Source organism: Helianthus annuus, chromosome 5, assembly GCF_002127325.2.
Source record: "Helianthus annuus cultivar XRQ/B chromosome 5, HanXRQr2.0-SUNRISE, whole genome shotgun sequence".
In the NCBI taxonomy this organism is placed as follows: domain Eukaryota; kingdom Viridiplantae; phylum Streptophyta; class Magnoliopsida; order Asterales; family Asteraceae; genus Helianthus; species Helianthus annuus.
Window position 1 is genome coordinate 155,127,810 of NC_035437.2, and position 144,179 is coordinate 155,271,988.

The 144,179-nt window shown below is 39.5% G+C and overlaps 6 protein-coding genes and 2 long non-coding RNA genes across 12 annotated transcripts; 5 read left to right on the top strand and 3 right to left on the bottom strand.

The window, feature by feature from the left end:
* Nucleotides 1–28,035: 28,035 nt before the first annotated feature.
* LOC110865891 (glutamyl-tRNA(Gln) amidotransferase subunit A) lies at nt 28,036–36,145 on the top strand. Of its 5 annotated transcripts, XM_022115227.2 has the most exons (12): nt 28,036–28,320; nt 31,365–31,438; nt 31,549–31,660; nt 31,748–31,972; nt 32,070–32,152; nt 33,471–33,571; nt 34,049–34,172; nt 34,330–34,621; nt 34,708–34,878; nt 34,965–35,189; nt 35,299–35,532; nt 35,776–36,145. In XM_022115227.2, exons 1-12 carry the CDS (start codon nt 28,318–28,320, stop codon nt 35,911–35,913), a joined length of 1,782 nt encoding a protein of 593 aa, XP_021970919.1. In that variant the 5' UTR covers nt 28,036–28,317; the 3' UTR covers nt 35,914–36,145. The 5 variants fall into 5 exon arrangements, with proteins under 5 accessions (XP_021970919.1, XP_021970920.1, XP_021970922.1 ...); XM_022115228.2 differs by lacking the exon at nt 31,365–31,438 and having other exon boundaries at nt 31,544–31,660; XM_022115230.2 differs by lacking the exon at nt 31,365–31,438.
* Nucleotides 36,146–37,022: 877 nt separating this feature from the next.
* Nucleotides 37,023–41,060, bottom strand: LOC110865890 (calnexin homolog). The gene is made up of 6 exons (XM_022115225.2): nt 40,696–41,060; nt 40,543–40,612; nt 38,322–39,448; nt 38,147–38,218; nt 37,489–37,602; nt 37,023–37,403 (listed from the first exon to the last, which is right to left on the bottom strand). Exons 1-6 carry the CDS (start codon nt 40,768–40,770, stop codon nt 37,257–37,259), a joined length of 1,605 nt encoding a protein of 534 aa, XP_021970917.1. The 5' UTR covers nt 40,771–41,060; the 3' UTR covers nt 37,023–37,256.
* A 10,128-nt stretch (nt 41,061–51,188) lies between these two features.
* Nucleotides 51,189–51,666, bottom strand: LOC110943877. The gene is made up of 3 exons (XR_004893374.1): nt 51,609–51,666; nt 51,339–51,533; nt 51,189–51,270 (listed from the first exon to the last, which is right to left on the bottom strand). It is a non-coding gene; the product is annotated as an uncharacterized LOC110943877 (long non-coding RNA).
* An 8,501-nt stretch (nt 51,667–60,167) lies between these two features.
* Nucleotides 60,168–61,955, bottom strand: LOC110941743. The gene is made up of 4 exons (XR_002594390.2): nt 61,467–61,955; nt 60,884–61,009; nt 60,550–60,610; nt 60,168–60,432 (listed from the first exon to the last, which is right to left on the bottom strand). It is a non-coding gene; the product is annotated as an uncharacterized LOC110941743 (long non-coding RNA).
* Nucleotides 61,956–93,077: 31,122 nt separating this feature from the next.
* Nucleotides 93,078–97,999, top strand: LOC110941744 (chromophore lyase CRL, chloroplastic). The gene is made up of 9 exons (XM_022183404.2): nt 93,078–93,339; nt 93,479–93,528; nt 94,150–94,210; nt 94,314–94,349; nt 94,671–94,721; nt 95,358–95,450; nt 96,390–96,494; nt 96,850–96,942; nt 97,778–97,999. The coding sequence occupies exons 1-9, from the start codon at nt 93,181–93,183 to the stop codon at nt 97,928–97,930; spliced, it is 801 nt and encodes a 266-aa protein (XP_022039096.1). The 5' UTR covers nt 93,078–93,180; the 3' UTR covers nt 97,931–97,999.
* Nucleotides 98,000–99,354: 1,355 nt separating this feature from the next.
* LOC110941745 lies at nt 99,355–102,813 on the top strand. Its single transcript, XM_022183405.2, has 5 exons — nt 99,355–99,533; nt 99,616–99,738; nt 100,154–100,237; nt 100,996–101,619; nt 102,347–102,813. The coding sequence occupies exons 1-5, from the start codon at nt 99,384–99,386 to the stop codon at nt 102,614–102,616; spliced, it is 1,251 nt and encodes a 416-aa protein (XP_022039097.1). The 5' UTR covers nt 99,355–99,383; the 3' UTR covers nt 102,617–102,813.
* Nucleotides 102,814–106,092: 3,279 nt separating this feature from the next.
* LOC118492365 (protein ALP1-like) lies at nt 106,093–107,982 on the top strand. The gene is made up of 2 exons (XM_035990302.1): nt 106,093–106,657; nt 106,791–107,982. The coding sequence occupies exons 1-2, from the start codon at nt 106,459–106,461 to the stop codon at nt 107,912–107,914; spliced, it is 1,323 nt and encodes a 440-aa protein (XP_035846195.1). The 5' UTR covers nt 106,093–106,458; the 3' UTR covers nt 107,915–107,982.
* A 14,833-nt stretch (nt 107,983–122,815) lies between these two features.
* On the top strand, nt 122,816–129,546 carry LOC110941746 (protein BONZAI 1). Its single transcript, XM_022183406.2, has 16 exons — nt 122,816–123,078; nt 124,551–124,598; nt 125,115–125,263; nt 125,354–125,402; nt 125,497–125,553; nt 125,658–125,846; nt 125,934–126,077; nt 126,163–126,224; nt 126,335–126,437; nt 126,535–126,649; nt 126,730–126,806; nt 126,876–127,016; nt 127,562–127,726; nt 127,884–127,997; nt 128,077–128,173; nt 129,003–129,546. Exons 1-16 carry the CDS (start codon nt 122,935–122,937, stop codon nt 129,110–129,112), a joined length of 1,764 nt encoding a protein of 587 aa, XP_022039098.1. The 5' UTR covers nt 122,816–122,934; the 3' UTR covers nt 129,113–129,546.
* Nucleotides 129,547–144,179: the final 14,633 nt, after the last annotated feature.

The following is a 144,179-nucleotide window of genomic DNA, read 5'->3' on the forward strand; positions in this document are numbered from 1 at the left end:
TTCTTATATAAGAATCCTTCAAAGGATTCCAAGACCTAAGTTAATGATTTATAAATCATGGGTTAAATCATCCATTAGTGATGTAGTGCCTACGGGCCATACTTATTGCCATATAAGGCAACAGACAGTTGTAGTCAATGACTCCCTATCAGAAAAGGTAAAAGAACTATGGTTCAAACCTTCATGCCTTGATTCTCTGAAATCCTGGCTAATAATATATGTAAAACGTCCTTGTGACTAGGCTTTTGTGCCACTAACAATATTATTTGTAACTAGGATAAGTTATGTTCAAATCCTAAATAAAAGTGAGTAACAAATTAACCAAGTATGGTCTATGTTTACCATGGTTAATGAATTGCCATAAAAGACAATTCCATAATAAACTCCTAAATAAAATTCTGTCATATTCCTTGTAGCAGATCAAGATCTCAATGGCTGACCCAAATGAAGTTAATAGTCATTCGAAGGAGGATGACAACGATAACGCCCAAATTCATATAACGGGCGCTGAATTGAAGGCTTTGGTAGACAACGCTATGAAGACGGCCTTAGATCGGCAATACGAAGAGTACAGCGAATCTCGAAGCAGGACCTTATCTACACCACACTCAAAGCCAAGAACCCATTCTAAATCTCACAGCAAACCACCCTCGACCCCGTCTAAGCCTAAGAAGGATGACGATCGACACTCATCAAATGAGAATAGTGTCTGTCCTAAGAAGAGAGTGTTCGATAATGCACCTCGCGCCAAGGGTTGCACGTATAAGTACTTTGTTTCCTGCAAGCCCCGAGATTTTACTGGGGAGAAAGGCGCGGTGGATTGTATGACCTGGCTGGACGAAATGGACACTGCAGTGGACATCAGTGGTTGTGCTGAGAGAGATGTGGTGAAGTTTGTATCCCAGTCGTTTAAGGGTGAAGCCCTAGCATGGTGGAGATCTTTGGTTCAAGCCTCTGGGAAGGCTGTTTTGTTTAGCATGTCATGGGAGGAATTTATTGCTCTCATCAAAGAAAACTACTGCCTTCAGCACGAGGTTGAGAAGATAGAATCTGATTTCCTATCGTTGGTCATGAAGAACCTGGATTGCCAGGCTTATCTCACGACTTTCAACACCCTGTCGAGATTGGTTCCGTACCTTGTTACACCGGAACCCAAACGGATCGCGCGCTTCATTGGGGGCTTGGCCCCAGAGATAAAAGCTAGCGTGAAGGCTTCTAGGCCTGCTACCTTCAGATCCGTGGCAGATATATCTCTGTCTCTCACACTGGATGCAGTGAGGCAGAGATCGTTGAGAAATGCTGATAGTGAGAAGAGGAAACGTGAAGATGATGATTCACGTAGATCTAACAAGAAGCATCGGGGAAATCGTGACCACAAGAAGGGGTCAGAGAACAAGAAGAATGACCGACAGTCGGGCGATAAGCCCATGTGCAAAGTTTGTCAGAAGCACCATTTCGGAAGGTGCAGGTATGAAAAGAAATCCCAGCCGAAGGCATGTGGGATTTGCAAGTCCTCCGAGCATAGGACTCTTGAGTGCAAGAAACTCAAGGATGCAACTTGCTATAGTTGCAACGAGAAAGGGCACATCAAGACTAACTGCCCGAAGAGAGTGAAGAAGGCTGAAGATGGGAAAAAGACCACTGCGAGGGTCTTTCAGATGAATGTTCAAGAGGCTATCCAGAACGACAACATCATAACCGGTACGTTTCTTATCAATGATGTATTCGCCAGAGTGTTATTTGATTCTGGAGCAGATAAATCCTTTGTGGATGATAAGTTCTGTGAGTTGTTAAAATTGCCTGTTAAAACCTTGAATGTGAAATATGAAGTAGAACTAGCTGATGGGACTATGGGAACAGTCTCAACTATTTTAGATGGATGTGTTATATCCATTAGGAATCACTCATTTCCTTTATCCCTATTACCCTTTAAACTAGCTGGTTTCGACGTAGTATTGGGTATGGATTGGTTATCGCATAACCAAGCCCAGATTGTATGCAACAAGAAACAAGTGATAATCAAGACTCCGTCTGGAGAACCAATTACCATTCAGGGAGATACTCGACATGGATTGCCTGCACAAGTATCTATGCTAAAGGCATCCAGATGTTTGAAGAAAGGATGTGTCATTTATATGGCACAGGTGACTATTAGTGAGGAGAAACCCAAGATTGAAGACATCCCAGTCATCTCTGACTATCCTGAAGTTTTCCCGGAAGAACTGCCTGGTTTGCCACCGGATAAGCAAGTGGAATTCAGTATCGACATCATTCCAGGAGCAGCGCCCATTGCAAGAGCACCATATAGATTGGCGCCGACTGAAATGAAAGAATTAAGGACGCAGCTAGATGATCTGCTAGCCAAAGGTTTTGTTAGACCAAGTTCATCTCCTTGGGGAGCACCAATCCTGTTCGTCAAGAAGAAAGATGGTTCGATGAGTCTATGCATCGACTACCGTGAACTGAATAAAGTTACAATCAAGAATAGGTATCCTTTGCCCAGGATCGACGATCTGTTCGATCAGTTGCAAGGAGCGAGCTACTTTTCCAAAATTGACCTAAGGTCAGGGTACCATCAATTGAAGGTCAAGGACGAAGATGTGCACAAGACTGCATTTAGGACTCGCTATGGTCATTTCGAGTTCCTAGTGATGCCTTTCGGGCTCACTAATGCACCTGCCACATTCATGGATCTCATGAATCACGTTTGTAAGCCTTATTTGGATAAATTTGTCATTGTCTTCATCGATGACATCCTCATCTACTCCAAAAGTCAAGCTGACCACGAGAAGCATCTTCGATGTATTCTTAAATTGCTTCATCAAGAAAAGCTTTATGCCAAGTTCTCTAAATGTGAATTTTGGCTATGAGAAGTCCAGTTCCTTGGGCATGTAGTCAGTGAGCGTGGTATCCAAGTGGATCCCGCCAAGGTTGAAGCCGTCATGAATTGGCAGGAGCCGAAGACGCCTACGGAGATTTGCAGTTTCCTAGGTCTAGCAGGATACTACAGGCGCTTCATCGAAAATTTCTCAAGAATTGCTGCACCCCTAACTTCCTTAACTAGAAAGAGTATAAAGTTTAATTGGGGCCCTAAGCAGCAAGAAGCTTTTGATATCCTCAAACAAAAGCTGAGCAATGCTCCAGTGTTGGCATTGCCAGAAGGAATGGAAGAATTTGTCGTATATTGTGATGCATCACACACCGGTATGGGTTTTGTGCTTATGCAGAGGGGCAAGGTGATTGCCTATGCGTCACGACAATTAAAAGTGCATGAAAAGAACTACACCACCCATGACTTGGAATTGGGTGCCGTTGTATTTGCACTAAAGCTTTGGAGGCATTACTTATATGGCATTAAATTTGTGATCTATTCTGATCACAAAAGCCTTCAACATCTATTCAATCAGAAAGATTTGAATATGAGGCAGCGACGTTGGATGGAAACTCTGAACGATTATGACTGTGAAATAAGATACCATCCAGGCAAGGCCAATGTAGTCGCAGATGCCTTGAGCAGAAAAGAAAGAGTGAAACCAATAAGGATCAATGCCAAGAGCATTAAAATCAAGAACAGACTGAATGAACGATTGTTAGCAGCACAGAAGGAAGCTGTGTTAGAAGCTAACTATCCAAACGAAAAGCTGGGAGTAACTGAAGAGCAGTTATCCTATGGCAAAGACGGAATTCTGAGATTGAATGGAAGGATACGGGTTCCTGTTTATGGAGGTCTTCGTGATGTTATCCTTCAGGAAGCCCACAGTTCCCGATATTCCGTCCATCCTGGGGCTGATAAAATGTACCAGGATTTGAAGGCAAACTTTTGGTGGATAGGCTTGAAAAAGTCTATAGCCACCTACGTAGCAAAGTGTTTGACTTGTGCGCAAGTAAAAGCTAAACATCAAAAGCCGTCAGGCTTGCTGCAACAGCCTGAACTTCCCGAGTGGAAATGGGAAATGGTGACGATGGATTTCATCACCAAGTTGCCAAAGACAAAGAAGGGAAACGATACAATATGGGTAATAGTTGATAGACTGACTAAGTCGGCACATTTCCTACCCATAAAGGAGACTCATAGCTCCGATATATTAGCCCAGTTGTTTGTAGATAAGATTGTAGCCCTTCATGGCGTGCCTGTGTCTATCATCTCTGATAGAGATACCAGATACACATCACACTTTTGGAAAAGTTTCCAACAATCTTTGGGCACACGTTTGAATTTCAGTACGGCTTACCATCCTCAGACAGATGGACAGAGTAGCCCTTCATGTCGCAGGAAGTATATACTGATAGTGAAGGTAAAATGGGATGCCCGTAGAGGTCCCGAGTACACGTGGGAGGTAGAGTCCGCGACGAAAGAAAAGTACCCTTATTTATTTCAATAAATCTCGAGGTCGAGATTTCTTTTAAGGGGGTGAGGATGTAACACCTCGAAATTTTGTGTCCAATAAATAAACGACACGTGTCACTTACGACAAAAGTATTGTAAACCCGGATCTAATTAAAGATGTGTGGTAGGATTTTTGAACATGTCGACATGTTAATTTATACCTCTGAACGACTTCGTTATAGATCCCAATACCCTAACATGATTAACAAACATCTATTATACCTTAATCCGATAATTACTAATAATAAAGGATGTCCAAGTTTGCTAATTTGGATCCTATGAAAATAATGCTCAATAAATCATTCATAGAGAATTTTATCCTTATACAAGCCAATGATTCTGCATGATAGAGTAGATAACTGTCCAAGCATGGGTTAAAGGCATTGTGCTGAAAATTAAACCAGAAATCATGCGTTTCAAGTTGTCCATTCAAATCATGAAAGGTTATTTTTTTTGCCTCTGACAAGGGCTTACGGACCGCAAGGGTCCTACCTTACGGTCCGCAAGGTGCGAAAGGGTAAAACATTTTCTCTGTCAAAGGCTTACGGACCGCAAAGGCCCTGCCTTACGGTCCGTAAGGGACGCCCAGCGACAGAAAGTTGGCTGTTGGCTGTTATAACAGTTTAACCGACTTACCAAGATATTTTCAGCAACATGGGCGACCCCTAACCTTTCCTAGACACTTGAAAACACTTGTAAATGATCTGAATCACCCCATAGACCTAGTTGTCATGATCTCAATGGATTTAATTCACTATAAAAGGCCAATGAGTTGCACATTGTGTTCACTCATCACTTCTGCATTCCTGGAGCTTTTCTGGAGCACAAGTGCCATTCCTAAGCCTTCCTAATCTTGTATTAGACTCCTGTAAGTATGCTCCACCCTTCCTTGGTTAAGTTTTGCTTAGATATAGCCTAAAAGTCAATCCGCCGTAATTAACGATTGACTTGACGATAAATCACAAATGGTCCAGTGATTTGTCGAATCAAAGGCAGTTATATGTTGGTAATCATGTGGGCATTAAATCCCAAAAAGGGCACCCTCTGATTCCCACTTTAACTAGTCCGAATGTCGAGTCAAACTTGCTTAGAAAAAGTCAACAGATTGCTAAAGTGTGATTTTATGCATAATCAGTAATGTAGATGGCGTGTAACCTGTTTTGACACTCATATAACATGATAATAAGTACATTAACTAGTCTAAGCTTGTTTGATCCGACCATTTACTATTTTGACCCGGTTCGGAACCGAAAGTCGCAAAGCTTTGACTTTTGCTTTGACTTCAGTTCTGACCCGTTATGGTATGATTTAGATATGCCTTAGGACTCTCTTAGGACTAGGTTACATGATGGTACAACCCTCTGTGACCGGTTCGTTGTTTGTCCGAGTCTTTTACACATTTCCGTTAAACGCCTAAAAGTTGACCATAACGCCCTTTTTACTTTAAAATGAGAATTTTGGACATGTGAAAGGACAATAACCATAGTTACTGATTTCTAAGCATGTCCCTAAAATTTCACGTCAATCCGAGGTCTAGAATAGGAGTTATGCTAAATAGCGCAATTACGGAAACTTTAGTAATTAAACGGCGCAATTAGCATAAAGCCTATCTAAACCCAAATTTCGACACCAAACCTTTTACACACTGATGTAAAATAATATTTTGAGATTTTTAAAGATTTTTAATTATTTTCAACCTGCTCATAACCTGCGGTTATGGCATTGATTCGGTAAATATCGGATATACCCTTTTTGGACATAACATGAGTTTTACAGGGTATTTTGACCCGATTCCAGTTGATACTGATTTTAAATAATAAATAGAGTATTTTGGACTTTATAAACTGTTCGGGAAACTCAGATTCCCTGCAGAACTCAGAAATCTCTTTTATAATCTTTAAAAAGACCGAAATACCCCTTCGGGGCGTATATTGGATTTAAACTCGTTACGGGCATTATGGAAGGTATCCTACTGATACCACAACCTCTTTAGAGCATATTAACTTAGGAAACCTGTGTAGGACTCTTACGGTTACCCGTTACGCCTTTTACTCGCACGGTTCGGTTTATGTAACTAGTTTACATAAACTAGCCGAAACGGGTCAAACCTTATCATTTTTACCTCAAAATCCAGAGTGTGGTTATTTTACCCATATAAAACAAGTCTTCAAATTTGTTGGGTCCAAACCACATTCCATTCCCGGTTTTCGCCCTTCACGCGATTAAACCGTATTTATCCTTTGAAACTGACCGGTCTAAGCTAAGGCTAAATTAAAGACCCGTTAGGATTCTAATAGGTTGTTATAAACCTTTGTTCCAGAATAGGAGACCAGTAAAAGATACTTGCATTTATTTAACTGAGGTTATTACTTGCTCAGGTAAATACTTTTAACTTATTTTCCGTTATACGGGCTTGGGTTACGGTATTTAAAATACCGCTTGGTCGGGCAATTGACCCCAACTCATTAGTAGTTGGGTATTATCAATGTGACCCGTTTAAAAATTGGTTTTGTTGGCTTTACGCCTTTGGGAGCTTAATGACCATGTCCCGGATATCCTTGGCAGCATTTTACGAAATGGCCACGACCTTGACACGCGGGTGTAGGCGTACACCTGACAATGTGTCCATAATTATAAAGGTATAACCGTTGGCTTTCCCGCCACGGTTTTATGCTATGTGGTGTGTCAATTAACCTTAAACCCGGCACGACCCGGGCGACCGAACGCATAGTGAACATGTAATTCTTTTACAAGATTTAATCAATAAATTATCCCAAGTTATAAAGAGTTTGTGCCTAGTGCATTCAAATCAATTTTATTAAACATTTTTACAAAAGTGTCGGTTGAATGTATTTACCAGTGTAAACTGACGTATTTTCCTCAAAAAGATTAAATGCAGGTTCTGTACGAAATAGGCTGGCCACTCCTTGAGCATCGTTAGAGTCTCGCAAGCTTGGGATTCTATATCTGTTGAACAATATTTATATTTTTATTTTGATCCCCTGTGGATTTGTTTCGACTATTCGTGATACTTGGATATTACAATCAGTGGTTGAAATATAATTTATCTTTATGCTTCCGCTGTGCATTTAAATATTGTGGTTTGACTATATTATTGCCAACTACGTCACGGTAATCCCCCACCGGGCCCACTGGTGAAACACGTGGAAATCGGGGTGTGACATTAACACTTCATGTTTGACCTTTCGGTGTACCACGTTTGTAAAAATGTGAATCTTTTTGAACACTTTGGTTTTGAACAACAATTTTTGGTTTCCAAAACTGTTGGGGTTTTGTCATATCAATTGAGGTTTTCCAACTTTGTGTTGTTCTGAATCTGGGTGTGTGAGAACTCCAGGTTTGTCTTGAATCAAACCTGTTCGGGTTTGATTTCCAATTTTGATTTGAAACAAACTTGTTTGTGTTGTACCTCCAAGTTTGTTTTGAATCAAATCTGGTTGACCTTTGTCTCACATACTCAGATTTTTGTTTCTCCGAATCAATCTTCTTATGATCAACATCCACAGGTTTTAGATTTGGACACTTTCGTGCAAGATGTCCTTTTTGATCACATTTGAAACATGTTCTCATGGACACATCTTTGACCTGTGGTTGTTGCTTTCTCTTTTGTGCCTCAAACTCAGCATTAGACTGTCGTTCAATTTTAAGTTCTTTCTCTTCAGCTAAACTGTTTCCTTGAACAAAACTCATTTTAGCCTGATAATTTGGCGTCTCATTTTTGTTTCGATTCTGTTTCTTCTTATAACCCAACCCAGCCTTCATGTTTTTCTTCTTGAAACCAGGTTCGTTATATGAACCTTTACGACTCTTACCAACAAACTTTGAAATCTCAGACTTCTCAATCTCAACCATTTTGAAAACTTTATCAACCTTTTCTGAAATCACATTCTGAATCGGGAATACAACATCTAAGAATAATTTGTCTGATCCAATCATGGTATAAACCAATCCCTTTGAATCATCATTCAAATTTTTCTCGGATTTTGTGTTTTTCAGATATCCATCATGAAGATTTCCTTCATCTTCATCCTGTGATTCAGATTTACCTGTAACAATCGACTCTTCTTTCAACACACTTTCAACGACTTTACCTACCACTTCTGAATCATGAGAATCATCAGATTTGGAATAGGTTATGTCAATGTTGTCTGGCAATTGGTCTACCATGTTGAAAGCTTTTTCGACCTTTTCCTCATCATAAAATGCAAATTTTTCCGGTGGTGGAACTTGATGAACTCTGAGCCAATGCCCTTCTTGTTCTGCTCAGACTCACCATCACCCGGTTTTATATTGAAAATTCGTTCAAGCACATATGATGACACGTGGTAATTTTTTAACTTGTTGTTTTCCTGTTCTAAATCAGCAATCTGTCGCTTTAGCTTAGCAACATCTTCAATATAGGAATTAACAACATCTTGTTTTATAGCATACATTCGTTTAAGCTCTTTGGTTGTTTCAGAAAGATAATTCATTCTAGATTGAGCATATTTCATTTCGTCTTTTACTTTATCATATGACTCTTTTGTAACATGATATGATAATTTCATTGAGTCATATTCCTTTTTCATTTCTTGACAAGCAATTTCTTTTTGTTCGCATTCATTTTTCATTTTCAAAACATCTTCTTTCAAAACTTCATTTTCTTTTTCTAACTTTGTACATTTTCCTGAAAGTTTTTCATCATTTTCGTTAAAAACCTTTTCTTTTTCTAACATCTCTTTGCATTTTTCTTTGAAAATGTTTTCGATTTTTGTGAATTCAAGATTTCTTATTCTGAATTGCTCATCTTTTCAGTACAAGCTCTGCACGGTTCCAGGCATTTCTTGCACTCATCAATCTGTTTTAAGTTTTCAGAATCTGAATTTACCTCAGTGATTGGCACTTCAGTGTTTTCAGCAGCTTTTGTCTGCATCTGATCAGCATCATTCAGTGGTTTTTCAACACTAACTTCATTACCAACATCACAAGCTTCCAAATTCACATTCTTTTCTTCTTTCTGCACCTCTTCATTCACCTCAACTTCTTCACTTTTGATTTCTTTTACAGCTTCAGTTTCAATTTCTGTTTTAACCTCTTCAGCAACCTTTTTCAAATCGTTCACCATCTCTTCAACATTCTTCTTCATTCTCTCTTCATCCCTTTTTCTCAGACATGATAGCATGGCATATCTGATCTCCTTTTCAAGCCTTTTAGCATATGTGTCATCTTTCATCACATTTCGATAATATTCGGTTCTCATTGGGACTACGAGAAGAACATCATCAAAAATTATGTCTTTCATTGGAACAACCGGTTCTCCTTCTCTGTTGTAGTAACATTCTCTCTTCTTATCCCATCTTCGACTGCTGACAGCATTTTCATACTCTTCCTGCATGTCGCCCATTCTGTTGTAGACCACATTTCTTTCTTTGTAAGTCTTCTCACTCAAGATTTCTTCTCGAGTTTTCTCTTTGATCTCAACTTTTTCTTCACGGATTTCAGCAGTGTCTTTGTCTTTGTTTTCATCTTGAATTTCAGCAACAAGAACATGATGCCGGGCCTTTGTTGTTTTTCTGCCATGAGTTGTTACAGGAAGATCTACAGGACGATCTTCATCTGGAAGAACTGTGCTCCAGTCAAAACCTTCATCCTCGTAAATAACAGCATAAGCTCTTGAATTTTCTTCTGGTTTATCTTCAATCAACTTCGGCTCTTCTCTGCTTCGATGGTATATCGCCTTTCGATAATAGTCATCGTTGAAAGGACGTTCATTTCCTTCAGCAACTTCAGAGTTTCTGCATTATCTTTTGAAATGACCTTTTTGCTTGCATCTGAAGCAGGTCACTTTGGATTTGTCGAATCCAAGCTTTGTTGACGCACCTCCAAGCGATTGTTTTCCGATAATCTCCATATACCTCTGAGCTCTGCGAATGCAACTAGCTAAACACCAACGGATGTCAATGAGTTCCATCTCTTCCGGATCAATCTGGTCGTAGTCTTCTTTGGTCAACTCAGAGTTTCCAATTTTGCCAGCTACAAGACCTTCATATGACTCCAAAACAGATGCAAGGAAACCCATTTGCTGCTTTGCTGCATTGATGCTCATTGCAGGAGAATTCTTCAGTTTAAGAGCAATGTTGCACAGAATTTCTTCAGTTTCATCAGAATTTGTGTTTGAAGATGAATGATATCAAGAATGATGACTTGTTGACGTTGTTGGTGGTTCTTTCATCCTTTCACCACTAAATGTTGTTTTTGGTGAACCAACGCCTCTATCTGAAGATACACTACCTTGGTAGTACAAACCAACATTCTGGTGATGTGAAGAACTAGTCATCTTGTTCTGTTTCTGCAACTCCAAATCATGACTTTCAATCTTTTCAAACAAAGAATCAAGAGAAATTTCATCATATGAAGCATCATTTTTTAAGATAAAAACAAACGTTTGCCACTGATCTGCTCGTGGTAACGCTTCAATGACTTTATCAATAAGTTCCTCTCTTGTTTTGTCAATTTTAAAATGTTCAAGTTCGATTTTGAGGTGACAGAATCTCTCTATCATTTGTCTCACTGTCTCTCCTTTTATATTGTCAAACAGATCAAATTCTTTTTTAAGTAACGCAATTTTATTTTTTCTAATATGTTTTCCCCCCTCAGCTTTAACTCGTAAAGCTTCCCAGACTGATTATGAGGATCCATCATGAGTAAGAAAGGCAAATATATCATTTTTGATTGCTGTCTGGATCAAAGCAACCATTCTCTGTTCAGCTGCAAACTCAGATTTTTCTTCTCTAGAAAATCTCTTGAATGGTAGATCTTCGTTTTTGTCATCTTTTGGCCTATCGTATCCAAACTCTAAGCAGAACCAGCTCTCATGTACATATGCTTTTGCCCAGTTAATGAATCTTTCTTTCCACCATGTATAATCCTCAATGCTTTCAAGAGTTGGTGGTTTTGATTGCGTTCCATAAAAGTTATCATGCTTGATGTTCTCGTTGATCGCCTTCGTGATGGTTTTTGGTGTAACATTTGCAACCTCAGACGATTCGGATGTGAACGCATTGAAAAACGTGTTGTAGAATTCCTCAGCCATGATGCAAACCTGGACAGATAATCAAGCAAGCACGATCAGTACAATCAATATCAAATAAAATGTAACAGACTGACACTCGATGGACGTGGAATGATTCCGACACGAAATAGTTCACTTTCGAGCGAAATATGACACACAAACAAAATCAGGTTGATCCCTATAAGCGAAACCCCAAGTATCTAGGAGCGAAACCACTTGACCGTTTGAGCGAAACCTCTCTTGACCGTTTGAGCGAAAACTTACTTGACCGTTTGAGCGAAACCTTAATGTGTAGTGCCACAAAAGCGAAACTAGCTGAACATATGAGCGAAACCACTAAGTTTTGTGTCACATAAGCGAAACCAATTGACAAATAAGCGAAACTATGTTGTCAAATAAGCGAAACCAGATGTCTTTCGAGCGAAACCCTTTAATCAGATGACATATGAGCGAAACTATGGTGACATAAAAGCGAAACTAGGGGTCTTTGATGTTCTGATGAGCGAAACCCTTATGTTCACAAGAGCGAAATAGTAAATGTTCAAATAAGCGAAACCATGTCCGAAGCCAATTTAGGTCATTTTTAGTCCGAATTTGAACGTGAAACTTTCAAGGGTTTATCTATGTCCAATTGTCTATGATCTGTGAAATTTTGAGCAAATTTTGACCGATAAATTTCTCTGAAATGATAAAAGAAGATGTAGAAGTCAGAATGAGAATGATATCAAGCTAAAATCTTCTTCCTAAGCTCTGATACCACTTGTAGGATCGTTGTTTGACCCGACTGAGTCGATCAGAAGAGCTTTAAGTCCAGTTCAAAGGCGGAATCAGAGAACTAGACGCGTAAACAACTTGATATTCTAATATCTGTCACTTATATTGCATTTAACAAAGTTTACAACCTGGACAGATTTTGGCAGCACTTCGTTACACTTCCGAAGATCGCGATACCAAATGAATCAACAAAGCACCTATATATACTACACAGGGTTTCGCTTATATGAACAGTCCATATGAGCGAAACTGTTGTTATGGTTTCGCTTATATGGACATGTCCATATGAGCGAAACTACATCCTTAAATTCTCAATTTCGTTTCTCGAACCTCGTGCACTTGATATCCTATCTGTCACACCCCGATTTCCACGTGTCTCACCGGTGGGCCCGGTGGGGGATTACCGTGACGATGTTGGCAACAATATAGTCAAACCACACAATTATATAATGCACAGCGGAAGCATAATTTAAATATATAATTTCAACCTCTGATTGTAATATCAAAATGTATTACAGAAGTTGAATATCCACAGTGGATCGTAAATACAGATAAAGTATTGTTCCATTAGATACTGCAATCAAGCTTGCGAGGCTTATCCCGACGCTAGGGAGCTAATACCAGCCAATTACGTTTAGGTACCTGCACTTAATCTTTTTGGGGAAAATACGTCAGTTTACACTGGTAAATACATTCAACTGACACATTTGAAAATGTTTATTAAAATTGATTTGAATGCACGAGGCACAAACTCTTTTATAACTTGGGAAAATTCATAATGATCTTGTGAACGTTTTACATGTTCTTTTATGCGTTCAGTAGCCCGGGTCGTGCCGGGTTAAAGATTTATAGACACACCACGTTTGCGTAAAACCGTAGTATAAAAACCAACGGCTACGTCTTTTAGTTTTAATGTCGACACTTTATACCGGGTGTACGCCTACACCGGGATGTCGATGGTCGTGGCCATTTCGTAAAATGATGCCGAGGATATCCGGGACAACGGTCATTAAACCCCCCAAAGGCTTATAAGCAACAAAACTGTTTAAATGAGCCAATCATATTTAATCAATTAACCACCTAAGCGATGGAATTATATAATGCTCAATCAAGCGGTATTAATATACCGTAACCCAAGCCCATATAGGGGAAATAAGTCAAAAGTATTTACCTTTGCAAGTATAAATCCTTAATTAAGATCAAGTCACCGATAGCTTTTACTGGGGCTCCTAATCTGGAACGAAGGTTTTAATTAACCTCTTAGAATCCTAACGGTCCTTATATTAGCCGTAGCTTAAACCGGTTGATTCCGATACGTAGATATGGTTAATTCGCACGAAAAGGCGAAAACCGAGAATGGAGTATGATTTGGACCCGACAAGTTCAGTGACTTGTTTTATATGGGTTTATAGTTCACACTCTGGAGTTGGGGGTTCAAATAGTATAATTTGACCCATATCGGCTATTGCACGAAAACTAGTTCCGTGGGCCGTACCGTGTGCGCAAATAGGCGAAACGGTTAACCATAAGTGTCCTACGCTTATTTCCTAAGTCAATATGCCTTAAAAGTATTTTGGTATCAGTAGGATACCTTCCGTAATGCCCGTAACGAGTTTAAGTAAATATTATGCCCCGCAGGGGCTTTTCGGTCATTTTAAAGACTTTAAAAGGGATTTTCGAGTTCTACAGGAAATCTGAGTTTTCCCGAACAGCTTATAAAGCTTAAAATACTTTATTTATTATTTAAAACCAGTAGCAACTGGAATCGGGTCAAAAGACCTTGTAGAACTCCCGTTTTGGCCAAAAAGGGCATATTCGGTATTTACCGAACCGTAGCCATAACCGCAGGTTATGAGCAAGGTAAAAATTATTAAAAATCTTTAAAATTCCCAAAATATTATTTCACCACAGTGGGTAAAAGTTTTGGTGACGAAAACTTGGGTTAGATGGGCGTTATGCTAATTGCGCCGTAAAATACAAAACTTTCTTAAAAGTGCGCCTTTTAGCATAACTCTCATTCTAGACCTCGGATTGACGTGAAACTTTAAGGACATGCTTATAATTTAACAAGCAAGGTTTTGGTCCGTTCACGTGTCCGAAATACTCGTTTTAATTTTAAAAGGCCGTTACGGTCAACTTTTAGGCGAATGACGGAATTGCGCAAAAGACTCGGATAACTCATGAACCGACCACAGAGGTTATTACCAACATGTGACCTGGTCCTAAGAGAGTCCTAAGGTATCTTTATACCTCACTAAAACGGGTCAGAACCGAAGTCAAAGCAAAAGTCAAACTTATGCGACTTTCGGCTCCGAACCGGTTCAATATAGTAAATGATCGATTCAAACGAGCGCAAACAAGTTTATATACTTATCATCATGTTTTAGGATTGTCAAAACGGGTTCCATAACATATACATTACAGATTATGCTTAAATCGCTAAAATAGCTTTCTGTTGACTTTTTAACCGCACGTTTGACTCGATAATTGACATAGTTAGAGTGGTGATCAGGGAGAACCATTTTAGAGGTTTAATACCCACATAAATACCAACTCATAACCATCTTTGATTCATCATAAGACTGAACCATTTGCAAGATATTGCAATGACAACCGTTAGTTACGACGGTTGCGTTTATGAGCTATAACTATGGAAATGCAAGACCAAATTGATTGTGAACGACTTACAGAAGTGTGTTCTTGATTATAGAGCAGAAGAGAATGCTTGGGAGCACTTAGAATGATCAGAGAAGTGAGTTTTGATGTTGTGAATGTTATGAGCACAATGGTGCTATTTATAGCCAAGAACAAGGCCTAAAATCATTACACAACATGCTACTACTGATCATGATGATGGGTAGATGTCCCCTGAGTGATATGGGTCAATTGTAGGGTGCCCATGCCTCTTTGATTAAGGTTTGATCGTTCAAATGGTCCAAAAGCCAAGTAGTTACTACAATTCTGCATCTGGGCACTTTACGCGGCCCGCATGGACATTCCATGCTTCTTTTACGCGGGTCGCTTGGGATTAGAATTTCAGACGCGTTATTGAGGAGGCTCGCGGCCCGCCTCAACTTATCCTTAAACTTCACGCGGGTCGCCTAAGGTTAAGATTTCAGGATTTTTAAATCTTTTTGTAATTATTACAGAATCTGGCCATTAATAACGAAATCTTTCGTAATGATTCGCCTGACCTTTCGGTTTTGAAGGGGTAACTTTGCGGTTTGGCCCTCGGTTATTTACCGATAGGGGCCTCGTGTTAATTACCCGCGCTATTAAGTCCCCGGTTTATTTATTTAATTATTCTGAAAGCCTTAACTTTCATTGTTGACGCTTTTAATCCTTCTTCTACGAATTCGATCGTATCTTTCTCGTTTCATATCGAAACTTCGCGAGATTTATATATATTATTTTAGTGAGGGTATAATACCGTTACAAAGTCTTTGGAACGTTAAAGGGTCACTCAGAGGTATTATTAAACATGTTGACACAGTTAACCCCTGTAGTTTGTAATCTCTCACTTTCTTCCGCGTTTTGTTTTTGTACGATCTATAATTTATTCGTTTGAAGGTTTAAGCATTATTTAGGGATACTATACAGTATATTTACCCTTGTTGACATTTATAACCCTCGAATTTACATACTTTCAAGGTTTGTCAAAATTAGTCCTTTATTTATTATAGATGCCATGTGTAAACAAATGACACGTGTTAACACATCATTGGACACAAAATTTCGAGGTGTTACACTATCCTATCCTATTCTAATACATGATACAAGACGAAGTCAATAGACGTAATGCACTAACAATATCAAGAGCAGATCTAACTGAAAAGTTAACATGCAGTACAATACAATACTTATCGGATCTTCACCGGAGACTGGCCGGACTTCACCTGAAGTACAACTCTACAACTCACCGCCGCCATGTCGGTCGTTTATGCGTCGGAAGTGAGAGGCGCTGCCGTGCGCAATCAGGTTCACCACCAGAAACGGTGGTCCTTCCACCGTATCTCTCTTCTCTCTCTCTCTCTCTCTCTAAAATCTGTCTCTCCTTTTTAGACCGTGGGGTATGGTGGGGCTTGGGTTGGGGGCATGAGTTGACACGTAGAGTTCTAGCCCTCCTTGCCGAAACGCATCACCCCCTTCCAGGGTGACACCTTAAGTAATACTTTTTCACCCACTTCGAAGTGAAAATCCTTACGCTTTGGATCAGCGTAGCTCTTCTGCCTATCGCGGGCAGCCTTAAGACGTTCCCGAATCTGGACAATCTTGTCCGTTGTCTGGAAAACAATCTCTGGTCCCGATAATTGGACCTCTCCTACTTCCGCCCAACAAACAGGCGATCTGCATTTCCTACCATATAATGCCTCAAAAGGCGCAGCCTTTATGCTGGTGTGGTAGCTATTATTGTAGGAGAATTCGATCAGGGGTAGGTTTTTATCCCAGTTACCACCTAAATCGATCGCACATGCACGAAGCATGTCTTCTAGCGTTTGTATAGTACGCTCACTTTGACCGTCCGTCTGTGGATGGTAAGCCGTACTAAAATTTAAACGCGTGCCCAAAGATTGCTGGAAACTCTTCCAGAAGTGAGATGTGTATCTAGTATCCCTGTCGGAGATAATAGACACAGGTATGCCGTGTAAGGCTACAATCTTATCAACGTAAAGTTGGGCTAACATATCGGAGCTATACGTCTCCTTGATGGGTAGAAAATGGGCTGATTTAGTCAGCCTATCGACTATGACCCATATTGTATCATTTCCTTTCCTGGTCTTGGGTAACTTGGTTATGAAGTCCATAGTTACGCATTCCCACTTCCACTCGGGAAGTTCAGGCTGTTGTAGCAAGCCAGACGGCTTTTGGTGCTCGGCTTTGACTTGAGCACAAGTCAAGCACCTTGCTACATGGGCGGCTACAGACTTTTTCAAGCCTATCCACCAATAATTTGCCTTTAAGTCTTGGTACATCTTATCAGCACCAGGATGGACTGAGTATTTGGAACTATGGGCTTCCTGGAGAACAACATCTCGTAGTCCTCCATATATCGGAACCCATATACGTCCGTTCAGTCTAAGAATTCCATCCTTGCTAAGAGTCAACTGTTCTTCAGTTACTCCCAGCTTTTCATTAGGATAATTAGCTTCCAACACAGCCTCACGCTGCGCAGCTAATATCCTTTCCATCAAATTATTTTTAACCTCAATGCTCTTGGCATTGATTCGAATGGGTTTTACCCTTTCTTTCCTGCTCAAGGCATCGGCGACTACATTCGCCTTGCCGGGATGGTACCTGATTTCGCAGTCATAATCATTCAGGGTTTCCATCCAACGGCGCTGTCTCATGTTCAACTCCTTCTGGTTGAACAGGTGCTGGAGGCTTTTGTGATCAGAATAAATCACAAATTTAATACCATAAAGGTAGTGCCTCCATAACTTCAGTGCAAATACAACGGCACCCAACTCCAAATCATGGGTGGTGTAATTCTTTTCATGCACCTTTAATTGCCTTGAAGCATAGGCAATCACCTTGCCCTTCTGCATAAGCACACACCCCATGCCTGTGTGTGATGCATCGCAGTAAACTACGAATTCATCTGTACCCTCAGGTAAGGTCAACACAGGTGCGTTGCTTAGCTTTTGCTTCAGTATTTCGAAGGACTCTTGCTGCTTCGGGCCCCAAATGTACTTTTCTTTCTTCTTGGTCAAGGAAGTCAAGGGCGCAGCAATCCTCGAAAAATTTTCAATAAATCTTCGGTAGTATCCTGCTAACCCCAGGAACTACGAATTTCGGTAGGCGTCTTTGGTTCTTGCCAGTTCATGACCGCCTCTACCTTAGCGGGATCCACTTGGATACCACGCTCACTCACAACGTGTCCTAAAAACTGGACCTCTCGTTGCCAGAATTCACATTTCGAGAATTTGGCGTAGAGTTTCTCACGCTGTAGTAATTCGAGAATGCAACGGAGATGCTTCTCGTGGTCATCTTGGCTTTTAGAATAGATCAGGATATCGTCTATGAAGACTATGACGAATTTATCTAAATACGGCTTGCACACGCGATTCATGAGATCCATGAACGCAGCCGGTGCATTTGTGAGCCCAAAAGGCATCACTAGGAACTCGTAATGACCATAGCGAGTCCTAAATGCAGTCTTGTGTACATCTTCATCTCTGACCCTTAGTTGATGATAGCCCGACCTTAAGTCGATCTTGGAGAAGTAGCTTGCTCCTTGCAGCTGGTCGAACAGATCATCGATCCTTGGTAAAGGATATCTGTTCTTTATGGTAACTTTATTCAGCTCTCTATAGTCGATGCACAACCGCATCAATCCGTCCTTCTTCTTTACAAATAGGACAGGAGCTCCCCAGGGAGATGAACTAGGTTTGATAAAACCTTTCGCCAGCAGTTCATCCAACTGGGTCCTCAGTTCTTTCATTTCCGTCGGAGCTAATCTGTAAGGTGCTCTTGCTATCGGAGCTGCTCCAGGAATGATGTCAATTCTGAACTCCACTTGTCTATCTGGTGGCAAACCAGGTAGTTCTTCAGGAAAAACTTCGGGGTATTCAGAAATGACAGGAAGATCCTCGATCTTCGGCTTTGGTTCTTCTATTATCACCTGAGCCATGTAAATTACACAGCCTCTGTTCAAACACCTTGAAGCTTTCAGCATAGATACGTCTTCTGGCAATCCGTAGTGCGTATCCCCTTGAATGGTAAGAGATTCACCACTCGGAGTCTTTAAGACTATTTGCCTCTTGCCACAAATGATTTGGGCTTGGTTATGGGATAACCAGTCCATGCCTAGCACGATGTCAAAACCCGCAAGTTTGAAAGGAAGTAGAGATAAAGGAAAAGAATGGTTCCTAATGGATATTTCACATCCTTCTAGAATGGTAGAGACGGTTTCTATCGTGTCGTCTGCCAACTCTACTTCGTATTTTACGTCGAGGGTTTTGATAGGCATATTTAGTAGTTGGCAAAATTTCTGGTCTATAAAGGACTTATCAGCGCCAGAATCGAACAGTACTCTTGCAAATATATTATTTACGAGAAAAGTACATGTAAGCACAGTGTCGTCCTTAACCGCTTCCTTTGCATCCAAGCGAAAAATTCTCGCATTTGTCTTCTTAGTCTCTTCTGCCTTCTTGGCATACTTCGGGCAATTACTCTTTATGTGCCCCTTTTCATTACAATTATAGCAGGTTGCGTCCTTTATCTTTTTGCACTCCACTGTCTTATGCTCCTTGGACTTGCATAGCCCACAGGGTGGAGTCCTTTGTTGCGACTGCGAACCAGACGCAAACCTACACTTCCCGGAGTGAGGTTTCTTGCAGACCTTGCAGTGGGGTCTTCCATCAGCTTGCCCCTCCTTCCTTGCCTCCGACCCTCTCTTGCCCTCACCGTTTCCACGGTGCTTTTTCCCAGACTTTCGTGAGGTATCATCCTCACGTTTTCGCTTTTCAGCCTCCTTGCTCCTTTGTGCCCTCAGACGGACAGCATCAAGTGTAAGAGACAAGGAGAGGTCAGTAACTGACCTGAAGGTCGTTGGCCTAGAGGCCTTTACGCTGGCCTTGATCGCCGGCTCTAAGCCCCCAATGAATCGGGCAATCCTTCGAGGTTCTGGTGTCACCAGATATGGCACCAGGCGTGACATAGTGTTAAAACTTGTCAGATAAGCTTGACAATCCAGGTTTGTCATCACCAGTGAGACAAAATCAGCCTCGATCTTCTCAACCTCGTGCTGAGGGCAGTAGTTTTCTTTTATGAGGGTAATAAACTCCCCCCATGACATTTTGTACAAGGCAGACTTACCTGAAGCCTGCACCAGAGCTCTCCACCACGCCAGGGCCTCGCCCTTGAATGTCTGGGACACAAACTTAACCACGTCCCTCTCGGCGCACCCGCTGATGTCCACAATCGTGTCCATCTCGTCCAGCCAGGTGATACAATCAACCGCACCTTTCTCCCCTGTAAATTCACGGGGCTTACATGATACAAAGTATTTGTAGGTGCAACCCTTAGCACTGGACGCATCAGTATATTCTCTATTGCGGTGAACGCTGTGCTCAGTAGACGAATGCTTGTCGTCATCTTTCTTGGGTTCAGATGGTGGTTTGGAGTGTGTCTTTGGTTTAGAGGGTGGTTTTGACACAGATCTGCCTTGAGACTCGGTATTTTGACGATCAATAGCTGCCTGGACAGCATTGTTGATCAGAGCCTTTAGCTGTGCGCCTGTCAAATGTACTGACGCATTGTCATAGTCATCTTCATTCGTGTGGCTGTTCTCTCCATTGGGATCCGCCATTGTAACTTTAATTTGTTACAGAAGATAACAAAATTTTAATTTAGGAGATTATTATGTGATTGTCTTTTATGACAATTTGTCAACCATGGTACAGAGGCCATATTCGGTTAACTTATTATCTCATTACATTAAATATTAGGATTTGAATATATCCTATTTTAACTATATAAATAGTATTGGCGGCATAAAGCCTAATCACGATGATGTTTTATAATATTAGCCGAGATTCCAGAGAATCAATGGCATAGAGAGTGGAACCGTAGTTCTTTTATCTCTTCCTGACAGAGAGTCATAGACTACTACTGCCTTTTGTCTTATAAGACAATTATTATGGCCCATAGGCACTACACCTCTAATGGATGTCTTAATATGGTTGGCCCGTAGGCACTACATCACTAATGGATGTTTTAATAATATTGGCCCGTAGGCACTACATCACTAATGGATGTTTTTATAATACTGGCCCGTAGGCATTGCATCACTAATGGATGTCTTTATAATATTGATCACCTTCATTGGTGATTTAACCCGCGATTTATAAATCATTTAGTTGGGTTTTGAAATCCTTAAAGGATTATTGTATAGGAATGACGTGCGTGATTATAACGAATCACATCTGCCATGAATGTTAACATGCGTACAGAGGTTAACAGGGAATCAGAATCTTTTCAGTTAGGTCGTACCATCTTGACTAGATCTTAAAAGACCCCAAGCTAGGTTTCACCCTTTAAGATTCTTTATTTAGGCAGATCAATATAAAAGGAATGGTTTTGATTTATTTTTTATATATATTAAAACCAAAACTCATAACATACATTCCAAAATCTCAAATACAATTACATATTGCCCTAAACGGGTCTTCCAAATAATACATACCTCCATAGAGGTTTTAAAATAAGTGACAAGTCCACGCAGGGACTAATATGAGATAGGTGTCCATGCAAGGACTAAAGATAAGTCCACGTAGGGACTGAAATACGATAAGTTGTCCACGCAGGGACTTATTTTAAAGTAGAAATTACAGTAGTACTACTATTAAGGGCTAGTGGTCACGTTTCTTCTTTTTGCCCTTTAGTAGGTTTGCCAAGCCCTTGAGAAATCCTCGGTGGCTTTTCTTTTCTTCCTCGAACTCTCTCTCCACACGATCTAGTCGATGGAGTATTTCTTCCTGCTCAGGAGGAGAAAAACGTGGTTGCGGCGCTTGATGTGGAACTGGAGGTCTGGGAGGTATTGGATACCCATGAGCTGAGTAATCTGGTGGTCCCATGTTTCCATGTGCTCCGTCAGGGTAGCGCGCATTATATCTAGCCGACACCACATATGGGTCGCGCTCATAGCCGTAGTTGTATTGTGCTTGTGACGGTTCAAACGGGTTGTAAGCCGTTGGACCTGTGTAAGCTGGTATGGGTTGGTCATACCCAAATGGTGGCGAATTTCGTGCAGTAGGTGCGGAGTTCGCTTCCTGTATAGGGCTTGAAGGTCCTTCTTCATATAGTGGCGGATAGTGGCTACTACTAGAATGTCGAGGAGTGCTGAAGTGGTTACCCCCTCCTCCTCGTGTAGACATACGAGCATTGGTCCTCCTACGCCTCGGCGGATCAGGTATAACTGGTTGTGCCGGTGGCGGAGGTGGTGGCGTAACTGCCTCAAAGCGTGAATCCTCAGAGGGATCCTGTGGATGTCTCGGTTGTTGTGTCTGATGAGAGGGTGTGTTGTACCACTCATGTCGGTCAAACAAGGCCATAAAGCTGTCTGGGCCTTGATACTGCGGACCATGATATGAAGATCCATCAGATACTTCTATCGGATGCGTGGGCGTACCACGAGCTGGTTCAGTTGGATCCTCATCTTCCTCCATGGGATCTTCAGAAAAATGGTCTTGTGGTCCTAGTGGAACAAAACCTGAAGGTTCCTGTATGTAGTCAGCCGGATTAAACTGAGCTACGTAGTACGGACTAGGGTCGTCGTAGTTTCGGTGCGATACCGAACGTTGTAGAGGTATGAAGAAAGGTTGTGGGTTGTTGGGATTATTTTCTGAATCTGGCCCAAAGGAGTGCCGGTAGGATGGCGTCGAGCTGTGCGAAGTGGAATGCCTCGCAGGTTCGTAAAGATCTCTTCGTCGTTGTGGCTCTTCGTTCCGTGTCATCGAAGGATGTCTTGTACCAGATGGTCCAGCTTCTTGATCGTGATGTGTCACGATTTCTCCTCGGCCTCTTCGTCCCCTTCCTCTTCCTCGGAATATAACAGGTGGCATTTTCCTGCTCCAAAACTTATTAAAAATCAAATCGAAAAATAAAGACAAAAAGGAGTATAAATCCGAATTTGTCCTAAGTTCTTGTCTAGACTCAAGTATGTGCAATTGTGTCACTGAGATTAAACACAATAGGGTAGTGTTTAATTCACTCAATGTTGGCTCTGATACCAACCTGTCACACCCCGATTTCCACGTGTCTCACCGGTGGGCCCGGTGGGGGATTACCGTGACGATGTTGGCAACAATATAGTCAAACCACACAATTATATAATGCACAGCGGAAGCATAATTTAAATATATAATTTCAACCTCTGATTGTAATATCAAAATGTATTACAGAAGTTGAATATCCACAGTGGATCGTAAATACAGATAAAGTATTGTTCCATTAGATACTGCAATCAAGCTTGCGAGGCTTATCCCGACGCTAGGGAGCTAATACCAGCCAATTACGTTTAGGTACCTGCACTTAATCTTTTTGGGGAAAATACGTCAGTTTACACTGGTAAATACATTCAACTGACACATTTGAAAATGTTTATTAAAATTGATTTGAATGCACGAGGCACAAACTCTTTTATAACTTGGGAAAATTCATAATGATCTTGTGAACGTTTTACATGTTCTTTTATGCGTTCAGTAGCCCGGGTCGTGCCGGGTTAAAGATTTATAGACACACCACGTTTGCGTAAAACCGTAGTATAAAAACCAACGGCTACGTCTTTTAGTTTTAATGTCGACACTTTATACCGGGTGTACGCCTACACCGGGATGTCGATGGTCGTGGCCATTTCGTAAAATGATGCCGAGGATATCCGGGACAACGGTCATTAAACCCCCCAAAGGCTTATAAGCAACAAAACTGTTTAAATGAGCCAATCATATTTAATCAATTAACCACCTAAGCGATGGAATTATATAATGCTCAATCAAGCGGTATTAATATACCGTAACCCAAGCCCATATAGGGGAAATAAGTCAAAAGTATTTACCTTTGCAAGTATAAATCCTTAATTAAGATCAAGTCACCGATAGCTTTTACTGGGGCTCCTAATCTGGAACGAAGGTTTTAATTAACCTCTTAGAATCCTAACGGTCCTTATATTAGCCGTAGCTTAAACCGGTTGATTCCGATACGTAGATATGGTTAATTCGCACGAAAAGGCGAAAACCGAGAATGGAGTATGATTTGGACCCGACAAGTTCAGTGACTTGTTTTATATGGGTTTATAGTTCACACTCTGGAGTTGGGGGTTCAAATAGTATAATTTGACCCATATCGGCTATTGCACGAAAACTAGTTCCGTGGGCCGTACCGTGTGCGCAAATAGGCGAAACGGTTAACCATAAGTGTCCTACGCTTATTTCCTAAGTCAATATGCCTTAAAAGTATTTTGGTATCAGTAGGATACCTTCCGTAATGCCCGTAACGAGTTTAAGTAAATATTATGCCCCGCAGGGGCTTTTCGGTCATTTTAAAGACTTTAAAAGGGATTTTCGAGTTCTACAGGAAATCTGAGTTTTCCCGAACAGCTTATAAAGCTTAAAATACTTTATTTATTATTTAAAACCAGTAGCAACTGGAATCGGGTCAAAAGACCTTGTAGAACTCCCGTTTTGGCCAAAAAGGGCATATTCGGTATTTACCGAACCGTAGCCATAACCGCAGGTTATGAGCAAGGTAAAAATTATTAAAAATCTTTAAAATTCCCAAAATATTATTTCACCACAGTGGGTAAAAGTTTTGGTGACGAAAACTTGGGTTAGATGGGCGTTATGCTAATTGCGCCGTAAAATACAAAACTTTCTTAAAAGTGCGCCTTTTAGCATAACTCTCATTCTAGACCTCGGATTGACGTGAAACTTTAAGGACATGCTTATAATTTAACAAGCAAGGTTTTGGTCCGTTCACGTGTCCGAAATACTCGTTTTAATTTTAAAAGGCCGTTACGGTCAACTTTTAGGCGAATGACGGAATTGCGCAAAAGACTCGGATAACTCATGAACCGACCACAGAGGTTATTACCAACATGTGACCTGGTCCTAAGAGAGTCCTAAGGTATCTTTATACCTCACTAAAACGGGTCAGAACCGAAGTCAAAGCAAAAGTCAAACTTATGCGACTTTCGGCTCCGAACCGGTTCAATATAGTAAATGATCGATTCAAACGAGCGCAAACAAGTTTATATACTTATCATCATGTTTTAGGATTGTCAAAACGGGTTCCATAACATATACATTACAGATTATGCTTAAATCGCTAAAATAGCTTTCTGTTGACTTTTTAACCGCACGTTTGACTCGATAATTGACATAGTTAGAGTGGTGATCAGGGAGAACCATTTTAGAGGTTTAATACCCACATAAATACCAACTCATAACCATCTTTGATTCGTCATAAGACTGAACCATTTGCAAGATATTGCAATGACAACCGTTAGTTACGACGGTTGCGTTTATGAGCTATAACTATGGAAATGCAAGACCAAATTGATTGTGAACGACTTACAGAAGTGTGTTCTTGATTATAGAGCAGAAGAGAATGCTTGGGAGCACTTAGAATGATCAGAGAAGTGAGTTTTGATGTTGTGAATGTTATGAGCACAATGGTGCTATTTATAGCCAAGAACAAGGCCTAAAATCATTACACAACATGCTACTACTGATCATGATGATGGGTAGATGTCCCCTGAGTGATATGGGTCAATTGTAGGGTGCCCATGCCTCTTTGATTAAGGTTTGATCGTTCAAATGGTCCAAAAGCCAAGTAGTTACTACAATTCTGCATCTGGGCACTTTACGCGGCCCGCATGGACATTCCATGCTTCTTTTACGCGGGTCGCTTGGGATTAGAATTTCAGACGCGTTATTGAGGAGGCTCGCGGCCCGCCTCAACTTATCCTTAAACTTCACGCGGGTCGCCTAAGGTTAAGATTTCAGGATTTTTAAATCTTTTTGTAATTATTACAGAATCTGGCCATTAATAACGAAATCTTTCGTAATGATTCGCCTGACCTTTCGGTTTTGAAGGGGTAACTTTGCGGTTTGGCCCTCGGTTATTTACCGATAGGGGCCTCGTGTTAATTACCCGCGCTATTAAGTCCCCGGTTTATTTATTTAATTATTCTGAAAGCCTTAACTTTCATTGTTGACGCTTTTAATCCTTCTTCTACGAATTCGATCGTATCTTTCTCGTTTCATATCGAAACTTCGCGAGATTTATATATATTATTTTAGTGAGGGTATAATACCGTTACAAAGTCTTTGGAACGTTAAAGGGTCACTCAGAGGTATTATTAAACATGTTGACACAGTTAACCCCTGTAGTTTGTAATCTCTCACTTTCTTCCGCGTTTTGTTTTTGTACGATCTATAATTTATTCGTTTGAAGGTTTAAGCATTATTTAGGGATACTATACAGTATATTTACCCTTGTTGACATTTATAACCCTCGAATTTACATACTTTCAAGGTTTGTCAAAATTAGTCCTTTATTTATTATAGATGCCATGTGTAAACAAATGACACGTGTTAACACATCATTGGACACAAAATTTCGAGGTGTTACACTATCCTATCCTATTCTAATACATGATACAAGACGAAGTCAATAGACGTAATGCACTAACAATATCAAGAGCAGATCTAACTGAAAAGTTAACATGCAGTACAATACAATACTTATCGGATCTTCACCGGAGACTGGCCGGACTTCACCTGAAGTACAACTCTACAACTCACCGCCGCCATGTCGGTCGTTTATGCGTCGGAAGTGAGAGGCGCTGCCGTGCGCAATCAGGTTCACCACCAGAAACGGTGGTCCTTCCACCGTATCTCTCTTCTCTCTCTCTCTCTCTCTAAAATCTGTCTCTCCTTTTTAGACCGTGGGGTATGGTGGGGCTTGGGTTGGGGGCATGAGTTGACACGTAGAGTTCTAGCCCTCCCACCGCCTAGTGACGTGTCCGTGGGGTATGGCGGGGCGTGGGTGCACCGCGTGGGTTGGCAGGTTATTAATATATATATATATATATATATATATATATATAAAATTTAAAACCCAAGTCGAATAGGAGGCCGCCACATCAAACCCAAGCCTGCCTCACGCCCGGCTTCAAACCCAAGCCCCAAGGGCCACGCCCAACCCAAGCCCCAAGGGGTGGTGGCTTGGGCGTTTTCCCCCAACCCAAGCCCCACACCCCACAGTCTTATGTCTCTCTATTATCTGCGTGTGTCTGGCATGGTACACAACTGCACCCCATAACAACTGGTACAACACGTGAGGCATAATTTACAACCATTGATGCATAGAAATGTTGAAATTAGAGTATTATATAATATATAATATAGTTTAGGTTAGGGTGTTAATAAAGCCACACCTTAAAATCTTATTTCCACCCTTTATATACGGGTCATATAGGGTTATACGACCCGTATAGAATACTCTGACATGACAAATATTGGGTCGTATAATGTTATATGGGTCGTATAAATGGAGAAAATATTAGGTCATATAACATTTTATACGGACCCTATAACATTATACGGGTCGAATACATTATATGAGGTTTGGGTCGTACAACATTATATGGGTCGTATAACATTATATACAGGTCGTATAATGTTATACGTCTCGTATATATGGAGACAAAAAAAAACATTCGCTGACATTTTTTTGTGTGCAAGATTCTCCTATACGATCCGTATAACTTTATACGAAACGTATAGTCGTACAGGTGTGAGAAATAAGGACTTTAGTGGTGTAAGGCCACACGGGGCGGTTCCGTGATGGAAGAAAATAACGAGTGATGGGTTTTTTTTCCACCGCCACTGACTTTTCCACGCGTGATAGTTGTTGGTTGGTGTGATTCCGTGATTTTTTTCACGGCGTGATAGTTGTTGGTTGTGAGGGTAGTTGTTGGTTGGGGGGAAATTGTTGGGTGTGGTGGTGAGTGATGACCACCGCCACTAAAAAAGGTTGTGAGTGATGAAAAAATGGTTGCTGACATGGCGAAACATGATTGAATATTGTAAGTGATGAATTCTATCATTAATGACCACTATCAGTCCCCTAAAAATAGTGAGGCCTTAATTTATAACAAGAAAAATTTTCTTTGTTTTTAAATACCAACCACCCTAAAATAGTGGGGCCTTAATTTATAACAAGAATAAATTTTCTTTGTTTTTGAATACTACCTACCATCTTGAAATTATGTAAAGTATAGTTTATCGATAGATGCTAAAACATAAAGTAAACCAAGTTGATGGAGTCAAAAGTTTAGTCGCAGATTCGATTAATGAAACAAACCATCGCTGCAAGCAAACCTAAATGCTTTATTCCGACTGACTGACTGACTCGTGTATGATCCCATCGGCAGCCATGTGGCCTGAAAATAGGTGTCCTTACTCCTTCCGGACGGACACGTGTCCTCTTTCTGATTATCACTCTCCTTCTCTCTACTTTGCTATTTTGCATCCCTTCTTCAATCCCACAACACCGACCGTCACCCTCTGCTGCAAATATGGTAATCTCTCTCTCTTCGTTCTCTCTCTCTCTCTATATATATGTATGTATATGTTTGTATGCATGTATAGCTCTTCATGATTTGTGAGTAGAATTGAATGGTCAGAGTTGTGTAAATTTGTGTTCACTTAGGTTTTAATTAGTCAATTAAATAAACTGTACTGGATTAGTGGATTGATTGATTACGGTTTGTTTTTAGTCTGAACGGATTCGGGCCTAACCCGTAAAACGCCAAAATACATTTATATTCGGTTGACTTGACGGGCTGTACCTTCGTTTGTTTTAGAAATGTATGTTACTTAGACCGTAGGGTATGGTGGGGCTTGGGTTGGGCATTGGTTGACACGTGGAATTGGAGCTCCCCCACCGCCTGGTTACGTGTCCGCGGGGTATGGCGGGGCGTGGGTTGGGCTTGGGTTGGGTGCACCGGTGGCATAATATTAAAAAAAAAAACATTTACAAAAAAATTATAAAAAAATCACACAACATTTATAAAAAAAAAAAAAAAAACCTACAACTTCATTAAAATTTAAAATTACATAATCCTAAAAATTACATAATTTATAAAAATTACAAAATAAACCTAGAGCGTTAAATAAATTTCAAAAAGGTCGATCTTGTCGAACGCCTTTCGCTCCTTGCCTCGAAACTCTATGTTCGCCACCGCCACCCGGTCCTCGTGGCTCAACTCGCCGCTCGGAACCGCTTCGTAGTAAGCCTTGAAACGGTCGAGCTTGGGCCGTAGCTCGCGCCATTTATGTTGGCACGCGTTGAGGTTGTGGCGGTCGTTACCGGCGTTATGTCGGTAGGCCGCGAATGCTTCTACCCAATATTTTGTTTGGCCGGGTGGCTGTCCCTTCATAGCGTCGACGACGCTAGTGACGAGTGCCATTTCTTCTTCATGGGTCCAGGATGCCATAGCGGGGGGGAACAGTGGGTTAGCCGGTGGGGTTGGGTTCGTGGGATGTGTGTGTGTGTGGGGGGGGGGGGGGGCAGTGGGTTGGGGTTACAATATATAGGGGGTGGTTGGGTGACCGGGTGGCGGTTTGGTGTCCCCAGACCGTTTGAATTTTAAATTCAAATTTTGAATCCGCTATGACGTGGCGGGTGAGCCAATGGAAGGCAGCCAGCTAGCTTGGCCATACCGCCCCACGCCGGCTTGAAAGCCAAGCCCCAAGGGCCACGCCCCAACCCAAGCCCACCCAGGATGGTGGCTTGGGCGTTTTCCCCCAACCCAAGCCCCATACCCCATGGCCTTAGTCCAAGGGGGTGTGGTATACCGTCATGGCCACATCATCACTTTTAGCACCTCTACCCACCCCCTACTCGCCAAAGGGGCGTCATCGATCCTTCGCTAGCCCAGCAACGAGCGCTATTAAGTATTTACGTGGGACCCATTTCTATTAGATCACATTTTCTTTTTTTATTTCTTTTTTCTTTTTTTTATATTGTTTAAAAGAGGTTTTAAACCATTGCAGCAAGAATTTTAAAGGAAGGGCCCCATATAAGGTGGCATCTAGGTGGAGCCGATGTGGCGTGATAAAGCCCTAAGGGGCTTTATAACACACCCACCAGCCTTAGTAACTATGTTATCTTAAAAAAATTGAAGGATTAATTATTGAGGGTTAATATTCACACATCCCTATCTCTCTATATACATAGATTATATAGAGAGATGAAAAAGACGTGGGAATAAAAAGGTTTATCTTATTCCCACACCCCCAAAATCTTGTTCCCACATCCTTTTCACTCATCACTTTCTATATATATGTATGTATATAGACAGAGATAGAGGGGAAGGGTGCGTAAATATTAACACCCAATAAAAATTTAGGGGTGTGGGAATAGAATAAGCCTTAGTTATAAGTGTGCATCATGTATTTTTTTTTTAATTTGTAATTCTAGGATTTCAATATAAAAGGTGTAAAAGAAAATTTTCGGGTTAAATGGGTCGTGTTAACACATGAATACACATGTGTACATGTTCGCATCCCGAAATCACCTTAGAGCATTCACATTCCATTCTGTAATTTTATGTGAGTGGGTTCTGCATATTATAAAAAGTGGTTGTGGGTAGAGGAGAGAGAAAATGTTACTGTTCATCTGTATATTTGGGAAACACTCTTCACCCCTATTATTTTTTTGAAAGTGTTTGTGAGTGGAGGAGAGAGAAAAGATAATGATAAAGGTGTAAGATAATATTATTTAATTGAAAAAGATAGAGAAAATGTAGTAATTTTTAGTGTAATTATAGAAATGGAGATGGGGGAAGGGATGTGAATGCTTTATTAGTGAATGCTTTTGTGTCCCTAAATTCCATGAATTGGAAGAACTTTTTATATTTGGGATACACCTTCCCCATGTATCACAAGAGCTAAGCTTGCAAACGTGTCACTTGGGGGTGGTCTAGCGATGACGACCTCTCCGACCATACCTAGCTTTGTTAGGGAATGAGAATCAGAATGTAGTCGGTTCGAGGTTGGTTAGGCCGTCATTCGCATTGGCGACCTCTAGGTTTTCTCACGTACTTATGTAAAAAGAGAAGAAAAATGGAGAGGTCGCTAATTGGCGATCTCTCAAAAGTAGAGAGAAGTTGCCAATGCCATTGGCAACCTCGCTTTTCTATGCAACTTTCTGAAAAGTAGAAGAGTCGCGAGTCCATTGGCAATTAATTTCTCGCTTTCATGTGCAACTTTCTGACAACCTGCTTGACTACATTCACAATAGGTTCCTTTTCTTTATCTATATAATTTAACTAAAAACCATCATTTCATTTAAAAAAAAAATTGATTTCCTAAAAGCGTACCATATCTCATTCCTTAACCTTATAATTTTATGAGAAATGGTTACGGAATTGGTATATTTAAGGTTCTACTTTTCATTTCCATATAATCTTATGGATAACGATAAGGTTTAAGGAATCTGATGGGAGGAGGGTACGCCAAATAAATATAAATTCTGAATTGTAATCGATCAGTTTCCGGTTGGTAGCTTATGGAGCATATAATAAGATGCATATTTCTACTTTTAACATTTGCAAAGCAGGTGAGTTCCTATAATAAAATCGGAAATATGTTGTTCCGGAATGTTCCAAGTCTTTCTAGGACCATTTTCTCCAGGTAATAAACGCATCCGATAGGCTGCACAAATGTTGATCGCGGCCCCTTGCCGTTATATTATTTTTTTCATATGTTTTTCCACTAAATGTGCTCATTTTCGATCAGGACAGTGCGAGCCCCGAGCCATTTAGGCATGAAAAACGCTCGAAAAAGGTAGATGATGCTTCGGGACTTGAACGTGGTTTTAGTATGTTGGATGCAGAGTTCTTCAATGACAGTAAGGTACATTGTTTAAATTACATAAACAATGTTATCACAATTAAAGTTTACACCTACGTTTAAACACATATAATATTTTTTCAAATTCAGATGCTCGAGATCGAGAAGGGTGCGAAAGAGCTCACTATTCCTATAATTAAAGACAACAGGAAAATAGTGGCTACTACAAATGGTGGATTAAAGCACCCATCTCCGTTAGTTTTCAATTCCGAATGGAAACACGAAGAAATACACGATGACGTCAATCGATTTAATTACCCTTCGGTTTCCGGTGTTACAAGGCCTGAAAATGAAGAAGATATTGCCTTCATGACTGTAAGTTAACCGCCACTAAAACAAATCCGGACCGTTGCTAAATTTTGCATTAAGCTTGATTCTCATTAATGGTTTTGTTGAAAATATGTGATGATAGATTCTTGAACTCGGACATCTTATAAGAACGAAAAAAATTTCCTCTGAGGAGCTTGTCGGGATCTTTCTAAAGAGGATAAAAAGGTAATTTTGCTAGCTTAGGATTTCCAAATATTTTTTTGTTAGGATTAGGATCAAATACAAAGGATCCTAATTGTAAGAAGTGTAAGAAGGATTTATAGAGTGACAAGTGTCCAATAACCTAAAAAAACCCACTACACAAAAAAAACCCCACGACAAAAAAAAAAAAAACCTTAAACATCCACCACCACCAAAAACCTAACCCCCCCCCCCACACACACACACATCACCCACCCCATTTTTTTTGCCGAGGGGGTGGGGGTTTAGGTTTTTTTTTTTTTTTTGGGGGGGGGGGGGGGGGTTAGGTTTTTGGGTGGTGGTGGGGTGGGGTGGGTGTTTAGGTTTTTGGTGGTGATGTAGTGGGTTTAGGGGGTAAGGAGTGGGATGCGGCAAACTCCCATCACCGATCGGCAAACCAATGCCAACACTTTGCCGCGTGGGTGTTTGACGAAATGGGGGGGTAAATCGGTGATGGAACACCGATTCGGCAAGAGGGAGAAGGAGAGAGAGGGAGGGTATTGTGGGTGGGGTCCATTCCTATCTCAACCAATCACACCTTTTTCCTTTTTTTTAAAAAAATAGTTTACCACTTCACCAAGTGTTTAAACCATTGCCAACATTTTTCACCAAAGTTTAAACACTTTTGCCTAATTGACATGGCGCACTCTCATTGGTCGGTTTTTTGGTTTGCCACTTTAAAGTGTTTAACCACTCCTTATACCCTTAGTTTTAGGTTATTGGACACTTGTCACTCTATAAATCCTTCTTACACTTCTTACAATTATAAGCCTTTGTAAAAGGCAAATTGGATTTAAATAATCTCAACTCACTGTTATTGGCCAATAATAATCCCAACTAATTTAATCACCAATAATAATCCGAACTATTCACTTTTGTTTGTAAAATACTCCCAGTTAAAAAAACACTAACTAGGTTAAAAAATTGCTGATGTGGCTTGCCACATCAGCTGCCACGTCATCAAAATATGCCACCTAGACTGCCACATCAGCTGCCAAGTCATCAAAATATGCCACGTAGACTGCCACATCAGCTGCCACATCATCAAAATATGCCACGTGGCAAGCCACATCAGCAATTTTTTAACCTAGTTAGTGTTTTTTTTAACTGGGAGTATTTTATAAACAAAAGCGAATAGCTCGGATTATTATTGGTGATTAAATGAGTTGGGATTATTATTGGCCAATAACAGTGAGTTGGGATTATTTAAATCCAATTTGCCTTTGTAAAATAACTTGACCCTGTTTTGTTATATATTTTTTTCATTATAATTTAATGGTGTGCATTGATGATCATCCTATAGATACAATCCAGTATTGGAAGCGGTGATCACCATTACCGAGGATCTTGCCTACAAGCAGGCGAAACAAGCTGATCAACTACTCGCACAAGGAGTCGACTTAGGTAGTATAAACATAGAGGTGGCAGGTCTATACGGGTTTCCAGTCAACGGGTAATACTTGTATGGGTCAAAATGGGACGGGTTGACTCGAAACACTTTTTGTGCCACCTTTTTGTAACTTTTTATTAATAACTTGTTAAATATGATTACGAAGGCCATATAATTGCTATATAAATATAAATATAAATATTAATTTTCATATAATAAACGGTCTAAGAGGTTATATACACTTGAGGCAATAGAATGAACCATATTTTGCTTGTGACCCCCTTCAACACAACATAGGTCATCGAAAGGATCTCGGACTGTGCGACTCGTTAGGGATAAACCATAACTAAGATCGAATAATTCGTAAGAACGAGTCTAAATCGCTTTCTCCTATATGAACAGAGAAGAGTATATGCTTATGTACACCATATAAACCACTTGATGTCATTTATGAGTACTTGGTTCTTAACAAGATTTTATTGAAACGTTAGGCCCGCTTCATGGGATACCGTATGGGCTAAAGGATATAATTGCGGTTCCCGAGTATAAAACTACTTGGGGTTCAACTACTTTTAAAGATCAAGTTCTTGACATCGAGGCTTGGGTTTACAAGAGGTATGAACGCTTTAAATACTTTTGTAGACACTTCAACCCATTTGGCCCGTTTCCTTTTAAACCTTTCTAACTTGACCCATTAAGAGATAGACATGACCCAAATCAATCCGTTAAAAGTTAATCGGTTGAATTGTTAAAATTGCCTCCTATAATGCAGGTTGAAGTCTGCAGGGGCGGTTCTTGTCGGGAAACTGGTTACAGGGTCTCTGGCATACGACGATATTTGGTTCGGTGGTCGAACCAGAAACCCATGGAACATTGAGGAGTTCACCACCGGTTCATCAGCAGGGCCAGCTGCCTGCACCTCAGCTGGTATGGTTCCTTTTGCAATTGGGTCTGAGACGGCTGGTTCGATAACTTACCCTTCTGCGCGGTGCGGCGTGACTGCATTGCGGCCAACTTTTGGTGCTGTTGGTCGAACCGGTGTGCTGAGCTTGTCCGAGAGCCTGGTAACAATAATATCCAATTTTCGGTTCTGGCTTTAATTGCATTACGTATGTTGTTTTATTAATAGATATATTTTTTTCTTTATAAGGACAAACTTGGTCCTTTATGTAGAAGTGCTGTTGATTGCGCAATTGTTCTAGACGTTATCCGGGGTAAAGATCCCGACGACCTTTCTTCAAGAAAAATCTTTCTCGACGACCCGTTTTCTGTAGACATTACAAAGCTTACGGTTGGCTATATTGAGGATGCCGAGATGGAGGTCAGTATTTTATATTATGAACTATTATTTTTATACGTATTGACTCTTAACAAATGATGAATTCACTGGTTATGTCAAATTGCTAGGTTGTTGATGTGCTTAGATCAAAGGGTGTTAAAATGGTACCGTTTACGCTTAATTACACCGTCGAGTCGGTTCAAGGGATCTTAAATTTCACTATGGATGTTGATATGCTAGCTCATTTCGACACTTGGCAACGATCTGGACAAGATGATGAGTTCGAGGCCCAAGATCAATGGCCCACAGAGCTTCGTCGGGCCCGTGTAATACCAGCTGTAGATTATATACAGGTACATCATTTACTCTCTATTCATCCACTTAACAAATATGTGGTGAAATGGTTGATTTGTTGTAGTGATTGTTTATACTAATCGTGTCGCGTATTTCATTTCCAAACAGTCGCAAAGAGCACGGGGAAAGCTAATACAAGAAGTTAAGGAGGGTTTTACGGTCGATGCGTTTGTGGGAAATGTTACTGATTGGGAAAAGGTTTGTGTCGGTAATCTAGTTGGGATGCCGGTAATGGTTGTTCCTGTTGGTTTTGAGAAAATTAAGGATCCACCCACCAATGCAACTCGACGAAGAAGTACGGTGACGACTGGCATTTACGCTCCTCCCGATCATGATCACATTGTAAGTTGTCTTGGACCGTAATTCATTTAGTTTTTAATTGTTTTGACTTTTCAAACCATGGAACCGGCCCATGTTTTCGCTATGAGTTCTTGATGACCACTTTTAGTTAAATCATATATATCTTAATGGACGTAATCCTAATCGACCTGTTTGTAAGAATTAGTGGGTCAAAATTGCGACAATAAAGGCTGGTTCAACGCTTCAGTAGACTTAACGTTGTCTCTTGATTTTGGTGGTTAACAGGCACTAGCATTGACGATGGCGTACCAAAGTGTCACCGATCATCATAAACAACGACCGCCTATTGACAATCTTGGCCCGGATGATGCAATCCCAAATCCACCTAAGGCGTTGATTCCTCCGAGGATTCTTAAAGGTTAAACCATCATGGTTTACCTACCCGCATTGCGGGAAAAGCAACAGGCGTTGAATTGATTCTTTTTGTGCTCGTGGCGGTAGGTGGACGAGTTTTGTTGCTACATTTCCGTTTCGAAGTTGGTTCCATTGTATGTTGTGCATGCATTGTAGCGGTACTTGTGTAATACCTTGAACGCTATCCCTGTTCTCGTTTCTGTATATGCAATCTTATTGTTGTACTGCAAACTTACTGTCATATCATAAGCAACATACACGTTTCTGGGGCTGTGCAAGACTTAAGTTCGGTCACACAGCCGAATTTGGAACCATATCACTTTTTAAGGGATGGCACCATATCACTAGACCCCTACAGTAACAGGGGTAGCATCATATCACTAGACTTGGTGTTGGAAAAATCGGGATTAATCGGGGACTAGTCGGTGATTAATCGTTAGTCGGCATTAATTTTTAGGTAATCAGTGAATTAATTGCTAGTCGGCCCTAGTAGGCTCTAATCGGCCTCACTCGGCCGGAAATAGGTGATTCCGGCCAAAACCCGTAAATTTCAGCAAATAATCTTGCATACTTAAAAAAATAGTAGAGAATGGGTTAAACTTATCTACTTAAAAAAATTACATATAAAAATATCACATATAAAACCCAATCCGACACGATTAGTCGCTAGCCTGGTTAATTCAGTTGTAGCTTGGTTGTTTTTTTTTTTTTTTTTTTTTGAACGGCAATTTTTTTTATTCCATGACGTCTATGGGACTTGAACCCAAGATCTCCCTCTCCTAAGGTGTTTAAAGGTTTTGCCTTTGCCAATGAACCACCACCCCATTAGTTGTAGCTTGTTGTTGTTCAAGTTCATTTCAATTAATAAATTCATTACATTTAAGCAACAGGGACTTTCAATTGGTAGTTATTTTTGGTTTCGTTTTTTCTTGTTATTTTGGTCATTTCTTTGACTGTATTTAATTAATCATCAAGCATTTGACTCTTACAGACGTATGACATATTTGTAATTTTTTTAAGTAGATATCTGACATGACAATAATTTTTTTTTATAAAAGTCGTTAGCTTGAAAATAACTACTTTCATGACTCTTTAGTGATAAGCAGTAAGATAGAAAATGAAATCAAAGCTCTTAAGTGTTGCAATTTAACGTCAATAAAATGAAATTACTTACTACTACTACAAGACTTGATTCTAGATTATAATAAATCCTCATTTACAACGTCTTCATACAAACTTTTCTTTCCTTCCCCTTCTAAACCACAAAAATAACAAGTTCAAATGTCAAAAACAAAAATAAAAACACCAAAATGAATATCCATGTATCTAACTCCTCATCAACTTCTCAACACTCAGTTATCACGTCTTGTCTTTCTACGCGGGACCGCCCCTGCTGCCGCTGCATCCTCGCTCTTCTCTTCCTTTTCTTCTTCTTCACCTTCTGCTGCCTTTGATTCTTCTTCTTCCTTCTTCGCCGGTGCCACATTCACCTTCTTTGTCTGTAAAATCAGTTCATACAATTAAGTAAAAAGGATCGACCAAATATCGTTGACGCGTGAAAAGTAAAGGCAGAAGAAGGCTTACCGCTTTCTTCCCACCAAACAACAGCTTCAACAACACACTAAAGATCACCACCACAATCGAAACAATCACACCGATTGTAATGTTTGGTTGTTTCTCAGCCTTCTCAATAACTTCCTGCAATAACACAACGAACAACTTTCACTTTAGTTTAGAAAAGTAAAGACATTCTTCTCTTGACAGTGTTATAGGAGACTTGGCTAAGAGCTCAAATCAAGCCAAGCTACAAGGTGAGTTAGGGCTAGGGGTGCAAACAAGCCAAGCGACTCACGAGCTGCTCAGAATTGGCTCGAGAAAAAGCTCGAAATGAGCCGAACCTTATCAAGCCCGAGCCGCACTTGAGCCTAAAATAAAGCTAGTTTGCTTATCGAGCCCAAGATCGAGCCTGGCATGTGAAGCTTTTCAAGCCTTTGTGTAATATTTAAAGTTGTCTAGTAAACATGCCGAGCCAGGCTTATTTAAACTTGTTTACGAGCCAAGTTCGAACTTGAGAAACTAACAATGAGCCGAGCTCAAGCTTTAGAAATAAAGCTCAAACCGAACAGAGCTCATGCTCTCATAAGTTAATCGAGCTCGGGCTCGGCTTGTTTGTACCCCTAGCTAGGGCTCAACTCAGTTAGTTTACATAGACCCCTACTGAAGAATGGAATTAACAACTTACCAAAACCTTGTCCTTGTGGTCACCCAAGAAAGGCAAATCAGCGATCTTGTAGAGAACATCAAACACAGTTTTCTGAAAATAAAATTTAAGTAAAATAATTAGAAAAAAAAAAACCTGTAAATAAAGGGGAAAAAATATTTATTGTAATTTTTTTAATAGTGAATAAATTAATTACCTGGATTCCGCTGAGACCATCAGACCCAGCTGCTTGTTCTTCTGCCTTCTGTTTCTCTTCTTCCACCTTAAACTTCGGCTTCCATGTGGTATCCCTAATTTCGGTTGCAGTCTTTTCATCACTGGCTATCAAGACGTTGTCAAACAGGATTCCATCTTGCATTGTCCAGATCTCAATACCGATGGCAGCGATCGGTTCAAAGTTGGGCTTTTCAAGTTCAAAGTAATCAGGGTTTGGAATCTCTTGAGGCTTCCAGATACCCTTGTAAGCAGGGTTATCGATAAGTGGAGCATGCCATTTACCCTTGTAAGCCGGGTTTCTCTTTAACGGTCTTCTCCATTCTCCACACCCCGGTGCATCTTCACATTTCGGGTTGTCGATTTTGGGTGCTTCCCATTCACCATCCTCCTCGTCATCCCAATCCTCGGGCTTAACTGCTTCTGGGTCGTCGATTTCTTCCGGCTCGTCTTCTAGCCACCCTTCGGGCTTCTCAGCTTCCTCGTCTAGTATCTCCATAGGAGCATCCTCGTCCCAGTCCTCGGGTTTTGTGGCTTCTGGGTCGGGGATTTGGGCTCGCTCGTCCCAATCTTCGGGTTTTTTATCATCCGGGTCGGGAATGGTTTTTGCAGGGATTAGTGCGGGTTCGAAGTCCTCAGACGAGAGGAAATTTGCCTTCTTTTTCTCTTCTCCGTCAACCAAGATTACGAGCTCGTTATCGGGTTTAATAACAGCTGTGTATACATGGGTCAATTTGTCTGAAGGAACAGTAGGGGGGAACTTGAGATGGTGTTCGACATATTCTCCACTTTTGGGGTTTTTGTGTTTTAGGATGAAATGGACCTTGTTCGTGGCCCCACATTTGTCCGGACCAAACATGATTGAATAAGGAGACTCATTGTCGAACCCCTTGGCGGTCCAGCCAGCCTCTTGTGGTCGAAGATACTTCAAATATGCGCCACCACACTCGAGACCGTTTTGAAGACGGACTTCGAACTGGAGAACAACTGTACCGTCCTTGAGCTCAACAGGTTTTTCTAGCTCCTTGACGATTGCGTACTTTCTAGCTTGCTGACTCACGAGAAGCCCGTAGTCATCATGTCCCTCACTCTTCGAGTGTTTCCATTCACCTAAGGACCATAAATAGTAATGATTACAAAAGTCAAAAACCGAAAAGAGAAAAAACAATATCATAAAAGAAAGATGTTGCAACATGTTCATATCCTAACATCCACATTAACACATGATGATGGCGAGTGGTAAATAAAATAAATTGTTTGCAAAACACAAAATTTATCTATCTTACATAACAGCAGCAAACAAGAAAGTCAACGGTAAATAAGAAATCAGGGGAAAATTGTAATTGTAAATACTTTATATAATGAAACAGCTTTGTAGGCTTTTCCCAGGCCCATACCCATCAGGTACCCTGAACCGGTTCTTAAACTCGCCTCCAAAAATAACTAGAAATACCAAATCCTCAAACACACTTCTAACAACTTCAAAAGATTCTATTTATTACAATTTCTTTAACAGTATATATTGTACAAACAAATTCAACTTTGATGTTGATGCACATATAGAGAAGTAGAGAACCACATGATGAACTAGTTCAGATTATCAGACAACTCGCAAAAAAAAAAAAAAAAAAAAATTATAACTACTCTCATACTCAAATGCATGTTGAAGGGAAACTTCTAGCATTATAAAAATAAGATTACTGTAAAAGAGAACATGCCTATAGAGAAAGCACAATCAGAAAAGATGATGAATCTAAAGTCTACATACATGTAAAGAGGGTTTTAACTAGACCATAGACTGTTATTCTACAAACGTAACCTGGAAGCTAATTCACAGGCTTTTCACTTTTGTGATATATACATTTTGTTTCTCTTTTTAGAAAAAACACATGTACATTTCTGTAAATAGAATCTAACATTACTAGCAAGTCATTTTTAACTTCTTAAACAAGCAATGGAATATCACCTACCAACAGTACACTAAACATGTTGCAAACAGAAACCTAAAGAGTTCTTAAGAAGTTAAGATCTATATTTTCCTGATCTAATCGTTAACCAATCCCTAACTAAATCATTCACATGCACATTCAGCTTCAAAGTTCCAATAATTCACCAAATTACCATCACTAACAGTTCAAACAATTATCAAAACCACTTAAACCCTAATAATAACAATCTGATAAAAAAATTCAAACAGATCTTACCAGAATAATCTTCCTTCTCAGACACGATCCAGCTTCCCTCAAATGCTTCATCAAACGACTCATAAAATATCTACAAAAATCAAACAAATCAGTTACAAATGGTCAAATTCATCCACTACAGATCCATAACAAGCATCAATTTAGTTCACTTACAGCGTCGGCAGAAGCGTGAATCTGTGAAAACAAGCAACCGATCAAAAGAAACAAACACAAATTCAACGAACGCATCTTCAATTTGTTGAAATGTTGGTTGATTTAAAGAAGAAGATTCTAGAGAGAGAGACTGCGCTCTTCAATTGTTGAAGTGTATTGTGAGTGTGTGTGTATATATAGATCTGGAGGAGTTGTGTCGAGTAGATCCGGCCAATGATAACTCATTCCACGTCGAATGAACCAATGAGCGTTTGACACGTGTGATGTTCACGTATGGCTTCGTTTGCTTGTGTGGTGGAAGCTTTAGAGTTTAGATGAACGGCCACGATTCATTGATTGTGTGTTGGGTTGAACTAATTAGATTATCACCAAAATTAAAATTTTCATGGTATACTATACTATAGGGAAGAGAAATTTCAGACCAAAATACCGATCACCTATTCGGTACGTTTTTTAGTTTTCAATTTAGCTATCGTATTTAGTACGGTAGTTACTAACGATATTTGATTTTAAAAATTTGCTTAAGTTTCAATTATGTATTATGCGAAACGATACGGTACCAAGTGTATCATAACACAATATACATCTATATTTCTTTTTTATCACGAAAAAATATACCTCCAGATACGTAAATGTTTGATTTATATTTTCTTATAAGCGTAAGATGTTTTAGTACCGTAAAAAGCTATAAAGTATATGATTCTATTTCGTGTACTAGTTTTATCAATGTGTATCAGCATCAAAAGTCTATTCGTTGTAAATAGCTTGACAAAATTAACTTATTTCATGTCAAGCTATACGGTAATACAACCTTTTGGAGCATGATTGCTGTTTGTTTTCCTATTTAAGAACAAATACATGAAGTATGTTAACTTATTTCCCGTTATGAGGCAGACATGATAATATAATTTTTTGGGGTGTTATATATTTACTAGATTATTGACATGGATTTATCTAATGGGTATGAGCAAAAGAACACACATGGAAATAAATGAAACCATGCCAAAGCTTTTCTTAGACTAGTGGGTATGGAGAGCCTCATCCCTAAAAGGATGGGTTGCCACGTCAGCGCCATGTAGGCTCGGTTTGGAGGGGATGGACCTAGGGGGTGGGGGATGAACCCCTTTATATATATATATATATATATATAGAATCAAGATCATTTCAAAACCAAAAAGATTTACAGAACCTGCAGAACTCTTTACAGCCCTTAGATTATTCAATCAATGGCTACAAGTTAAAATGGCATTTTAGTAATAGTTTAGATAGTTTAAGAGTATTTTATTAGATTAAGAAGGGTAGTTTAGGAAATAAGAAAAAGAAAATTATAACCACCCGTAGATTTAGTCAAATTAATATAATGTTAAAGTGAATGGTCGGTGGCTGTCACATCAAAGCCACCGACCCATTCTTTTATATATATTATAGTAGCCTGAAATTTGTTAACAAAATGAGAGTTGGATGTATTGGTTAAGGCTTTGCTGATACAACCAATAGACTCAAGTTCGATTCTCTTCCACTACATTTTTTGTGATCTATTTTTTTCCCATTTAGTAGTCTCAATACCTTTTCAGGTGTTCTCTCAATATCTTTTCCTTTTTCTATTCTATTGTTTTTTTATTCAGCATCCGCATAAGGTGTTTGAAGGGGTATGGTCCCAAAACGACCATTACCCGCATCAAACAAACCCCTACCAGTAAGCAAACCGCACCCATGCGGTCACATCCTTCGAACCCATTCGGTTCGAAGATGAATAGCTTGACCCAAGTACGAAAGAAGATGAGCATATCGATGCGGCTGGCACCGCATCATATGGCCATTTTCGTCACGACAAGGGAAGCGAGCAAATAGTCTCCACATACGATGATGCGGCCAACACCGCATCTCGCGTATTTCTTGATCACAAGTAGGAGACGCGGTAACTTCAGACGTTACCGCATGCAGCGATGCGGCTCGCACCGCACCCTGCATATCCAACAAGTGGACTGACACGCCAGGCAAGTGGCTGACGCCACGAGGCAAGTGGCGCCGGCGACAGTCCCCTGTCAGAGCTATTAAAGCAATGGGCTGACGTGGCGTAACCCCCACGGCCGGCGAGACTGACACACCTGCAACGGTGCAGCTCGTCGTCAGCCCATCCATCAATCTCCTCCTTCACTCCTCGGCTATAAATACCGACCCCAAACCAGGTTTGAGGTATCTCTTCACAACTCTCTAACTACTACTATTATCTTGCTTTGCTTCTCAAGCAAACTACTGATTCTCACGCCGGAGAGTGGTAACAAGGAGCACCCCCCACCCCATCCTCCTTGTTACGAGTCACGGCTTGTTTCCTTGTGCAGGAGATCATCCACCGGTGACCCAGCCAGCGATCTCCGAGAGGAAGGGATTAACCCTTCTTGACGAGACCAGTGTGTTAACCCTGCCCGGTTAACCATTGTTTCATCATTGGCGCCCACCGCTACTCTTAGCACTTTTTAATCCATCCCTCTCCCTCTCAAGATCATGACTGATAACCAAAATACCAATGCGGATAACCCAAATCCCCCGATCCCAACAGGGGTCCACCCTTCGACCCCCCAACCCGGACACATTGGCACGTCCACCCAAAGGATCCCATCCTTTGCGTTCGGACACGACTTATCACAAGCCCCAACTGTGCTCCCACCAGGCGTGGACTTACACTCCTGGTACCAACAGCAGACTGACCTGCTGATAGCGGCTTACAACCGCGCTTGTACGGAAGCAAACGTACAGGCTGGGCCTACTCCAATACAACACACACCGGCCAACCGTATACTCCAATACGATGGCAGGTTACACTCACGTCCGGCTTCCAGAAGCCGACATGACGACCGTGGCTCATCTTACTGTTCGGTCAATACACTCATCGAGGGTACTTCCTCATATGAGTCCCGCTCCAGAGGGCCAGTGCATACCCGCCTGGGCCCCTATGGCGAAGATAGGAGGCGGTCAGCCTCCAGGCGCGGCCCAGGCATCCAGAGCCGACTGGGCCCACAACCTTACACGGAAGGGTACGGCCATACCGACCCTGACGATCAAACCTACCGCGGGGAGTCTCACGACACCAATAGCAGACCGGGGGGACGCAACTATGTTCCTCCCAGTCACCCCCGCACTACATACCTCAGGGCGGCAAAGCGCCCTGTGCACGAACCATACAGGCCAAGGGCCGCGGCCGAAAATTCAAAATTCGTCCCACACATCGCCAACGCCGATATCACGACGACAAAATTCCCAGTCAACATTGGGAAATACAGTGGCTCGACCGACCCGGACGACCACATGAACATCTTCACAGGCGCAGGCGTCAATGGCAGGTGGGACGAACCCACCTGGTGCAATTTTTTCCCCCAGACCCTTATCGGTCTGGCCAGGGCATGGTTTGATTCTTTGCCAGTGGGATCACTGGATTCTTTCGAGGACTTGCGCGCCAAGTTCCTCGCCCATTTCAGCCAGTAGCGACGCCACGAACGCGATTCGCTGGACGTCATGAACATCTGGCGAAGGGATGACGAATCGCTCGAGGCATTCGTCATCCGTTACAATAAAGAATGCCTAGAGATAGGCGACGTGGCGGACCAAATGGCGCGAAACCATTTTATTCGGGCCGTCAAAGACAGAGAGATGATCATGACCATCTCTGGCAAGGAGGGTTTGCCTAAAAAATGGGAGGATGTCATGACCGCAGTCAAGACATATGCCCAGACACAGCGGTCGCTCGAACCGCACGTCAAAAAGGCAAAACCCCAAGCCGAAACATCCCACCAAGGGTCCAAACGTAACAACAAACGAAACCGGGATGCAGGAAATCGGGATATTACTAAACCGTATTTCCCGCAACCCAACACGTTTGACCCACAATCCTACAACCCTGCCCGAGACACTCGGGCACCAAGAAAAGAATCTCGGGACCGCAAATGGACCGAGATCAACCAGTCGCCAAGAGAGGTCCTCCTCGCAGATCCACAATTCTTGCGACCGGCCCAACCAATGAAGTCCAAGAAAAGTCAGGACCTCACACTATACTGTGAGTACCACAAGGACTCGGGCCACACCACCAACAACTGCATCAGTCTCCGGCTGGAGATTGAGCGGGCGTTGAAAGAAGGGAAACTACAACACCTCTTACCAGGTGGACAAAAGCCCACCAAGCATATCACCCCTCACAACGAAGGTACCTCCTCCGGGAAGAAAGCCATGTACGTGGCTTCCACCCACATGATCTACGGAGGCAAAGGTAGGCCGCGCAAAGCGGCACGAAGACCGGACAATGATTGGAAAGACGAGCAAGTCGTCTTCCCAAAAGTCCGAGGCGGACCGCGTGATAGACGCGCCGTCGTCATTTCAGGCCAGCTGGCCCATTACTGCACCGAGCGTTTGTTCATTGACCCGGGCAGTACATCCGATATAATCTACGAGCAATGCTTCAATCAATTTGACCAAGAGGACAAAGATCGGTTACAAGCCGTAGATTACCCGCTGGCCGGATTCGCAGGGGAAACAGTCTTTCCCCTAGGTCAAATTACATTTCCCGTGCGTCTTACCAATGGTAAACACACGCGGACGGAGGAGGTAAACTTCATGGTTTTACCCCACACCTCCAATTATGACGTCCTCCTTGGGAGAGAATCCCAAGGAGATTTCAATATGATCACATCCGTCCCCCACTCCGCGGTTGGTTTCCCAACCGCATCGGGGGTTGCAATCATCTACGCCCGCAAGGACGTCATGATGACGGACGAAGCACGTCCGACAAAGGTCGCAAGGCCCACCCCCGTCGGCCAACCGGAAAAATGGGTTCTCAACCCAAAGCATCCGGAACAGAAGGTCACATTGGGTCACGCCTTATCCTCGACCACCAGAGCGCACCTGAAGGAGCTCCTCTTCAGGAACCAAGACATCTTCGCGTGGACTCCCGCAGACATGACAGGGGTCCCACGCGAAATAGCGCAGCACTATTTGAATACCAAACCAGGTATCAAGCCAGTGATCCAAGGCCAACGCCACCTTGGGTCAGCTAAAAATCAGGCGATGCAAGAGCAGATCGAAGAACTGCTCTCCGCAGGTATACTGCGGGAGGTCAAGTACCAGACTTGGTTATCCAACCCTGTCATGGTAGAAAAACCATCCGGGGGCTGGCGCATGTGCGTCGATTACAAGGACCTTAACAAGGCCTGCCCCAAGGATTGTTACGCGCTTCCAGAAATCGACGAAAAGGTCGATAACCTCGCGCCATTTCGGTGGAAGTGTTTCCTCGATTGCTACAAAGGGTACCACCAGGTACAAATGGCACTTGAGGATGAAGACAAAACGGCATTCCGGACCCCAACCGGAAATTACTGTTATACAAAAATGTCGTTTGGGTTGCGCAACGCGGGCTCAACCTACCAAAAACTGATGAACGACACTTTCCGCGGTCAAATAAGCAAAAGTGTCGAAATCTATATGGACGACCTGGTCGTCATGAGCATGGAGGAAGATACCATGCTCACCGATATAGAAAGAACATTCCAAACTCTGCGAAGCGTCAACATGAAGCTCAATCCAGGGAAATGCTCGTTTGGAATGGAAGAAGGCAAATTCCTTGGGTTCATCGTCACCAAAGATGGATTCAAGGTAAACCCGGAAAAAGTGCAGGCGATCGAGCGCATGCCATCGCCTGCATCGATGAAAGATATGCAACGCCTGGCCGGAAGGCTGGCGGCACTCAACAGGTTTTTGGCTAACCACGCAGCCAAGTCATACCCTTTCATCAAAACCCTGCGAAGCTGTTCAAAGAAAGAACAATTCCAGTGGACCACAGAGGCTGAAAAGGCCTTCCGGGAAATGAAGGAGTGTTTGATTCAACTCCCAACACTAACCGCACCATGCAAAGATGAGCCACTCATCTTATACCTATCCGCTGCAGACAACGCAGTGGGCGCGGTATTAATAGTGGAACGAGCGGGGGTTCAAACACCCATCTATTATATCAGCAAAATGCTCAACGACCCGGAGACGAGATACTCAATAATGGAAAAATTGGTACTAGCACTGGTACATGCTTCAAGACGGTTACGACGTTACTTCGTAAACCACATCATCACAGTGCTAACCAATTACAGGATCGGCCCGATCCTATCCAAACCCGACATCTCTGGGAGATTAGCAAAATGGGCAATTGAACTGGGCGCACATACGATACATTACAAACCGCGCCCTGCCATCAAAGGCCAAATCTTAGCTGATTTCGCCGCTGAAGTACCAGCAGATCGCATCCAAGAATGCGAAGAATCCCAAAATCCTGCGCCCCCACCACCCTCCTCAGAAGTATGGGCACTATTTACCGATGGTGCATCCAACGAGGAAGGCGCGGGCGCAGGTCTGCGACTCGTCAGCCCTGACGGCCAAGAGCTTACATATGCCATCCGCCTCGATTTTAAAAGCACGAACAACGAGGCAGAATATGAAGCACTATTAGCCGGGCTACGTTTAGCAGTCAAAATCGGCGTGCAACATCTGGAAGCGCACGTCGATTCTTTGTTAGTTGCGGGCCAGGTACGCGGCGACTATGCCGCCAAAGGGGATATCATGATCCTCTACCTCGAGCAAGCCCTGCAGCTAAAATCCAAATTCGCTTCATTCAATATTCGACACATTAATCGAAGCGAAAACAAATCCGCGGATGCACTATCAAAGCTTGCATCCACCAGCTTCCAGCACCTGGCAAAGGAGATACGTATCGAGATTTTGCAAAATCCTTCGGTTCCTCTCCGCCAGGTCAGCGTCATCCAATACGGAACAACGTCATGGATGACACCAATTATCGCATACCTTCAGTCAGGTGTGACTCCCGAGAGCAAAACAGAGGCACGTAAGTTGCAATACAAAGCGTGCCACTATCAAATGGGAGACGGTATCTTATACCGAAAGTCATACCTCGGACCGCTCCTCCGATGCGTTAATCCACAAGATGCCACATACCTTATCCGAGAGATACATGAGGGCATATGCGGCATACATGCCGGACCACGCATGGTCGTGGCAAAAATCATGAATGCCGGGTATTACTGGCCCGGCATGCACCTGGACGCCGTCAAAGAATTACGTAAATGCATGGACTGCCAGCGCCATGCTCCAAAAACGTTGCGACCAAAGAACAATCTGGTCCCCGTCACTACTGCATGGCCGTTTCAAAAATGGGCAATCGACGTAGTGGGACCATTCCCGGACGCACCAGGTGCAGTTAAATTTATCATAGTGGCGGTTGATTACTTCACAAAATGGGTAGAGGCGAAACCACTCGCTTCCACCACTGCTATGATAACAAGAAAGTTCATTTGGGAGCACATCATCTGCCGCTTCGGTTTACCAATGTACATTGTTACCGACAACGGCACCAACTTCGCTGCCGACGAATTCCAACAATGGCTAGAAGAGCTGAACATCAAACACATATTCTCGTCAGTCGCACACCCACAAGGGAACGGCCAAGTCGAGAGTATAAATAAAGGCTTAGTCGAAGGAATCAAAGCACGATTGGGAACAGCCAGGCGTGGCTGGGTCGATGAACTCCCAAGCATCTTATGGGCTCACCGCACTAGCCCAAAAACAAGCAACGGGGAAACACCTTTCAGCCTCGTCTACGGGTCGGAAGCGGTGATACCCGCGGAAATGGGCCTCCCATCTCCTAGAATGTTGGCTATCGAAAAGCTAGACAACAACAGGGAACGTAGGATCGATTTGGACCTCCTAGAAGAAAGGCGCGAGAACGCCGCCATCAACGAGGCCAAATACAAATCCAAACTGGAAAAGTATTACAACGCGCGAGTCCGCGTTTGTACTTTCAATCCAGGGGACTACGTCCTACGTGACAACGAGGCATCTAACGCCGAGCGCCCAGGAAAACTTGCCCCCAAGTGGGAAGGACCCTACCTCATCAGCGAGGTCTTAGGGAAGGGCGCATACAGGTTACAAACACTAGAGGGCGAGCCTATCGCCAGAACATGGAACGCACAACAGCTTAGACGCTGCTATATGTAAGCTATGTTCTTACACTCTCTATGTAACCTATTGGGTCGCAGGCCATTTGCAAATAAATAAATAAGCAATTTTCTACATTATTGTTTGTTACTACTATTACAAATGCGTGTTCCACTTTGCGGTATCCCAAAAACAGATTGGCAAAATCTTCATTCGTGATACCCGTACAAAGTGGTAACCACACACAAATATTGTAATAGGCCAGCAAAAGGCAAACAGACTTGCATGCTTTATCCGGCCGGATACACAAGTTTTTGTTACACTTAAACACAATTCCTGAGCCCAAAAAGGCAAACAATGGAATTGACGCGGACTCATACGACAAAGGTATGGAGTACACTCGACCCCATTCACAAATGGGTAGAGTTCCGGTAATATAAACTTTTACAAAGTTTACGCAATTCTAAAAACCCTCACACGGTAAATAACAGAATTGATACATACCCATACAACTAAAGTATGGAGTATACTTGACCCCGTTCATAAATGGGTAAAGATTACGCATACACACGTTCAGACATGCAAGAATTAAAAACACTTGTACAAACTGAACAAAGAAACTTTATATTCAAAAAATTCAAGTATCCACATGATGCTTACGGAATTTACATAAAGTTCCTATTCTATACAAGAGGAATACAAAAAAAGGAGGCACACTAGCCAACCTAAACCCTATTTTGAACCGCTGGTCCCCGCGTCGCCTCCGACACCACCAGCGGGTTCTTCCTCTTCCACATCCGGATAAAGCATCCGCAAGCGGTCGACATAGTCCGCAACCTCCAAACACTCGTCCAGCTCCCCTACACAGGCAAGGGGCGTATCATAAAAGGAGGCTACGGCCGCTTTCAGACGACCCTCGGTATCCACATCACGGAACCCGGATGCCTGATCGGTATAACCGCCTGCGGATAGTACATTGATGTGCCCAATGCAGCGGTTAAAACCAGCCTTGAAGCCAGCCTCGCGCGCACGTTCCTTGACCAGGTCCAATCCAGATGAGGTCTCAGGGGCATTCATTATAGCCTCGACAATCTGCAGTAAAAAGATCATAAGTCTTGCGTGATAACCCAAGCAAATGTAAAGGCAATGGACACTTACACGCGCAATGCCGTGAGTCCGCAGCCACTCACGGTCAGCTTCCAGCTGGTTAAAAGAGGACACCAAGACATCCTTGGCCTCAGCGGCAGCGTCGGCTCGCTTCTCCGCATCAGACACGCGGGCAGTAAGGTCCGTAACCGCAACCGCCCGGGCCTGAACCTCAGCCTGTTACAAGAACAGCAAACGGTTCACCCGATAAATATTTTCAAAACAATAAAGGAGATATCAAAACAGAGGTAACGAAACATACCTGAAGGCTGGAAACAACCTTATCCAAACGAATGCGCTCCGCATTCACCTCTTCCAGAGCCTTGGAAGAACGGCTCTCTTTCTCCGCGGCCTCTTCAAGGGCCTTTGAGGCACGAGCCCCGGCTGCTTTGGCCTCTTCAAGCGCCTTCAGGGCCTCATCCTTTGCCTGCAGCGCTTTAGCTGATACGGCCTCAGCCGCAGCTTTTTCATTGCCCAAGGCAACATTTGCCGCCTTGGCGTTTGCTAGCTCCTGCCGAGTATGAAACAGAAGATTGTTCTGCTTAGCCCAAGATTCGTTCCACTTCTTGCGCTCGTTGGATGAAATTTCCTCCCAACGCTTACGCTCGTCAGCAAGGAGTTTAGCAAGGGTACACACCTGTTTCAGTTGGGCAGAGGCAGCCCACTCAGCGGTCTGTTTCTGCTTCTCAAAAGCAGCTTTTTCCTTCTCAAGCTGCTCCGCACCCGCACGAGCAGCCTCGACCAACTTCTCGGCTTCCGCCCGCATACGAGCAGCCTCCTCCTCGCGGCGGCCCAGCATCTTATAATCTTCCAAAATGGCATTAGCCACAATGGAAGACCCTACCAACATGGTCGAGAGCTGGTTTATACGCAGCTCCCGCGGTGCGGCACGAGCCCGATCAACTTCAAAGGGGGTCCCCAGACCACCCAAGATCTCCCTGCAGGCCGCAGGGTCGTTAGCAATATCATCCCCCTGCAATACAGTCCAGGGGGGTCGATGGTACAGCGTACTGCGATCCTGGGAGTAGGTGCGGTAGTAATACTCCAATTCAGACTCCCCAGGCTGAATTGGAGGCCCGTCATACCCCGCACCACCGGCAGACGAGCTGGTACCCTTATCAACCGCAGACTTCTGCGGCCCAGCATCATGCTGCCGCGCTTCAGCGCCAGTTTTTTGCAGTTCAGCATCAGAATGTCGCTTCTCAGTAGCAGTGAACCGCAAACTCAAATCGTCTCCCTCATTGGGAGAGATCAGGTTGTTGGATGAGTCGACAGTATCAAATATCTGGGCCGCAGCATTCTCTGCGGTACCCTCCTTCTGCACGGTTGACTCGGGTACCACCTTGACGGGAGGTGTCGATGGCACCTCCGTTCCACCCGCACCCATGGCACGCGGAGGGGACTCCGGAGCATCGAAGATAGAAAAATCTTCATCCTGACGCTCTGCAAAAAAGTCAAATAGCTATCAGAACTAGTTACACAACAGTCAAGACTAGATAGCCTACACTTACCAACGACAACCGCAGGTTTTTTCTGCGCCGGAGCAGACCTTTTGGTTACTAGCCTCCGACGTTTGGTTTCAACACCACCAGCAGCTTTCTGCTCTGGCCTCCTCTTCTCACCAATCACAGGGGGACCCGCAGCTGTCCCTCCCGCAGCCACCTCTTCTGCCTGCTTCTTCGCAGCACCAGAACGTGACTCCGCGGCTGTACTCAAACCCTCAAGGGTATCAGATACTATCACATAATCCTTGTGTCGACGAAAAGAGGAATGAGAGATACCTGCTGCCTGCGGCACCAGATGAGGCACAGTAGTGACCTCCTTTATCTTCTTTTGGCGAAAGCGCACGCCCTTCACAGTTTGCCTCTTTGGCACACCTTTCGCTTCAGGGTCCCCCAAGGCCCCAAGATCACCTGCATGGAATCAATACGTCAATAACACAACATGATCAACACAAGTAGCAAAGTTCGATAGCATACCTTTGCCTACTGGCAACTCAACTGCCAGTGCAGCCGCAGTAGGCACCCGGAAGTTACTACGGATGATAGTGTTGTGATCCTGTTCACCATCCGCACAAACTACGGTCTCAACCGTACCCTCGAAATCCGGAGCAAACATCCTCCATGCGGGAGCATCTTCTGATAGTAGACACAAAGGTCAGTAACACACGTAAGGATAAAGAACGTAAAGAAACAAAAAGTACGTACCACCGCTCTTTTCCCGCACCACGGGTTTCGAGTTCTTGCCCCTCCTCAACATCATACGCAACAGCCATAGTTGCGTGTTGGTCAACTTCACAGACTCAATAGTCTGCAGTTGCGGGAACCATTGCACTGATTTCAAACTGGGCATCGCAATGGTCTCTGCTATGATCGTCTCGGTCACATTCCGAAACGTCATATCCACAGCAAGGGCAGCAGACTTGATATAGAAGAACTTCTTCTTCCACATCGTCATCCCCTTAGGGGGAGTCATCAGCTTTGGGGTACCGTCTCGAAGACGGAAAGAAAAGAACCCCATAGACACTGTCATCTGATAAAACCGTCGGAAGTCTCCAACGGTAGGCTCTATGCCAAGAGCACGGAAGAGCAAAGCTCACTCCACATCACCGAACGAGGCTACCTCGTTATAAACTCGGTATTGGAGCGTGAAGGAAAGTGGCTCCAGAAAGAACGCAGATACGTGCTCTAAACAAGTACTTATCAAGCAACAAGTGCCCAAACAGCGGTAACAAGTCTGCCTATGACTCTGTTTACCTGCCAACGGACAGCGGTAACAAGTCTGCTTAGGACTTTGTTTACCTACCAATGGATCGCATGGAATAAACAACGATGGGCACCCCCTTGCCTATGACCATGTTTATTTACCCATAGTTTAGATCCACATTGTTCGACCAAACAGGGCCAACAATGACGCAACGAAGTAACCGCAAAGAACGTACGGTTACTTGAGAGCTATCAAGATGAACACGAACACCCCACCAAAAAGGGATGGTCATCTCGTCATAGGATGCTGAACATAGAACTTGAGCAAAGTTCTAACACAACATCCAAAACCTTCAAACCCGACCGCAAAGGTTGGTTTAAAAGCTTTTCTTTTCTTCTTCGTGCACCATTCTGGCAAATGGTTCGAAGAAGAAACCACCTCCAAGAGGTTCGAAACATGTGCAAACCTTCGAACCACCATCCAAGAGGTTGGTTCGAAGTTTGTGCAGCATTACTATGAAGGTCCCTAACAGGCCTTCAACACAACAACAGGTGGCAACCCACCTGATGACATGCAACGGCTGAGAATTTCGCATCAAGCGAAATCCCTTCACCGGTACGGAAGAGGCATAGCCGGATTTTTTACCAGATCACCAGTTTGATCTGGCCTAGAATTTTCTCCAGACTGCCACACTACCTTCCTACACCATAAGTCCAGTACTCCTCCCACGTGCAACTTGCATAAGGTAGCAACACTAGACTGGGGGGACTTGAAGGGGTATGGTCCCAAAACGACCATTACCCGCATCAAACAAACCCCTACCAGTAAGCAAACCGCACCCATGCGGTCACATCCTTCGAACCCATTCGGTTCGAAGATGAATAGCTTGACCCAAGTACGAAAGAAGATGAGCATATCGATGCGGCTGGCACCGCATCATATGGCCATTTTCGTCACGACAAGGGAAGCGAGCAAATAGTCTCCACATACGATGATGCGGCCAACACCGCATCTCGCGTATTTCTTGATCACAAGTAGGAGACGCGGTAACTTCAGACGTTACCGCATGCAGCGATGCGGCTCGCACCGCACCCTGCATATCCAACAAGTGGACTGACACGCCAGGCAAGTGGCTGACGCCACGAGGCAAGTGGCGCCGGCGACAGTCCCCTGTCAGAGCTATTAAAGCAATGGGCTGACGTGGCGTAACCCCCACGGCCGGCGAGACTGACACACCTGCAACGGTGCAGCTCGTCGTCAGCCCATCCATCAATCTCCTCCTTCACTCCTCGGCTATAAATACCGACCCCAAACCAGGTTTGAGGTATCTCTTCACAACTCTCTAACTACTACTATTATCTTGCTTTGCTTCTCAAGCAAACTACTGATTCTCACGCCGGAGAGTGGTAACAAGGAGCACCCCCCACCCCATCCTCCTTGTTACGAGTCACGGCTTGTTTCCTTGTGCAGGAGATCATCCACCGGTGACCCAGCCAGCGATCTCCGAGAGGAAGGGATTAACCCTTCTTGACGAGACCAGTGTGTTAACCCTGCCCGGTTAACCATTGTTTCATCAGTGTTCTAAACTTTTTTTCCTTTTCTATTTTTTTTATTATTCGTTTTGTTTCTTTATTTTTCCTTTTCCTGTATACATTTGTTTATTTATCTTTTTTTTTCCTGTATACCTGCAAATAATAAATATTTATATAATCTTAAAGAGAATATGAATGAATATAGATTAATATATGTAGGTATGTATGTAGATGTTTCTTTTTCGTGTACGACTATCCACTTTTTGATCCGTATTTTCATTATTAGCTTAAAAAAAACTATATTTTCATATGGTTATTTTTAAGTACGTGTCGTTATAAGTTCACGTTTCGACGTAAATTTTCTCATGTATTTTTTCGGACACAAGTCGGGTCAATATAATGCGTTTCATGTTTGTTTTTATGGGTGGCTATAAATTCATGTTTCAGTGTAAACGATATAAATTCACGTTTCGACATAATTTTTTTCGGAAACAACTATGGTCAAATATAATATGTTTTCATGCTTATTTTTGCATACGATTTTGGTTGGTCTATGTTTTGACGTAAATTATGTTTGGAAACAAGTCTGACTTTGGTCATTCGACAGTATAAATTCGAGTCACTGAATGTTGATGTTGCTAGGTCTTGATTCAAATATAAGGATGATGTAGTGCTTATATAGGTTACACTAAGTTAGATCGGATACGTCGAAACACACATTTTCATATGATTAACGCGTCACATAACGTGTCCTTGACTATAAACAACTAAGTCGTTGCCGCCGCAACGCGCGGCCTATGGCAAGAAGCTAGTTCATCTCTATTTTTCTCTTCCACAATTTCTATCTAAACCTAAAATACAAAATCCACAATCTTTATCTAAACCTAAAATAAAAACAAAAACAAAAAAACGTTAGTTTGATCAAGGGAAGAAGTTGGCGACCAATTATAATAGTTTCTCGTCTAATTAGAAGCACAAATCAGGAAAAGACCACCAAAATATCAAGAGTGAACAACACAATGGTTCAAGCATTGGTAGATCGCATGAAAAGTTTTATGCTCAACCATCCTGTTATTTAAGAAGATCGATGCGATGAAGCACAAACCCTTTGTGTTGTAAATTTAAATGGCGAGATGGAGAATAAACACAGAAAGACTTGAGGGGATAAAAGGTTTGAGTGGTGGTTGATTATTTAAATCAACTAGAATTGAGACCCGCCGCAATACGGCGGGGATTCTTTAGTTATAGCTAAGTTGACCTAGGACTCGCACGTTATGTTAAACCTATCAAACGTGAAAAAATAGACGATGTAAAAACGTTCACCCATACACGCACGTTGCGTCGTGTTAACTCGCAAAATTTAGAATGAAACGTAAAAACGTTAAACCAAAGACGCACGTTGCGATATGTTAAGTCACAAAATTTAGAACCAAGCATAAAGTGGGAAATTTGCGGAAAATGAAAACTATAAAGGATGAAAGTTGAAAGTAAAAAAAGTTGTGAGGATAGATTGCAAAAGATAAAAAGTTTTGGGTTAAAAGTAAAAAAAAAACAAATAGTTTTGGGTTAAAAGTAATTTATGAAATACTTTTGGGTGAAAAGTAAAAAAAAATCAATTATTTTTTGAAAAACCCCTAAAGCCAAGGTTACGACAACCATATGCATAACTATTTTTTCTTTGGAAAACCCCAAAAGCACACCCCGCGTTGCGGCAGGGCATAAAACGGTGTCAAATAATACTAATGTCACACAACCGTGATCGACCACGAACACTGACTCGACCTAGGATCTGCGTGTTGCAATAAACCTGTCAAACATGAAAAAATAGAGGTAAAAACGTTGAACCACACATGCACGTTGCGCCGTGTTAACTTGCAAAATTTGAAACAAAACATAAAAAAGTTGAACCACACTCGTACGTTGCGTCGTATTAACTCGAAAAATTTAGAAGTATACGTAACGAAACATAAAAACGTTAAACCAAAGACGAAAAGTATAATTGACAAAAGGTGTGAAGTTAAATTGCAAATAATGAAAAGTTTTGAGTTAAAGTTAAAAAAACAAATTTTGTAGGGTTAAAATTGCAAAAAGTAAAAACCTTTGGGTTAAAACTAAAAAATCAAGTTTTTTTTTTTTTGAAAAATCCCCAAAGCACAAATTACAAGTGTTAATGCATGGAAAAGTTGCTTATTAATATATGGAATAATTTCAAATCTTGTTTCAGTTTAGTGTTAAAATTACACCATGTTTATTAATCTAATTTGTTTTATTTTTGAATTCACATAGAGGATGGCAATAGTGAAATTGAAGGTTTTATGTTTGGTTGCATTCTTGATTCTTCTCAACTATTTAAATTTTGTTATATCTTTTTTTTTAGAACTTTTTTCATATTCAATTACAAATATGAACTGGTTTACTTCTATATATCTAAACAACATTACACTTATGTAAAGATTTTAATATACATATATGTAAAACAGAATTGCATATATGTAAATTGACAACCATTTTGATATCTAAACAACATTACACGTATGTAAAGATTTTAATATACACATATGTAAAACAGAGTTGCATATATGTAAATTGACAACCATTTTGAGAAAGGAATTATCTGTACGAAGATCTAAATAGAAGACCATTTTTGAAAAAAAAAATGAACATCATGACCATTTTGAATATTTTATGTACATGAATAAATAGATGTTGAGATTGAAAAATAGATGATAAATACGAAAATTGCATATGTGTACACAAACGTTCATATATAAAAAATTATTATAAGTTGAAAGAGCTCATATATGTAAATTTGTACACTTACACATATGTAAATAGATCACAGATAATCAGTTTGATGAAATTAATAACCATAATTAACATTGGTTAAATCCTTAACATACAGAGAGTTAGAGAAAATAGGATAGATAGATATTTATTTAATTAATTGGACAAAAATCATCTTTTTCAAATTACCATTAATAACCCTATATATATATATATATATATATATAGGGAGGGGCTCATGCGAGAACCACTCTTATTGTGAGAACCGCGAGAACCAATGTGAACACAACCTAAAATAGCTAAAAAAACCTAAAAAAAACTAACCCCCCAAGCTAAATGCTAAAAACTAAAACCCCCAAAAAAACCTAAAAAAAACCTAACCCCCCCCCCAAAAAAAAAAAAAAAAAAAACTAAACCCCCCTCCCCTACCCCCCAAAAACCTAACCCCCCCCCCACACACACACACACAAGCAAAAATGCTAAAAACTAAACCCCCAAAAAACCTAAAAAAATCAAAAAAAAAAATCTAATTTTTTTTTTAATATTTTTTATGCTCAAATCGCTACTTTTAATGGCCAAAAAAAAATTTTTTTTTTTGCTTCGAAAAGTAGCGATTTTTATATAAAAAAATATTAAAAAAAAATTGTGTGATTTTTAGGCATTTTTTGTTGTGTTCACATTGGTTCTCGCAATAAGAGGTGGTTCTCGCATGATCTTCTCCCTATATATATATATATATATATATATATATATATATATATATATATATATATAGTGGAAGGTTCAAATGAGAAGAATTTTTTTGTAAGAAGAAAAAAAAAATAAGTTTTAACCAATAAGAATATTTCATTTTACTTCATTTAGTATTTGCATTTAATTTTAAAGCAAGGGTATACTTGTAAACTTACATAGATCATTAATATCTAGTCTTCCTTTTTAATAGCTAACAACATTAAATTTGTAACTTATTTTTAAAAAATATATATTTTAAAAAAATAAAAAAAAATAATTTAGAGTGTAGGACAAATTACTAGGTGTGTAGGATAAATTACGAGTTGTGTACGATAAATTTAAGTATATGTAGGATAATTTTCGAAATGTGTAGGATAACTTTTTATGTGTGTAGGCAATGAAAATTAGTGTAGAAAATAATAGTCTTTATGAGTAATTAATTACTTAAATATTGTAATAAATGTGATAAAAGAATAACCACTTAATATTTTACAATTGTACTCTTTGTTCTTTTTCTTCTCAATTAAATTTTTTTCTCAAATGAACCTACCCCTATATATATATATATATATATATATATATAGGGGAAGGTTCATTTGAGAAAAAAATTCTATTAAGAATAAAAAGAACAAAAGGGTACAATTGTAAAACATTAAATAATTTTTTTTTCATCTCATTTATTATTATGTTTGACTAATTAATTAGTCATTAAGACTATCATCCTCCACATTAAAAAATTTTGCCTACACACATCAAAAGTTATCCTACACATTTCGAAATTTATCCTACACATATTGAAATCTATCCTACACAACTCGTAATTTATCTTACACGCCTCGTATTTATCCTACACTATCAATGAATTTTTATTTTTATTTTTTGAGAAAAATATATACCTTAAAAATAAGTTACAAATTTAATATAGTTAGTTATTAAATATGAAACTACCAAATTAATGATGTATATAAGTTTACCACTATACCCTTATAGTTACATTAATTACAAATATTAAATGAAGTCTAATAAAGCATTTCTATTGGTTGAAATTTCTTCTTTTTTCTTCTTACAAAGAATTTCTTCTCATTTGAACTCTCCACTATATATATATATATATATATATATGTGTGTGTGTGTGTGTGTATGTATAGATGTGTGTGTGTTAGGAGAGAGGCACGGCTACACCGGCTGGTGGGAGTCGAACTTGCCGAGCCGACCCTATGGGGGGTGGGGTGGGGGACCGGCGCCGGGCCAAGCCGGGCCTCAGTCGGCCCCCATACCCACTAGTCTTAATCACAGGATAAATTATTGATTGTTGGTAAGTTAAGCCTAAATAAGCTACTAATGCGAGCGATGTGAGTGGTGCTTTATGAGGTACACCTGTAGCAACCTATTATTTATAGCTTGTGTACCACTTAGCCGGTAAGCATTCACATACTCCACAAGCTATTTCGGTTGCCTCATAAGTTTATTGAGGTATTTACATACGCAAACAGGACAAGGTGCCTAAATGATAAAGCGATAAGGGAAATTATCAAAATAGCTAAATTGACCAAGCAAATTATCAAAATAGAGATTGACTGCCGACTACAACGTGGTTAACATTTTTTTTTGCCAACTTAGACCCCATATTTGCACGGGTTTAAGAGTAAATGTCTATTTTGTTGAAAAGTGAGTCAACTTATTTATTTTAAGGAATTTCCTCAAAACGATCCAGAAGTGGCTTATATTTTCACTAAACCACGTGATCGTTCCATACTTACAAGTGATTGACTAGCTTAATTTTCACTAAACCACGTCAACTCCTTAATTTTCCTTTATGTATTCCAAACTATAGGTTGATCCTCACCCTTCGTTTGTGGGGGCATATGAAACCTAGCATGGATAAAGCCATTCCTTTGATAGTTAAGCTCAACTCATCAGGTTAGTCACAAAGCCATGTTAACAGAATATAGTTATAATCATTTGTACAAACACATTCAAAGAGAATAGATTCTAATTGATGTATAGACCATAATCTAAGTTTGGTTGTAATTAACCCACGAAAACCTAAGCATAGGAAGAAAGATAACTAATGAAAACTTAAACTAAGTTTAAAAGGTTTATGTATTCGTTGCTATATTTAAGAAAATTAATCAAGACATTTATTTGAACTATTTTGACTCGACCATTAATAGTCTTAACTCATTTATGCTACTACAATTGTTTTTGACCCACCCTTGTCAAAATCCCTAAATCAATCATTATATAAACTAGTGTGTGTCCCCGTACCATGCGACGGGAACTCAAGTAGATAGGTTCAGTTTGTATTAGTGTCAGCACTTGTTATAGCAATTAAAAGAGAAAACTAAAAAAAATTAAAATAAAGTCGTGATATTCTCGAAAGGATATCAACATGTATTTTTCACATCAATCAATCGAAAACCATAAAACGAATGTTGGTTCCAGTACTATGGATATTGGTGCCAATATTGTTCGCGCAAAAGCATCACGGTTCAGTATGGTATCAATACTCTTATAATCAAACTAAGGTATAAATGAATTATTATTAAAAAAAAAAAAAAACTCATTCAAATTTCAAAGTTACTATGCATCAACTCTTTCTATTCATGCATATAAAATTTTCATTTTACTAAAATCATTACAATTTTCATTCATTAAAAGACAGATTTTTATTTTACTGTAGCTAAGCATTTCATCTTTTATATATATAACTAGTAGATACCCCCGCGCTTCGCGGCAGGTGTCGGCTGACATACACATGCATATAAACAAACGACACATGCTATAGAAACTCCTTTGCACTCAGGTATCCAACCTTAGATGAACTGTTCCAGGTAATCGCTGCAAATCCCTGCAGAATCAACAATCAAGTCTACAAATACCTCAGACTAATTCATATTTGCTCCTTATTTTCACATTAATAAAATATTAATCGTTTTGAATCTTTTAAGCATTTTAACAGATTTACCTGTCATGAAGAGCAAACAAAACCCCATCAGCAGGACGGGAAACATCAATCTCAGTGCAGTCTGGTTGAGAAAGAAGAGCAATATTGAAAGCAGCCATCAGTTGCGTAAAAAATAAAATGAAATAACACTAAACCTTAAGAAGAGGATAATCTAAATATAATATAGGTACACGTACATCAAGCATCGTTATATGTAGTATGTACATCATTCTTTTCATCATAACATGCCTTGTATTTTTTATATGAAATCCAAATATAATATAGGTACACGTACATGCACATTAGAAATAGGGGAAGGATAAGACATAACTTAATATAATATAGACACACATACTGAATTAGGGAAGGCCTTGGAAGCATCACCGCCATGAGCACACACAAGAGAAGGATTGTTAACCAACTGCACTTTCTCAACTCCAGTTGCAAAGAAATAGACATCATCGTTGTGGTTATTTGAACTCTGCCAAAACAACATACTTGTCATTATACAAATTGTAGATTGCATAAGCACAACATTATAGCAAAATTATGTTTATGGACACAACAATGTAAAGAGAGAAAAAAATATACAAACTAAGCATTGGCTTTGCATTTAATTCTTATTGTTTTTAGTCCGAGGCTCCATTTGTCTTCTTTTTTTTTCTAGAGAGGGAATGTGTTGAATTGTTTTCTATGACGATATCTATTTGATATCCTATTCTCTTAAACATTCCATTTTTACCTCATTGAGCATCCTTACTAAAAGCTATGAACTGTTAACAAACCTCATTTATAAAAATCATAAAATCTGGAGCAAAATGGAGTCCAAATTACTTTTCCACAAGTGTATACGATCGGAAAGCAATTTCGAAACAGGATATAATCAACATCCATGAAGATAAGTTTCATAAATCGTAAGAAGAAAATGAAATACATACCTGATGACTGCGATGATTTGAAAGAAGGTTCCCCCTTTTGGTCAACCACGACAATCCCACGACACCACAACTGACGATCAATCGTTGCCCCTACCCACCAACAGCCCCTCTGCTACCCCACCCAAACCACCTATACCAGTTACCACTCATCTTCACCGCCGTGAAATTAACCACCAACACTATCATCGAACTCGATTATTGGCCGCTGTGAATCCCCCAAACACACCACCGTTACCTATCCTGACATCCACAAGCAGCATCATAGGCCGGCACCCACTCCCATCTTCATCTCTCCCTCTAGCTCTTTCTCTCTCCGATCTGACTTTCCGATGCACACAACCAAAGGCCCGCTCCCATCAGCGCCGTCTCTCTCTCTCTCTCTCTCTAACGGTTTCACTCATTTCGGCCTCACTCTCTCTGTCTCTGATGATGTAGTCAAGGGAAAGTAGGGGACAAAACGGGTAGAGTGTCACGGTGAAGGAGAAAAGAGTAGAGGTGAAGCTCTGATATGTGAACGATAAAATTACGAAACTACCCCTGAGAACTGTTCCTAAGAAACTACCTTAATTCTTATATATCTTCTATACTATATAATAAAAGAAACCTGATTTTGGACACATGTCATTCATTGAAGATGTCTACATTTGTAATTTCCTACCTTTTCATACTTAATATTATTATTTACAAAATTGACACTTTTTTATTTAGTTTACCCTTATCTCATATTTTATGAAAAAAAAAATATCGATTATTCTATCTCTTATTTTCATGTTGCATTTTTTTTTAAATTTAGTTTGTACTTATCTTTTCCGTTCAAATGGGACAGAAGTAAAATTATTGGGTTTCACATTTTGTAATTAGTTATTTTTTTATTAAGATGCTATCGTTCTATTTGCTCATCTTCAAAATGATCAGAAAAAAAAATTCAATTATTTTTGTTTCCAGGAAATCATAATCCTTTTATTTGATTCAATCATTCTAGAAGTTTTAAAACTAAAATATAATCTATCATAATCAAATTCACATTTCAAAACCTTCAAAATTCAATCATTCAATAATCACAATTACTCACACGTATAAGCTCATATATAATCTAACCTACTTTTAATAAAGGATTCCAATTAATTCTATGTGAAATTTATAAAGACTTTTTGTTATACACTTAATTTCATATATAATCTAATCTAACTTTTAATAATGTATATATGTGTGGACGCTCGGAGAGCAAAAGTGAAAATGCACTAATTTTAACGTTATTTCACTAAATTTTGTGAAAATAACGTTAAAAGCGGCGGACGGTTAATCATGCATCATCATCATGTGGTGGCGTTGATTGCAAAAAGACAAAAGGGAACATACACTAATCGGTCTTTGTCCCGATTGCTAAGTGTTATGTGCCTTATGTCCAAATCTTGATGCAAAACTACTATCGAGTCGGGGGTCTTACTGAAAGCAGCCTCTACATCTTACTCTCCTCAGACCCTACCTTAGCTTTGCTATTTGTGGGATTTACTGAGTATGATGATGATGACGATAACGATAATGATGATGATTTAGTATATATAATTAGATTTATTCAACCCGTATAATACACGGGGTTTATAAAGATATAATTTTTTAATTATTTAGTTTATAAAATTACATTTATCCAACCCGTGTAATATACAAGGTTACAAAATTACATTTATTTAACCCGTTTAATACATAGTATTTTTAAAGATATAACTTTTTTTTATTATTTAGTATATATAATTAGATTTATTCAACCCGTACAATACACGGGTTTTTATTATTTGGTATATAAAATTACATTTATTCAGTACAATACATGAGGTTCTTAGAGATATATTTTTTTATTATTTAATATATAAAATTACATTTGTTCAACCCGTGTAATAAACGAGATTTTTAAAGAATAATTGTTTTAATTTAATATATAAAATTACATTTATTCAACCTATGTAATACAGAAACAATACACGTGTATGATACAATAGAGATTATGAGTGAAAATTTATATATGGAACATGACATAGGCTAAAGATAACCCATGGGGCTCACCCGTCTAAGCACAGTTTAATATATGCAATTTGACATGGGCTAAAGACAAATATGCTTTCCAAATTCTAATCACGAAAGTAGGAAACAATTTTAATTTATACAAAATTTATACATAACAGACAGACGCGTTTTATTAACAAATAAAATAAAGTGTTATTCTTATTGTTAATGATTCATGTTCTTGCTTTATTAATAGCACGCAATCATGAACTCTTTTTTTCACCTTTAGCGTGTAATAGCTTCACAAGATTTTCCTACTCACCATAATAATATCTAAATCTCGTACATTTAGAAAAAAAGAAAAAAAGAAATGTTTGATTGGTTGAAAAGAAAGGGGCCCGTATCATTTTCTTCCTACTACGTCGTTACCCTATCAACACCTACCACCTTAATGCATGGTTTAACGCCCCATTGGACACTGTTACACGCCCCTTAACTCCGGAAAGTTGCCACCTCACCGGGGGCGTGAGCTGGTAACGTATAGATCGTAGGCTTGAGCCCTCTGCCCTTCAGGCGTGATAAGCTTCGCTTTTCAAACCAAGTGAGATGGTGAGGATCCATGTGGAATTAATTTTGTTATCCAATGAAATAAATGCACCTCACATATTTAATGAAAATGTCATTGTTTAATTTTATATATATATATATATATATATATATATATATACTAGGTTATAACCCTGTGTATTACACGGGTTAAGTAATAAAATATCAAATAGTTAATAACGAAGATTTAACAATTATAAAACGATATTTTAAGACACTTTTTCTGATATCCGAACAAAATTTTGTTTTATGTATGATCAAAACTTGTGATGTTTGTCAAGTTTATAAATATGATAACATTTGAACCATTGATTAGAAGACAGACTGTATCATCGACTTTCTCACGACGTGAACTCAAGTTTAATTTAAATAACAGTGGTCTTAATTTATTAGTTTTAAAAATATTGTTGAAATGTTTAGTTTAGGCATATAGCAATTAGCCAATTAGATAAACTTATAGCTACAAAATAATATTTAAATTTATTTGATAAGTATAAATTATCGGTAATTATTGACCTCTCCTCTTAAAATGTTTTAAAGGTTTTGCCTTTCTCGATAGACCACCACCACATTTACTTAAGAGGTAAAACATATCTTACCAATATGTTAAGACGAAAACCCTATTTCAAACCAAGTTGATGATTAAATGATCAACATTACACCTGGTTATTAATGTCTTTACATTTTTAACGAATTTCATTTTGCTTTTTTGGTATATATTGGTATTAATATAATTAAGATATTGTTGTTTATTAGTCAAACTGATGATTAATTGCTGAGGTTTAAAGTGGTGATACTCGAATTTGGTATAAATGTTTAAAACAAATATGAAATTTAATAAATTAAATTAAATAATAATTATCTACAATTAAGTAAGAGTAGATAGTCTAGAATAATAACATAGTAATTAATATAAATAAATAATAAGATAATTTATGAAACTTTATCCTTAATTTCTTAAATGTTTGAAACATATATTAAATTTAATAATTTAAATTAAATAATAATTATCTACAGTTAAATAATAGTAGATGGTCTAGAATGATGACAAGTGTCTTTTTATTGGTTTCTTTTATTATATAGTACTAGCGGTAAGACCCGTGTGCAAACACGGGTCGTTTCTTAGAAAACCATGCATAGCCCATATTGACAGAGAGTAAAAAGATAATTAGCGCAGACTTATAAAATTGATATACACTAATGGTCAATAGGTTTATTCAACAACAATTCCATTATGTTAATAGCAAACTACTGTTGTCTATTAACTGTTAAAAACCTCTGTTGCTTTCCAACAAATTTTCCTAAAAAATGTTATCCATTATCTCCAACAGAACTTGCCAGATGGATAGATATTAAACAGATATGCATGTTACTCAACCTATGTTAAAAAGGTCAGTCAACAGAAATTACAAAGGTTAGTAAACAGATGTTAAGAGAATAATGTTATTAACAAAGAATTTAGTACTCTCATTAAAAATGAGAGCTGCAAACACGAGTCGTTTCTTAGACAAACATGCATAACACATATTAATAGAACATATAGATACATGCATAGATATTGTATCAAAACGTGTTATCTATTATAGCTAAAAGACAACTATAAACATAAAATATCGGCTAATATATCAATTACATACAGTTTAACTGTTTACCCAAAAAGACAATATAAACTGTTTATAGACATACGTACTTCTAGGAGGTTGAATACAACTTAAAGATCAACAAACATTAACTACAAAAACACAATCACCTGCCTCAACAACTTTCAGCAAAACAAAATCAAGTAATGCAGCGAAATAAAATGGAAATAAACTTTGCACAAAATCAAACAGGGAAAATGCTTTCAACACATATTTTAAAATAGAACTGAACGATTGAATTTATTTCAAGATTCAAGTATTTCTTCAATAATCCGTTTAACCCCTACTTTCACAACGTAATCCTCTGCTTCTTTATCTGCTGCTGTTATTTTATCCATCTTGTTTTGATTCCTTCTTTGGTAAAGGATGGCAGCAGGTGGAACAGTGGATCTCCTGAATTGTTGCTTTTGTGGCTCAGCTGAAACCACCGCTTCAGGATAATCAGGCTTTTGTGGAATATTAGGATTTTTCTTCCTTGGTTCTTCCAGTCTTTTGTAAGATGCAAACACTTTATCCTCTTTCCATCTTGACACTTGATTCTTTGACCCAAGAGCAGCTGTAATCAGCTCTTCTTTCATCCTCTGAAGCTGCAGAGTCCTTTCTGGTACATTTTTCTTAAACTTTGCCCAGATAGGAGGAGTCTGCTTCACCTTGTTTTTTATCATATCTTGAATTCTAGCTGCTTCACTTTCAAGCTCACTAATGGTCCATTCTTTGTACATGTACCTTTCTCCTTTATACGTTTTGTAAGCGATGATGTTATCAAGATAATCTTTTCTCAAGCTTTCATCTGCTCTTTCTGATACTTGCTGACAATTTTTTTTTGCAAACTGCTCCAGTGTTCTGACTTGAGTTAGCAGGTATTGATAGTATCTTTGTATTTCCTTATCAGACTTACCATGTGAATTCCTTTTAGAGATATCCTCTGCTTGTTGAGCTTTTAACCTCATATATTCTTCAATGTTGTTTGGCCTAGGATATCCTTCAAGAGATGGAAAACTCCTTTTTAGCAGGGACATCTTCAGTGTAGAAGGATTTAATCTCCTCTCTAACTGCTATAAGCTCTAAAGGGTACTGGGCACTTGCAGGAGTGATGGCAGTGTTTGGTTTTTCAACTTGAGCTGAAGAAAGAGGAACATGGTTTGGAATAGGTACAACTGGCAGTAATTGTGTGGATGTTTGTGGTGGTGAAGTGTCATCATCTAGGACAACTTGGTTACCGTTCTCCTTTTAGGTTCAGGAGAGGTTGGTGGTGTTTTGATAGATTGAGTGGTAGTGATTTGAGTGGAAGGTTGCTGACTAATAGTTGTTGGAACAACTGGTGTTTCAACCACTGTTGTCATTACAACAGATGATGTGTCATTTGAAGTCTTCTTCTTTTTAGCAGGAGATGATGATGGTGATGAAGTTGTTTTTGGTGGTGAGGTGATTTTTGGTGGTGATGATGTTTTTGGTGAGGCAGTGATTAAAGTGGGAGCAGTAGTTGTTGGAACAACTGGTGTTTCAACCACTGTTGTCATTACAACAGATGATGTGTCATCTGAAGTCTTCTGCTTTTTAGCAGGAGATGATGGTGGTGAGGTGATTTTTGGTGGTGATGATGTTTTTGCTGACACAGTAGTTGAACTGCAAGCAGTAGTTGTGGTGTATGTTGAAGTGGTGACAGTTGTTTGACTAACAGCTGTTGAAACCACTGAAGTGCCAACAATTGTTGATACAACAGGAGTTTTAACATCTGTTGGTTTGGGAGATTGATGTCTAGTAGGCTGCTTTCTTTTGACCTTAGGATTTTTTTCATCCTCTGGTTCTAAAATACCCTGCTCATTCATTTCCATAAAAACTCTCTTCTCCTGTTCAAACCTTACTTTGTCCTTTGCCTCCATATCCCTTTTTACACTTGCTTTTGCATCAGCAATGGCATTTGTGGTTACATCAATCTTTTTGGAACCATCTGGCAAAGAGATGTCTGCAAGCATACTTGAATTACCTGATGCAATGTACAATCCATCTTCATATCCCTTCTTTGTCAACTGCTTCATTTTCTCCCCCTTTTTGGCATCAGCTGGTGGTGGGTTGTCCACAAAGATGATAGAGGGAGGAGCAGTGCCAGTGGTGTTTAGTAAATGGGCCTTGATTGCCTTGATATCTGACTGGGTGTCTTTAAACCTTGCTTCCATGAGATTTCTGAACTTTTGAACTTGTATCTCATGTTGTCGACCAGCTAATTCTCTTTGCTGGTGTAGCAGAGGTTGAAACAAACTCCACAGCTCATTTGGAGTGGGAGCAGATGAAGGAGCAGCTGCTGAAGTTGGTGCAACAGTGGGTGGTACCTTTTGTGCTTTCAACAACTGTTGCAGCATGTCTTTGATTTCTGCAACAGATGTATCAAGCTTTTCAACTCTATTCGTCAATTCTCGGTACATTAAACCATCACCCAACTTAATGGGATCATCTGATTTCCCACTAACAGTGGTTGTATCAGTGGTTGCCTTAGGAAAATTTTCCCAAAAGGTATCAAATGATGCCCCTTGTTCTCGGTACTGAGGACTTCTTTCCTCAGCAACTTATAACCTTTTAAATGTACCAGTGGTTGGAACAAACACACCAGTGGTTATCAGATTTGCTGCAGAGGAAATTGCCTTCAAGGAAGTCTGATTTATGAAACAACTGGCCAGGTGTAGATCAGTGGATCCAACACCTGTAGTTGCTGCTTCGCTTGAACTACTGACAGGAAGTACTTGTACATCCTGCAGTGTAACCTCATTTGCTGTTGTTGGTGGGTTAGCAATGATAGGGAGTTCAGACTCAGTCACTTGTGGTGGCATGCACTCAGTGATAGGTGGTTGAGAGGAACTGATTTCTGTCTGAGCTATATCAACTGCATCCAACAAAAGTTTTGTTTGTGCAGCAATTTGAGAGGTGAATATGAGTGTGAAAAGAGAATTTGCCCCGGGAAGTGGGCTGTGAATGATAGTATCAAGTGATTCTAGAGCATCATAATTTGGTGTTCCGGTTCTTACAACCTGTTCTTTTTGAGAAGAAGCAGGAGGAGTTTGAGGCCCGGGTTGAGATGTTTCTACCATCTGCTGTGAGGAAGTAACAGCAGTGGTTTCTGGTGACTTTTATGTTGTCACTGGCAGTTGCTCTGGGATCTCATCTTCCAGAGTTGCCTTTGTTTTAGGTTTGGGGGGCTTTTGTATTTTCTTTTGTCTTGGTCTTTTGGTGCATTTATGTAACACCTCGAAATTTTGCGTCCAATAATGTATTGACACGTGTCACAAGTTTACACGTGGTATTAAATACTAATTAAAGGACTAAAGTTGACAAACATTGGAAGTATGTAAATTCGAGGGTTAAAAATGTCAACAAGAGATAAATATACTGTATAGTAACCCCAAATGATGCTCGTACCTTCAAACGAATAAATCATGAATCGTACGGAACGAATTGTGGAAGAAAGTGAGAGATTACAAACTACAGGGGTTAAATGTGTCAACAGGTTTAATTTATACCTCTGAGTGACCCTTTGACAAACCCGAGACTTTGTAACAGTAAATTACGCTCACTAGAATATACGATATAACTTTCGCGAAGTTCCGTTTTAAAACGAGAAAGTTATGATCAAATTCGTATGAGAAGGGTTAAAAGCGTCAAACATAGAAAGTTATGACTTTTCGGGTGGTAATAAATCAACCTAGGGTTAATAAGTTGGGTAAAAGTTCCGAGGCCCTTAATCGTAAATAAACGAGGCCCAAAACGCAAAGTTACCCCTTCGAAACCGAAAGGCCAGGGCAATAATTACAAAAGATTTGAAAATCTTGAATATAAGACTTCAGGCGGGCCGCGTTAAGGTATTGAGGGATCTTACGCGGGCCGCGAGCCATGTATAGATCTGGGCTCTGACAATAGGATTCAGGCGACCCGCGTAAAGGTAGGCTGACCTCTTACGCGGGCCGCGTCAGCCCCCAGTTGCAAATAATGCGGACAGGTTCACTGTTTGCTGTTTTAACCGACTTAGAATGCCATTATGAGAGCATGGGCGCCCCCTAAACGTCCCCTAGCACTCAGGGACACATGTTGATGATCCAAGAGCACTTATAGCACTTGTTGTCAAGGATCTAAAGGCTAATGAACACTATAAAAGGCCACCTTGTAACCACAAGTTCTTCACACCTTCAATCAACTCTTCTGATCATTTCTAGAGCTCAAGTACCTTCTTTGCTCATCCCTGGTCGTGTATAGGACTCTTGTAAGTATGCTCCACCCTTTCTTGGTTAAGTTTTGCTTAGTTTTAGCCCAAAAGTCAATCCGTCATAATTAACGATTGACTTTACGATAAATCACAAATGGTCCAGTGATTTGCCGAATCAAAGGTAGTTACATGTTGGTAATCATGTGGGCATTAAACCCCTAAAAGGGCACCCTCTGATTCCCACTCTAACTAGTCCGAATGTCGAGTCAAACTTGCTTAGAAAAAGTCAACAGAATGCTATTTTGCGATTTTATGCATAATCAGTAATGTAGATGGCGTGTAACCTGTTTTAACACTCATATAACATGATAATAAGTATATTAACTAGTCTAAGCTTGTTTGATCCGACCATTTACTGTTTTGACCCGGTTCGGAACCGAAAGTCGCAAAACTTTGACTTTTGCTTTGACTTCAGTTCTGACCCGTTATGGTATGATTTAGATATGCCTTACGACTCTCTTAGGACCAGGTTACATGATGGTAACCCTCTCTGACCGGTTCATTGTTTGTCCGAGTCTTTAGCACATTTCCCTTAAACGCCTAAAAGTTGACCATAACACCCTTTTAACTTTAAAAAGAGAATTTTTGACATGTGAAGGGACAATAACCTTAGTTACTGATTTCTAAGCATGTCCCTAAAATTTCACGTCAATCCGAGGTCTAGAATAGGAGTTATGCTAAATAGCGCAATTACGGAAACTTTAGTAATTAAACGGCGCATTTAGCATAAAGCCTATCTAACCCAAATTTCGACACCAAACCTTCTACACACTGATGTAAAATAATATTTTGAGATTTTTAAAGATTTTTAATCATTTTTAACCTGCTCATAACCTGCGGTTATGGCATCGGTTCGGTAAATACCGAATATACCCTTTTTGGACATAACTTGAGTTCTACAAGGTATTTTGACCCGATTCCAGTTGCTACTGATTTTAAATAATAAATAGAGTATTTTGGACTTTATAAACTATTTGGAAAACTCAGATTTCCTGTAGAACTCAGAAAGCTCTTTTATAATCTTTAAATTGACCGGAATACCCCTACGGGGCATTTATTGGATTTAAACTCATTACGGGCATTATGGAAGGTATCCTACTGATACCACAACCTCTTTAGAGCATATTAACTTAGGAAACCTATGTAGGACTCTTACGATTACCCGTTACGCCTTTTGCGCGCACGGTTCGGTTTATGTAACTAGTTTACATAAACTAGCCGAAACGGGTCAAACCTTATCGTTTATACCTCAAAATCCAGAGTGTGGTTATTATACCCATATAAAACAAGTCTTCAAACTTGTTGGGTCCAACCCACATTCCATTCCCGGTTTTCGCCTTTCACACGATTAAACCGAAATTATCCTTTGAAACTAACCGGTCTAAGCTAAGGCTAGATTAAAGACCCGTTAGGATTCTAACAGGTTGTTTAAACCTTCGTTCCAGAGTAGGAGACCAGTAAAAGATACTTGCATTTGTTTGATTGAGGTTTAATACTTGCTCAGGTAAATACTTTTAACTTATTTTCCTTTATACGGGCTTGGGTTACAGTATTTAAAATACCGCTTGGTCGGGCAATTGACCCCAACTCATTAGTAGTTGGGTATTATCAATGTGACCCATTTAAAAATTGGTTTTGTTGGCTTTACGCCTTTGGGAGCTTAATGACCATGTCCCGGATATCCTTGGCATCATTTTACGAAATGGCCACGACCTCGACACGCGGGTGTAGGCGTACACCCGACAAAGTGTCTACAATTATAAAGGTATAACCGTTAGTTTTCCCGCCACGGCTTTATGCTTTGTGGCGTGTCTATTAACCTTAAACCCGGCACGACCCGGGCGACCGAACGCATAGTGAACATGTAATTCTTTTACAAGATTTAATTGATAAATTATCCCAAGTTATAAAGAGTTTGTGCCTTGTGCATTCAAATCAATTTTTATTAAACATTTTACAAAAGTGTCGGTTGAATGTATTTACCAGTGTAAACTGACGTATTTTCCCCAAAAGATTAAATGCAGGTTCTGTACGAAATAGGCTGGCCACTCCTTAAGCATCGTTAGAGTCTCGCAAGCTTGGGATGCCATATATGTTGAACAATATTTATATCTTTATTTTGATCCCCTGTGGATTTGTTTCGACTATTCGTGATACTTGGATATTACAATCAATGGTTGAAATATAATCTATCTTTATGCTTCCGCTGTGCATTTAAATATTGTGGTTTGACTTTATTGTTGCCAACTACGTCACGGTAATCCCCCACCGGGCCCACCGGTGAAACACGTGGAAATCGGGGTGTGACAATTTAGGTGTGCGTTTCACAACAGTTGTTTTTCTGCTGTGATCACCTTGAGCAGTGGGCTTAGCAGCAGGTGCCTGAGGAGCAGTGATAACTGCTCAAGTCTGCTCAGGAGCCTCTACTTGTGTTTTGGACACTTTTGATAGCCATGTAAATGTTACAGGTGTAAGGCCATTTATTTGAAAAGGTTCACCCTGCATGAGTACATGAGCATCATCCTTTCCAATTTTCTTTTGAAAATAAAAGCTTAGGAACCTTGGAAATAGTAAAAATGATTTGCTAGTAACATTTTTGACCAAGTCATCAAAGATCTCCTGGGAATAGTTAAAGTTTTCCCCATGCAAGATAGCATAACCCATGTATTGGATCTTTAATGGAATTTCATTGAAAGCAGTGGTCTTATTAGAAACACACATTAAGAGGGTATGAAACAAAACTTGTGGCAGGGGGAAAATTGTCTTTTTGCAAAGTATCTTTTTTTATTTCCTCTCCATACCCTCTTTCTAAAAAATCTGTTGATACTCTACTTTTGGGAAAGAAGTTTTACCTAGAAGATCATTGAGTTCAAACACTTCAGAGATTGTTTGTGGTGTGAATTTAACTTTAACACCCTTTATCGAGGAATTTATGGCTATGGGTATTTCATCTTGAGATTCAAGTTTTGCATTTTCCCAAAATTCCCTCTGGGTTGCCAAGTAAATCGGAGCATCAGAAGTCAACAAAGTTTTGTAATTTGAAGACGAAAGAGCATCTATGACGGAATTGAAGGTTTCAGTGTTACTTGGTTTTGTCAACGTACCGAGTAGTTATAGGGAGCTTTGTATGGAATTTCTATGGCCTTTTGAGTGGATTTCTCAGATATTGAAGACGGTGATTTTGCCATTTGAGAAAGAAGGACGATGAGGAATTTTGAGAGAAATGGAGGATAACTGCTTTGAGAAAGGAATTTTGAAATCGACTCGACAGTAAAAACCCTGTTTAGGGGTTTTGATCAGGGTTTTATAGGGGAAAAGTGAATGCTGACATGGCAGTGGTTACAAAAGATCTGACCGCTATGTACTGTCCACGAGCCAACCCCTGATGAGTAATGGAAGACAATTGTTTTATGAAGCCAATGATGAAATAACATCAGTGGATAGCCTATCAGTCTTGATGGTGCAATGTTGAGATTATTAAAATAAACTATTACAATGGATTTTTGATTTCCTGAAAACATTTCGATGCTTATAATTCATGAAAAATTTTCATTTTAACTATTTTTAAGACGCATGTTGAGATTATTAAAATAAAGTATTACACGCTAGAGTTAACACTTGTTAGGATTTCGTAGGTAAAATTGTAACGATTAAGTAAAATTGTAATTTCATTGTAATTCAATTTTTTAACTATCAGTTGATAGCATACATTGATTGAAACACAAATGTTTGGTCACTCAGTGGTCAACATGAAAAATGAAGAAACAGAGGTTGTCTTTCAACAGTGGATAACATTTAACAATCAGAAGTTTGAACCAAAACAGAGGTTGTAACTAAAATCAGAAGTTTGAACCAAAACAGAGGTTGAACATCAAACCAATCCTTCATAATAGTAAACGTCTCAGACAAAATTCAACATCAACATAATCTAAATCTTACTCAAACACTAAATAATAAGTAAAGATAAAACACAACTTAGATTCATAAAATTAAATTTATTCATTTATTCATGATCTTAAAACTAAAGTCCAATAATTACATCACACACTGAACAATATTAAAGTTCAAATCCAAGAATAACAGTAAGAATTAAGAAAGTTTAGTTTCAACTCCATCGATTGCTGAACCTCTTGATGTATGTCCTTCAGCATCACCATGAACTGCACGTCTCTATCACCGCACTCTATATTACTGACAACACAAATAAGAAACAAACCTAAAATGAAAATGTCTCTTCTCAACTGTTGTAGCTCATCTGAGTTTCCACAATATTAGACGAATCTATACTTTCTATAAAGGAGAAAATCTTCCTGACGCAAGAAAACCTAACTTTCGATTTAACAAAAATACATATCCTCCCTTGAAGCTGCAACTTTTCACGATAGAAGATACATATCGTCCGTTAAAGCTGCAACTCTCACATCAAAGAAGGTAGCACATGCAACTTCTCACGATGTTGCAACAATGATACTGCAACATCGATATTGAAACGTTGATGTGGGATGCAAATTTTCATTGAAACGACGATGTTGGAACAATGATACTGGAACGATAACATGTAAACATAAACAACAAACATTCGAACAAAGAAGTGTAATCGGAGATTAGCAGCTGAATCACGAGAAAGATGCATTTGAGAGAGAGAGATACGCTCACGTATATGAGCGAGCGAGATTTGAATGTGACACCAGATAATTATATCTTATTTATAGGATTAGAATATATGGTTTGAATTTTGAATTTCAAAATTACTGATATTATCAGCAATTACTGATCTGATTTGAAAGCAATTGTCATGATGTTTATTGGGAACTGAAAGGTAAGTAGTGTATATCCTTATTTCCAGCTTTATTAAGCTAAAAAAATATTAGAAATGAAATGCAAAGTAGGAAACAAAAGAAAGAGAACATCAATTTTAAATTACCATTTTGCATATTTTGAATTTCAAAATTATTGATATTATCAGTAATTACTGATCTGATTTGAAAGCAATTGTCATCATGACTTTTCTAATTTTTATTTTAACTTTAGTTAAGAGATAATAACCGTCAGTTTGAAATTCACATTTTCAATATTTTAAATGTCCAAAGCTCAAGAAATTGACATTAATTACTGATTTCATTTGCAACAAATAGTCATCAATAAATTTTTTTTAATGTAACGATTAGGTAAAATGGTAATTTCATTGTAATTCTAGTTTTTATTTGATAATTTCAATCTATCACCAATTAACACCATCAGTAAAAAAATGTGAGCAGTGGCTGTTTTTTAGGAAAACCGCTGATGGTCAATATGAATGGATGTCAACAATAAAAAAGTGAGAAGTGGCTATTCTTTCCTATCAGTGGATACCCATCAGTTTTTTAAACAAAGATGTTTGGTCAGTCAGTGGTCAACACGAAGATTGAAGAAACAGAGGTTGTTTATCAGCAGTGGATAACTTTTAACAATCAAATGTTTCAACCAACACAGTGGTTGTAACAGGCTTTTAAACAGAAGTTGGGCCTTAAACAGATGTCTCGCCTTATATATCAGTTGTCTGGACTGAAACAGAAGTTTGACCTTAAACACATGTTTGCCCATGAACAGAAGTTTGACCATAAACAGATGGCCTTAAACAAATGTTCGAGCTTAAACAAGTGTTTGCCCATAAACATCTGTTTTAAAAAAAAAGACCAATTTCAAGAATACTATACCCAAACAATCAAAATGAGGAGCTTAATAAACACAAAGACTGTTATATCAAATAACCTCTGCTGCCCATATGAATACAAAAGAAACACAGTGGTTATAACAAGCTTTTAAACAGAAGTTGGGCCTTAAACAGATGTCTCGCCTTATATATTAGTTGTCTGGACTTAAATAGAAGTTTGATCTTAAACACATGTTTGACCATAACATCTGCTGGTCATTCCACAGTATAAATTGCTAACATCTTCTGTGACTGAACAGTGATAAAGTTCAACAGAGGATTTCAAATATATGTTTACACACGCCTCATGATGAACATCTGCTGATAAACACTGAGACGGTTCAAGCAAAGGTCTGCCAAAGAGAACCTCTGCTATGGACTAACAGATGATGCAGTTCAACACAGCATGTTTAATAGCAGTGCTTGAATAGACCACGATCAACAGATGATAATAATATAACAACAATAATATTCAAACTGTAGCAATTACATTTTCATAAATCTAACAACCATCATCGAAGCTGTAACAAAATCTAAACACCGATACACTAAACACTGTTACATAAGAAAAACCGATACATAAATACTGATGTTGAATCCGCTGTAGACACTGAACCACTGCTGTTACTGAGCAGTGGTTTTCCTTTGGTTGATCAGGCCTTAGGTACATAAGTGACTGTCTTTAACAGCCTTGTCCTCAACAGTGTCCGTCTATTCAATTGAGAAAAATCATTACATTACATCCCTGTTGAAAAACATAATCAATATATTTAGGGAAATGGGATTGAAAGATGATAACCCAACAGTGGAGGATCTCATTCGACAGTTCCGGTAAATTCAATGGTATTCTCAAACAATGCTTCCTAGATTTTTGAAGACCGACAAAGACCAACAAATGTCCACAGTGATGCCTCTTTAGACATTTGTCGGTCTTCAAAAATCTAGGAAGCATTATTTGAGAATACAATTGAATTTATCGGACATGTAGAATGAGATCCTCAACTGTTGGGTTATCCTCTTTCAACCTCGTTTTCCCTAAATATATCAATTCTGCTTTTCATACCTCCCAAAGCCATCTACCAGCCTCCAAAGAGATCAAGACAACTTGAAGCATAAGCTGGACTTGCTGTCATTCCACCAGTTAAGTATTTAATCCAATATATACCACATTCAAATCAATCTACTCGTAATCACATCTTTGTTCAAAGACAAAATCAAAGCTACAAACATATCAATCAAATTTCATAGAATCATGATTTATTTTAAACACAAAAAGACATTACCTCTTCATCAATAAAATCCTGGCTCCATTTTATAACCTTGATCACATTCGGAAGCTCGGCCAACGAACTGAAGACTTCAACACCAAATAAGAAATCCAGCCAGATCTACCTGAAGGACATTTAGCATACAAAACTTCAGTTTGTGATAAAAAGAAAAAATCAAAAAATATCCATTTTTAAACTACCATTCAAATCGATGTTAAATGCAACGCCTCTGTCGTCTTCATCCTCTTCTTTATATCTACAGTTTTAGAGAGAGAGGGGGAGAGTTGAGAGAGAGTAGACAGGGATATTGAAAGGCTGATGTGTGATGGGAACCTTCATTGAAACGACGATGTTTGAACAATGATACTGGAACGATAACATGTAAACATAATCACGAGAAAGATGGATTTGAGAGGGAGAGATACGATCACAGATGTGAGCGGGAGAGATTTGAATGTGGAGCCAGATTATTAACCCTTATTTATAGAATTAGAATATATGGTTTGAATTTTGAATTTTGAATATGGAGCCAGAATTTTGAATCTCAACAGATGTTTATTGAGAACTGATGTTTGATTATAAAATGTTGAGGGCAGATGTTTAAACAAAAGTTATTTGATATGGTGAAGGGGTATGGTCCCAGATCTCGCGTCAGCATTGACCGCGAGTGACCATTACCCTTATCAAAACCCCCACTAGCTAACAACCTACTTGTGCCCATGCGAGAACGCGTCGGCACAAGGGTTGAATCCAATCTATCTAGTAACGATGGAGGACTTATATGGAACATGAGAACGGTAGAGTGATGCGACATAGCATCACATCTGGTGTATGAAAACGGAAGTATTCACAGCGATGCGGCATCGCACCGCATCCAGTGAACACTTCTATCAATACAAGAAAGCCTTACCTTAGGCATAGAAGAAGATGAACGTGACGGTGCGGCTGACACCGCACCATATGGGCATTTTCGTCACGACAAGGGATGCAGGCGAATGGTCTCCGCGGACGACGATGCGGCTAGCACCGCATCTCGCGTATTCCTTGATCACAAGTAGGAGACGCGGTAACTTCAGATGTTACCGCACGTAGCGATGCGGCTTGCACCGCATCCTATGCACTCAACAAGTGGAACTGACACCACAGTGCAAGTGGCACCAATGGCAGTTAACCTGTCAGAGCTACGTAAGCAATGGACTGACGTGGCGTAACCTCCACAACCGACAAGCCTGACACACCTGCAAAGGTGCAGCACGTCGTCAGTCCATCCATCATCATCCTCCTTCACTCCTCGGCTATAAATACCAACCCCAAACCAGGTTTGAGGTATCTCTTCACAACTCTCTCACTACTACTACTATCTTACTTTGCTTCCCAAGCAAACTACTGATTCTCACGCCGGAGAGTGGTAACAAGGAGCACCCCCCACCCCATCCTCCTTGTTACGAGTCACGGCTTGCTTCCTTGTGCAGGAGATCAATCACCGGTGATCCAGCCAGCGATCCTCGAGTGGAAGGGATTAACCCTTCTTGACGAGACCAGTGTGTTAACCCTACCCGGTTAACTATTGTTTCATCATTGGCGCCCACCGCTACTCTTAGCATTTTCTAAACCATCCTTTTCCCTCTCTCACGATCATGACTGATCACCAAAACAACACTGCGGATAACCAAAATCCCCCAATCCCACCTCCGGTAGGGGTCAATGCCTCGACGTCCCAACCCGGACACATCGGTACGTCCACACAAAGGAGTCCCTCCTTTATGTTTGGACATGACTTATCACAGTTCCCATCTGTGATCCCGCCAGGCATGACCGTTCATACCTGGTACGAGCAGCAGGCAGCCCTGCTAACAGCAGCATACAACCGCGCTTGTACGGAAGCGAATATACGAGCTGGGCTTCCCCCAGCACCGCACACCCCTGTTGAGCGTATTTTACAATACGACGGCAGGATACATTCACGCCCGGCTTCAAGAAGCCGACGTGAAGAACGGGGATCGTCTTACTGTTCGGTCCACACCCTCAACGAGGACGATTCCTCATACGGATCCCACACCAGAGGACCGGTACATACCCGCCTTGGCCCCCATGGCGAGGACAGGAGGCGATCAACCTCCCGACGTGGCCCAGGCATTCAGAGCCGATTGGGCCCACAACCATACACCGAAGGGTACGGTCATACCGACCCTGACGACCATAGCTACCGCGGTGATTCACATGACACCAGCAGCAGACCGGGAGGACGCAACTACGTTCCTCCCAGTCACCCCCGCAACACATACCTCAGGGCAGCTAAGCGCCCTGCGAATGAACCATACAGGCCAAAAGCAGCAGCCGAAAATTCCAAGTTCGGCACACGGATCGCCAACGCCCATGTCACCACAACAAAGTTCCCATTCAACGTTGGGAAATACAGTGGTTCGACCGACCCGGACGACCACATGAACATCTTCATGAGCGCGGGCATCAACGGCCAGTGGGACGAACCCACTTGGTGTAATTTTTTCCCCCAGACCCTTACGGGCCTGGCCAGGGCATGGTTCGATTCTTTGCCAGTGGGATCACTGGATTCATTTGAGGACTTGCGTACCAAGTTCCTCGCCCATTTTAGCCAGCAGCGACGCCACGAACGAGATTCGTTGGACGTCATGAACATCTGGCGAATGGACGACGAATCGCTCGAAGCATTCGTCGTCCGATATAATAAAGAGTGCCTGGAGATAGGTGACGTGGCAGACCAGATGGCACGAAACCACTTCATCCGGGCCGTCAAAGACAGAGAGATGATCATGACCATCTCTGGCAAGGAGGGCTTGCCCAAAAAATGGGAAGATGTCATGACCGCGGTCAAGACATACGCCCAGACACAGCGGTCACTTGAACCGCATGTGACGAAGGCAAAGCCCCAAACCGAAACATCCCACCAAGGGTCCAAGCGTAACAATAAACGCAACCGGGACGTTGGAAATCGCGATATTTCCAAACCGTATTTCCCGCGAACCAACACGTTCGACCCAAAGAACTACAACCCCGCCCGAGACAGTCGGGCGTCAAAAAAAGATTCTCGGGACCGCAACTGGACCGAGATCACCATGTCGCCAAGTGAGGTCCTCCTTGCGGACCCACAGTTCTTGCGACCGGCCCAACCAATGAAGTCCAAGAAAAATCAGGACCTCACACTCTACTGTGAGTACCACAAGGACTCGGGCCACACCACCAACAACTGCATCAGTCTCCGACTGGAGATTGAGCGCGCCTTAAAGGAGGGGAAACTGCAACACCTTTTGCCAGGTGGGCAAAAACCCACCAAGCGCATTACCCCTCATGGCGAAGGTACCTCCTCCGGGAAGAGAACCATGCACGTGGCTTCCACCCACATGATCCACGGAGGCAAGGGCAGACCGTGCAAAGCGGCGAGAAGGCCGGAATGTGACTGGAAAGACGAGCAAGTCGTCTTTCCAAAAAGTCCGAGGCGGACCGCGCGACAAGCGCGCCGTCGTCATTTCAGGCCAACTAGCACATTACTGCACCGAGCGTCTATTCATCGACCCGGGCAGTACATCTGATATAATCTACGAACAATGCTTCAACCAGTTCGACCAGGAGGACAAAGATCGGTTGCAAGCAGTAGATTACCCGTTAACCGGGTTCGCAGGGGAAACTGTCTTTCCCCTGGGCCAGATTACTTTTCCTGTGCGTCTTTCCAGCGGAAATCACACAAGGACAGAAGAGGTAAACTTCATGGTTTTACCTCACACCTCCAGATATGACGTACTCCTCGGGAGAGAATCCCAAGGAGATTTCAATATGATTACGTCCGTCCCCCACTCTGCGGTTGATTTCCCAACCGAATCAGGGGTCGCGATAATCTATGCCCGCAGGGACGTCATGATGTCGGACGAAGTACGTCCGACCAAGGTCGCAAGGCCCACTCCCAACGACCAACCAGAAAAATGGGTTCTCAACGCGAGATACCCAGAACAAAAGGTCACACTGGGTCACGCCTTATCCCCGACCACCAAAGCGCAACTGAAGCAGCTTCTCTTCAGGAACCAAGACATCTTCGCGTGGAAACCCGCAGACATGACCGGGGTCCCACGTGATATTGCGCAACATCACTTGAATACCTTGCCAGGTATTAAGCCAGTGATCCAAGGCCAACGCCACCTTGGGTCAGCTAAAAATCAGGCGATGCAAGAGCAGATCGAAGAACTGCTCTCCGCAGGCATCCTGCGGGAAGTCAAATACCAGACTTGGTTATCCAACCCAGTCATGGTAGAGAAACCTTCCGGGGGCTGGCGCATGTGCGTCGATTACAAAGACCTTAACAAAGCCTGCCCCAAGGATTGTTACGCGCTTCCAGAAATCGACGAAAAAGTCGATAATCTCGCACCATTCAGGTGGAAGTGTTTCGTCGATTGCTACAAAGGGTACCATCAAGTACAAATGGCAATCGAGGACGAAGACAAAACGGCATTCCGGACTCCCACCGGAAATTACTGTTACACAAAGATGCCGTTTGGGTTGCGCAACGCGGGCTCAACCTACCAAAAGTTGATGAACAACACTTTCCGCGGGCAAATAAGCAAAAGTGTCGAGATCTACATGGACGACCTGGTCGTCATGAGCATGGAAGAAGATACCATGCTCACAGATATTGAAAGAACATTCCAAACTCTGCGCAGCGTTAACATAAAGCTCAATACAGGAAAATGCTCGTTTGGAATGGAAGAAGGCAAATTCCTTGGGTTCATCGTGACTAAAGATGGATTCAAGGTAAACCCGGAGAAAGTCCAGGCGATCGAGCGCATGCCATCGCCTTCATCGATGAAGGATATGCAACGGCTAGCCGGCAGGCTAGCGGCACTCAACAGATTTTTAGCCAACCACGCAGCTAAGTCTTATCCATTCATCAAGACCCTGCGGAGCTGTTCAAAGAAAGAACAATTCCAGTGGACCGCAGAGGCTGAACGGGCCTTCCGGGAAATGAAGGAGTGTTTGATACAACTCCCAACTCTAACCGCACCACGCAAGGATGAGCCACTCATATTATACCTATCCGCCGCGGATAACGCGGTGGGTGCGGTATTGATAGTGGAGCGAAAGGGGGTTCAAACACCCATCTATTACATCAGCAAGATGCTCAACGACCCAGAGACGAGATACTCAATAATGGAGAAATTGGTGCTAGCATTAGTGCACGCTTCAAGACGGTTGCGACGCTACTTCGTAAACCACGTCATCACAGTGCTCACCAATTACAGGATCGGCTCGATCCTCTCCAAACCTGACATCTCTGGGAGATTAGCAAAATGGGCAATCGAGCTGGGCGCGCACACGATACACTATAAACCGCGCCCCGCGATTAAAGGCCAAATCTTAGCTGATTTCGCCGCCGAAGTACCAGTGAACCGCATCCAAGAATGCGAAGAAGCACAAACTCCTGCACCAACGCCACCCTCCTCAGAGACATGGGCACTATTCACAGATGGTGCCTCCAACGAGGAAGGTGCGGGTGCAGGTCTGCGACTCGTCAGCCCTGACGGCCAAGAGCTTACATATGCAATCCGCCTCGAATTCAAAAGCACAAACAACGAGGCAGAATATGAAGCCCTGTTAGCGGGACTACGTTTAGCAGTCAAAATCGGCGTGCAACATCTGGAAGCACACGTCGATTCCTTGTTAGTTGCAGGACAAATACGCGGCGACTATGCCGCAAAAGGGGATATCATGATCCTCTACCTCGAGCAAGCCCTGCAACTAATATCCAAATTCGCTTCGTTCAATATTCGCCATATTAACCGAAGCGAAAACAAGTCCGCATATGCACTATCAAAACTTGTATCTACCAGCTTCCAACACTTGGCAAAGGAGATACGCATCGAAATCCTGCAAAATCCTTCGGTACCCCTGCGCCAAGTCAACGTCATTCAATACGGTTCAACATCATGGATGACACCTATTATCGCATATCTACAATCAGGTGTGACTCCCGAAAGCAAATCAGAAGCACGCAAGCTACAATACAAAGCGTGCCATTATCAAATGGGAGACGGTATCTTGTACCGCAAATCATACCTAGGGCCACTACTACGATGCGTCAACCCCCAAGATGCCACATACCTCATCCGAGAGATACACGAGGGCATATGTGGCATACATGCTGGACCACGCATGGTAGTGGCCAAAATCATGAATGCCGGGTATTACTGGCCCGGCATGCACCTGGACGCCGTCAAAGAGTTGCGCAAGTGCATTGACTGTCAACGTCATGCTCCAAAAACCTTGCGGCCAAAGAACAACTTAGTCCCCGTCACAACTGCATGGCTCTTTCAGAAATGGGCAATTGACGTGGTGGGACCATTCCCTGACGCTCCGGGTGCGGTCAAATTTATCATAGTAGCAGTTGATTACTTCACAAAATGGGTGGAAGCAAAACCGCTCGCCTCAACCACTGCTATGATAACAAGAAAGTTCATTTGGGAACACATCATCTACCGTTTCGGATTACCAATGTGCATTGTCACCGATAACGGCACCAACTTCGCTGCCGACGAATTTCAAAAATGGCTAAAAGAACTACATATTGAGCACATATTCTCATCAGTCGCACACCCGCAAGGGAACGGCCAAGTTGAGAGTATCAATAAAAGCCTAGTCGAAGGGATCAAGGCGCGGTTGGGAACGGCCAGGCGTGGCTGGGTCGATGAACTCCCAAGTATCTTATGGGCTCACCGTACAAGCCCAAAAACAAGCAATGGGGAAACACCCTTCAGCCTAGTCTACGGTTCAGAAGCGGTGATCCCCGCAGAAGTAGGTCTCCCCTCTCCTAGAATGTTGGCTATTGAAAAACTAGACAACAACATGGAACGCAGGGTCGATTTGGACCTCTTGGAAGAAAGGCGCGAAAACGCCGCCATCAATGAGGCCAAATATAAATCCAAACTTGAAAAGTACTACAACACGCGCGTCCGCGTTTGTACTTTCAACCCAGGAGACTACGTCCTACGCGACAATGAGGCATCTAATGCCGAGCGCCCAGGCAAACTCGCCCCCAAGTGGGAAGGACCCTACCTCATCAAAGAGGTCTTAGGGAAAGGCGCGTACAAATTACAAACGCTAGAAGGCGAACCTATCGCACGAACATGGAATGCTCAACAGCTTCGACGCTGTTATATGTAAGCCATGTTCTTACATTTCTCTATGTAACCTATCGGGCCGCAGGCAATTTGCAAATAAATAAATAAGCAATTTTATACATTATTGTTTGTTATTACTATTACAAATGTGTGTTCCACTTTGCGGTATCCCAAAAACAGATTGGCAAAATCTTCATTCGCGATACCCATACAAAGTGGTAACCACACACAAATATTGTAATAGGCCAGCAAAAGGCAAAAAGACTTGCATAATTATCCCGCCGGATCAACAAGTTTTTGTTAACACTTAACACAATTCCGGAGCCCAAAAAGGCAAAAAATGGAATTGACGCGGACTCATACGACAAAGGTATGGAGTACACTTGACCCCATTCACAAATGGGTAGAGTTCCGGACATATAAGCTTTTACAAAGCTTACACAATTCTAAAACCCTAACGCGGTAAATAACAGAATTGACGCGTACTCATACGACAAAAAGTATGGAGTCTACTTGACCCCATTCACAAATGGGTAGAGTTGCGCATACATACGTTCAGACATGCAAGAATTAAACACACTTGTACAAACTGAACAAAAAACTTTATATTCAAAAAATTTAAGCACCAACGGGATGCTTAATAGATTTACATAAAGTTCCTATTCTATACAAGAGGAAAACAAAAAGGAGGCACGCTTGCCAACCTAAATCCTATTTTGTGCCGCTGGTTCCCGCATCTCCTCCGGCACCACCAGCGGGAGCTTCCTCTTCCGCATCCGGATACAGCATCCGCAGTCGATCAACGTAGTCCGCAGTCTCCAAACAGTTGTCCAGTTCCTCTACACAGGCAAGGGAAGTATCATAAAAGGAGACTTCGGCCGTGTTAAGAAGCGACTCGGTATCCACATCCCGGAAGCCGGACCGCTCTTCGATCTCACTGCCTATAGACATGGCGTTCATATGGGAAATACAGCGGTTATAACCAGCTTTAAAACCAGTGTCACGAGCACGCTGCTTAACCAAGTCCAAGCCAGCTGCGGTCTCGGGGGCATCCATGATAGCCTCAACAATCTGCAATAAAAAGAGCATAAGTCTCGGATGTTAGTCCAAGCAAATATAAAGGCAGCGGATACTTACACGCGTGATACCGTGAGTCCGCAACCACTCACGGTCAGCCTCCAACTGGTCAAAAGAGGACACCAAGGCATCCTTGGCCTCAACAGCAGCATCGGCCCGCTCCTTCGCAACAGCCACGCGGCCAGTAAGGTCTGTAACCGCGATCTCCCGGGCCTGAACCTCAGCCTGTCAAAAAACAGCAAACACTTCACTCGATAAGCATTTTCGAAACAATGAAGGAGACATACAACAGAGGTAACGAAACATACCTGAAGGCTGGCAACAACCTTATCCAAACGAATGCGCTCCGCATGCGCCTCTTCAAGAGCCTTAGAAGAACGGCTCTCCTTCTATGCGGCCTCTTCAAGGGCCTTTGCAGCACGCGCCCCGGCTTCCTTGGCCTCCTCAAGCGCCTTTAGGGCCTCGGCCTTCGCCTGCTGCGCTTTAACAGCAATGACCTCAGCTGCAGCTTTTTCCTGGCCCAAGGCAACGTTCGCTGCCTTGGCATTCGTTAACTCCTGCCGAGCACGAAACAGAGTGTCATTCTGCTTAGCCCAAGATTCGTTACACTTCTTACGCTCATTGGACAACTTTTCGTTCCAACTCTTGCGTTCATCAGAAAGGAGTTTGGCAAGAGTACGAACCTGTTTAAGCTGAGCAGCCGCAGCCCACTCCGCGGTCTGTTTCTGCTTCTCAAAAGCAGCTCTGTCCTTCTCAAGCTGCTCCGCACCCGCACGGGCAGCCTCGACTAACTTCTCCGCTTCAGCCCGCATGCGAGCAGCTTCTTCCTCGCGGCGGCCCAACACCTTGTAATCTTCCAAAATGGCATTTGCCACTATGGAAGACCCTATCAACATTGTGGAAAGCTGGTTTATGCGCAGCTCACGGGGTGCAGCACGGGCACGTTCCACTTCAAAAGGGGTGCCCAGACCACCCAAAATCTCCTTGCATGCAGAAGGGTCATTAGAAATATCATCCCCCTGCATAACAGTCCAGGGGGGTCGGTGATACACAGTACTGCGACCCTGGGTATAGGTGCGGTAGTAATACTCCAATTCAGACTCCCCAGGATGAATTGGAGGCCCATCATAACCCGCACCACCGGCAGACGAGCCGGTACCTCTCTCACCAGCAGGAGACTTCCGCGGCTCAGCATCCTGCTGCCGCACCTCAGCATCAGACTTCTGCTTACCAGTATCTGAAAACCTCAAGTCCAATCCATCAGCCTCATTAGGAGAGATCAGATTGTCTGAGGAATCCACAGTGTCGAATATCCGGTCAGCAGTCGTTTCCACCGTCTTCTCCAAGGGGGGATCGCGAACCGGCCCAACAAATGGGGCCGTAGGCTCCTTGGGCACGACAGTCTCCTTCGATACCCCCGCACCCGCAGCAGCGGTATGCGGAGGAGACGAAGGGAAGTCAAAGAAAGAATATCCTGCACCTCGGGATTCTGCAACACAAAGAGCATCAATTGTTAATCCAACATATTGTACATACGAAACAATGAAAAAGGGTATACTTACCAGCAGCAACTGCAGGTTTCTTCGATGTCGGAACAGTCCTCTTAGACTGCAGCCTCCGACGTTTCGGTTCACCACCACCAGCAGCCTTCTGCTCTGGTCCTCTTTTCTCACCAACAACGGGGGGAACCACAGCAGTTCCACCCGCTGCCGCACCACTACCTATAACACCCAAACCCTCAAGGGTGTCAGATACTACCACGTAATCGGTATATCCACGATAACAAGATCGATAGGTACCTGCGGCTTCAGAAACTGAAGAAGGGGCAACTGAGCCTTCAGAACTCCCCTTGCCACGACCCCGCGCGGTTTTCTTCACCGGTTTCTTCTCCGCATTCTTTTTGGGAATGCGCTTCTCAAACTTCCCCAAATCCGCAAGGATACCTGGATTGACACAATCAACAAAACCAGTCAAAACGATAAACTGGAAAAACGAATGCAACGTACGACCTACCTCTTGCGTCTCCCAGCACCGGGGCATCCAGCACCGCACGCGACGGTACGCGGAAGTTGCTAAGAATTTCAAGGTTGAAGCCTTTCTTCAGCTCAACCGCAATAAGTTCAACCCGACCCTCGAAATCGGGCTCAAACATTCTCCACAAGCCAACCGCATCCGCTGATACATGCATGCAGGTTACTACAAGGCTTAGGAAATAAGGAAAATAACAAAGTGTAAAGAGCTTACCACCACTCTTTTCCCGCAAAACGGGCCTTGCCTTCCTATCTGGTCTCGTGAGCATCATCCGCAATACCCACAGTTGATTGTTATCCAACTTCTTGAGTTCAATAGGCCGCAGCCTAGAGAACCAGTCCACGGTCTTTGCAGTGGCAACAGGAATATCTTCATCAGAAACTCCAACGTTGACATTCCTGAAAGACATGCTGGCATAGACCGCACAGGCTTTCACATAAAAGAACCTCTTCTTCCAGCCTGTCACACCCTTAGGAGGCGTCATCAACTTCAAGCTCCCATGCCGTTGAGTAAACGAGAAAAAACCGGTGTTCACCGTCAACTGGTAGAAGCGCCGGAAATTTTCCACTGTAATGGGCAAGCCATGGGCACGGAATGTATATTCAAAGTTCCTAATTCGGAACATTCCAAAGGGACTAAGTTGGGAGATATGGAGATGATAATACTCCAATACCTCCGCAACAAACACCGTCACCGGCAACCTAAGGTTGCCGTCGTTGAAAAAATCAGCCCACAAGGTTATATAACCGGCCGGAGCATCGGCACCGGTATCCCCCTCTTGTGGGTAGGTGGCATCCCAATCGTCGGCCATCTGCACAGTGGCCATCAGGAGTTTAAAACCACCATTTGACCACTTCAACACCGGTAACCCACCACCGGGAACGTCAACGTCATCATCTTCGTCTTCATCAGCCGCTACTACCGGCTGTTCAGGGTTTTCACCCTCCACATTATGTGGACTTGATGGTTCAGCCATCAGATATAACAGAGAAACAGACGACAGTGAGTGGAAAAACTAAAAACCTCACCGGAACTTCAAGAAATATCGTCGGAGAAGACAAAGAAAAGATTTTCTCTCACCGGCAAATTTTTGAAATTTCGAACAAGTGAGGGGAAACCACGAACGGTTTCCCCTTATATACCCATCGCAATTAATGCGGAGGGAGAAAACAAATCATCACGTTCAAAAAGAGCGAATCGCATGACACCACGTGTCAAGCGCCGTTTTCGCTGACGGTTATCACGCGCGCGTGGCCGCCCACGCGCCTGACAAAAGAGACGTTTACACTCTTTGCTACAGTGCATTTAATGCCTCGGGCAGTGCAAACGTCCTTTCATTTCAGCACATGCCAGGAAGATCTCACCAACTTCCACCAACTCACACGTGAGATCAGCCACGTATGCAACAAAAAGCGACTACATTATCCAATTATAAGCGGCATGCAGTTTCTCTGGTATACCGCACCATAACCCATACCGCATGTCGTTTTTTAACATACCCCTAAAAATAGGTAAAAATATATATCTCCACACTATAAGGGGGTATAATACCTATCCGCACTACCCACGAGCACACGTGGAATATGCGGACATGACACACACGAGCCCGTTCAGGTGTGTCAGATGCTCAGAACCAGCGTTGTCCGTTGGACTGAACCGCATCTCAGACACAGGGGAACCGCATTGCCTTCATTCTCTTCAAGCTTCAAATCCCTCCTGTCCGGTTCACAACCGCAGAGTGTACATGAACACCTTCTTTAACAAAAGGAAGGAAGGGAATGTACGCGAACGCACATCAGCAACCCTGTCTCCTGAACCTTCAAGAGCTACATTCGAGCAACACACCCGCTTCGAGCGAATGTGGTAATGCAAAACCACAGACACTCACGAGGAGCTACGGACATAACCATAGCTTCCGCAGAGTGGTTGCTACGGAAGAGCCAAGCTAACTCCACATCACCGAGCGAGGCTACTTCAAGGCAAACTCGGTATTGGAGCGGGAAGGTAAGTGGCTACAAAACGAACGCAGATAAGCGTTCTAAACGAGCCTTTGTCGAACAACAAGCATCCGAACAGCGGTAACAAGTCTGCTTATGACTTTGTTTGCCCGCCTATGGGCCGGATAGAATAAACAATGGTAGGCATACCCTTGCCTATGACCATGTTTATTTACCCATATACATTGTTCGACCAAACATGGCCAACAATGACGCAACGAGGTAACCGCAAAGGACGTGCGGTTACTAGAGAGCTATGACGACGAACACGAAAACCCAACAAAAAAGGGATCGTCATCTCATGACTAGATGCTGAACATAGAGCTTGAGCAAAGCACTTACAAGCATCAACTACTTTTGATCCCAGTCTCAAAGATTGGTCCAAAAGTTTCTTTTCTTCTTCATGCACCAATTCAACAATTGGTTTGAAGAAAAGACCACCTTTAAAGGGTGGGAAACCTCTGCATACCTTCAAACCACCATCTCAGAGGTTGGTTCGAAGTTTGTGCAGCATTACTAACAAAGTCTCCAAGAGACCTTCGGCACAACAACAGGTGGCAAGCCACCTGGTGGCATAAATCGGCTGAGAATTTCGCGTCAGACGAGATTCCTTCACCGATACGGAAGAGGCGTCAGATGACCCTTCCAGACCTCCAGCTTGATTTACATACAGAAAAGACCACACATGGTCTAGGATCTTCTCCAGACTGCAAACTACCTTCCAAACCCCATAGTCCAGTACTCCTCCCACATACAACTTGTATGTGGCAGCAACACTAGACTGGGGGGACTTGAAGGGGTATGGTCCCAGATCTCGCGTCAGCATTGACCGCGAGTGACCATTACCCTTATCAAAACCCCCACTAGCTAACAACCTACTTGTGCCCATGCGAGAACGCGTCGGCACAAGGGTTGAATCCAATCTATCTAGTAACGATGGAGGACTTAAATGGAACATGAGAACGGTAGAGTGATGCGACATAGCATCACATCTGGTGTATGAAAACGGAAGTATTCACAGCGATGCGGCATCGCACCGCATCCAGTGAACACTTCTATCAATACAAGAAAGCCTTACCTTAGGCATAGAAGAAGATGAACGTGACGGTGCGGCTGACACCGCACCATATGGGCATTTTCGTCACGACAAGGGATGCAGGCGAATGGTCTCCGCGGACGACGATGCGGCTAGCACCGCATCTCGCGTATTCCTTGATCACAAGTAGGAGACGCGGTAACTTCAGATGTTACCGCACGTAGCGATGCGGCTTGCACCGCATCCTATGCACTCAACAAGTGGAACTGACACCACAGTGCAAGTGGCACCAATGGCAGTTAACCTGTCAGAGCTACGTAAGCAATGGACTGACGTGGCGTAACCTCCACAACCGACAAGCCTGACACACCTGCAAAGGTGCAGCACGTCGTCAGTCCATCCATCATCATCCTCCTTCACTCCTCGGCTATAAATACCAACCCCAAACCAGGTTTGAGGTATCTCTTCACAACTCTCTCACTACTACTACTATCTTACTTTGCTTCCCAAGCAAACTACTGATTCTCACGCCGGAGAGTGGTAACAAGGAGCACCCCCCACCCCATCCTCCTTGTTACGAGTCACGGCTTGCTTCCTTGTGCAGGAGATCAATCACCGGTGATCCAGCCAGCGATCCTCGAGTGGAAGGGATTAACCCTTCTTGACGAGACCAGTGTGTTAACCCTACCCGGTTAACCATTGTTTCATCATATGGGCAGACGTTTCCCCTCAGCAGACCTTTGCAATCTAAATGTGGGCCACCTTTGAATTTTAAACTCTTTTAATATTAGGCTTTATGATGTAATAATGAGATAAAAAAAGCCTTGTTGGACACCCTCTCCTGCTGACACATCAGCTTTTCTTATATCACTTGGATTTATCCTTTTATAGAAAGTATAGATAGATTATTTTAATTTTAATTTAACAGGTGATGGATAGTACAATTAAAAAAAATAAAAGTGAAAGCTCTTCGATAAAATAAGATTGATATGCTAATCGTTTTTGACATTATAACAAAATTATAACTTGACATGATAATAAAATTATAACATATAGTCTACAAATAGTTTTGTATTATTTAAAATGTTTATTAGAACAAACTATTATTATTATTATATTATATTATAAACTTATAAATTAGCAACTTCTTTATGCATAAATGTGTTGTACTTCTAGCTTTGGGAGTGTTTCAAAAAAAATTTGAATTTCCCTTTTAACCCTAAAGTATCAATCTTTGACAATTTTAGTTTAAGGTTTTAATCTTTGGTAATTTAACCCCCTTGATTAATTTGATTTTTCACTTCTACTTCAAAAGTTTCCGTCTTATACAATTTAACCCCTTTGGTAATTTAACCCCCTTGATTAATTTGATTTTTCACTTCTACTTCAAAAGTTTCCGTCTTATACAATTGGCAAATTGGATTTAAATAATCTCAACTTGCTCAATTTGGCAGATAATAATCCCAACTCAGTTATTGGCCGATAATAATCCGAACTGGTCCACTTTTGGCCGATAATAGTCCGCCGTTAAAAATAGCTTAACGGAGTTAAGCTTTTTTCTGAATTACAAACTGATCTTTTATGGATTTTGATCAGAACGAGGATACAAGTTGATTGATATAAAATTTACCTCGAAATACTGCCCCAAACGACGAAAACGGTGCTTCAATTCGGGTGTTTAAACTTCCAATTAACAAAAATCAAGTCGTTTGAATCACCGTTTCGAGGTAAGTTTTACATAAATCGAATCGTATCCTCGTTCTGATCAAAATCCATAAAACATCGGTTTGTAACTCGGAAAAAAGCTTAACTCCGTTAAGCTATTTTTAACGGCGGACTATTATTGGCCAAAAGTGGACCAGTTCGGATTATTATCGGCCAATAACTGAGTTGGGATTATTATCGGCCAAATTGAGCAAGTTGGGATTATTTAAATCCAATTTGCCTATACAATTTAACCCCTTTGATTAATTTGGACTCTCACTTCTAATTCAAAAATTTCCATCTTTTACGATTTAACCACTTTGATTTTTTTTTTTACTTTTAACCTAAAGTTTTTCAACGTTTGTAACTTTAACCCCATATACTTTTCATCTATTGCAAGTTTTGTGTTTAACGTTTCGTTCTACATTTTCCGAGTTAACATGCCACAACGTGCGTGTGGAGTTCAACATTTTTTCATCTACTTTATCCTGTTTGACAGGCCCGTCACAACGCGTCTATTTTTCTCCGTTTGATAGGTCTGTTGCAATGCGTGGGTCATAGATCGACTCAGTTATTATTTTCTATGTTTTACACACAGGCTCGCGGTCATGTAAGAAACATTTGCCTTTCATCTAATATGATATATAACTAACGCATCCCCGCCGCATTGCGGCGGGTGGTAATTCTAGTTATATATATAATTTGTAAAGGGCCATACGTTTTCGAAAAAGTTTATACAATATCTCCTTGTCACTATCCACTTCCTATTACTTGTCGATACAAGTTTGGGTTCGAACACTAAATTTTGTTTGGTTGTCACATTTTGCCTGTCAAGTTTTTTTTTCATCTTTTAGTGAAAGAGTTTATCCTTTCCCTCAAGTTTCAAATTTATCACTTTTGCCCTCTGGTTTTTAAAAAAATTATACATTATCTTTTTAACCCCATCAACTTGCTAATACGTGTCGTTATAGGTTCGACATCATCTACGTTTTACATCACATGAGTCACCTGTTATTATTAATGTATATTATGATTTTACAATTTTTCTCAGTTTTGATCAGTCAGTCGCTACAAGTTACCAAAATCAATTCTTTTTTCACACAAAAGAGTGATATTTTGGAACCTGGAGGTTATGAGAGTATTTAAGCAAATAACAGAATCTTTACCCAAAAAGAGTCCAGAAAAGAAACCATCACTGGATTTCTATCCCCTTTTTCACCATCATCCTCAATCTATAATAAACCAAACCCTAGGGTGTGTGGCTGGGTATGTGTGAAGGACCACCAAATGGGTGGAGCAGAGCTCGAGGACTGGTGGTGAAGACGCTGGTCTTAATCGGCGGTGCTCTTTTGATCAAACGCTTCACTAAATCCACCACTCGTTGGGACCATGCTCGCATCGTTTCCAACTCCCTCACCGGCGAAAAGGTCCCAATTTTCTCATTTCGCCACTAATTCCACCTTTTACTTGTTGAATTTATGATTATATAGTTAGTAGTAGCGTTAGTGATCTTCTGTTTGTTGTTGTTTTTGGTTTTTTTATCTGAATTTTGTACTTAATTTGCAGTTTTCGAAGGAACAAGCGGCTAGAGATCCGGATAATTTCTTTAATTTAAGGTATTAATTGAATTTTTAAAAAAGTATTTTTTAGGGCTGTAGTTGCATTATGTTGTGTAAGTTAATATTTGTTCAGGTAGTTTAAGACTTTAAGTATACCTGGTTGAATAACATATCTTTCTCATTGAGACTATAAGATCTTAGGTAGTGTTCGTTTCGTGGAATGTAATGGAAATGGAACTGGAATCGGAATTGGATTTTAAAGAATTCATTTGGATTCCGATAATGGGTTTGGTTGGTATAATCATCAATGGAATTGGAATGTGAGATGTAAAATGACATAACTACCTTGTATACAGAAAGAATGAGGTGAACCGGCATAAGGAATGGAATCTACATTTCAATTCCATTTCATTTTTTTTTTTGTTAAAACTTAAAACAAATAGCATTAGGGATGGATTCTACATTCCAATTCCATTCAGAACCATTCCATTTTGTGAAACGGGCACTACCTTAGTTTAGTTGTATTTTGAATGCTAAGCTGCATTTTATGTTGTCCGGTTGGTTAGTAGTGTACTAGTGGGGTCTGCTGGTAACGGGTTCTCATGGTTACCGAAAAAAGAAAAAAAAAGCTTAAAAGTTACTGATAATGTGGGACTTTTTTTTGTTGGATTTTGTTAGGTGGCTTTGCTGCCCGGCTGCGGATATGGTGGATGGATCAAAGGTTCTATATTTTGAGCAAGTTAGTATACTACACTGAAACTATAACTCGAGTATTTTGCAAGCTTTCATTATATAATATATACTATTATGCAATATTTGAGTGTTTGCTTTTGCATTTTCAGGCGTTTTGGAGAACTCCTCATAAGCCGTTTAGACAGGTATTTTACTTGTTTTTTTTATTGATTGATTTTTTTTTTTATAGAATCTGGTTTGGATGTGTTATATCTCTCTTCCTTTCGGCATGCTTATTAAGGAGGTTAATCTGTTTTGAATGGGTTGGATTGTGTGGATATTAAACACAGAAGTTATAGTTTCCTTGTTTAATTCTTTATTTTATCATGAAGTTATACGAGCACAAAAATGATTCCATTTGAATGAAAGAAGATCAACCATCTTGATATTTTCACTGGCCATGTTACCATCGTTTTCATCTCCAAAGATCTTCCCGTTAATTATTTCTGACCGCTGACTCATTGCAGAGATTTTGTACGGTGAAGCCTTGCCCAAAAGAGATGAAATGTGACGTTGAGGTATGCAATATGACAATAACATTATTTTATTTTCTTGCAATAGGTTTGTATTTATTAGCCTTGTTCCAAAAATGGTTGTAAAACAAGGTTTCCAAGGCCGAGTACTCTCCGAGTAGTCGCTACAAGGTAGGCTGCCGAGGCGACTTTCTTTGACTCCGCCTAATTACTCGGAATCGGTCAAACGCGGTCAACCTCGGCCAAAATCGCATCTAGTAGGTCAACTCGGGCCGAGTTTGACTTAAAAAATAATAAAACATAATTTTATGCTTATCGTATTAAAGAATGAATATCATTTTCACATATTTTGTTATAGATATTAGTAAATTTATGTTATCTGACATATATTTAATTTCCAAAAACTAATTTCTTTATAATTTAACATGCCCGAGTACTCCCCGAGTACTCTCCGCCTAGGCCGAGTACTCTCAACTCCCCGGTCGACCGATTAGAGAGCGCCTAGTGACTTTTACAACCATGCCAAAAATGCAAAACTTTTTCCAGTTTGCCCCATTATAAATACAACACTATCCATTTCAAGAAGGGTTATCACGGTGTTAAAATGTTAGGGATTATAACTTTCAAAAGTTCGTAAGTACATCAATACTAACAGCCATAATCTGTTTATAACATGTTCAGTTGAGTACATATGCCATCAGGGATGCAGAGGAATACAAGAACTTTTGTGATCGCTCAAGGGACCAGCGTCCACTGCCTGAAGAAGTTATCGGGGTAAGATTTATGTCACACATTTTGTATTCTTAATTTTATCAAACACATACACTTCTCCTATGATTTATGCTTGTCGTTCAGTAATTGTTTCGGTATTAAAACCAGTTAAGAGTGTTACTTTTGTGGTGTGTTTTATTCATGTTGAAAATTTTATACGGTTTTTGTAAATTACTAACAGACAATCTTAACATGTTTTGCAAATCTTAAGTTCATGTGATTTTTGTGAAATTGCGTATTTTTTTGAAATTTTTACCTATAGGCCTCAAAGATGATCATGTTAAAATTGTACCTTTTTTCATAATGGCTATATGTCTTTCCATGAAAGTTTTAATGTTTGACCCTAGCTATGTTGTCAAAAGCACAAAAAGCGCGCGCCTAGGCGCCCGGGCGCAGTGAGGCGCACCTATAGCGCCTGATGGTAGCCTAGGCGCAAAAATGGGACTTTTATTCACACCCAAAACTTACAACATATAAGTCCTAAACTTTTGCTACTAACTATTAGTTACATGATCTTAAATGGCATATATAATAGTTTTTTTTTTTAATTTTATATGTGGAATCTTATTTATTTTCAAAGCATAACATATTTTTTTATATATTTTTTTTTCTCTATGTGCGCTTTTCTTAAAAAAGCCCACGCTTTTTTTGCGCCTTGCGCCTAGGCTCCGGGCGAGGCCGATGCGCCTCGCCTGCGCCTTGCGTCTTTGATAACATAGGACCCTAGTACCCTACACATTGTTAAATAAAAAGCACTTGACTAGCAGAAATACAATAGCATAAAGGTTTACAAGAACAATATTTTTTTTCTGCATTTTTTTTCTTGTTTTTAGTTACTTTATTGTGAGTAGTTGTCAAAATTACCAGCCTTGTGAAATAGTGATTTATGAATTCAATAGACATGTTTTTTTTCCTAAGCTTACAATATTATTAAACATGTAGGATGTAGCAGAACATCTAACAACCATACATCTTAACCGCTGTGAACGAGGGAAACGATGCTTATACGAGGGTTCAACCCCGCCTGAAGGCTTCCCCAATTCATGGGTATTTAAAGATGCACCCCCTTTTTTATATTTTCAAACATATTCTTTCTAGAAGTGGCACATTGGGCGGGTCAGGTAACGGGTCAAATGTCAAAACAAGAATTCTTCTTGTCAAAAGTTTCAGATATTTTTATATAGTAAAAAATATATTATTTTTAACAATTATCTCAATTAGTTAATGTAATGATTTAGCTGGTTTTAGGATCTAAAATACATTTTGGGTGACGTCTGTCACGTTTTGAATCGATCCATTGATATGTAAATGGGTAGGAATTGCCACTTCCAACTCTTATCATGTTTTCAACTGTATAAATCTTTTATCGTTCACATACTTTTTGAAATTTTTTTCCTAGCAGAATGGTGCTTCATATTGTACCTCAGAACTGGCGGTCTTGAAGAATAACGAGATCCATACATGGGACAGGGGTTATGATGATGATGGGAAACAAGTTAGTTCGCTATACTAGCTCATAATTCACTCTATACATTTCTTTTAAATTCGTAAATGATTAATATTTTTAACATGATTACAAAACCTATTTACTAAATAATGATGTAGTTTGTTTAAACAATTTAGAAGGTTATAAAAGTATAGAGTAAAGTACACGGATAGTCCCTGTGGTTTTCCAAAATTTTCGATTTGGTCACTAGCTTTCCAAAGGTACACATGGACAGTCCCGGTGGTTTACACTTTGTAACGCATTTAATCCCCAACTTTTGCCAAAAGTGCATGGATGGTCCCTGTGGTTTGCACTTTGTAACACATTTAGTCCCTCTCTTGGTATCTTGGACCTTCGGAAACTTTTAGATTTGTTGGCTGAGGACTAAATGCGTTATACAAAGTGCAAACCACGACCATCCGTGTATTTTTAGAAAGCTAGGGATCAAATTCAAAGTTTTGGAAAACCACATGAACGGTCCCGGTGGCTTACACTTTGTAACGCATTTAATCCCCAACTTTTGCCAAAAGTGCATGGATGGTCCCTATCTTGGTATCTTGGACCTCCGGAAACTTTTAGATTTGTTGGCTGAGGACTAAATGCGTTATAAAACGTGCAAACCACAGGGACCATCCGTGTATTTTTAGAAAGCTAGGGATCAAATCCAAAGTTTGGAAAACCACAGGGACTATCCATGTACCTTACTCAAAAGTATATAGTGTACTTAAACTACTTTAGTAATGCTTGTCTTGTTCCTCTTTTTTCTTAAAACATTTTTTTTTGCCCGATTGACTGTTTTATTCATGTAATACAATCCAAATTGACCCGTTCTATCGTATTGCAGGTTTGGGGGGTGAAAAATGGTCCTTATGAATTCAAGCCTGCTCCAGAACCTGCAACTGGACCTGCATATACTTCTGTTGATATGTTATCTACTTTGAATTTCCCCCTTTCTATTGATAAGAGGATAGAAGGTTCCTTTGTTCTGCAAGAATAATTATGTTACACTTTATTTAATCTTTATATATAGCTATACAATGAACAATTCATCTTTTTTTCTTTCGAATTTACGAGAAGGGTTTCCGTCAACTATTATAGTTATGGCCGCAAATGGGTTGAGGTGCCGATTATTCTTAAGATATACATGGTTCGGTTTTAACGGGTTAATGATTTGGTTAACAGTTTGAAACTTGAATTTAGTCGTGTAAGGGGGTGGCACCGCTGTCCTAAAGTATCATAACTCCCTCTAATCCTGTACTGTCACGTCGCTCACTTCATCTACTATTAATTTCCTAGTGTTATGTTTCGGAGTTCACTTGGGATTTGGAGAAATTGATATGATGCAAATTATCCATTTGTAGTTTTGTCCAAATCAATAAATGCTTACAACCGTTAGTTACTTGATCAAATACTAGGATTTAGAAAAACTACAAGTTGACAATTTAACAAAGTTGAAAACCATATGCTTTGGAAAATAATGTGTAATTTCCATATCAAAGAGACAAAATAAAAATAAAACTAGGCAGCTAAATATAAGTGTACATTAATAAATTCACAAGTAAAAACAAAACAAATTATAAGAGGGAAAAATAAAACTAGGCAACTAAATATAAGGGTAACATTCACGGTTCACACGTTTTACAAATTAAAACAATACAATTTAGAAGGGAAAAACAAAGGGAAAATCAGTTTATAGCTTTAGATTTAAAAAACTCTTACTTAACCGCTTTTTGATGCTTGTAAGAACATTTGACATGTTAAGACGTTATCTTCTATAGAAATATGAGACTGTAACTTTGGTGCTTGTAAGAACATTTGACATGTTAAGACGTTATGTCCTATAGAAATATGAAACTGTAACTTTAAACGGAGTAAGACTTATACACTTCCCTTTCACCATATAAAATGCAATTAATCATTTGTTAATTGTTTTTAACAACTATAATTTCACATTCATATCTAAGACCAAGTGTAGTGGGTTAGTGTCCCATGCCACATCATCTTGGCGGGGCTCTAAACACTGTTATGGGCTGTCAAACAAGGGCGCCAAAGGGCATATCCACCAAGCCAATGGCAGGGTGAAAGAGAAAAGAGGTGGGGTCATTGAACATCGACCAAACACACATTTTTTTTTTAATTTAGTTTTTAGTCAAACCATTACGTGTTTGTGAATGTGTGTTTTTAGTTAAAGTCTTTTATATATATGTGGGAGTGATTTTTACATTTTTACACATGCTTGTCTTATTGTGCTATGTAATTAAATAATTTTCGTTGTTCAGCCCGTGTAAAACTAGTCTATAACCTTGTAATTTTTTTTGTTATAGAAAACAAAAAGAGAAAAAAGTGTAATTTTTTTTAGTAAACAAAAACAAAAAAGAGATATTTTTTTTGGTGACTCATCTATAAATGTAAAAATTGTTGGTCATTTCCCGCCACAACGAGAGAGCAACATGACTTATCGTCTGAGATCACGAACTACTTCACAATCTCCATCAATGGCGAAACTTCACCTCAAACTCGCACGCATCATCTCTCGTCAGGATCAACTCAAAATTTCGTTCAATCACCTCAAATCTCAGATCAAAATCGGTTTGCTCGAGGTAATTCACTTCAAAATTCAAATAACTTTGCAAATCTAACGAGCACGTAGCTTTATTTTACTACTACTGTTCGAATTTGCAGGCTGAAGATGTATTCAGTTCGCTAGCTGTTCCGCTTATGAAGCTCGTTGGTTTAAAAACCGCTGAAATGGCTGAAGAAGGCAGATCAAGCACGATTTTCACGAAGATCTGTTCAAATTATCAAGTAAACTGTTTAACCGTAGCATGTAGATCCAAATCGATCAGTTTTATGATTAATTTCGTGTGATTTAACCTAATTTCATTGAGGTGCTGAAATCAAACACAATTTTAGTGAAGATCTGTTCTAATGCATAGGTAGCGTGTTTCACAGTAGTTTGTAGTTTCAAATCTATGAGTTTTGTGTTAAAATTCGTGAGTTTGAGGTGTTGAGATCAGGACTAATAGAACTTTGCAATTTAGCTTTAGAACATGTGCACACAAACTATTGATTAGTTTCATTGAGGTGCTGAGATCAGGATTAAATAGAACTTTGCAATTTAGTTTTGGAATATGTGTACATAAAACTATGAATCTGTGTTGATATGTGTATATAAGAAGTATCTGTTGATTTTTGGTTGATTGATTGTGGCATAGTACAGTCTGAATTTGAAGACCAGATTAGAGTGGAGACGCCTATGTCAATGTCAACTGCTAATAAGGAATGCGATTTACATAAGCTGGAGGTACCTTTGTTCTTACTGCTCAAATATGATCATAATTGTGCTAGATTTGAAAATTGAAACAATATTGTTATGCTGATTTGAGAAATTATCATTTGTTACTTTACTAATGACTAATCGCATGTTAAACTATTGAACTAATTGCTCATGTAGAATTGTAGATAAGTAGGAAAGACTGATTTTCATCATGCTGTAATATTTTATTAGAATTGGCAGTGGATAATATGTTTGAGAATTCTAATTCAGTAATTCTTACAACATTTCTTCTTTAATGGCGTTTGTAGCGAAGTGTAAATCTTTACTAAAGAAAATTGTCTTCTAAATTGTTGTTAGATACTTAGATTGTAAGGGAACTAATTTGAAGAAGTTGGGAATAATATAACAATTGGCCCGTCTTTTTCTTCTTTTTGCATTCCGCTACAATTCCGGTCTTTAACATGGATTTCCTTGAAGAAGAAACGCTGCCAATTAGATTTTTTTTTAAACTTTTAATTATATATAAATATGTCTGCCTTCATCCCAACCTCATTTATAAATTCCAATGTGAAAAGGTGTTTTGCTGTTTTTACATCATAGCATTATACCTTTATACTATATATCACGCGCACTCAATACAAAGCCTATGTTAAAGCAATTAATAGGTACCCATGCTTGTGCGGTTTTCTACTTAAATTGGTTTTGCATTTATGTATAAAGGAGATATCATTATCATCTTAGTTTTATAACTTATCATTAAACAATTTTAGTATAAATATCTGCAGGAAGACTATACAAATAACGCAATCATGGCAGGCAATGAGCTTATCCATAAACAGAAATTACAGCTTATACAACTAGTGCAGCTTCTCAAACAAGTTGAAAGTTGTGTTAATTCTAGCCAGAAAAACATGTTTCAAACTATTGATAACCACAAAGACCGTATCCACATGTTTTTGAGAAAAGCTGTCGCTTATATATCCGCCACTCAACAATCAAGTCACGATCGTCACGCCTTCAATATCACGCTAAAACTTCTGAAAGCTATATATGATCATGTCACTGAAGCCCTAAGCTCAGTTGAGGGTGGGGTGGATAATCTCATCAGTAGATTAACTGATGAAATGTGTAAGCCGATGATTGAGTATGTCAAAAGTTATAAGGCGGAATTGACAGCTGGCACATGCCCTCAGTTATTGGTTGCATTGGAGGATATGAGAGGGGTGGCAAGAGACGGAAGGGTAGAATTGCAACAAGCAAGAAAAATGGTTAGAGTTGCAGAAGAAAAGAATGCTGAAGTATTGAGCATGTTGCGAGAATCAGAAGAAAGAATAAAGAAAATGAGACAATACTTAGATGCCTTCACTAATGACAAGAAGGACACTACTGGTCGTTATGCAAAGAACAAAGTAAGTCCTGCATTTAGTCATTTGAAGATCAAGACTTATTTGTTCTTTTATACTTTCATTATTTGTTCTTTTAGATTGTTTGGCCCGTTTCATTTAAGCCAGGTTTTTCATCTAACCTTTTGACCCGTATGGGATGATATAAAGGGAAAATCACGAAATGAACATTGACTTTTCCACTTTACAAAAAAGAACATGCTTCGCGTCTATGGTAGCCTAAATCCCTGACTATTGCGTCTAAGGTAGAGTTTGCGTCTGCCATGTGTTTCCGCCTGCTTTTTTTCTTTTCCACCACGATTTTTAAACGAGCATAACTTTTTCATATGATAGTATTTTTTATATAAATTTACCAAATTAAAGATAATAAAATTCTCTTTAATTTGGTGTGAACTTTAAAAAAAACTACTAAAGTATGAAAAAAGTTATGCCTGTTAAAAAATCGTGGTGGAAAAGTAAAAAAAGAAAAAACTAAGGATGATGACAAGTGTCAACTTCTTATTCGCTAGGAATCATAAGTCTATGGTAGACGCAATAGTAAGAGATTGAGGCTACCATAGACGTGAAGCATGTTCATTTTCGTAAATTTGACTGGTCAATTTCCATTTTCATGATATTCCCTAATATAAAACCCGTGTCAAACTATTATTAAGTAAACGCACTGCAACCAAAGTACCACCTGTAAAATACAATTTGATAGTTTATGTTAAACTTATTTTTATCTCTGCTCTAGTTATTAGCACCAGCACCACAGGAGGATCAAACTAAAGACGACAAGTTACTCTGGGAACTACTGAAAAAGAAACGGAAGTGCCAACATCCCGAGAGCCCATTCGGGCCCAAAGAGCTTATTCGAGTCGGATCCAGCACCAAAACCCCTAGCCCAACAGCTGGAAAACCATCCATCACTCACGGTGTCAGACGGTCCTACAGGAACCTGAAAGACCACTCATCGGGTTCCTTGCTCCTGTTGGGCTTATCGCCTTCAGTATCAAGAAAATGAAGTTTTATCATAGGTAAATCTCTTATCTCATGCTAGATCACAAGTGAATAGAGTAAATGAATAAATGGATATCAGGCTTTTTCTTAATAAACTATAGTCGATAGTTTCGTACGTTAATGATTGTTGTATGTGCACAAAGTTGCAAGCTTTGGGTACTTGTGAAAAGTTAATAGATCACTTAGTATGCGTTGAAGAAATTGATTCATCAGAATCCGCTTGAATAACTACTCTAGTATCGGTAAATAATAAATACAAGGTTGTTTAACTAACTCGTGGCTCGCAACTCGCTCATAATTGACTTAGTAAACGCACCTCATAATTCAGCTCGAGCTAGTTGGTTGGCTCATATAAACATTCGAATTGAAAGTAGCTCGCAGTTTGGTACTATGTTATGAAAGATTATTGTTAATTATCAAAACAAAACAAAAAATAAGTGAACTTATCCGAGTTGGCCGAGTTAAATACGAGCTCAACTTCCAGCTCAGATCGAAGATTACGAGTCGAACCCTAGTTGATACTGTCTCAGCAAAGATTGCTTGCAATCATATACAAATCTTAACACTGGCTCAAAAATGGGTCTCAAACAGTAGACTCATGATCAATTAATTTGAATAAAAAGTTTGATTTACTGTATTGACTTAAGATTTACAAATCTTATAAATTTGAATATGGATTCACAATTTTTTTAAATTTACTTTAGAATTAAAAAACTTTTTGAAGAAACACTAGTCTAATCCGTAGGGATAGACCGGTGATGTCTCGACCGGGGGGCTTTCTCTTTCGATCTTTGTGAGCTCAAATCTACAGAAGATGAATATGCAAAACTAGAAATACCGCGAGACTCATTACGAGAAGGAAAGGTGAGTGTTTTCTTGTAACCACCATCCGACGTGAAAATAGGTAATGTTATATAGAAAGAGGGAGAGTAGGGAGATCGGAATTCTTTAACCTTTGGAGAAGTGTGGAATTTATAGCCGAAGGGTTGGAGAAGTAATTTTGATCTTTACATATACAAATCTCGACCCTTACGAGTCGCTTCGTCTTTAGTAGGATCGGTTTTGCAATTCAAAAGAGGGTTGCGGCGCACTTGTTGCTCGTTTACTTGTTATTTGTTTGTAATTTGTTGTTTTGACATTTTAATGGCTAGTTAAGTTATCAAAAAAATCGAATATCAGTTTCATGTGATGTCCATTTAGCTTCCATTTATAACCCTATCTGAAGAGTGACATTAAACTTTGTTATTAAGCTTAATTGCAATGATTCACTAATATTTTCTTAATTTCTATTTATTTTAAATATATTGATGTATTCAATTAATAATCTTCTGTGATCATTTTACCCGATTTTAAGTAGAAAGTTACGATAACGTATAAACACCTGTTTTTTTAACGACATAAACAAATGTAACTTATTATTTTCAATATAATACCTGTAATGACAGCGTTTATTATTTTTACTTTTAAAAGTGATTATTTTATAAAACAAAGCTATTATCCCTATATTAATTATCAACTCTAACTTTCCTATGATGTTATTGTTCAATTTCCTTTAGTTTTATTGGTCATATCCTACTTGTCTCTCACACAACATATATAATATACATAATTCTCTCTCTATATTAGTGTTTGACTATATTATACATCACAATGTTTGCAAGAGTACATTACTCGTTCTCTCTCCAAGAAACTAGTTTGAGTCGTGGCTTTATCTTCTACATTTTCCTTCGGTTGATTCTCTTTTGACTATCAATAAGATTAAAGCTCAATTGTCATTTTATTTTTTCATGTATTCTCATTAGCTGTTATTATTCTTAACTAGTGGTAGTCTCCCGTCGCGTTTCGGCGGAAATTCGATATAACTAAGTCGAAATTGAATTGGTTCATTACCGTATTGGTACGATACCAATACATGCTAGAAATCAAATGACACTATAATATTAAATTTATTGTAAATGTTTGGTGTACAATTTTTCTAGCATCATACTTGTATATTATCTTAAAATATTAAATTTATTGTTCGATTAGTTTTTAGAAATTAGTAACACAATTTTCTTGAAGAATTTCAAGTTATTATTTTTCATTGTTACAAGATATTGATTTGAAATATTAATTTTTCTTTACCAAAAAAAAAGTTGTGTATAAACTGACATGTTTTGAATGTTACATAGTATGGGGAAGGTTCATCTGAAAAGAAATTTAATGTGAGAAGAAAAAAAAAGTAAGGACATATTAGTAAAATACTATTTCATTTATAACTCATATCATTAATTTTTAACTCTTTAATTAATTAGTCAACTAATCATTAATTATCCTACATATAATCTACAAAACCTACACATATCAAAATTTTCATACATATATCCTACACATTATAAAATTTTATCCTACAGTGTCGAAATTTATCCTACACACCTCGAAATATATCTTACACAACTCGTAATTTATCCTACACAACTACTAATTTATTCTACACTTTAAATTAAGTTGGTTTTTTTAATTTGGAAAAAGTATATATTTTGAAAAGGAGTTACAAATTTAATTTAGTTAGTTATTAAAGTGGAAGAATAAAAATTAATGATTTTTGTAAGTTTACCAATATACCCTTATATTAACATTAAATGCAAATATTAAATGAAGTAAAAATGAATCATTCTTATTGGTTGAAATTTCTTCTTTTTTCTTCTTAAAAAAAATTATTCTCATTTAAACCCTCTACTACATAGTATATATTCTTATGTTCCCATTAAAGTCAATGGGAACAACTTGCAATCTCAGCCATCGGATGAAAATGAAATGAATTCCTTACCCTTATAATTCAGGAAAACCTTCTAGAAGGAGAGGTTTTTTTTTTTCACTTTGACTTTCTCATCCTAAATTATACCCCACCATCTATCTATAACATAACATATGTTTTAGTTATAAATATAAAGCCCACGATCCACATAAATAACTGATCTAAACAAGTGGAAATTTAATTGGAAACATAAACCATAAAATTTACAAAAAAGCTATTTGAACCAATTTAGACCTGTAAACAAAAAACGTGAATTTTAAAACCAGTAAACAAAAAAATGTGAATTTTAGAACCTGCAAAAAATAAATAACATAAAACTGTTAATAAAACAAGATGTAAAACCAGTTTGGAGGCTTAGGTTCCCAGTTTTCGATTTGACCTGGTCATTCGAAAATTTAAGATTGCAGGGTGTTAAAAAGCTCCAAAAAAAGACCGCGTACTAATTTTAAAAAAGCGTCAATAACTGAATTTAAAACTTCATTCGATAGCTTCAAAACAGTTTAAAAGGCTCCAAAAATTATGGAAACTGTCAAAAGCAGTTATTACATAAACATATTTTTATATTTTGATATGGGGCTTGAAAAAAGCAATACCTTATTCTGTTCTCAAGACACGAAGTTGCCATCTCCTAATGTAAATAACTTTCAACATTTCTACGCAAAGAGGATTAAGGCTATACGGTATGGGGGTCGGCCCCGGCCCGTCGCGGGTCGGCGACGGTCCAAACACCGTGCCGCCCCCATACGTCGCCGTCCTCTCCGTCCCTTTTCGGACGTTCTCGACGAAGCAAAAAGATGTGGGCCCCCCATATGACCGTTTGAATATTAATAAAAAAAAAAAAAACTAACGGCTACTTTTCAAATAAACACCCATTTCAATACCATTTTTATAAATACTCACACCCTTAACCCCTTTTTTCACCACTTTTCACCCAATACCACCCCATCTCTCTCACATTTTATAAACCACTCATCTCTTTTTATAAAAAGTCTTCATATTTTGCATCATTTTTTACCCGCTTCCACACCATTTCTCGCTAAAAAAATATCATGGCTTCACCCGTTTCTTCAATTTCCTCAATTTCATCAATGTCTTCATCGTCTTCGTCCGAGTGGTATTCATCATCTTCGGAAGAGGATGTTATTATGCACAACATGATTATGAACGCGGCTCAAGTGTTCATGTCGGCCGCTGAAGGGTCGTCCCAACCGCTAACCAGACGAGCAAAATATAATCGAGACCAAGAAGGTATTTTAATTTTTTTTGTATGTTTTAAAATGTATGTTTTTTTTATATAGATTTTAAAATGTATGTTTTTTTATATAGATTTTAAAATGTATGTTTTAATTAATTTCATTTTTGTTTTGTTCTAAATTTATAGCCGGCCACGATAAACTAGTAGCCGATTATTTTGCCGACGAACCCGTGTACCCAGCCGAGATTTTTCGACGTCGTTTCCGCATGAGTCGTCGACTGTTCTTACGTATTGCAGGCGACATGGCCCAGTCTGATCCGTTTTTTACATTGCGAAACGATGCTAGGGGTCAAAGGGGTTTCAGCAATTTACAAAAATGTACGTCGGCCATTCGCCAACTTGCGTACGGTTACGCACCAGATGCATTAGACGAGTACATTAGGATGTCTGAAAGAACCGCACGTCGATGTTTATACAAGTTTTGCCAATGGGTTGTCAAATTGTATAGCAAGCGATACCTGCGGAAACCGAACGTAAACGACGTTCAAAAATTATATCAAGCCCACGAACAGAGACATGGTTTCCCAGGAATGCTCGGGAGCATTGATTGCATGCACTGGCAGTGGCAGAACTGCCCGGTTGCATGGCAAGGTCAGTATACTAGGGGAGATCAGGGACATCCGACTATCATTCTAGAGGCTGTTGCGTCACAGGATCTCTGGATATGGCATGCTTTTTTTGGTCTACCTGGTTCACTCAACGACCTCAACATCATATACCAGTCACAGATTTTTGATGATGTAGTGGCGGGTACAGGTCCAGACACAAGCTTTACGGTTTCAGGGGTGGAGTACAGGCGAGGTTACTACCTAGCCGATGGGATATACCCAACGTACTCGACAATTGTTAAAACTGTCCCGCACCCGACCGACGACAAAAGGAAAAAATTTGCAAAGTTTCAGGAGGGCGCAAGAAAAGATATTGAACGGGCTTTTGGTGTTCTACAAAAAAAATGGCACATCATTTCTATTCCAGCACGTTCGCAAACACCAAGGAGGTTACGACACATTATGTACGCTTGTATCATCCTTCATAACATGATCATTGAAGACGAAGGGAGAGCGATATGTGATTACGACGAAAACGCGTCTACTGGAAATTCTGTTCCAGTTAGTGAGCAAGAACAAGATTTGAACGCCTTCGCTCTACGTAACGAGTACACACATCACAACCTACAAGCGGACTTGGTGGAGCATATTTGGAACAACGCTGAAAACGAACCCGCCCACCACATGGAAGACGACGACTAGTAGCTTATTTTAGTATGTTAGGATATTTTTACGTTTTTTTTTTAACTTTAGGTTTTTAAGTTTATGTTTTTTTTAGTTTATTTTTTTTAAGTTTAATTTTTTTTTATGTTTATGTAATGTTTTATAATATTAATTAAAATATTTTATTACTTTATTTGTTAAATGTTTAAAAAAAGATGGAGATTTAAAAAAAAAAATATAAAAGTGGTGGAGGATGATGACTAGGACCATCCTCCCATGCCCCCTAGTTTTGGAGGATGATCCATCATTGGGAGGACTATGATGTGGCGCCTACGTGGCGGATCATCCTCCAAGGATGGTCCATCACCATACCATGTAGTCTAAGAGTTTCACCCATTTTAAACATCAAACGTAAAAGGATGTGTGTGAACAACAAAAGCTTAATTAAAACAATAGCACAACTTATAATTTACCTTATGGAACAAAATTCGTTCCATTGAGAAAAACTCTCAAGCTAAAGTCCTTCAGTCCAAGTTAGACAACAAAATACTCAATATAATCTATAAATCCACATTATAGATAAATATTATTGAACAATATTCAAAGAAATGCCAAACATTACATTTATTGCCTAATCAACAATAACCAAAATTCACATAAGAAATTAATAAGTGTCATTTGAAGCATTGACAACTCACAAATGTTTAATCTATGCTTCTACTCTTCCATAAATTCCCAGTTGATCCATTTGGGCCTCCTGGCTTGTTATACATGAAAAAAAGAACATGAGACATTAAAGTGTCAGTTAACAGACAATAGTATTAATGGCATTAGAACAAAATTCGAATCATTTATACTAACCTAAGTGTTAAAGTAACAAGCAATTATACCAACTAAAAATACCTAAACAAGTATACAAGCACTTCAAGTAAGCAAACCTTCCTGTGTCAATCAATAATAACATACAAACAAAGACGATCTCAACAACAGGACTCAATAATAACAAAACCTTCCAGACTCAATAATAATTTGTTGACTTTATTATCAATTTCAGCTACGAAAAAAATACAAAATAAAGCGTTCACTCAAAATTGGAATATGGACATTGATAATTAATTAAATAAAGATGCCCCGTTCATAAGTGAAACGACACGACTCTCACCGCCAGTGGGCTGCCGTCACTTAAGATCATCAACTGTTGCGTCGAAGATCGATATCGAGCATCCACAGACTGGAGTTGCCGGAACTTCCGTTTGATTCTTCGACTAAACGTACATCAGTTGTGAGCAAACACTGCATCCTTAGGCGGAACATTTAACAAAGGCAGAAAAAGATCATGCAGTGGCCGATTCAACCTAGTACATCGACCACCGGTTGTATAACAAACATATAACCGGAGAAAGTCAATTGTACACTGGTAAAAGGATGACCGAAGCATGCTGGGGACCAAACCCAATGAGAGAAAAGAAAAGATTCGGAAGTAAATAATTTTTAGTTGTGTTCCAGAGTTTCATTAAAGGAGAGAAAAGAAGAGAAAATGGGAGATTTTTTGCCTAAAATTAATCTTTCCAATTTGGAAAGAAACGGAGAGAAAAGAAAAGAAAATAAAATGAGAGAATCCTTTCTTTTCTCTCCTTAACTTAACTCGGAAACACAGCGTTAGGGAAGAATTAATAGAGAAAGTGAATGGTTCCAGAGGTGAATGGTGGACAGAAAAGTGAAACAAACCCGAGGGTTAAAGCGGCGAGAAAGAACAATGAGGGGGTGCCCATTCATTCATCCGTATATGGCTGACCTAGCCTACCAAGATCCGTGTTCTTATCATCTGATCACCCTGTTACCCGTATTCGGCCCAAAGTCATCCCATGGTCCTTTGATTAGCCGAGTCACTAAACATTTTTATTATCTAATATAATATAATTAATAATTAATAAATAATAAATAAAATGGTATCAATCAAAATTAAAAGGAATTAGTGTTTCAGATGTCCTTGAGTCAATTACACAGTAACCCACACCTTCTAACAAGTAAAACAATTATTATTCTATAAACATTAAGCCACATTTGTATTCTTCCGTTAAAATTGATGAAAATTTCTATCCTTCGGTTAAAATCAGTGGCGGATCCAAATTTTTTTTCCATTGGGGTCCATTTTTTATGTTAGAATTTTTCACAACCAAATATTAAAATTTCCGGGTCGGTCATCAGTGGCGGACCTAGGAATTTTTCTATGGGGGTGCGGAACATTTTTAAAAATTTTAGGCCCCCGGGTATATGAGTAAAAAAATCGGTTCGTATCGGGTCGGGTCGGGTCGGGTCATGTAAAACAAACGAACATCAAACTAAATTTATACAATAATCAAAAACATGTAAACTTTGTTACAAACATAATTAAAAGGTCGACGCCCTACGGGTTTTCATTTTTTGAAATCTATCCAAAACATTTTTAAAACTAATTTTTAAACAATTCTTTCTCTATATAACATAAGTTTATCGCTCCATAACATAATGTTTCAATTTTAATTTTCAATTATTCAAGCCTAGAAATTATAACGTTAGTTGTAATCACCCTAAAAATATATAAACAACATAATCACCCTAAAAATAATCTAAACAACCATAAACAATGTCAAAACACACAAAATTTCAAACCTATTTAACAACTTTATTACCTTTGTTTCTCCTATAATATCAATCAAAATCATCAAAATAACAAAGAAACTTACCCGTGTTCGGATTCCGGTTAGATTTGGTGTCAAACGACGGTGGTATGGTGGCTGATTATGGTGGTCGCCGGCTGCTGGACTGTTGTCGCTGGGTGATGTTGTTCGTTGGCAGTGCAGGGACGCAAGAGAAGGAGAGAGCGGGAGAGAATTTTTAAAGGTTTTGAGCTTTAATTATTTTATTATAGTTTGAAATATTATTGGGTTTGGTTAATGGGCTAAGACTTAGTGGGCTAGCTAGTTAGGAATTATAAGTGGGTAAGTGTATGGGTATTTGGGTTTAGTTAGTTAGGTATTAAAAGTTATATAATTTAGGTAGTATTTTTTTAAATAAGAGTTTACTAAAAAATTAAAATATAAATTGATAACGCTTTTTACCTAAGGGGTGCTGACGAAAAATTTCAAGGGTGCGGTCGAAAAATTCCAAGGGGTGCGGACGAAAAATTCCAAGGGGTGCGGACGGGATTTTCGACGGAATTTGACACTAAATTTTTTTTCCCCGGGGGTGCGCCCGCCCACCTTGGAGTGGGCTTGGGTTCGCCCCTGTCGGTCATCGTAGTCTGGTCGGGTCAGGGCTAGGAAATAATGTAGAAGCATTTGTGGACATGAAACCACTACATTATTAAGAAACCATTTTTAAGAATCAAGTTATCAAATTGTGGTGATTAATAAGTTGCTTGAAACCAATAGCTATCTAAACAACACAACTACTTCATATAACTTCAAATTTTGTTGAACGCCACTATATGTTGGAAGTCTTATTTGGTAATCAAATATGAAATTAAATCATTCGGAGACATTAAATTTATCATTTTAAAGAAACAAATTAGAGGGTCAATGGATGGTTTTCCTGTTTTAAAACACTAGTTTAAGGGTGAGAGGGGCACTCGCCTCTTAGGGGAGTCCCCTCTCTTACACACATCCAATCAGGTTATGCCACGTCAACTCCCCTCTTAAACTCCCCTCACACCCTCAATTTGATGGCCGCACTCCTCTCTTAGGGGACTTGCTTTTTTCTTTTTTCTTTTTGTTTTTTTATTTGTTGTAATTATGCATGTTTATAAATTAAAAAAATATTAATAAAAATTAAATAAAATTTAATAAAAGACATTTCAAACTAGAAAATAAAAATAAAAATTACATTCAAACTAGAAAATAAAAATTACATTCAAAGTAGAAAATAAAAATTACATTCAAACTAGAAAATAAAAATTTTAGAAATTGCACGGCCACCCGTACTTGTTAGTGATGTCGCGCTTTCGGGCGAGGATGAACGGCAACATTTCCGGCGGAGCATCGTCGTGCGGCTTGAGGAATGTTTTCATATCTCGATCGTACGCGTAGTTTCTCATCGTCTCGCGTTGTTCCGTTATGAGCTCGCGAGCCTCTGACTCTCTTTTCTTCCTCAATTCAATCGCCTCCAATTCAATCGCGTGCTTCGCTTCTTTCATGGCGGTGTACTCTTTGAATTGTGCCGCCAACTCGGCCGAGCCCTCGGACGATGTCTGTCACGGCCCTAGCCCCGGTTTGACCCGGTCCAGAGCCGCGGGACAGGAACCCCGTGGTAATTAATTTAGGCGACAGCGGAAGTCTTTTAAACAGGATCTAGTGTCAAATAATCAATAATCAAATATACAAATCAATTACACATAATCACACAAACTTTTACAACACACATATAGCCAAATTGTCGATTTCTCGACTTCCATTTTCTTTTTTATAGATTATATTAGGCATCCATACACACTGTTTATCTTACAATGTTTTATTTCTATTTTACAGAGTTATATTTTTGTTACTACTGTTATTATACAAATACAGTCTCCCAACCCTCCATTCCTTTGTCAACAGGCATTTTAATAGGGACGTTCCCTCTCATCGTATTTCCAGGAGATTTGCTCTCCCATTTCCCGAAGCCTATTCCCTGTACCTATCAATTCTTCGCCAAACTGGCGGAGTTCGGCTAAATTTTCATTACTCATTGGTGGGTTTGGGATAGGTTCTGGGTCGAATTGAGGAAGAAAGGTATAAGGACTATTTAGTAGGTTTTGAAACTGCCAATCGTTAGTCCACCATTCGTCCATTTCTCCTAAAAGTCGAGTGTGGATTAGAGGGTCTGGAATAGCTGGTTCCAAGTTCATTGGGAGTTGGGTTTCAGCAGGATAAGGGTAGAGATTATTGGTGATAGGTCTAATGACATCACAGCTTGCTAATAGATGATCTAGTTCTTCCTGAAATAGAAAGTCTTCAGTTTGCTTAGAACTTTCCCCGATTTCTATTCCTGTTTGCCTAGAATTTTCCTTGATTTCTATCCCTGCTGGCCTAGAACTCTCTCCAGTCTCGATCCCTTTTCCTTTATCCATGGAATTTTCTATTTTGGGAATTTTCCTAGTTGCTGGTTTCCTTCTGCGCACTTTTCTCCATCCTACATATCTTCTTTTCTTAGGCTTTGCTTTCTCCGGAGGTGGAGCTTTAAATTCCATAGGTTCCTCCAAGCCAGCAACGTAGCCAGTGAAGTCGTTGGAAACTTCTATTGGTACAGGATAGAGATTGAGATTCTGAAAGGCTTCAGATAGCTCACTCATTGTCACAACCCCCGATCCCTAGTTCCCGGGAAAGGGCGGCCGCGAGCCAGTTTCGGTGGTATCACGTTTATTTATTCAATTTGGCAGCGGAAATTTTCATCAGGACCGTAGTTAGGAAATTAGAAAATATTGAATCAGAGTAAACCACCACATTTTATAACATTAAATACATGGGTAAAACCCAAGTTTTCAGTACATATAATTTCATAGGGATACACCCTATTTTATTTAAGAAAAACATCTATTTCTTTTTAGGTAACCTTTATTGCCACTTTTCCAAGCCTTCAGTGCTGTCCAGCTGGCTTCTATTTGGCTTTCACATTTTGTTACCTGAAACGCGTTTTAAAAACATTTTGTCAGTGGGAAATACTGGTGAGTGAATCCCAGTTTAATCAAGTTTAAATAAAAACCAATTTGCAGTATTGAGGGCACATCCGCAATTACATTTGTATCCAAGACATCACAATTAACATCAGTGGTACGGTCATACTCAACTTATGGGATGTTACCACGCCAGTAACCAATTTTGTATACAAAACCCCAACATACCCACTATAATTGTATTCTTTACAAATACTCAATAACTGCTTTGTATATATTTAATTTAGTGAGGTTTTGTAAAAACAGTAAACAAAAAGGTTTACAAAAAGTGGATCAACTCACAAAAATGAGTTCATAAAAAGAAGGATCACTCACATTGCTGTCTTAGGGTTTTCAGTAGTGATTTTCTGGGAATAATCTATAAATTACACAAATGCACGTGTGTTAGTATAATAACCCATTTTAACATTAGTAATACCCTCCCCGAGACGGTATTCCAACGACTACGTCGGGCAAAACCACGACAGCCGTTACGGAACCCTAGATCAATCGGGCAGCGTATCTAATACGTCTCCAGGGGTTATAATACTTACATCGTAGCAGAACCTCGCTATTTAAGGGGTATAATACCCGGCTATAATAACTTTCTACAGAAATTTGAGATTCAAGATTGAAATTGTGAACGTCGAATACGAAACCCGATGGCCTTCTTATATAGTGCTGAAATCTGGTCTCCACGCGGCCCGCGTAAGGAACAGGCCAAGGTTACGCGGCCCGCGTCAACCTTGGTCAACCGAGTAGCTTAGCTGGGTCAGCTTGTAGACCCGCCACGATGATGACACGTGTCATCACCGGGCTGCGCCACCATTTGGGACACTCGCGGCCCGCGTCAACTAACGGGAACTCTTACGCGGCCCGCCTAAACTAAAGAAATCAAAGGAATCCGGTTTACACCTTCATACGGCCCGCGTGAATGGTTGGGGTGGGTCTACGCGGCCCGCCTCAACTTAAAATTTAATGTTTTTAATTTATTTTATAGGTTATGTTATATTTCGGCTCAGTTTTCACATACGGGGTGCATATAGAAACATATTGAGACATTTTAAGATATATTAGGGTGTCGGAAAAGTTATAAAGGTATCGGTTTACGTTAGGGCTGTTATACTCATGTTGTTTAGCATATATGCAAAATGCACAAAAATGCTAAGTTAAAATTTTATAACAAAATTTCACAAATAACATTTAAGTATTATTGCATACCAGATGATGGATTTAATTCAAAGGATATTGAAACTTGAAACACACTAGGGTTTATCGTGATTTATTTATTTATAGGATAACTTTTTAGAGTTCCTGGCTGGTAGGTAATATAGGTGCTAATACTGATTCAGGATTCTGATATTTTTTTAAAAGTTGGTATTTACGGCTACCGTTGCTAACATATAAAGATCTGCCCATTTTTCATCTAATTTATCTTCCCAAGGTGGATTATTGCCTATTTCCTGGGTTTCCGGATTAAACCTTACTTCCTTCGGTTGGTAATTTCTTCCCTTTCTCCTGACCTTTCCTAATAATCAAACTTCTTTTATTGGGAGAAAGTGGTTTTTCAAACTGGGCTTTACAGACAAATATTCCTTCATCCATATCTGCTGGTTATTTTGAGGATGAGGTTCCTTTCTCTTTAGGTGAAATATCTAATTTGTGATAAATAGCCGAAAGTCTTTGTTTACCCATACTGTAACTAACAAATAATCAGTTAATAAAACACATAATCACAGAATGGCAAATCAGAAATTTTAAGTATTCCTCAAGTACTTTAATAGGCTTAAATCAGCGGTAAGCTTAAATCAGTGGTAAGCTTAAATCAGTGGCTCTGATACCACCTTTTCCTGTCACGGCCCTAGCCCCGGTTTGACCCGGTCCAGAGCCGCGGGACAGGAACCCCGTGGTAATTAATTTAGGCGACAGCGGAAGTCTTTTAAACAGGATCTTTTAATACTAAAAATGCATGTTTTACTTTATTACATAATTTAGGGATAAAACCCCGTAATTTACAATAAAGTGATTTCACTAGGAAATCTTTATTTTACAAAACATGTTTCTTTATTTATTTACATTGAGCCACTCCTTTAAGCTTGTAGTGCTTCACGGCATTTTTCCTGGTTTACAACAGATCACCTGAAACATATTTGAAAAAGATTTTGTCAGCGGGGAAATACTGAGTGAATCATTCATTTTTCTTAAAACAACGCATTGTTATAATATTCTGTATTAAGAGCGATTACAATGTTTCTGTTTATCAACCAACTACCCACAGTATTTGTCACTCGACCAACCATCGGTAGCCTGTGCCCAATGGTGTCTGCGACTATGGTCATATCACCCCTTGTCTAACCCGTTTGTCCAATGGTGACGGTTATCAAGTAATGTATACAAAACCCACATACCGGCTGTAATTTGGTGATTACATAGACTTAATCCCTGTAATTATAACTTCGGAAAATAACTTGGAGTTTTGTAAAACAGTTGATAAAAAGAGAATGACTCACTTTGTAGATTTATGTAAGCAGAGCGTAGCCTATTGATTAGCCTATTAACCTAATTTAAATAACCATGCACACGAACCGGGTTAGTAACTAATATAGCATTTACGACAATTCACGAGATTAAAACCCTCACAACAAATGAAAAAGTGCAATACTTAAACATCCATCGAATTAACGACGAATGACAAAGTATAAACTCACTTTGAGCGGCACTTAAACATTCGTTGGATAGTTTCAATCGATCGGACGTTGAATCGTAATAGCGATTGAGTTATTACCCTGTATTGTGGCAGCACTTCGTGAATCGTGTGTGTTGTTAGACTGTTCCTACTATATCTCAGTGTATGTTTTGAGTTTTTACGTCGAATTAACGCAGAATGTCAAGTGCCAACCCCCTCTATATATACTGGAAATTGGAACCGCCCGTGTGTCGCGAAGGGTTCCTTGGTCCCTGTCGCGTGTCGCGGGGCACACCCCCTAGCCTAGGGTAGCCTGGTCACTTGCATAGCCCTGGTGAGTCGACGTACGATGAAAATGCAATTTGGACAGCGTTTTCTAATGATAATTATCAAGTAGGGTTTAACCCCCTTGAGTTTTAGGGGCTCTGATCCTGATTCCGATTGTTCTGAAAATTTTAGGGTTAATGCAGAATTACTTGGGTTTCTCAATTAGGGTTTCCTTATTAGACAACTAACATAATAAGTATTGATTTTAGTGAGAGTTGTTACAATGTCGCTTGACGCTTATCTCGCCGTTGTGTTCTTTGTGGCGAGGGGTCTTCGTTTATATCGGGTATGGAAGGGTCCATGTCAACGGGCTTTCTTTTTTGTGCCGAACCTTCCCCTTCCTCACCCAACAATGGGACTTGGGCCCATTTGTCGTGTTTTCGAACGACCTCCCATGCCTCGACATGTTGAAAACCGTTCGGATATCTATCTTTAATTTCCTTTAAAGCGACTTTCATCACGTTGAGATCGCTACACCCGCTTCCTCGTGTGCGATCCTACATATTATAAAATAATAAGTGTTAAAAAATATGAACTTAGTAAACAAAATTAAAAAATATACAACGTTAAAAAATATAATTTTTACCGCTTGTTGGTATAGGCCGTTGAAAAAGTTTATTTTCGTCATCATTGGGCCCCATTTAGACCGTACTTGATGCACGGTCCGGTTACTTCCACCAACGGTGGCGTTATAATGATCTAAAATCTTACGCCAAAAACTGTCGCGGTTTTGTTGATTGCTCTTCTTTTTGTTGGTAGAGCAATGTACCCACGCCTTCGCCAACGCCTCTTCTTGGACCTTTGTCCATTTTTGGTTCTCCGATTTTCCCTTTTTATCCCGAGCGTCATCTTCTTCGTTGCCGGCGTCTTCATCTACATTATATTCATCGTCGCCGGTGTCATCTTCATAGTCGCCCAAATTTTGAGTTTCGGGCACTACTTCCTTGTCCTCGTCATCGTAAATAGGTAGAGGACGTTCAACATTTCCTCGTGTAGATGGAACTTGTGGGGAACGAAAACCATACGGGTCGAAGGCGGGGGATTGAGGAGAATCCATTGATAACAAATTTTGAAAATAGCCGAAAGTGGTTTGAAGGTTGGGTGTTGTAAAAGGAGGGGTGCGAAGGTTGTTGGTAAAAAAACGGGGGTTGTGAAGTATATCTGAAAGGGGATTGTGGTTGTGCACTTGCACCGCTCGAACCACCACGAGACGGTTGCGAGCCGCGTCCCTTAGATTTTTTCTTGGCTTCGCAGGGTTGGTTCTCCATTGCTCGGTTTGGCTTTGTCTTGTATTTGATAGATTTTTAGAGTGAGTTTGAGAATGGGTGTGGTAAAAAATTAGATTAAGTTAGTTATATATATTGGATGGGTGTGGTTAAAATTGATTTTTTTTTTTAATTCGACCGTTGCCCAACGTATACATCTCGATCCTCGCAATTCTTCCGCGGTGAACCATCCCCGACCCCCCTTCCCGTAGTGATGGCGGCGGTGTTCCCGCTCGGGGACTTGGGTCACCGCCCCACTCCCCGCATGGTGCCCCGTATACCCTAATTTTGATGGAAAAAATAAACTAAAAAACAAGAGTTGTAAAACTTGAACTTGAGACCTATTTGTTGGAACACAAGGGGATTCACCACCAAACCACCTTTCCTTTTAATACTATGGGGTCCAACTAATTTATTTTATGGGGTCCTTGAAAAATTTAACATACCGGTCCTACGATTTTTTTTTAAAATATTAGGGTCCGTGGACCCTGATCCACACCATATGGATCCGCCCCTGGTTAAAATTGATGAAAATTCAATGCATCTAGTGTATATTTTTCCATCTCAATCGGATAATATTGCATGTTAGTATTATAAATGAAATAAGTGCAACGCAATCTTGCGATTACAATTTTTTTTAAAAGAAGTGGCATCAAGTTTTAGTTTTAACTTGTCTTTGTTTATATAATGTATTTATATTTTAATGTTTAAGTAGTCAATCGTTCAGTTAAAGATTCAATGAAATTGGATTCATTGAAATTGCTTGCAATCTTGATGTGCCAGGTTTCTAGACATAATTTATATATAAATATGAACCCTTTTTTGTGCAACATTCCATACAATTCGACTCTTTTCTAAATATATAAATATATAATATAATGTTTTTGTTCAGAATGCAAAACAAACTCACGTCATTATACTATTAATACACCCGTCCACCGGACAGGTATAGAACTAGTTTACTTTAGCCCATTGGATCAAATCACTTTACAAATACATGTATACAACAATTAAAATATATTTTATTAAATCACATATGACTCACAGTATAATTAAAAAAGTTCTTCCTGTACTACAACTTAAAAGCTTCATTGGTACTTCATCTTTTCTCCCTCAACTTCTCTAACAAATACCCATAGTCTCTAATTTTTCATGGCAAACATCCGACGTATTTGAATTAATTTTTTTTTCACCAGACCACCTTTTAGAGAGAGAGAGAGAGATAGGGGGAAGGAGTTGTGAGAGGATTTCCGGCCGGCCGAGATGTCAGACGACAGCAACACCTTCGGGGACGGCTCAAGCAGACTGTCGGTCTAAGAGGTGAAGGCGAAGCAAGCTAAGGCTGAGGTTAAGGCAACACAAGTGTTTAGGTGGGTACCTAATGTTCCGGCAATGACGGCTAGGGTTCCAGCGAACATTCCGGTCAATTACTTTGCACATGCATGTTCCTTTTCCATGAAGATCGGCGACGTTTAAGGTGGGTACCAGTCTTTCTTTCGATTCTGAGTTGTTTTCCAACGATAGTCGGCATCTTCGGTGTTGAGGTGCGTTCAGACAACGATATTCTGCGGTGGCGAGGAGGCTACAGCGATGAGGCTCTGTTTTCATGTTTAATTAATGTTTGTAAAAAAGAAGTGAGTAGCAAGGGCAAGATTGTAATTACATCCAGACGCCGTTAATTTTATTTCACTGTTCATTAGTTATGTTATAAATTAATAATTAATAATTAATAATAATATAGTTATACAATTTGAGTTAATGTTTTTTAGTTATTTTTATTTTTATTTTTTACGTGGGGTTTTCTATCGTTTCAACTTCATTATTCTTTTTTACGATAATGTTTTACGTATCAATCTAAAGTTTGCGATTTAACACGTTAAAACGCGCGTGTATGGTTCAATGTGTTGACATCTTTTTCTTTTGCGGTTTAACGCTCCGTCGCAACTCGCAACACATGGTTCCTAAGTCGACTTTGTTATTTATTTCTATGTTTTACGTTTTGCTCCAATTTTTGTAACTTAATCCGCCGCAACTCGCATGTGTGGTTCAACTTTTTTACTTCTACTTTTTGTTCGGTTTAACAGTCCCGCTACAAAGCACAAATCCAAATAGTAATTATAAATAAAGAGTCAGGATATACTAGGAAGTTTATTTGGGTAGGAAGTCTATGAAGTAATCCTTACCATCTATTAACTAATCAAGGGCTAAGATTAAATAAGTGAGATTGAACAAAAAGAAAAATGCGCGTGGGTTAATTTGAGGGTATTCTAGTCCATTCAAGTCAATAGTTTCTCTCTCCTCTAATTCCCCCCATTTTTAAAATGTTAATAACTTTTTATATGACGTTATTTTTTTTTATAAAAATTGCACCATAAAAACGAGCGTTTTTTATCTTTAAAACGAGCACACTATTGCTATATTTTTGGAAAAAAAGTTTCCGATAACCCAGACGCCTAAAACGCAATGGAGAAAAAACAAAAAAAAAGATTTTTTTTCTATAACGCAATAGACTAAAAACACAAAAGAAAGTGTTCTTTATAAAATGCAATGGATAAAAAACACAAAAAGAAAGTGTTTTTTTTTGTTTCTAAAACGCAATGGATCAAAAACACAAAACAAAGTGTTCTTTCTGAAACATAGTGGACTAAAAACACAAAAGAATAATTTTTTTTAAACGCAATTGACTAAAAACATAAAAGAAAGGGTTTTTTTTTTTTGTTTTTTCTAAAACACAATGAACTAAAAAAAATCACATAAAAATGTGTTTTACCTAAAACGCAATGGATTAAAAACACTTCAAAATGTATTTTTTTTTTCTAAAACGCAATGGATTAAAAACACTTCAAAATGTATTTTTTTTCTAAAACGCAATGGACCAAAAAAATACTTAAAATATTTTTTTTTTACCTAAAAAGCAATGGACTAAAAACACTTAAAATGTGTTTTTTTTTCTAAAATGCAATGGACAAAAAAACACATAAAAATGTTTTTTTTACCTAAAACACAATAAACAAAAAATATAAAAGAAAGTGTTTTTTTTTTTATCTAAAACGCAATTGACTAAAACACCTAAAAATGTGTTTTACCTAAAACACAATGAACTAAAAACACTTCAAAATATGTTTTTCTAAAACGCAATAGACAAAAACAAAAGAAAATGTTTTTTTTTTTTCTAAAACGCAATGAACTAAAAACACATAAAATGCGTAATAGACTAAAAAACACAATAAAATGTATTTTTTCTAAAACGCAATGGATTGAAAATACAAAAAAAAAGTTTTTTCATTACTTTGTAAAACGCAATGACTCAATTCAAAAACCCATATCGTAAAAATGCAATTCAAATTTTTCTTATATAGATCGAAGCCGATTTCTTCAATGATTGACGAAATTTGAATGCTAGAAACACTTATCAGCGATCGAATCGAACGAATCGAGTGATTCGCTTTAAAATCACGGGAAAAAAGAGATATTGTATGAAATTAAACTGGGTTTCTTAAAAAAAGTTGAAGAACACGTTGATTGGGTGTTTGAATCATTGATTGGTGACGAAATCGCACTATAATGTAGTGATTAATGAGATAGAAAGTGAAGAAAATGTTGAAGATGATGAGTTTTGAAAATAGTGGGTTTTGAAAGTACAAAGAGAAGAAGGGAGAAGATTGGATAAAAGTGACTACAATACCCTTCCCCTTATTTTTAAATTTTACCATATGTCATAATCCTATTGCTTTCTATCTTTACTAACCAAACTTAACTTTCAATTTGATCCTCTCATTGGTATTAGGATAAAATACAAAGGCTCTTTATTGTAAGAAATGTACAAAAGCCTCTAAAAAAACCACTACAAAAAAAACCACTACAAAAAAAACCTATACACCCACCACCACCCAAAACCTAAACTCTCACCCCCCTCACTCACCCACCCACCCACCCTTTTTTTTTGTTGAGGGGGGGGGGGGTTAGGTTTTTTGGGGTTTTTTTTGGTGAGGCATAGTTTTTTTTTTTTTTTTTTTTGGGGGGGGGGGGTGTTTAGGTTTTGGATGGTGGGGTAGTGGGTTTAAATTTTAGGTTCTTGAACGTTACTCTATAAATCTTTCTTACACTTCTTATAATTATGAGTTTTTATAGAATAACCTAACCCCTCTTCCTATTAATAAAACGTAAAATCAACATCAAACTGGTGTCACCAACAATTTATATAATATCAATTTGCAACATAAACATGCATTATGAGTTGTACAATGTGCATTTTTGGGAGTTCTTTTGTTTATTGGGCTAGGTGTGAGGTGAGTACCTATTGCGTTCGTTGCAATGTGCGGGTCCTGGATCGAGTTAGTTATTATTTTCAACGTTTAACGTTTATGGCTAATTTCTTCGAATTAACACGTCGCAACGGGCGTGCGTGGTTCAACGATTTTACGTCTGTTTTTTGTTCGGTGATATTTTTTTACTTTTTTTTTATTTTATTTTTACGAGTTCTTCTAATGTTGGTGGTCGTTGTCAGTGGTGTGGCATTAGTGCTGCTTGTCACGATTTTTAGAACGTATTTAACCTATTAAGTTATTACTAATAATTTGTTTCGAGTTTACCACTATACCCCTTTTGTTGACATTATGGTATTTTATGACTTTTTACACTTTGTAGGAAAAATGAACTTTGTAACCAATTCACACCCTATATTATATATAGATTACGATGAACCTGTCAAACAGAAAAAAATAGACGCGGGTTCATCATGACGCGCGAGTCCTAGATCAACTTAGTTATTTTATTCTATTATGTTTCGTTTTAATTTCTTCGCATTAACACGTCGCAACTTCAGTATCGTTTGTCGCTGGCAGTAGTGTGGTATCAGTGTTCGCCCCCGCCGCAACGCGGGGGTGCTTAATACTAGTTAATAACACACAACAAACTTCTAATTTATAAAGTCATTCTTAAGAATTAAGATCATCCAATATTTAAATTTCTAAAATGTAGACAACTCACCTTCTATGATAAGTGGGCCCATTTATTTGCTTAACTGTAAGATTCCTCTTTCTCCTCTCTCTCTCAAAACACATTTCAAGTCAATTTTCTGCTCGGTCAACTACAACCCTCACCGGCGGCGACTATGGGCAACTGCTTCTCCGGCGACGGCCACGGCAAGTTCGCCGTTGGCGGCACTTCTTCTGCTCCTAATACTCATGCTTCAAACGACGCCGTTGATAACTTTTTCAGTTCTCGCGGCCACAGAGGCCTCTTCTCTCAGATCGAGGTATTACAATTCTCTCACTAGAACATTCCTTTAGTTTACTCTAATATATATACATGTATATGTGTATGTATATGTATGTGTTTTGTATTTATTGATTCCAATGGTCAACGGATTAGTTGTTGCTTTTAGGATGCAGATTGATTTTATTACAGTTAATGAAAAGTCACTGTGAAGGGCTAACTATTGGAGTTATAATTAGTTCTGAAATAGATTTTAAGTGTGTGTCACATTGAGGTTGAAAGACCTCTTCTATTTAAAAGATGTAACAATTTGATACATTCGTTTATATATATACATACGTGCAATACTGTAAGACAAGGTGTAGAAGTCCGAGTACTCGCCACTAGGTAGGTTGCCGAGGCGATTTTCTTCAACTCCGCCTAATTACTCGGAACCGATCCATTGTGGTCAATCTCGGCAAGAATCGAATCTAGTTGGTCAACTCGGATTGCGTTTTGACTTTAGAAAAATATAACATAATTCCTATGTCTGTCATTTTTAAGGAATGGATATCAATTTTTGAAATACTTTACTATTGGAACATGTATTTTTATAATTTATATTGGTATTCACGTATTTTTTTTTATAAATATTAGTAAACTTATGATATTTGACATATATATAATTTCCCAAAAACTACTTTCATTATAATTTAACATGTCCGAGTACTCCCCGAGTACTCGCAACTCCCCAGTCGACCGACCTGGGAGCGTCTAGCGACTTCTGCAACCATGTATACATGTACGTGTGTACGTGTATGGGTATATGTTTTGTATTCATCGATTTCAGTGGTCAATGGATTTGTTTTTGTTATGCAGACTAACATTTTGGATGCAGATTGACATTACTTTCTGAAACTGCTAACTGTTAGAAATATAATCATTTCGGAAAGTGATTTCAATTATTCGATTGGTTACTCAGGCATCAGTTGAGTAAGTGTGTGTGAACTTTACACAACTAAAATAGAAAATAAGATGAGTTGGTCTGATTCACATTGAGGTTGAAAGACTTTAAACTAAACCAATGATCACTGATCAGGTTATCTATGTTATGGTTTCAACGGCTGCAGCGTTAGAAGTTGTATCTGTATAGGGTTTACTTCCTGTCTTTCTCTATTCAAAAGATGCATGAGTTTTGACTGTATTTCATATAGGTTTGCTTTTAGCTTAATTTTGATGTGGATCTTGAAAAATTTATTGCAATGTTAATAATCTACATTTATTATTAAAATTTTAATTTTTTTTTTCTGCGGTTGCATTATATTTTTTGCTGTTATTATAACACTTTTGATTGTTGCTTCAAAGGTTAGTTTGTGATTATGGCATCTCCATTTGTGGCACTTATTTCCATGTTCGGCTGTAGTAATCTTACATGTTTAGATTGTGGTTAGATGTTGTAATGAAATCTCTCTACTTGATCAGCTAAGCGTTGATCGTAGTAACTAATGGACGTTGTTAAAAAACTTTTTGCAGCTATCTCTATCTGCTTCAAACTTGCGTGACAGAGATGTGCTTTCCAAGGTAAGTTTATCGCTTTCTTCACAGAAAATAGAATGGTGTTACGGACCCGTAAAATGTAGTTCTTTGTAAAAATAAAGAGGAAAAAGCATAGTTGTCAATAGCGGCTATAGCGGACTATGTAGCCATGCGACCAAGTGTCGCTATATGGGTCATAGCGACCAATAGCGTATTTAGCGACAATTAGGTTTTTTTTTGGATGTAAATAGCAATTAGATATAGCTATAAAATAGCTGGATTTATAGGTTTTTGTTAAATATACATGTAAAATAGCATATATACAAGGGTATTTTGATGTAATATACATATAAAAATTTTCAAAATTCTTTTTCTAGTGTAATCGCTATTTATTAAATAGCCGTCGCTATTTGTCGCTATTCGCTACGTAGCCTATAGGTGTCTTGTCGCTATTTGTCGCTATTCGCTATCGACAACTATGGGAAAAAGAGACATAATGATAAGAAAACGGTTGCGATTCTTTATTTTCTTTTAATTTCTCACATGTGTTTCTGTTTATAGAGCGATCCTTTGGCAGTTGTATATACCAAAGGAAAAGACGGTTCGCTGCAGGAGCTTGGGCGTACAGAAGTTGTTTCAAATTCATTAAATCCTCAGTGGATCACAAAAATAAACGTTACTTATTGTTTCGAGACAGTTCAAACACTCTTGTAAGTGCTGACAGATCATATTTTTATTTTTATACAAATACACATCTTTATATCATTATTATGTACGCCGCTAATTATCTTACATCACAGGTTCCGTGTGTATGATGTTGATACCCAGTTTCATGGCCCAGAAGTAAAGGTATATCACTTAATTTTTCGTTAAATAACTTTTTTAAGAACGTTGAACTTCATTAATTTATGTCATTTAGTACCTTAATGAGAATCCTATGCAGACACTTAAACTGGACGATCAGCAATATTTGGGCGAGTGTACTTGCAAGTTGTCTCAGGTATTGGTTCTTTATCTGTTTGTTTTGTCATAACTTAAATGTAATGATAAAGTTTAAATAATTTAAGTTTACCAGTTTATGGACAATTTTTTATTATTATGTAGATAGTCACTGATCCAAAGCGCTCCTGGACCGCAGATCTTGTGACCATCGCAGAATCAACCGAGTCAACTCGGCCTAAAAAACTTGGACAGCTCACCGTCAATGCAGAAGAAGAACTTATCTCCAAGACTACTGTAGAGTTGACGTTTAGATGCTCAGATTTAGAAAATAAAGATTTTTTCTCCAAAAGTGTAAGTACGTTATGATTAGTTCTTCTGTTATGAGATACTCATAATTTCATAAAAAATATTTATCATTTTGTTTTTTTTTTCTTACAGGACTGTTTTCTAGTAATTTCAAAATATGTGCGGAGTGGGGCGAGTGGGCCCACTATTCCAATTTGCAGAACAGAGGTTCTGAACAACAATCTTAACCCTAAATGGAAACCGATTTTTTTAAACATGTCACAAGTTGGCAACAAGGTATAAACACTATATTAACGTTTAACCCCCAGTCATAAATAATATCAAAATATAGAAATCATGATAATTAGTGAAACTTATGCAGGATGCCCCACTGATTATCGAGTGCTTTAACTTTAATAGTAACGGAAAGCATGATCTGCTTGGGTAAGACAACACCATCATCTTTGATTCATATTTCTTCTTCATATTATTTACCGATTTTGCTTGATATTATTTTAACTTGCTTCTGTTTTTAACTCGTGTGGCCCGTTTAGCAAAGCTCAAAAGTCGATTGCTGAGTTGGAAAAGTTATCTTCTAGTAAGCAGGGAGAGAACCTATTTTTACCCGTATATATCGGGAAAGATCATCAGTCAAAGGTCCTAACACATTTGTGTCTTTGTACACGTATTTGTATGGATTCATAGATTATATTATCGTGCTTTACGCTTATCCCTGCTTGTTAATTTGATATAGGTGTTGAAAAGTCAACTTTTCGTGGACGAGTTTTCCGAAAGTGTTCGTCATTCCTTTCTGGATTACTTACTTGGTGGATGTGAAATGAATTTCATGGTGGCCATAGATTTCACAGGTATATCTTATCATAATGGTTATCATTATATGTTTGTTAATTAATAATTATGCTGCTAAACTTGTCAATTCATTTTCCAGCTTCAAATGGAAATCCCCGACTGCCAGACTCGTTACATTATGTTGACCATTCTGGACGCCCGAATGCATATCAGAAAGTGAGCAGCAACAAATTTTTTTACCTATTAAATTTACAATAATAAGAGACATTGTTTGACCTATTATAGGCAATACAAGAGGTTGGAGATGTACTGCAGTTTTACGATCATGATAAGGAGTTCCCTGCATGGGGCTTTGGAGGACGCCCGATTGACGGTCCCATTAGTCACTGTTTTAACCTTAACGGAAGCAGTGGCAACAAGCCAACGGTGACTTTTAAACTTTTAACCTGAATCCCATACTAGGGGTGTTCTTCGGGTTTTGCGTCGGGTTGTTCGGGTTTCTAGCTAGGAAAAAGTGACCCAATAACGGTCCCATTTAAAGTTCGGGTTGTTCAGGTTCGGGTTATTCGGGTCGGGTTGTTCGGTTTTCGGGTTTATATGTAAAAGGCATAAAAAAGTTTTTGTCACAAAAATATCATTAAATTTATCATGCTGCTAAAAAAATATCATCAAAATTCAAACATTATTTAACAATATGGTTTGATAATGTTCAAGAGTCTCAAAACATAATGTTTTAAACACCAAACAATCCAAATTAAATCGTATTTATTAAAAAAGGACGATAAATATTCGGATTTCGAGTTTCGGGTTTTTTCGTTGGGAAAAAGTGACCCGATAACCGACCCATTTAAGGTTCGGGTTGATCGGGTTCGGGTTTCGAGTCTAAAATGTCAGTGGGGTTCGAGGGAAATAATTTTTGTAAAACAAGATTGTTCTTTCATATTCAATTGTGTTGACCCTTTTATTACCAGGTTTCAGGCATTCAAGGAATTATGAATGCATACGGACAGGCGCTTTCTAACGTTTCACTTGCCGGGCCCACCCTATTTGGACCTGTAATTAACTCTGCAGCAAAACTAGCCAGCGAATCAGTTGCAGCTGATGAACACAAGTATTTTGTATTATTAATCATAACAGTATGCATCATTTTTCACCACCTTTCATATAATTCTCAGTTCTCTTAAATAGGATGCTACTGATCAACCCATTTACTTATGAATGGTTCGATCAAGGTAATGTTTAAAATCTACAGGGCCTTGTAATATCATCTCTTACTTTGTTATGATTTCACAGGACGGAGTTATAACCGATCAACAGGAAACAATTGATGCCCTTGTGATGGCATCCGATCTGCCTCTCTCGGTCCTCATTGTCGGTGTTGGTGGGGCCGACTTCAAGGAGATGGAGGTACTTAAATTACTGTCGTGTGTATCATACCTACCCTTTCGGAATAAGTCTATGCATGTTCATTTTTCTACGTATGCAGATTTTGGATGCAGATAATGGCGAGAAGCTTCATAGTTCAACTGGGCGTGTTGCATCGCGTGATATAGTCCAGTTTGTTCCTTTTAGGGATGTACAAGGTAATATGCCACCTTTTCAATGTCGTGCACATATATTGAAATGGGCCGGGTTGGGTTAGTTAACTTGGGTGGGGTCAGTTTGACCTGAAACTTTTCTCTACATCTTTGTAAATAGTTTGTGTTAAATATAGTTACAAAAAAATATATTACTACGATAATAACCAAATATTATTTATTTATATATATTAATTTATAACATAGTTAGGAATAATAACTCTTTCGTCTTTTTGTGTCTTTTGTCATTTAGTGAATTCTCTGTACTTTACTCGGTTGTCATTTAGCGAATTTTCATTTGCACCCCTGTACTTTACTCTTTTGGCATTTAGTGCTCTGAAATTTTATTTACACCTCTGGCATTATCATTAAGTGAATTTTTGTTTACACCCTCTGTACTTTATTCGGTTGTCATTTAGTGAATTTTTGGCTACTACTTAGCATGGTTTTATGCATCGCACTCCACAACGCTGGTAGCACGGTTTACCCCTAGCTTTGTCATCTAGTGAACTTTAGTTTACACCTCATGTACTTTACTCGGTTATCATTTAGTGCTTTGTCAATTCATGAATTTTACGTCACCACCCCGCAACTCTGGCAGCATGGTTTTACGGTTTTTACGCCCCCGCACCGCAACGCGGGTGGCTTAAGACTAGTTCTGCGTAAAATTGATTGAGTAGTTTGTATGCATGGAAAATACACTTTAGTGACTTTCCACCCATTTGACCCCTTTCCTTTGATTATTGACGGTGTTATAGTGATTTTTCTTTAAACGCTATATTAACATAGCATATTGTCTTAGTTTGCCTAAATATTAAGGTTTTCCCATTTGCAGGTGGAGAAATTTCGGTTGTTCGATCACTTTTGGCAGAACTACCTTCACAATTCTTAACCTACATGAAAAACAATGACATTCAACCGAAAACAAAATTACCTACAACATAGTAAAACCAATGCTTCCAGTCATATTCTTTGTACAATATTTATATTCCACTATCATGTCCCATGGTACCCAACCGGACCATGGATCTACTGTTCATCTCTTATCTTTGTATCCCCATGATCAAAGCGAGCTTGGTGGGCCATCAAAAGTAGCCCACCAAACCAGCGCAAATCATGGTTTGTACAAAATGAAACATTGATGTGTGCACCAAAGTTCATTCGTACATCAAATTGTCTAATGGATCAGACCCGTTGAGCACGAGTCTACGCCATAGCCGGTTGATCAGAGGCTTGTGCCTGATTTGTAAACTTTTTCCTAGGTTACTTGGGTTTTGTATTTGTTGATAATTTATTCATGTGTTGTATATTACAGTTCACATTTCAAGTTTCTCGATAATTACTTCTGTGTTTGATATGATATGTTGTGTTTTCCGTCATTGTTTTGAAAAATTTACATATATAACCCTAATATTTCGGAAAGAAAATATGTTTTTTTTTTTTCTTGAAATTATGTGTAACATGCTTAGACTGAGTTTAGTGAGTTAACGTCCACAGACACCTTTGCATGGAAGGGCTACTGTTACAGGGGTGCCAAAGAGGGGCGCTAAGGGCTTTTGTGTGAGTAGTAGGGCTGTCCAAAAAGCTTGCGGCTCGGAGCTTGCTCGAAACTCGCTCGGATTTAGCTCGGAAAAAGCTTGCTCGATATGGCTCGGTTTGAAAGTGAGCCGAGCTGGCTCGGGTCGGTTAGAAAGTGAGCGTAGCTCGGCTTGGCTCGTGACGAGCCAGATTGGCTCGGTTTGGCTCGTTTGGTAGCTCGGCTCGGCTTAGCTCGAATTATTTTACTTATAATATATTTTATTTTTATATACATATAATATATTCCAAAAAAGTGATTATTTTTTACATGTATTTAAGCTTGTAGTTTGATATCTATGACATATTTAAAGGTTGATTGACATGCTAATGAACAAATATTGTATTTACTTGAAATATAAAACTTATTTTGCGTTGTTGAATGTGATTTTGTCTTGTAATGTATTAGGTTGAACTTATTTTGAATATGTTCTTTTGAAGTGTTGAATAATATTTTAGAATACTGAATTTTGAGAGCTACATATTAATTTTTATTTTTAAAATCGAGCTAAACCAAGCCGAGCCCGAGCTTAGATTTTCAGCTCGGTTTCAAATCCGATCCGAGCCGAGCCAGCTCGATTTATAATCGAGCCGAGCCCAAGCTTGCCCTAGCTCGGCTCGGCTCATGAACAACCCTAGTGAGTAGTATAACGTGCGTGAAGCAGTCGCGGACCCAAAAATTATTTGCTGGAGGTGTGGATGAGACGGTTAATCATATTTTCAAGGGGCGCGGTCGGGTTTTTTTTGCCTAAAATATACATTAATTTTTTTTTCAAGGGGTGCGGCCGTCCACCCACGACTGTGAATAGGTCCGCCACCGGCGTGAAAAGAAGAAGCGTGGGGGTGTGTGGATTTCTTTTACTGCCAATAAAAACCCTTCCTTTGGAGGGGTGCATTAATCGATTACAACTAGGCTTAAAATCCGTATAAGCAACATTAACATAGTAACTCTAAAAGGTTTAGCACAGAGAAGAAACTATTCACATTTCAACCTGAAGAAACACTGAACTAATTTTAGGATTATTAGTTTGGTTTATGTTTCGACCATAGAGGTTAATCTTCTTAATCCTTCCCGAGCTGAAGCCTTGATCCTTCCTGCAAAACAATCAACACCCCATTAAGCTCGTTAAGAGGGGAATATGGGGGTTTCCCTCTTAATCACTCTCCGGCGTGAGAATAAGTATTTGTTTTGAGGAAATAAGTGTGTGTTTCAGAGTGAGAGAACAGAGAACAGAATGAATTAACATGTACATGAAGGTCCCTATTTATAGCCGGAGTAGTGTAGAAGGAGATGGGCTGATGGGCCTTGGGTCTGGAGTCGACAACAAGGAATATCTCTTCTGTCTCTTCTATGACGACCGTTAGTGTTTCTAGAAGGTCACCGGAGTTGGCGCACCTTGAGTGGAGCCACGTGTCCGGGTTGTCGTCCTTGTTGTCTCCCTGACATCAGCAGGTGAGTGGAGATCATGGGGCAGGTGTCGCCGCCCCCTGATTGGTGCCACGTAGGCGTCCTTGTGTAATTTCTTGTCTCCTGCTCGATTGTTGATCGTGGAGCATGATAGGATACAACTTGTTGGACGCTGATTGGCTCATTCTTCTGCCACTCGTACCTTTCATGCTATCTGGAATGAACCTGCGCCTCTACCCTCGCGCGGCCTCTGGGGCATATCCATGCAGCCGACGCAAGGTCTAGGGAGTGAGGTTTATCATTCAGGACGCTAAGTGTAGGATCTGAGCTTTAACCTTGCTTGGACCTCGCGCATTTAGTCGGCGCGGGGTCTGTAGGTTTGTCAGATTGATGTATTAGGAGTATGGTCTCGTGCACGACCTGATTGGTCTGCGCGGCTTTTTGGAGCCATACCCCTTCACAACCCATCCCAACCGAACACGTTATAAACCAAAAAATCGGGTTCTAGAGGGTGTTGCGGTTCCAACCAGGGTTAACCCCATTTGACCCATTTTAAGTTGGTTTCGTTTTGGTCCCCAATCGATCCTTGGTTACTCTATCTAGGTGTAGCCTAGATCTACATGGTTTCACCATTGATAACAGTTAAAGTTTTAAAACAAATGGATACATAACATTAAATGTGGTTAGGCTATACACCACAAATTTCTTGAACCTAGATAGAGTGTACCATTTCCATTCAAGTTGCCACCATAAAGTAATAAAAAACATGCATGTTTGGCAGGATTAGACTTCCCACATTTTAGGGTTCATGTCTTCTTACTTTAGTTATTACACACACAAAAGGTATCAATAGTCTCATATGCTACCTCAAGTTAGGTTTTACTCCATGTTAAACCAACAAACTTTTCCTTTTCATTTTCTTTTTCCTTCGGTTCATCATTAAAGTTTTTAACATGGTTTAGATGTTACATATTTAACATTGTCTTATAATGTCAACAAATTAATGCAAATTTATAGTAATTAGCAGTTAACTTTGTTATCTATTGCTAGAATTTTTTTTTTATATTTAACTAAAGAGACTCTTTCCTAGGGCACAAGAGAGTGGAACCTTGCTCGAGTTTTACAAGGGCCGAGATCTTAGTTTGAACTCCACTCTAGGTAGGTAGTTTGACAACCCTTAGATAGAGGCTTGAGTTTGAAATATGGTTTATAATGATGATACCAAACACAATACTTGTTATTTTAACGATAGAGGTGATTTAGTGGTAATCACGGGTATTTAAGTTTCACTTATGGTGGATCCGGATGAGTTTTCCCCTCCAGGTCTCAAGTTCGAGTCTGGGTGATAGGGGTTTAAATTGAGGATCTATTGTGCGAGGGGGCTCTCTAGTGCGAACCCGGTTAAAACAACGTATACTAGACCTCTCAACATTCGCGAATAATTCACACCCTTCAATTTTTTTTTAATGATAGAGGGTACTAGACTTGTAGTAAACATCAATTAATTTTTCAAGATGCAATAACACAACGTATGAAGAAACTTATTAACGCTACATTGACAATCGGATACGGGAAATCCTCAATGGAGGCGGTTTTAACCATCCAGCGTATGAATAAATCCTTCACTTGGCGTCCAAGCATGCACAATAGAGACGGTATGCTTGGCAAAAACAGTTGGTGGCTGGTGGTTGGAAGCTTGTAGCTGGTAGCTAGTAACTGTAGCTTTTTAAATATATTTAGTATTTGGTAGAGTAGCTGAAGCTTTTAATAAAATATATAAAATGACCAAAATGGACATAACTAAAAATTTAAAAAGTTTTTGCATTAAAAAGTTCATTATTTTTAGAGGTTAAAATATTCATTTTTTCTCAAAAAGCTTGTAGCTCCTTCTAAACGCTACTAGTAGGAGCGTTCAACCAAAAGATTCAAGCTTCTTCAACCAAACAATACTTTTTATTAAGTATGAGTTTTTTAAAGTTCCATACCAAACATACCCAGAATATGAGAGAGGTAGGAGAGAGAAAGTGAGAAGACAAGGAAGGGAAGAGAGAGAATCATGATCTTTGGTGTTTATTATTATTATTAGAGTAAACTGCCATTTTGGTCCCTGAGATTTGGTCACTTTTGTTACTTTATTCCAAAATTTAAACCTTTTGCATCTGGGTCCCTGTGGTTTCACTTTTATTGTCATTTTTGTCCAAAAATGAAATCATGTCATATTTATCTTATAAAATTCTGCAATTTTGTTATTTTCCTCAGGGGCAAATCAGGTCATATTTGTCTTATAAAATCTGGTATTTATTTATAAAAAAGAAATGACCATTTTGCTCCTGCGGAAAATGACAAACTAGCAGGATTTTATAAGACAAATATGACCTGATTTCATTTTTGGACCAAAATGGCAATAAAACTGAAACCACAGGGACCCAGATGCAAAAGGTTTCAGTTTTGGACTAAAGTGGTAAAAGTGACCAAACCACAGGGACCAAAATGACAGTTTACTCTTATTATTATTATTATTATTATTATTATTATTATTATTATTATTATTATTATTATTATTTATATACTATTATTTTGGAACATTTGTATGCATCTTTGGTTGTAATTTGTGCTTAAATAGTTGTACCTTAATCAAATAATAGTTTCATTACCTTATCATGTATGCATGTTTGGTTGCAATTTATGCTTAAGTAGTTGTACCTTAATCAAATAAATATACTATTATTTTGGAACATTTGTACGCATTTTTTGTTGTAATTTGTGCTTAAGTAGTTGTACCTTAACCAAATAATAGTTTCACTACCTTACCATGTATATGCATTTGGTTGTAATTTATGCTTAAGGAGTTGTACCTTAATCAAATAATAGTTTCATTACCTTACTAAATTCAATCTGCTTTGTATGCATGTATGGTTGTAAATTGTGCTTAAGTGGTTGTAACCTAATCAAATAATGGTTTCATTATCTTACCATATTCAATCGGTTTGATCCATTCAAAGTTGTGTTGTTTTATTTGTAAATTATTATTATTTATAATAATCTAATTAATTTAGCCAAAATCTTGTATAAATATAATTTGCAACATATTGATTCAATGGTTGTTGTAATGTATGCATTATGGTTTGTATAGTGGTAATGATATATATTATATATAGATTACAGTGAACCTGTCAAACGGGAATAAATAGACGCTGGTTCATCGTAACGCACGAGTCCTAGATCAACTTAGTTATTTTATTATATGTTTTACGTTTTGGTTTAATTTCTTCACATTAACACGCCGCAACTTCAGTGTCAGTGGTCGCTAGCGGTGGTGTGGCATTAGTGCTCGCCCCCGCCGCAACGCGGGGGTGCTTAATAGTAGCTATAAATTAGCAAGTTTTGAATGCATAAGGTCTTGTACCATATGCTTTGGGTAGTTTAAAAAAAATTATTTTTACCCAAATATTTGAATTTCATGCAATTTTAACTTCACAAAATTGATTTTTTTTACTTTAAAGCCAAAACTTTCTTCTTTTGTAATTTAATCTCAACTTTTTTATATTTAACTTTGATCCCCTATACTTTTCATCTTTCGCAGATTTTCGTTTTACGTTTCGTATTAAATTTTGTGAGTTACCACGAAGCAACGCGTATGTGGTTCAACGTTTTTACATTTCCTTCATAATTTTGCGAGGTAATACGCCGCAACGTTCATGTGTAGTTCAAGATTTTACGTCTATTGTTTTTCATTTCATAGGTTCGTCGCAAAGTGTGAGTCATTGATTGACTTTGTTATTCTTTTATATGTTCTATCTTTCGGTTTCTTACAATTTTAACCTCACAAAAATGATTTTTTTTACTTTTAACCCAAAATTTTTTATCTTTTATAATTTAACCTCACAACTTTTTTACTTTCAAATTTGGTCTCCTATACTTTTCATCCTTCTCAAATTTTCGTTTTACGTTTCGTACTAAATTTTGTGAGTTAACACAGCGCAAGGTGCGTGTGTGATTCAACATTTTGTACGTTTAGTTCATAATTTTGCGAGTTAACACGGCGCAACGTCCATGTGTTGTTCAATGTTTTTGTCTATTTTTTCTCATTTGACCGGTTCATCGTAACACATGAGTCTTAGATCGGCTTAGTTATCTTTTTAAATGTTCTAATTTTCGGTCTATTTCTTCGCTTTAACATGCCACAACTTCAGCGTTGGTGGTTGCTGACGGTTGTGTGAGATTGGTGTTATTTGACATGCTTTTACGCCCCCGCCGCAACGCGGGGGTGCTTAATTCTAATTATTTTTTATTATTATTATTATTATTATTATTATTATTATTATTATTATTATTATTATTATTATTTTACCATTTGTGAATGTAGGTTTTACACTTTGGAAATCCTTGGATAATCTTTCTCACAACTTTTAACTAAATAATTTAAAGATAACAGAAGAACAAGTATACTTTAGCATATAAAAACCTGTGCCAAAATTCATATGTGAAAAAGACCAAAAACTAGACGAGGAACATCACAACAATTTGTTGAAACATTGCAACTCTTCGTGAAAGAGTATAACGGCTTGTAGTTATAATTGTTGATAGTTATCAAGTTACATTAGTATTAACTTTTGTTAATAGGAAAACCCATCACTATTAGCTTATTACTAACGACTCTAGTTGGTGTTGATGACCAATCATTGACAACCATTTACCATTGATGACCGGTTACTACTAATCGTTGTTGTTGCTGATCCTACTTGTCATTGGTGGACTAAGTTGTTGATTAGCAGTAAATGACAATCATTTTACTAATAATAACCAATTAGTGCTTATGATGTGTCGCAGCCCCCGACCCCCTGCCCCGGGAGGCGGGTGCCGTGAGAGCGCGCAGAGCGGGTGGTAAAGGTGTTTATTAATTTGGCAGCGGAATACATCAGAACCGTAGTTAGGAAATATTTTTATCAGAGTTAAACACCAAACTTTTTATAATAATAAATCATTGGGGTAAAAACCAAGTTCATTTGACAATACATTTGTAGGCATAAACCCTAATTATTGAAAACAAAAACTCCTTTTTATTTAGGTAACTTTTATAGCCACTTTTCCAAGCCTTTAGTGCTCTCCAGCTGGCTTCTATTGGCTTTCACATTTTGTTAACTGAAACGCGTTTTAAAAAGATTTTATCAGCAAGAAATACTGGCGAGTGCATCCCAGTTTAATCAAAACAGTTTTATCATTTCATAGCATGGTTGTAAAACAAGGTCTCCAAGGCCGAATACTGGCCGAGTAGTCGCTACAAGGTAGGCTGCCGAGGCGACTTTCTTCAACTCCGACTAATTACTCGGAATCGATCAAATGCCGTCAACATCGGCCAAAATCGGATCTAATAGGTCAACTTGGGCCGAGTTTGACTTAAAATAAAACAAAACATAATTTCTATTCCTTTTATATTAAAGAATGAATATCAATTTCACGTATTTTGTTAGAAATATTAGTAGATTTATGTTATTTGAGACATATTTAATTTCCGAAAACTAATTTCTTTATAATTTGGCATGTCCGAGTACTCCCCGTGTACTCTCCGCCTAGGCCGAGTACTCTCAACTCCCCGGTCGACCGACTACGGAGCGCCTAGCGACTTTTGCAACCATGTTTCATAGTATTGAGAGCGATTACAATGTTTATATCTACACAGTTGCTCATTCAGTACTGTCAACACCTGACTTGTGGGTCATATTACTCATTGGCTAACTCTTTGTCCAATGGTAACGTTTTTCATATTTTGTATACAAAACCCCAACATACCGGCAGTAATTATAGAATACATAGACTCAATCACTGTTAATTATAATCTTAAAACATTTGAGGTTTTGGTAAAACAATTTGACTCACAAAAAGATTTACAAAAAGAGAATGTACTCACATTGTTTACTTAGTTAAAACTAAAGCTTCCTGGGAATCTCCTGGTTATTTCTATTAAAATTAAACAATGCATACGTGTTAATTAAATAACCCAAATCACATTAATCGTACAACCCGAGACAGAACTCCAATGACTGAGTCAGGCAGAGCCTTGACATGCATTACGGAGTCTTAGATCAATCGGGTGTAACACGAGACATAACTCCAACGACTGAGTTAGGCAGAGCCTTGACATGCGTTACGGAGCCCTAGTCGATCGTGTAGGTTAACAACAGGGTTATAATACTTACAACGAGGTAGAGCTTCGCTTTATAGGGGTATAATATCCCGAGTATTATTATTTCTACTAACAGAAAGTTGAGAGAATTTAGAATTTTTGAACGATTTGAAATGAGGCCTGAAGCCCCTATTTATAGGGCTGATCCGGCAGTGAGTCACGGCCCGCGTAAGGGTAGGCTTCGGCCTTCGCGGCCCGCGAGGAGACGCGTGTCGACTATAGCTTTGGCCAGTCATTGGCCTAGCCTCGCCGAGTCACCAGACACGTGGCGCTATGCAGTGTCGAGCAAGTCAATTGGCTCGTACCCCGCGAAAGCTACAAGGGTCTGGGTCGCGGCTCGCGATACCCTTGTAAACTTGTTTTTATTTATTTTTTATAAATATAAGGGTATTCTGGGTCCGTTTTTCGTATACGGGGTATATAAAGAATGTTTTAGGGTCACGTTAAGGGTCTTAGGAGGGTTGTTATATGATGTCACACCTCGACTCCCAAAGGCAACAGACACATGGTACAAACTAGGGATGAGCAAATGGTACCGGCAACTGGTACCGAATTTAGTCAATTTACCGAACCAGATACATTTTTGGTATCGATTCGGTACCGACTTTTGACATTTTCGGTACTGGTTTTACACTAAAATACCGGTACAGAACCGTACCGGGATTATTCGGTACCGGTACCCACTTTTAGGGATTTTTGGTACCGGTACCGGTTCGGTACGGAACGGGTACCGTGCTCATCCCTAGTACAAACATCTTGTTCGTAAATATATTGTATTTAACACTATACAGAACATCATTTTACAATACTGTTTACACACTAAGGTTTGTCACAAAAGCATAATTCCACATTTGCAGGTATGCATCTATCTTTGATAACATCCGAAAAGCAAAACTGGATCAACTAGCACATCCACACTCTATTCTTCTTTTGCCTTACCTGAAAAGCATGTTGAAATTTTGAAAGGTCAACTACAAAAGTTGGTGAGTTTCACAGGTTTCGTTCGTATCTATCAGAATGAACGTAAATCGGATTTAGCACATGCGATGTAATTATACTAAGCACACAAGTGAAACTGAAGCCTTGCATGTTCGTTCATGATCCAGTGGTCTACCTCTACCACTCCACTCCCAATGTACCTATGGCTAAGACCCTATAGAGTGTTCAACGTATGTGCATGAACATGTGCAATTGCAGTAGTATCTATGGCCTCTGTGCCATTGCATTTGGGTTTGCCAAACCAATAGTACTATTCACACATTCATCGGCCTGCAGTTAATCTAGGGCGTCTTAGAAAATCACAAAAAAAGTTTTGGCCATGTGCGAGATAAAAAATCTAGGCCCTATTCGAAAATCTCCATTTAATAGAAACTCAGCCATCACTAAAATTTACGTGGATGCAATTTAAATAGTTATTTTTTAGGTAAGTTTAGGAAGTAATTTATTAATTAAAGGGAAAGATGCAGTTGACAAAATTAAGCATTAAATGCCATAAAAAAGCTAAAATAAAGAATTTGGAGATGCCAGGATTAGAACCCGCCGTCTCCTTGTTTAAGCAAGGAAGTAACCACTAGTACAAGGGCTCATTTATGTTATATCTCGATTCAGTGCATATATATTTTATCTTATCCAGAGAAAATTCTATATAAAATTAAAAAGTTTTGAGCCCTCGGAGGGTTTGGGTCTTGCGTCGTCGCCCACCCGGGCCGGCCCTAAGTTAATCACTCGTGTTTGTGGGGACTTTCCGTGTGTTAGTGCTAACTCAGATAATTCACATAAAATCATGTTTTCATGTGCAAGTATGTACGTATGTAACATGCAATTCACCGCAAGTAAAACAGTTTGGAAAAAGAGGCAATGAAACTCACCTAGTAGCGTAGCTCAAGTATGTAAAGCACATTATGACCGTATTGCTAATCCAATCCTAATATCAATAGTGCATGGTTAATTACCGAAAATTGTAACATCCCAAAACTATAAAACTTTATATTTCATTATAAAGAATTAATCAAACACGAATCAACTAACTAGGAATTTATAACCCAGTTAGTTACAAGTCTAGAGGTGACTTACAATAAGGCTAAAACACTTACCTTTCAAGTTAGATTAAAGTTGAGGGACTAAATTGGTGAAAACTGAATCTTGAGTGCTTAAAATAATAATTAACACACTAAACACACAGATCGTACAGAAGAAAGGGGCGACCAGGAGCTTCCTTCAAACCCTATTTTTCACACAAAATTCATGAATTGAAGCCCTAAATCTGTTCTAAATCAAGTTTCATACACGAATTAGTGATCACCTCATTGCAGGGATAAAAAGGTATGCAAAATTTTGGTATTTTGATTCATGTTCAATTCTAGGTTAAGTGAGAAAAATCAAAATTGAGCATGAATATATGTAGTATAGATGAAATCAGAAGTAGTGTGGTGTCTAGGGATAAACCCTAGATGAATTCTTGTTAAAAACCTTGCATGATACTTGTGAAATTGAAATCACCATTGTAGGTGATTAATGAAATTGTAGAAACTAGATAAACACTAGGATTATGATTACTAATCTAGTGAAAACTGAATTTATGTGTTAAATTCAGTTTTATTGATGTCAAAAATTGTGAAAATTGCTTAATTGAAGTGAAAGTGGATGTAAATAACATGTCAAGAACTTAGTAATGATCATGTAAAAATCTGACCCGCTAGGTGTTTGTTAAAACGCCTAAGCGAGGAATAGAACGATAAAGAACGGACAAAAACGCAGATTTGAATATCATAATGATTGTCCGTTATTGATTATAAAAGAGTTCTAAATTTGGTTGTGAATGGAACTCCTTAGGTAAGGAATCCGGATCGTCAAGTGGACAAGCCGGAGGTGATACGCGCTTGAAGGGTGCGCTTTGAAGGTACGCGACTTATGGTTTCGTTACATTATGTTTAATCGTTAGTTTTAACTAGTTATATTGAAATTTGGCAAACAAGGAAACCCGTTAAGTCACGGAAGTGACGAAATGCCATAGACAAATAAAACGGGTCAAATAATGTGTTAGAAATAGAGTTTGGAATGTTTTGAAATGGTGGTCTCCATTCGGCATCCAAACGGGTCAAAACAAGTTGAATTTATGTTTGTCAAATAGTGTTAAAAGCATGTTTAAATCCTTGAAACAAGCATGTCGATTATTGAGTAAGCAATCCTCGGGAGGGAAGCGAAACGTCATAGTCGGAGAACCCGGGATTGGGTAAATTGGTCGTAGACATGAGATGACAGTAAAACAAGTTGCTGAACTTGTAGACAAACGGGTCGAATAAACAAGAAACTGGATTATAAGCCGATTGTTCTTAAACTGAAAATTTACGTGAATTGTGTTGATAAACACGTCCGTAATTAATTTACGGTCGTGTAGGAAAAAGAATCAGCTAAAACGGACGCCCGAGTCAAAAGTTATGTCGATTTAAAGTTTGTATTTGATAAAAATGGTGCTGGGCTGATTTGCAGCTCCAACTAACAAACATTCTGTCAAAATTACATGGTGGCGCTACGCCACGGCGAAGGACATTCACCGTCGCGCGACGCGACGGTGGTGGCGGGCTGCGACGACCAACCCCCATCTTCGTCGCGCGGCGCGACCGTCCCGAATTCGTTGAATTTTGCTTGTTTCTCAATGTTTAACCATAGAACTTGTTTTTACTTGATTTTTAAGTGTCGAAACTAATTATTTTCATGGTTTTGACCATAGGTGATGATGGACCTAATCCGGATGGCGATCAAGCAACTATCAAGAACCGAACACACTAAACAAAGCTTCCGCACTTGATCCATTTTGTTTTAAGTAATATGTAAACACTAGAAGTCATGTTTTGAATGTTTAATTAGTAGGATGATAACTTGAATATTATGATCATGTATGGTCTTAAAATCATGAAAGTTTTTGTAAACTCGAAATTTTTGTACTAAATGCAGGTTATATATTATTATTTCTGTTATTTTAAGTTGGGTCTTATAAAAATAGTTCTGTGGTCGATAATTGTTGTATCTTAAGCTCAGATGGGAATATTCAGCCGAGAATGGGCCAATAGCCTCAAAGTATGGTGATGGGTATTATCTTAGTGTGAAATTCATGATTGGTTTCTATGCACCGTTTTGCGTGTCGGTCACGGTTGTTCGTTTTAGGTGTTCGGGTGGTGGCATGATCATATATAATGTCTAGACTTGTTAACTAAACATGTGTGTTCGTTCAAATAAGTGCGTTACCAGGGTCTAGTTCGTTCAAATTGCAATTTCCATTTTCGCCGTTTGGGGATTCACCAAACATGCGTGTAGTTTACCCCAATTACCCGATTTACCCCGGAAACGTTCGGAATTACTCTCGACAATCCAATTATCGCCAATAAGTCATCGAACAACTTAAAAGTTTCGGCAAGTTCGTTAAACGCTTATTTTGTTGGTCTTGATCAAACAATATATTTAAAGTAGAATTTTCATAACTAAAGGGGCATTATCCGCTTAAATGTCTCTTGGAACCCCTACCAAAGGGGCATTATCCCCTTAAACCAGGATTTCCTATGTGACTGAAATTACAATAGTCTCAAATAAGTGTGTACATCATACCTCTTAACTTGTATCGATGTATAATATAATTTCATTTTTTGTTTTTTTGTGAATCCCATTTTATTTGATGACATTGGTAAATATTAAAATCACCAACAATGAAAAGCCTGAACTCATTGTAGCTTGGCAACACATGCCAACAAGTAGTAGCTGTTAGGGAGGCTTAGAACAATCAATAAACGACTAGGGGCTTGAATTTCTGACATGATACGAAAACACGATACAAACTTAACATGAATTTCATGGGTTTTAAAGAAATTAGCTGTCATTACCTTTCATTAGCTGTTCCTTAATTGCTGCCTTTGTGTTTGGCTTGGTTATTATTTTCTTTTGTGGCTATAAATATAGCCTTCTTGTTATCGTGAAATCTATCAAAGAAATGAAAACGCAAATAACTTGATACCAATTTTCTCATGGTATCAGAGCGAGGTTCATCATCTACCAAAATACAACAAAAAAAAACCAAACATACCTTCTGAAATCTCTACAAAGAAACGAGACAAACCCTAGCCGGTGCGGAATCATCCTGTTTTGTGGAATCCGTTTTCTTGACGAAGAAAGATCTGGTGGAAGCGATGGTTGTCGCTGGATTTAGATAAGAGGCAGATCTCATTTTTTGATCAAAGTTATTTTTGAAGTTGCAGGTTCCTTTTCGTTTTGAAGGAGATAAAGGCGGATTTTTTTTTGGCTCTTTGACCAAGGTAAAAGCACAATTTCTTAATTAAGAAAGAAGGAAAGGAATATAGTCAATAAATTGCAATGGTGATTACTAGAACCGATATATACACATACCGTGGGAAGAATGGACACGTTAAAAGAGAATGTTTTGAACTTGTTGGATACCCGGAGTGGTGGCCTGGGAAGACGAAACATGAACAAGGAAGGCATAAAGTCGGCTGCACTGAATCTAACATGGTTGCTGGACTAAGTGAAAAACAATATCAAAGCTTTCTGAAGTTTTTTCATGAGTCAAAAGGATCCGTAGCACAAGGTGATCAAATCTCTCAAGTCAACATGGCAGGTATGTCACTCGAAAGCGAAGATTGGATCATCGATTCTGGAGCCACCGACTATATCCTCCATAGTCTTCGACCCCTTCACAACATAATCAGAAATAAATCTGAAACACCAGTAGTAATCCCAAGAGGGGAAAACGTACCGGTTGAAGCAAAAGGGGATTGTTACTTGACAAAGGACATTAAAATTCGGAGAGTTCTTTATGTTCCAAACTTTAATTGCAACTTACTCTCAGTCAGTCGTTTGACTAAAGATTTGAATTGTTCAGTGAGTTTCTTTCCGACATTTTGTGTCTTGCAAAACTTAAGCTCAAGGAAACTAATTGGTGTGGGAAAGTGCGTAAATGGTCTCTACCGGATGGGCATGGTTGTTGAAGATAGAAGGGTCATGATGTCAAAGACAAATGCTGAAGGGTGGCACAAGAGAGTGGGTCATCCATCTTATAGTAAGCTTTCTCGGGTCGATTTTTTTGAAAGTATTTCTTTTAATAAAGACAACGTTTGGGATGCTTGTTGTAAGGAAAAACAAACGCGATCACCATTTGTAACACCCCGTGTTCGAAAGTCAAAGTCAAAGTCAAGATTGAAGTCAAAGGAAGAAGAGATTGCTAATTGCGATCTGTCACTCCTTGCTTAAATCCTGTTTTGACTTCTTTGACTCATAGATTAGTCTATTTTATTTTCGCTTTAGTTGTATTATGTGGAGTATCTATTAATAATCGCATGGTAATCGCTATTTATCGCATATGTCATCGCATTATCGCTATCACAATCGCACTCGCAACTCGAATTACACATTTTGGTTATTGATACGTGTGTGTGTGCTTTATGTGTTACTTGTGCATGTTTAATTTATGTTATGTGTGGTAATCAATCGAAACGCAATCGAACTCAATCGCATAATAATTGGTGGAGAAGAGATAGTGCAAGATATGAGTAGTTGGGATTAAAAGTAATTTGACTAGGAAACTCTAAACACATCGGAATGCTCGCAATCGAAATCGAAACGGCAAAACTCGTCGCACCGAACACTCGAACCAAACGACTGATCGATCAGGCGACCAGCCGATCGACCAGCCGTCCGAACGAACTGCCGTCCGATCGGACAGGCTGTCCGATTGAGTTGCCTAACCGATCGACCAGCCCTCTTTCCTCTTTGGGTAACCCTATAAATACCCCTTCTCACTTTCATACTTTCTACTTTTGGCAACTGACGTCCGACCAGCT

Excerpts from the sequence above, each read along its gene's own strand:
- LOC110865891 (XM_035990301.1), top strand. The coding sequence starts at position 31,314 with ATGGAGCATATAATAAGATGCATATTTCTACTTTTAACATTTGCAAAG. Across the intron at positions 31,661-31,747 it reads AGTTCTTCAATGACAGTAAG|ATGCTCGAGATCGAGAAGGG; the intron begins GTACATTGTTTA and ends TTTCAAATTCAG. Across the intron at positions 32,153-33,470 it reads TTTCTAAAGAGGATAAAAAG|ATACAATCCAGTATTGGAAG; the intron begins GTAATTTTGCTA and ends ATCATCCTATAG.
- LOC110865890 (XM_022115225.2), bottom strand. The coding sequence starts at position 40,770 with ATGCGTTCGTTGAATTTGTGTTTGTTTCTTTTGATCGGTTGCTTGTTT. Across the intron at positions 40,613-40,695 it reads TTCACGCTTCTGCCGACGCT|ATATTTTATGAGTCGTTTGA; the intron begins GTAAGTGAACTA and ends TGATTTTTGTAG. Across the intron at positions 39,449-40,542 it reads TGAGAAGGAAGATTATTCTG|GTGAATGGAAACACTCGAAG; the intron begins GTAAGATCTGTT and ends TATGGTCCTTAG.
- LOC110941744 (XM_022183404.2), top strand. The coding sequence starts at position 93,181 with ATGTGTGAAGGACCACCAAATGGGTGGAGCAGAGCTCGAGGACTGGTG. Across the intron at positions 93,529-94,149 it reads GATAATTTCTTTAATTTAAG|GTGGCTTTGCTGCCCGGCTG; the intron begins GTATTAATTGAA and ends GGATTTTGTTAG. Across the intron at positions 94,722-95,357 it reads AGATGAAATGTGACGTTGAG|TTGAGTACATATGCCATCAG; the intron begins GTATGCAATATG and ends TAACATGTTCAG.
- LOC110941745 (XM_022183405.2), top strand. The coding sequence starts at position 99,384 with ATGACTTATCGTCTGAGATCACGAACTACTTCACAATCTCCATCAATG. Across the intron at positions 100,238-100,995 it reads GCGATTTACATAAGCTGGAG|GAAGACTATACAAATAACGC; the intron begins GTACCTTTGTTC and ends AAATATCTGCAG. Across the intron at positions 101,620-102,346 it reads GTCGTTATGCAAAGAACAAA|TTATTAGCACCAGCACCACA; the intron begins GTAAGTCCTGCA and ends TCTCTGCTCTAG.
- LOC118492365 (XM_035990302.1), top strand. The coding sequence starts at position 106,459 with ATGGCTTCACCCGTTTCTTCAATTTCCTCAATTTCATCAATGTCTTCA. Across the intron at positions 106,658-106,790 it reads ATATAATCGAGACCAAGAAG|CCGGCCACGATAAACTAGTA; the intron begins GTATTTTAATTT and ends CTAAATTTATAG.
- LOC110941746 (XM_022183406.2), top strand. The coding sequence starts at position 122,935 with ATGGGCAACTGCTTCTCCGGCGACGGCCACGGCAAGTTCGCCGTTGGC. Across the intron at positions 126,078-126,162 it reads TGTCACAAGTTGGCAACAAG|GATGCCCCACTGATTATCGA; the intron begins GTATAAACACTA and ends AAACTTATGCAG. Across the intron at positions 126,225-126,334 it reads GGAAAGCATGATCTGCTTGG|CAAAGCTCAAAAGTCGATTG; the intron begins GTAAGACAACAC and ends TGGCCCGTTTAG.